The sequence below is a fragment of the Lepidochelys kempii genome, chromosome 9 (assembly GCF_965140285.1).
Source record: "Lepidochelys kempii isolate rLepKem1 chromosome 9, rLepKem1.hap1, whole genome shotgun sequence".
Lineage (NCBI taxonomy): Eukaryota > Metazoa > Chordata > Testudines > Cheloniidae > Lepidochelys > Lepidochelys kempii.
In genome coordinates this window covers 30,253,068-30,397,246 of record NC_136388.1, presented here as the reverse complement: position 1 = coordinate 30,397,246, position 144,179 = coordinate 30,253,068, and the positions used below count along the sequence as shown (strand labels likewise).

Genomic DNA, 144,179 nt, shown 5'->3' with positions numbered 1-144,179 from the left:
CTTCTGAATGGGAGATTGTGGTAGAGACTACACAATATGTTGCCCCCTCTGTTGTGACTTCCCCAGCAACACTCTAAATTAATATCACCTGATTAGCACTGCTAATTTTGAGTAGATGCAATCAGGATGGACTGGGTTAAAGTCTAGAAGCTGCTTTCCTGCATGGTATAATTGTCTCTGAACCTTCACATTTCTAAGCAAAAATCTGTACTGGTGGTAATCATACTCCAGGGAGCTTCCATGTTACCTTGTATGGCATCTACCCTTTGAAAAAGCATAGTGCATAGCTGGAGAGCCCAGGATAGGACAGCTCCTAAGGGAGAAAGTCAGCCCCCATATCAGCGCAGAACAGCAAGTCCTCTCGGACCTAGGTTCCATGGATCTTTGGGCTCCATCAGGCCAGCCATTGAAGACCTTGCCACCTGCCTCCTTCGTGCTTCTGCAAACTCCATCCTCATAGGAAGAGAACATAGGCAGGTACTCCATGACTTGTATTTTCTTTTTAGTAATTTCCTTTCTCTTGAATTTTTCCACAGGAAGAGATAACATTGCCCTTTTTCTACTTTACTACCATCCTATAGACTTTTCCAAAGCAATTAGTAACTCCTGCTTCTATTAATTAATTCCAGATTCAGATGCTGGAACAGAGGATGTGTATCGTCTATGAGAAAATATGTTCAGTGATCAGCAGTATGGAAAGATAACTTCTCCTTGTAAGAATAGCAGCTAGTGTGAGGCCAGAGACATCGAGGTTCATTTGTACATAGCTTTCACTGTGTTCTTCCAACTGTTCTATTAATTTAGATGAAATATATGGGCCAAAGGTACTAACCATAACCCAATAATTGTCCAACATTAAACTGTGTTAAACAAGGTTCACGTCTGGATATTCAGAGACTGCAAGCTGCTTAGCACCCTGGCAAACAAACCATTAAAAATCCTTTTAACCTTTTATTAAAGATACAGAAAAGAAAGAAAACAGTTTAAAACATTTGAAATTATAAAGTAAGGCTTTCATTTTAACAACATTTCTTGGTCCCTTTCCCTTTAGCTGTAGAGAGTTTTAGAAGGACCCTCTCCTCCCCTTTGTCTGGCAGTCTCTTATGGGGGTATCAAAGATAGTAATAACTGTCCTTTTAGAGACAAAAAAAAAGAAGATAGTTGAGATGGGCTGGAGTGGCTGTTATTTTTGCTGCTGTCATGATAGTCCAGCCCCATTAGACCACCATCCCAGGTGGTGTTTGGGATTCAGCCTGAGCTATAGAGGTGTCAGTGTTATCTGTTTCCCTCTATCTGGTCTGGTCTGGCCATCTTGCATGATTAGGATCACGAAAGCGGAGGCTTCCAAGAGATGGTGGCAGCCATGACTGTGAAGCTCATTTCAGAAGCCGATGTCTAGGGTTTGGGGTTTTTTTCCCCTCACAAAGTCTCATTCTTTAAGGACCCAAAAAGGGAGCAATCAGTGAAATAGTCAATCATCTCCTTATTTTGTTCAGCAACTAGGACTGATAGTCAACACACCAGTTTTGGTTCATTAATTTCTGATTCCACATTTTCTGTTTTTACCAAGCATGATATTAATGCAATCCTTGAGATATAGCAGCAGGCCTTTTTGTTTAGACTAATTCAGTCTGTCTTCTACCTTTTCCCATCAACATTTGTTGTTATAGGTTATTGTGACATCGTATAAACTTTCACTTGCTTTTTACAGTTGAACTCACAATTAGTGTAAATTTGTAGGCCACAACACAATTCACCCTTTCATTCTCCTTTTCTCCACAGAGAAGGGTCTTCTCTGGTAGGGAGAGGCTCGGAGCCCTATATTTTTATGTTATTAAATACTCCCAGGCAGGACTAGGTATTGAGATATCAGGCATACATATAGTCAGTAATCAGACACAGCATCTGGGACACACAGCCCAACAGGTTACAGAAACCCCAGTCCAAATATCTGTAGCACCTGACAGGTACTGCCAAAATAAACCTAACTTCCCTTGATTCCCCACTTCTAAGAGTGTTAGGAGGAGATCTGCTAGAGAACAAGAGTAGTATATAGCCCAGTATATATCTGTATATAAGATATATAGTATATATCTGTTTTTAAAATATCAGAGTGATCTATTGATGAGAGGCTAACAGCTCTGCTATTTGTCAGTCATTCCAGTCTCAGTATCTAACTCACTGTTACCTTTGTAAGGTGTTATGGGATTCCTCAAACACAAAAGGCAGTATACAGTAGTAAAACAAATGTATGTTTCATAAGAATCTCCCGGCATGCCTTTACATGAGGAATTTTCAGGCTTCTTGGTTGCCAAGATCCAGAAGGATTTATTTTGTTTGAATATTTTATTCGCTATGTTGAGTTACATGCTTTTTTCTCTCAATTGGTTTGATAACATTAGTAAAAGGTAGGAGCTCCTAACACTGCTTTGCAATATTTCTTGGGCTTATTTGCTGCTCCTGCACTTAAATCAGACCCTGGAGAGACCAGCTAGCTCAGAAATCATTGTAAGAATAAAGCAAGAGCACGTCTGCATATGTTTCGGTACAGCTATATCTTGTATCTTCAGTTTGATCACATTCTTTAGATTTACAACTTCTACTGTGCCAAACCAGCACTTTCAAAATTCTCTAGAGAAACCCCAGGTATCTGACTGCTGCAGCACTGATCAAATTAGCCCCCTGATAAATAGTAGAGGGATACTCTGTCAATAGTCCAAATTATTATTCAGCATGCAGCATAAGCTACCTCTAGGAAAACCTTTATCTATTCTCTCGTTAAAATGATTGCAAGTCAAATTAGATAACATCTTGTGTTGAATATTAACATTCATGGGCGTAAGTTCTAGTCTTGCATCCATATATATATGAGAAGATGAAAATGTCTCTTGTATATACATTACATTATAAAAACAGGAGAGAAAAAACAATGGTTGGAATACTTCCTTTTTTAAAATCTAGTTCATTTCTAGGATAACAAGAATTTACATTAGTTGTTTGTCTAAGATTTTTGGCACATATGAATGGGTCAGACCAAAGTCCCACTCATCAGTCTCTTGTCTTCAGTAGAGGACAGTCTCAAATGTGCAAGAACTCAGGAATAGACCATTCTGGCTAATGGACAGTTTCACAGGTGGGCAAGAGGAACTAGAGGGGCAGCCTTTCATAACTGGAATCATGGGTTTGAGTGCTGGATTTTGTCAGAAGTGTAAACAAGGATGATGGAGATATCCTAGTGCACATCCCAGTGCAAAACTACCCCACCACTTGGCTCAATGTCGGCTCATGGAAGACACAGGACGCAAATAGCAGCAGCATTGATGGTCAAAGTATAGGGGTGTGAGGAAGATGACATGAGCGCCACCTGTGCAATACTTGGCTTAAACTGAAGTCCAGAGTCAATAAATCCTTGGTGGGAGGTGTCAGTTACTTTCCTGTATCAGCCAGGCTCCCCGCACTCAGGGAGCAGCTTTAGTTTGTGTGGCCCATCAGTGCAGCTGTGGAAGCTGTAGAAGCTGCTTGAGAAAAGCTGCCCTTGTCGCCCCTTCCTAGCCACAGACTCCCATTTTTGAGGTTGTGTTTGCCCACTAGGTCTCTTTCAGAACAAATACAGTCGCAGCAACTTCGTACCAGTGCAATTCTGCCTCTGCTGGCTGCATTGCTTTAGACCCTTGCCATGAATTTAGCCCCAAAGTTATTAGACTTTCACTGGTACTAAATACCCGTAACATAATTTTTAGAAAAATAAAATAAGACAGTAAACGTTGACTTGGAACTGACTTGATATACTGTCAGCTCAAGGCTGTCCTACCAAAACACATGGCAGAAAAACAAAACTAAACTAAACAGGAACATAAATGCTCAGTTTATAAAATGTTCAGTCACATCCAACAGGACAAGGCTGAACTTGTGGCAATGATGGCAGTTCCAGCATTGTCTTCTACTACAAGATAAAAATTAGCAGTCTTTAACACTGTGCTTATCTTTACCCCTAAGGAAGGCTTGTATCTGATCCCGAGACTGTTCTCTCTCTCTCCCAACCAAAAACATAGGCCGTATAAAGTACAATGAAAATGAGCTATATAATGAACGTTCATGTGCTGTCTAACATTACAGCTTTTGACCACTGGATTATCCCACATCAAGAATGCTCAAACTCATTAAAAACGTGGATGCAACTTCCTACAGTTAACTCATATTTAGGGGCAAATATATCAGAACCAACTCTGTGTAGTCATTGGAAGAATAAAACTTTTGATACCCAGGGAAACATAAGCAGATTGAAAATATCAGAGGTGTTCCACTGACATACTGTCATAACAAAAGAAGCTTGCCTAAGATTGTCTTTTCAAACACACAATGAGGCTCAGTGGGCAGACAATAAAACACATCAGCCACTGTTGGCAGGCAGACTAACCTAATAAAGCAGAAGTTAGAATTGAAGACTGGGACTTACTCCAGGAAACAAAGGAAAGTTGTAAGGCATAAGGCTGTAGGACAAATATTTCTCTGAGGGAAAATATGTGTTTCTTCGTAAGTAGCATACCTAACCTGCCAGCATTTTTTTTTTGAAAGACCTCAGAAGTAAATAGCTCTGCCTTGCAGCAACTCTGGGAGTTTATAAAAGAACTGTAGACCATCTGTTCAAGAGATGGTAGCACAAACTGTTTGGCTAATCAGTACGATGGGGAGGAAATGATTTCATAGTGGCCACTCACATCTGTTTTTAAAATTAGCAGTCCTTTAGTTCTTTGAAGAAATTCCCTGGCTCCATCAGAAACCTCTGCTGTGGTAGGTCTGCTGAATCAGGAGACAACTTTTAAATTCAGTCTCTGGTGCCCTTTGAGTTCTGAAGTGCTATACAGTATGGTGCAGGGTTGTTCCTGTAGCCAATTACTAAGTTTATTAATGAAGGCTTGGGAAATCTTAATGATGAAAAAAATGACTAGCATCATAAGAGACTCATCTAATACTTTGTTATATGGCCTTCCTTGATTAATTATGGTGAAAAGAGTTCAGCAGTCCATAAATTGAACTCTCTAGCTAATTTTCATTCTTATTAGCATATGTAATTAATATCTGAGTATACTCTTGTCTGTTATAAAATGTTTTGCTACATTCTGTACTTTGACTCTGTAGATAGTTTACCAAGTCTATATTTGGTCAATTTATTTTTATCAAGGAATGTAAAATTATTGGAAAATAGAAGTTCTTCATGGCTAATAAAATGATGAACTATTTTCCCAAGGGTAAATAATACTTAGCTGAAGAGTGCTCAGTCAGGGCTAACAGATCTTAAAGTATTTTTCAAAGTAGGGCAAAATATCATACCTTTGAGTGGGGGATGCAAGAGCATGTAGCTCTGCATTGCATTGTTAGCACAAAATTACCATAACACCAGCTTAGTCAGCCTCAAGAGGATCACACACCAGTGTAGGTGGATTCTAAATGGTGTGTGAGTATCTATGGTCTCTGTATAGTATCCCCCCCGCAGACAGTGCACAGAGTTTGGCCAGACCAAAGGAGACATGGCCAGGGCTTCTCTGCCCAAGAGTGATCTGTAGCTGGCAACAAGTAGTCTTCAGTGTGCTTTAACTACTTTAACTGAGAGATCAGACTAAAGGATAATGGCTCCAGTTGTGTAGGCTTGCTGAGGTGGCTTAAAGCCACCTTTGCACCAAATTCTCTCTTGAGTCACGCTGAGGGGCCTTGGCTGGGGGAGAGGATTGGGCCCAAACGTTTGAGGCCAGAATTTTCTGATGTGAGTGTCTGACCAGGTGACCTGACTTTCATAGGTGCTCAGATTCCTTTGAATCCTACAGACTAGTATAGTTTATCATGCTTCTCATCAGGGTTAGTGCTTTTCCTGTCTGCCAAACTCCAGTAAAAACCTGATCCAGTGAATATTCCACTACAGCAATGACGCTGACACTTAATGCATTTTGATTACTACATTCCACATAAACCATGTTATAATTAGAGAAAAGAGAGACCATACGATGTTCTAAAGTTGATTTTATTTTTATGCATTAGTGTGTTATGAATACACTAACAGGTATATTGTGCACAAATTATTTGAAAGATTCAGAGATATTATACCCATTCTGTAAAATGCAGATCCCATGATGAATGATCAGGAAGTATTAGGAGCTGTCAAAAAAACTCTGCGCAAGTTGAGAAATGTACATTGCATAAACTATTAAAGCATTGTCCCAAAATATTTTAATTCTTGTTGCATTTTTTTAATTGACCTGGATGAGAGCTCTAGGTGTTCAGCAAAGTCAAGCCACATATTTAGGTGACTAAATATGGGTTTAGGTGTCTCACTTTAAGCATTACACCTGTAAATTTTGGCCTAAGGGATTTGCTCAAGTCATATACATTAAGTAAGGAAGAGTGCCTGGAATGAAATCCTGATCTCCTCATTCCCAGAGCTCTGTCTTCTCTACTATCCCATGATGATGTTATATTTGCAGTGGTTTTCTGAACGTTAATGTTGTTTTGTGAATGACCAAACAAACAAGCCAACCACAAGTTGCAGATCATTGTAGGAAGAAAGACAGTATTACTAAAGGAAATAAGGATTAGGCTCCCTACGTTTATCTTGCAGTGTAAACATGAAATGAAAGCAAATCAATACTGAGGGAGCTAAATACTAAAACATTTTCCACTGACTGACAAAATCAAGCAGCCTAATGAACAGAACTCAAACGTGGCCACAGGAAAGAAAGCCAGGAAGAGAACCTGCAAGACTGGAAATAGTTAAACCTTGGAGCAGATAGACGCAAGTGGAATAAGGACTTGGAAGTCTTAAGTTCTATCCCTGACTCACTCTGTGTCACTGAACAAGCCATTTAACCTCTCTATAGGGCAGGGATAATAAGTAGAGCTGGTTGAAAAGGGGGGAAATTGTGATTTTTCTTTCCCCATCTCTTAAATTTTTCAAATTTTGAAATTCAACATTAAAACCAGCTCTACAGTGGGTTGAAAAATAAGGAAAATTAATTTTTTCCCCAATTTATTTTCAAATTTCAAAATTGGAAAAAATTATTATTCCTGACCTTTCCAAAGTGCTTTGAAGTCTATGGATCATAAGTGCAAAGGCAGTCAAGAGTTCCCAACAGAAAGCAGTAGTTAGTGACACGTCCAAATCAAATAATTCAAATCCTGATCTGGATCTAGATTTTGAATGCGCCTTTTTTTAAGAGATTTGTGGATGTCTAGGGCCAATGCACTTAACTCTTGTGCTTTATGCATGTAGTTTAATTCTTGACAACACGGTATTAAAGGCAGTTTTGGAATACAATTATTTGATTTCAGTGTCAGACTTATTTCTAGAACACATTGATTTAAGACTGTTTCATCATAGCATACCTAGAAATAAATTAGAAAAACACAGGCTTACTGATATAACAGAAAAAATACTAGTTGTTCATTATACAATAATTTATATAATGTCAGTAGTTCAATTCTACTGGCTCTTAATAGACCAATATGCCCAGAAATTTTACTTCATCAAGAATATTGGATCTAAAAACCATATGCCAGTAGACTTGGACCACCGCTATTTTCTAGGATTTTCAACAATGAATAAGAGGCTCAATGTCTCCAAATGATTAATTCAAAAGGGAAACTGAAAGATAACAAGCAATCAACAACTAAGTTTCTATTTACAGTAATCATAGCAAACAATAATGAATGACGAATTTCCTGAAAAAAGAACAAAAACAACCACCACCACCCTCTAATCATTTCATTGTTAAAAAAAAATTACTTGTCACAATGCATTCAGGAAAGTAATGAAATGAATTGCACTTCCAAGGTTGCTGAGTGTGCCTACTACGTCTTGGTATTCCATCTATTTGAGGGGTTTTTTGTTTTTGTTTTTCCCCTAGACACTGCTGATGAAATACATCTTGTATGTTTTCTGGCAGTTTGGGAAGGAGTTAACACTAATAAAGACCCCCTTATGGCCATATCATTCTCCATAAGAAAATATGCAAGAAGAAAGAAACTCCATAAGTTTTACTGCCATATCTCTGCAAATCATTCTGGATGTTCCTCTCCATGGAGCAGGCAGGGTACCTGGTCCCCTTCACCTACTGATACCCTGAGATCCATCAGGAAATTGCATGGATCTCAGTATTTGCAGAGGATGGACATTTGCACAAAAATCCAGTGTTTCAATGCTAATCCTCAGAAACCCTGCTTTTGCTATGGTAATCTCATGAGCATTCTCCCTCTGCATCGATTGACACCAAACCTCCTCTCCAACAGATCCTAAAAATTTTTGGTGATTGTCCATTCCATAGAAAAATAACCTCAACACTATTTTATGCCATTATTATATATTGTAAGTATCTCGTTAGGTTTGATGTTGCAAGGTGAAACACTATTCTGTCTTAGCCAAGTCACACAAGCCTCTAGGTCCTAATAATGCAGTGATGCGAGAGAGGGAATACAGTGGTCTTAAAGACTTGGGCAACATCAGACTGAGTAGGCAAGGATCACCACTGAAAAAGTAATCAATGTTGGTTGTGGCAGTAATGGCTCATGCTACATCTATCTATCATCCACCTTTAGTCTCTTCACATTGTGATTCTTTGGTGAATCCAGCAGCCCCGTATGCAGGACCCAGCTTGGGCTTTAGCCCGCTACCGTACTATACATAGAGTATAGACATGCAATGTCTTAGATTATACCTATTTATAACCAAATATTGCAATAAATTCAACCATTAGGTCAAGAGGCCACCAAAAACAGACCCAAGTCTTCCTGGTTCCTAACTTCCTACTTACACTTTTCTCCAGCAGTGCTTCCCTCCCCAGACTGATCTGTGAATTTAAGTTCTGTTGGGCCCTGGATCCTTCCCAGCTACAACTTAGATCCATAAATAAATAGGATCTGTACTTAATTTGCAACTGCTTGGAAGGTCTTGTGGCCTTCAAGCCCTAGGACCTCTCAGAAACTTTCCCTGGAGTCTAAGTCTGGGGATGTTGGCTTTTGGGGCCTTTGAAATTTGTTTGACTCTTTTATGCTCCTGTGCACCCAGCTTTATTATTACAGAGAATTTTACATTATGTCATGCCACTGGAAGTCTCAAAAAGGCATAGAACACCCTATGCAATAAGTCTCTTTTTTATAAAAACCAAAATTAGGGTGGGTTGATTTAAAACCGCAACTGTAAGCATGATTTGAATCAGCAGGCAGGAAACCTTGATTTAAATCATCGATTTTAATCATGTTTTGCACTTGTACTTTTTAGTTAATTTCCTAAAGAAAGGTTGATTCTCTTAGTTAGTAACCATTAGAACATGTTGATTTGCAACGAAATATAGCCTCTACACTATATTCGGTGTGCCCTTTTGCTACATTATACAGGAGGATACATATATATGTGGCTACATATATATATACATATATTAATACACACAATTCTATAGCTTAATTTAAATGTATTCAGGTTCTTAATTTTTACATTTTTATTATGTTAGAAAATTATGAATGATGCATTTCTTATTTACAAAGTGATTAATTTTTTACTTATGAGTTGTGCCAAGCTCTATTTGCATGGAAATACAAATTCAATTAAAAATGCACAAAAACAGCAATTGTTCTTATTATTATTTAACCCTACCTGAAAAGTGCTGGATACATAAGAAAAAAAAGTTTATCAAAACATTTTGCATTTAAAACTAACTCATTTATTTAAAAAAGAAGTATTATCTATAGGTAATGAATTGAACTAATTGCTTCTGGTTGCCATACCCTTCAGCATTTTAGAACTAGTAGCACTCTGAGTGCTACAAGTCTGAGATACTTGGAGTGTTTCCGGAAGCGTCCCTTATCTACTGAACAATCAGGCCTGCTGTTCCCAAGAGAATAGTACACACCAGCTTGTGAGATTCAACTCAGGACCTGTTCCTAACTGTTCCTAACACCACAGCACTGATTTTATATATAGATATAGATATACATACATACACACAGACACACACACACATATACATACATACACACACACTTTAGTGAAAACAAAAATAAGATTATTTCAAAGAATAGAGATTTAAGTATGAGTAAGAATATTGGAAACAAAAGGTTAAATATAAAATAAAATCATAACATGATTTCTAGAGGCTAAACTTTAACTAACAAGTTATTCTGTTAGCTAAAGAAGCTTATCTCACCAAAAGTTATTGTCAGCATTTTCAGCCAAGCCTGGTTGAGACGCCTTTTTCATGAAGCAAAATTGCTGTCTTTTTAGTTCCTCAGTGAAGGCTGCCCTCTCTTCCCCTCAAATACAGTAAAGCAAACCTTTGATTTAACCTCAAAATGAGGTTCTTTTCTTCCCCACTGTGTTGTTCTTCCTGCGTCTTTCAATCCTTCATTTGGCATCAGTTCAGACTGGTGATAGAAGACCTACTGTGAATGAGACAATATTCAATTTGCATGTAAACAGACAGATGGCTAAACATATCTTGTCTGTGAGAATACCTGTTTTTCACCTTTTCTCATGACCATCTCTCCCCCTCCCCTGGCCAACTAAAAGAGCATATTTTCAGTATACACACACAAACACACGTTTTATGTAGTTTTTGCAGGTACGTTTCACAATGCTATTGATGACTAGTGTAATAGTGGCTTTCCTTTGGGACCTCACATGACATTCTGCGGTGAACCAGAATGTATAACCAGAATCAGGCAGTATAATAGGCCAGGGAAGGCTAGCCTTCCCTTGTGCAGCTGCCACCAACGCACCACTGGAAACCTGGGCCGCGGCGGCCCTGCCCCTGCCCCTTCCCCAAGGCCCCCACTGTCTGCTGCTGTCTGCCTGCTGCTGCTCACCGTGTCCGTCCTCCTCAGGGGCGTGGGAGTGAGGAGGGAATGCAGCCAGCAAGCAGTGAGTTGGAGGGTCTGGCGGAGGATTAGAGTGGCTGGGCCTGACCCGGTGCTTGGGGTGGCCACGGACTTGGCCCAGCACTTGGTGGGGCTGGGGGTAGGTGGCCCAGCATGGCCAGGGCTGACCCAACAGCTCAGCCCGGCGTACCTGGTGTGGGTGCTGCTTGGTGGCACCAAGGGCCAGTGGCTCGACCCTGCCGGTGGCTCAGGGGCCCGGCGTAGCTGGGACCAGACTGGCACTTGGCGGTGGCAGCCCAGCATGGCTGGGGTGGGCAGGCCAGGCTCCTCCAGTCATAGGAGAGCCTTCAGGGGTGGGGTGGTTTGGGACTCCAGCGTGCAGGGGGAGCAGGGCCTCAGGAGGAAGGGGAGTGGCCAGTGGGTTAGCCTCCCTAAAGTGGGGGTTCACCTGCTGCCCATGGGCGGTTCCTCCCCAGCCCTTTGCCTGTTGGCATTAAGAGGTTCTTGGGTCTCACATATATAAAGGGACACACTCTGGTTTTAAAGGTTTGTAAACCACCCAAACAGCCATCAGGAACAGACCTGGCCAGCAGATGATGTGTGTGCACATTGCTCCCCTTCAGGAAAGCATTAAAATACACCACACTTTTCAGTACTTGCAGCCAGAAGAGAATGCCCCAGTAAATATTGCTCCCCTATGCTGGACCAGCCAGGAGAAGAGTTTGTCTAGTCAGTATATTGATGGGTCTGGTAAAGGATGAGGAAAGAAGGAATCCATGTTTTCACATGCTTATGTACAACATGTTTAGCCTTTATTTGGTAATATCCTTTTTGTGCATCACAGGCACAGCAGTTAATCAACAACGAGTAAACTGCTTGAGTTGAGAGGTACAGTTCCTCTGCCATTTGAGATACAGAACTAGGTACATGTCAGCCCTATAACTGGCATCCTGTTCCCTGGTGGCCACTGCTCCTATCTCTTGTGGGTTTCTCTGCTTCTCTGGTGCATGTGAGGGTGGCACCTGAGAAATTGAGGGTAACTGCTGTGTAAGCTGCTACCAGAACAGCTACCCTGGGGAGAGGAAGAGCTCTTGGAGAAAGACTTCTTATTCTCAGTAGAAAGCAAAATATTTTGCCATTTCATTTTCATCTTTTTCCCTCTGCTTTGCACTACAAAGGACAACTATTGCTGGTGATGCACATAACACCATTTGAAGATACAAATGGCTCCTGTCTTCACACGATTTATCTACAATTTGACAATACTGTTATATCAGTCTTCAATTTGGATTTTTTTTTTGGCGTTTGTAATGTTACTTTTAAATAGTACGTCTTGTAGGACTGTCAGTGGGGGAGGTGCTATTTCTGTACTATGGGAAAGGTGCTTCACATATACATAGTGAGGATGACTGCATCTTTGATTATCACATCACTGAGAGTCACTCTCCAGTTCAGACTTACAGAAAGCAGGTTTTAACCATGGTGTCTGAAATGGCTTGAGCTTGACTATACTTATGGCTAAACTGCATTGCGGCTCGCTTCAGCTGCACCTCCATCATTATGCAGGTGCAGGACCCTGCATTAGAAGTTCTGAGGCTACAGCGCGACAGCTGCTTCTTGCAAACCATGAAGCCAATTCTGGAATTCCAGCGCAGCCTGGCAAACATTGGAAATAAACAGTTATGCAAGTGTAACAAGCATCCTATGAACTCTCCAGGTCTGCATGGCCATAGAGAAAAGCAGCGTATAATGTTAGTAGATTTGCTACGCTCCTGTGCACACTGAAAGTACAGCCACATGCACACAGCAAATACAGAACACAATCTCCATCACAGTCAAAAACATGCATGGTTAATGACTGTAGACTTCCACTTCAGTCATGAGAGGCAGTCAGCAAGATGTGGTACTAGCTGAAGGAACGGATATGTTTCCTTCTTCAATTGCATCTTTAGAAACCACGTCCTGAACTCTGGAAGCGGCACATTATTATTTTGCTGAGGATATGAGTGTTTCATAGCTTTTCCTTCCCACATTTAGGCCGATTTTAGCATCTGGTCTGAGAGTACTTGAACGTTCTATGGCAGTATTCAGGGTGTGTTCTTTGCACACAGAGTGCAAGGCCTCTGGGACACCAGTGTTGGTCAGCACACCATTGCATCATCTGTCCCTATTACTCCATTTGTCTTTGTGTAATTGTCATGAAATCTTTCCAAGTCAGGCCCCCTCAAACAGTGATCTAACTTGAGAGAGGTCTTGCATCACTGCATAAAATGTGAAAAGTTTCAAAAAAATCAATCCCCAATGTTATTTTAATATGATATAGAAAATAGCCAATAAACTATTTTATTTGGTGGAAATATTAGTTATTTTCTCAAGGTTTGTTTTGCCAATTAGAATTATCCTGTAGGTTTTCAATCTAGAAACACAAAAGTTCAGACTTTGTGAGGTGCTGTACAGCTTGAAACACATGAGAGTTGAATGTGCTCGGCAGCTTGTAGGCTCACCTCCAAAGGCATTGACATTTGGGCTCAGACATACTGAGTTTTCTGCTGTGCAAATTCCAGGTGCTCTGTAGATCGGGATTGATTCCCAGCAGCATATTGGACAAGAGCCTGTATATTCTCTCTCTCTCTCTCTCTCTTTCTCTCGCTCACACACACACACAGTTCTCTAATTTGGTTTCATTCAGATAGTGTCTGATATGCAGCTTAGAACTTCCTTCCACATATATTTTCAAATTCATGGAATTGCATCCTCTTCATTTGGTCTCTTTCTAACATCAATCTGTCTTTCACCAGAAGAGAGGCTCACAATGAACATTACCACTTTGACATTAGCACTGCACTCTTAGAGCTATTAAATAAAATGTACATACCACAGAGCATTCTATGCATTTGTATTGTATATCAAACATGTTTCTGTTACACACGCTACAGTGCATTCAGTCTGAGATGCACCTGGCTTCCTACTGCTTGGAACAAGCCTTTTGGGAACTTGAGACCAGATGGAGTCTGCCATTGCACTATAAAAGATTCCTTTCTTTCAGTTACGATTACTCAGACCCTGTCGATCACACAGGCAGAATGATCCTGCATCTGCACAGCTCGCTCCAGGGAAACATCATTATTTCCATTACAGTAAAAAGGATTAGTAGATTGTTTACAGTTGTCTGCTGACACTAATTCAGCTGCATGTACAGTCATATTCTCCAGACAGTGTAGGTAACTTGTGCTGCTGAATGGAACAACTAATCACACAGGATGAAATTAATATATCTATTTAGAGTTAGATACGTGTATTTCACTTTCACTGAAGTAAATTTATGGGACACATCTCAGAATCAAGCTCTAAATGGGTAATATGCATGACATGCATTAAAAGAGATAACATTTAGAAGATTTAAAAAATAAGTTATATTGTCTTAATTGCAGATTCAATCTTTTAAATCAACTGCCTAAAACAAACTGGTTTTGTTTTAGCAACAGTAAATTAAAAGCACCAAACCAGAAGGGAACAGACTTTCTTATATCATGCACCTTAGATGAGACTACAGACTTTTACTTTGATTATGGAAAAATTTGATAATGCCAGTATCATTCTAACATTCACATAGCAGAGTTAAAAGTCTCTGCAATAAGTCACATTTTCTTTCTTATCTTGCCACCGGAGTATTGTAAAACTTTCAAAATGGTAAGGAAAACCCCAACAGCTTACTTTTTAAATTCCTAGCTAGCCACATAATTCCCCAAAGCACTTTCTTTCCTCAACAGAAACCACTCCCTTCTTCCTAAGAAACCACATGGTTTTTCAGGGTGGAAAAATACAGATTGAAAGGGAGACTATCAAGATTTTTTTAAAAGCAGTTTTAAACTAACCCCTTATCTTTGTCGTTTAATCTTACAAAAAGAATTTTAAACTTCTGATCTAAGGCTCAACACTTGTGCTCTTTGCTTAACAGAATGGTTATGTCTTAAAATCAATTGAGCAGCCGTTATGTGCCTTAGAGATTTTGTTTTGAGTTTGAAATGCAAGGCTGCCGCAAAAGAAAAGAGGGTTACTTATATTAGAGGTAGGTGTCAGAATCATAGCAAGGTAGGGTGGAAAGGGACCTAGAGAAGTAATCGAGTCCAGCCTCTCATGTTAAGGCAGGACCCAGTCCGCTTAAACTGTCCTTGACCAGTGCTTGAGTAACACCGACAGACCCCGGTCATCGGGATCAAACTGGGGACCTCTGGAATTAGTGCATGAGCCTCTACAGCAGGGATCGGCAACCTTTCAGAAGTGGTGTGCCGAGTCTTCATTTATTCACTTTAATTTAAGGTTTTGCGTGCCAGTAATACATTTTAACGTTTTTTTAGAAGGTCTCTCTCTAGAAGTCTATATATTATATAACTAAACTATTGTCATTTGTAAAGTAAACAAGGTTTTCAAAATGTTTAAGAAGCTTCATTTAAAATTAAATTAAAATGATATTACGCCACTGGCCCGCTCAGCCCACTGCCAGCCTGGGGTTCCGTTCACCTAGGCCAGCAGCAGGCTGAGCGGGGCCTGTGGCCGGGACCCCAGCTGGCAAGGAACCGGCAGCCAGAACCCCAGACCGGCAGTGGGCTGAGCGGCTCAGCCCGCTGCCACTCCGCCCGCTGCTGGTCTGGGGTTCCGTCCACCGGCTCCTGCCAGCCAGGGTCCTGGCTGCCGGCCCCATTCAGCCCACTGCCGGTCTGGGATCCCAGCCCTGCCCACATAGAGTGGGTACCTACCTTCTCCTTGGTTCTAGCCCATTCTCTTCCTCTCTTTCTCTCTGAGCTGAGGGTGGGAGTGCACTGAGCACAGGGCTGGGGGTAAAGGAGCAGGCTGGGGGTTGGGGTATAGGATCTGGCCAGGAGCTAGAATGAGGAAGGGGGCTCAGGTTGAGGAAGGAGGTATGGGTGTGGAGTGCTTACCTGGGCAGCTCCCACTTGGTGCGAGGGGTGCAGGTGGGAATGTGGGGGGAGGGGGGTGCAGGAGCTCCTGTTTGGTGTTCAGGGTGGGGGTGGGAATGTGGGGGGTGCAAGAGTCAGGGCATGGGGTGTGGGGGGGCTGGGTATGTGTGGGGGTGCAGGAGTCAGGGCAGGGGGTTGGGGGGTGTGAGGAGGGTGCTGGAGTCAGGGCAAGGGGCTGGGGGTGTGTAAGGAGGGTGCAGGAGTCAGGGCATGGGGTGTGAGGGGCTGGGTATGTGTGTGGGGTGCAGGAGTCAGGGCTGGAGTTGTGGGAGGATGCAGAGATCAGGGCAGAGGGCTGGGGGTGTGTGAGGGAGGTGCAGAGGTCAGGGCAGAGGGTCTGGGGGGGTGCAGGGGTCAGGGCAGAGGGCTGGGTGTGTGAGGAGGGTGCAGGAGTCAGGGCTGGGGTCGTGGGAGGATACAGAGATCAGGGCAGAGGACTGGGTGTGTGAGGGGGTGCAGGAGTCAGGGCATGGGGTGTGGGGGGTTGGGTATGTGTGGGGGGTGCAGGAGTCAGGGCAGAGGGCTGAGGGTGTGTGAGAGGGGTGCAGGGTTCAGGGATCAGGGCAGAGGGCTGGGGGTGTGGGCTAGGGTCCTGGGGGTACTCCCAGCCCCCTGCCCAGAGCAGCTTATGGCAGGGGGCTGGAGGGGGATGTGCCCTAATTCCACCCCCCTTTCCCAAGACCCTATTCCCACCTCTTCTCCACCTCCTCCCCGGAGCAGGGAGCGTGCTGCGGCTCCGCTTCTCCCCCTCCCTCGCAAGGGCCATCAGCTGACTGGCGGTAGGGAGAGAACGGAGGAGGGGCAGGAACCCAGCATGCTGGGGGAAGAGGCTGGGGAGGGGGGAGCTTGCCTGCCCTGCAGCTTCTTCACCCTGCCCCCGCGGGGGGAGGGAGAGGGCAGAGAAGAGCAGGCCGGGGCGGGCAGGACTTTTAATGGCACGCTGCTGCCTGCCCAGGTCCTGGCCGCTGGCCCAGCTCAGCCCACTGCTGGCCTGGGTTCGGCAGCAGGCTGAGCGGGGCCAGCAGCTGGGACCCGGCAGGCAACAGCATGCCATTAAAAATCGGCTAACGTGCTGTCTTTGGCACACGTGCCTTAGGTTGCTGACCCCTGCTCTACAGCATGAGCTAAAAGCCAACTGCCTGTTAGCTAAAGCTGTAGAGCAGGCTCATTAATTGCTCTCTATGAGGTCTCGGTGCCACTAGATGGGACAGAACACCACTCCCAGGAGGTGTGTGGGGTACATTTGTCTAACCTTTTCTTTAACATCTCCAATTACGGGGCTTCCACAACCTCCCTTGGTAACTTATTTCAATACTTCATGATCGTTCAAATTAGTTTTTCCTAATATCTAATTTAAATTGATCAGTGTCCTCTTTATAATAGCCTTTAACATACTTGAAGACATATAAGTCCCCCCCCTCCTTAGTTTTCTTTTCTCAGGACCAAGGGCTTGTCTACACCGCCCTGCAGTTCAAATTTTGGAGGTGTGAATAGCAGTGCACACCAAAGTGCTGCACAGTATCTCCCCCGTTTGGACACTAGTTCACATTTAACGTAGTCTTCTTCAAACAGGATTATATTGAACTAGGAACCCTTTTAGTTCACACCCATGGTGCCCATGCAGGGATGCACTTTGGTGTGCACGACTATTCATGCCACCGTAATCCAAACGGCAGAGCAGTACAGACATAGCCTAAACATGCCCAGTTTTTTTTAAACCTTCCCTCAGGTCAGTTTTTTCTGAACCTTTTATCAGTTTTATTGCCATATCCATAAACTAGCATTATTATTGCTGGAACTCCTGCTAATGTAGCTGAATTCAGTCTCGTAAGATAAACTCCTTTGTTTTGTTTTAGGTACTCAGTCTATGTCCCTGGCCCATGGGCATGCTGATCTCATGTCCTCAATGCACAACACACAACCGACAAAGCTTCTTTTAACTACTCTGCCTGTGACTGGGGCCTGAGTGGAAATCTTAGTATGCTTCTTTTACAGTATATATTTTCCTCTCCCCCGCCCACCCACTTTTTAGTTCTGAGGTGTGCTATTTTTATTCAGTATTTTGTATTGCTTAGTTTAGTGTTTCCCAAACCACTGTCTGTCAACCATCAGTGATCTGCAGAGCACTTCTTGGTGTTTAGGAATTAAACAATTTGAGAACTAAGAGTGCTGAATGAAGAGATGCATTTTCTTTTGGTCAGTGGCCTACAGGATGAAAGCAGTACAGAACCTTATTTGCAATTTATTGTAAAAGCAGATAGTTTCTCTTCTCCTTCCTCTCGACACCCTCCCCCCCCCCCCCAAAAAAAAATACTGCTTAAAAATATTTCAAAAGGGGAAGTGGAAACCATTTGGGGACTGAAATTCTGATCTGGAACCAAATCCAAATGTTCCTCCTTTTATCATCTTGTGCTGCACCTCAGATATTTGTTTTCATTTTCATTGAGCAGCCCCTTGTGTTTCATTGCAAGTTTCGAAAACTTCAATATGTCATGTGACATGCTGATCAGCATCTGACACCAACTTTAGACAATCTTCCCTCTTTGCTACCACAGCTTTCTTTTTCTTTCACAATAGCGTCCCCCATTCTCAGAATCTCTTAATTTAACTTGGCTGAAACTAACTATTAATGTTTAAACTTCAGTGGTGGGGTGGAAGGCTCAAAATTTGACTTAATTGGCCTAAACCTAATAGAATATCTTAAAATGTTCTTGTACATTAGACAGGCTCTGTCTAAATTAAGATGAGTGGAAGCTATACCCATGAATTGCAATTGTGCTTATTGATGCTCCATCTTACCATCATTCACTCCAAAAGCCAGGTGGAATTCATGTTTGGAGAAAGTTCTCCCGGTGAAAGCCAGTGGAAAACAGAACCAGAAGGCAGTAGTACCAATCAGTACATTGATATGGCCCATTTGCAAGAATCTTCTTGAAAATAGACCATAATATGAAAAATAATTCAGAGGGTTTGCAAGTGGAAAAATGCACATCATATTGATTACAATGTAACCATGGCTGCTTCTCACTACCACCATGAGCGTGATATTTTAGCCCTGATTCAGCAGTTCCAGGAGATAGTGCACCCTCACAGCAGGCTTAGAACACAGCAATGCTGACCCATCATACGACAACAACAGGAGAGTAGATGAGACAAGGGACACTGGGGTAAGCAGAAGAGTCGCGATCCTCCTTCCAATTAATTCAGTGGCAAAATTCCTATCGTCTTCATTGGGAGAAGCATCAAATCCTAGGAAATTTTCAGTGCAGAAAGCTAAAATACATTCTTTAGGGAAGTACCCTGAACCAACACAAATATTTGATGGAATATTCCACTTATCCATCTCAATAAAGCCAACCACTTGTTGTAGCTCATCTCAAACTGTAATTGGTCAGAGAGAATTTATTCTTCACCTGATACCTCTCTCACACATTTGGCAGTTGACATGTGTAAGAGTATAAATGTTATAATTTTTCTGTCATGGCTGAGACTGTTCAGTATAATGTGGTAATAACTCATGCAGTAACTAGAGTAAAGGCTGAGTTTTGTTTAGTGAAATAACTCACTGCAGTATTGCTTCACAGGGGTGGTATCTGTGTTCCTAGAAATATAAAAGCCTACATACAGATTGCACCGTGGACACCAATAAGACAGCCCCCACAGCTACAGTTTCCAAACCATGCAAATGTTAGGGAGGGACAGATTTATTCATGGGTGGGGTGAGGGAGTAAGGCTATACTATACATGATAGGAGGGCTTCTCACACCTTCGCGGTTCTCCCTACCCACATTCTCAAACCCATGTCCAAGTTTCTGGGAAAGGAAGCCACAATCACCAAGTTTACCACAAGGGGTTCCAGTCTTACAAATCATGGTACACCGGTTATCAATAAGGTAAATATTTTAGGCTTTGTAGCCCAATGTACACCATGAAAATGAACTAATCCCAAACAGGGCAGACCACTCTAACCTGGGCTCCCATCAGCTTATCTGCAGCCAACATGCCACGTTCAGACACCCAACCTTCAATTATGTGTCCTCATCTGATAATCCCAGAAACAAACAAACAAACAAACAAAATATACCACATGGAAAAAAATTCCTCCCTGATCCTAAATGCGGAAAAGAATCAGTACTAAAGAGTTCTAGGTTATGAATGCTTTAATCACACAAAATACAGTGCACAGTGTTGATTCTGCTAACATAGGGAAAAGGTTCCCCTGAGCCAACACCAGGAGAGAGCAAATAGGGAAACAAAAATGGCTCCTTCTCCCACTGGCAATGCTTCCTACCTACCTACCAGTTAGCAACGAGTCCATCCCTGTCTTCATGGACCTGCCACATTTGAGTGCAAAAGTACACTATTCACCATTACCATGTTCTCTGGAAGCCAAATATAGTCACCAAAAGACCAGCCTTCCTATCTGCAGAGAAAAACAAACAGTCTGGTCACGTACTAGCAGCATCTGCAGATATCCTGACATTATCCAGCAGCTCACAGTGAGTTTGATTCTGGGGGGGGAGGGAGGCTTCTTCATCATGGTTTTGAAGATGAAAGATAACCTGAGGCTTAGTGCAGCCAGCTTTAATTTTGCATTAATTTCTTGGGAGGTGGCAGGATCTCCATTTTTTTTAAATGTAATTCTTTTGAAACTTCACTGATATATTTCATCCTAGTTGTCTGAGGAACCCTTTTGCAACATTTTTAATCATTGAAAGAAGTCTGGTGTCACAATTAAGTTCTGTTTTGTTTACCAAAGTTTGGAATAATTGTTGGCAACTCATCTTCTGCACTGTGTGTCCTCCATAAGGTTTTTGGACAATTTTTATTGATATTGATTGATCAACAGCACTGACTGTTCCTTGTAAAATTTCAGCTTGAGTTCTTTCATGTCTTTAATTGAAGTTATTGTGTTGAACCTCTTCCTGAGACATTAAGAATCATACTTAAAGCACACACGTACTACAAATGTAGGACCTGCTTCTAATTTACACCATTTCATACCAGCTGACTTACTCCTGCTTTACACCAGCATAAATTCAGTCAATTAAGTCAAGCCCTTAATACTGACTTTGCTTATTTGTATGATAAATCAAAGGAATTATAATAAAACTACTAAAGAAAAATCACCAGCATACAGATAACAAATTTGATTCACTATTCTGTTTTCTATAGAAGTTCTTATACCATGCGTATCACCATAGTAGGAGTGCCTTCCAGTAGTGTATTAAGCACTGTGACTATACATCTGTCCCATATTGTTTGTTCTTTGCACATGGGTTCCCAGTTGCAGAAATGCCATCTGCAGGGGAGTCACAGTGGTATAGTGTGGCACAAACCCACTCTGACAGGTGACCACTGCTGGCTAGTGCAGTCCCAAAGAGAGGTAGAAGTAGCTAGGTTGTAACCTAGAGATGTGCTGATTTAGTGTATCCCTTGGGACACTTCAACTAGCAGGTACCCTACAAAACCCCAACCACAAATTAAAGCTGACCTCCTCCAATACCGCTCCAGTGTAAGGGAATCAAACCCAATCATTTCCAATCAGTTTATATTTTGAACCTCTCTTCATATTTCTTGCTTGTAGATAATACGCTCAAATTCTCTGTAGTGACAGCATGGTGGTCTGGTGGTTATAGTAGTGTCCTGGGAGTGAGGAGTCCAAGGGTGTCTTGCCCACTCTGCTAATGAACTTGCTGTGAGACCTTGGGCATGTCACCTAATCCTTCCATGTCTTCCTTTCTTTATAAGTAAAATGAGAGTAAGTCCATCCTACCACTGTAAAGCACACTGAGCTCCTCAAAGAACCATTGCTCTGCAAATGCAAAGTACTAGCAAAATAAGCTGCAGTACAGAATCAGAACCACTGTGTCATAGAAGTTGTCTAAATTTATGTACAAACTGAAGGGATAAGTTATAGTAGAGAATGTTATTGTTTCTGTAGAGACTTCCCTGTAACAAACTGGAATGAAGACATAAAAGAAAGAATTATAGATTCATAGATATTAAGGTCAGAAGGGACCATTATAATCATCTAGTATGACCTCCTGCACAATGCAGGCCACAGAATCTCACCCACCCAATACTGCAATCAACCTCTCACCTATGTCTGAGCTATTGAAGTCCTCAAATCATGGTTTAAAGACTTCAAGGTGCAGAGAATCCTCCAGCAAGTGACCCGTGTCCCATGCTCCAGAGCAAGGCGAAAAAACCCCAGGGCCTCTTCCAATCTGCCCTGGAGGAAAATTCCTTCCTGACCCCAAATATGGCGATCAGCTGAACCCTGAGCATGTGGACAAGATTCACCAGCCAGATACCCAGGAAAGAATTCTCTGTAGTAACTCAGATCCCATTCCATCTAACATTTCATCACAGGCCATTGGGCCTATTTACTATGAATAGTTAAAGATCAATTAATTGCCAAAATCATGTTATCCCATCATACCATCTCCTACATGAACTTATCAAGTTTAATCTTGAAGCTAGATAGGTCTTTTGCCCCCACTGCTTCCCTTGGAAGGCTGTTCCAGAACTTCACTCCTCTGATGGTTAGAAACCTTCATCTAATTTCAAGTCTAAACTTCCTGATGGCCAGTTTATATCCATTTGTTCTTGTGTCCACATTGGTACTGAACTTAAATAATTCCTCTCCCTCTCCGATATTTATCCCTCTGATATATTTATAGAGAGCAATCATATCTCCCCTCAACCTTCTCTTAGTTAGGCTAAACAAGCCAAGCTCCTTGAGTCTCCTTTCATAGGACAGGTTTTCCATTCCTCGGATCATCCTAGTAGCCCTTCTTTGTACCTGTTCCAGTTTGAATTCATCCTTCTTAAACATGGGAGACCAGAACTGCACACAGTATTCCAGATGAGGTCTCACTAGTGCCTTGTATAACGGTACTAACACCTCCTTATCTCTACTGGAAGTACCCTGCCTGATGCATCCCAAGACCGCATTAGCTTTTTTCACGTCCATATCACATTGGCAGCTCATAGTCATCCTGTGGTCAACCAATACTCCAAGGTCCTTCTCCTCCTCCGTTACTTCTAATTGATGCATCCCCAGCTTATAACTAAAATTCTTGTTATTAATCCCTAAATGCATGACCTTATACTTCTCACTATTAAATTTCATCCTATTACTATTACTCCAGTTTACAAGGTCATCCAGATCCTCCTGTAAGATATCCCAGTCCTTCTCTAAATTGGCAATACCTCCCAGCTTTGTATCATCCGCAAAACTTTATTAGCACACTCCCACTTTTTGTGCCAAGGTCAGTAATAAAAAGATTAAATAAGATTGGTCCCAAAACCGATCTCTGAGGAACGCCACTGGTAACCTCCCTCCAGTTTGACAGTTCACCTTTCAGTATGACCCCCTGTAGTCTGCCCTTTAACCAATTCCTTATCCTCCTTTCAATTTTCATATTGATCCCCATCTTTTCCAATTTAACCAATAATTCCCCATGTTGCACCATATCAAACGCCTCACTGAAATCTAGGTAAATTAGATGCACTGCGTTTCCTTTGTCTAAAAAATCTGTTACTTTCTCAAAGAAGGAGATCAGGTTGGTTTGGCATGATCTACCTTTTGTAAAACCATGTTGTATTTTGTCCTATTTACCTCAATGTCCTTAACTACCTTCTCCTTCAAAATTTTTTCCAAGACCTTGCATACTACAGATGTCAAACTAACAGGCCTGTAGTTACCCAGATCACTTTTTTTTCCTTTCTTAAAAATAGGAACTATGTTAGCAATTCTCCAGTCATACCGTACAACCACTGAGTTTACAGATTCATTAAAAATTCTTGCTAATGGGCTTGCAATTTCATGTGCCAATTCCTTTAATATTCTTGGATGAAGATTATCTGGGCCCCCCAGTTTAGTCCCATTAAGTTGTTCGAGTTTCGCTTCTACCTCAGGTATCGTAATATCTACCTCCATATCCTCATTCCCGTTTGTCATACTACCATTATCCCTAAGATCCTCATTGGCCTCAATAAAGACTCAGGCAAAGTATTTGTTTAGATTATCCTTAACTTCCACTCCATCCTCAGTGTTTAGCAGTCCCACTTCTTCTTTCTTTGTTTTCTTCTTATTTATATGACTATAGAACCTTTTACTATTGGTTTTAATTCCCTTTGCAAGGTCCAACTCTGCTTGACTTTTAGCCTTTCTCACTTTATCCCTACATGTTCTGACCTCAATAAGGTAGCTTTCCTTGCTGATCCCTCCCATCTTCCACTCCCTGTATGCTTTCTGCTTTTTCTTAATCACCTCTCTGAGATGCTTGCTCATCTACCTTGGTCTACAACTCCTGCCTATGAATTTTTTCCCCTTTCTTGGGATGCAGTTGAAATGTCAGCAGGCTTTTTGTTTAATTTTAAAATGTATTTTTCTGCATGCTACAGCACAGACATTTCTTTTAAAGTAAACATGCTGGTGTTCTGGCAGACAATACTGAAGCTATAAATGACAGTGCTGGAAAACCTTGTGGTTCAAATGAGGAAAGTCTGGAAAATGTCGCACTGTAGCTAACAAGTTTAATTTATCTGCTGTAATAGAAACTTTGAACTTCTGCTCAAGTTTTTCTGTGCCCAGTGCCAAAGTTATCTTGACTCTTCTGTTTTTCTTGCATTTGTTCTTCAGTAACCTAGAAGTTACTGAAGGAAATCCTAAACCCATAGAACATTTCAGAAAATTTTCATATGAAAGATGGTGGTAAAATTTTTAGAGCTATACCGAGTCTAGGCTAAGTGCAGAGGCAGAATGTGGTAGGAATGCAATTCATTCCTGCTCAAGTATATTTTACAAGTCAAATATTTACATGTTATTCAGTTATTTTGGACAACTACAAGAAGGTCTGTGTACTGAGAACAAATATTTTAGAGAAGACAGCTTAGTTCAGGTTTGTCAAACTGTGCATTACATGTGAAATACCAGCAAATGAATCTGCATTAGCAACACAATACTGTTTCCCAGAGCTTCATGGAGAAAATCGTGAAATAATCTTAAAACAAACAATGATTCAGTGTTGGAGCATGTATTTTGCTTTGCATTTTGGAGTCACTGATTAAGATATTGTTACACAATGCAGTTCATTCTAGATGTCTAGCCAATGTCAGCAACATAATCAGTAGCTGGACATTCTCTTACTGATGTGAACAGTCTGCTTGTCCTCAATGTGTATGGATGCAGTGTAGTTGTTGCCATGTCCATCTCAGCTAATTAGAGGGACAAGGTGAGTGAGGTAATATCTTTTATTGGACCAACTTCTATTGATGAAAGAGACAAGCTTTCAAGCCATGCAGAGCTCTTCTTCAGCTCTGGGAAAAGTACGCTGGGCATTCACAGCTAAATGAAAGATGGAACAGATTGTCTACTACTTATGCTAAACAATCTGTTCTATCTTTCATTTAGCTTTGATGCCCAGAGTACCTTTCCCAGATCTGAAGAAGAGCTCTGTGTGGCTCAAAAGCTTGTCTTTCTCTCAGACAGCAGTTGGTCCAATAAAAAATATTAGCTCACCTACCTTGTCTCTCTGAATGTATATGGGCTGTTTTACAATGATGTTGAAAGAAGCCCTGAGAAGTTTTGACCATTTGTTTGTTTGCTTTTAAAGGGTTATAAAGAGAAATATCAGGAATGCCAAGCTTGGCCTTCCCTGGAAGATATCTAGGAAGTCTCAGGGATGTGTATTACAACAGTAAATCGTAATTAAAGATCTGAGAGTACAGATTAATGAATATTCCTGTATATAAAATATTAGTCACGGAGTTTAAATACAAATTGAAAAAGAAGCAAAACTCAAAATGGTTTGACAATCTAATCTAGTCTGAGTTGCTCATCTTTTACCTCTTGTGGTGCTATTTTTTCATTAATTGTCCACTCAGCCTACACAGGACCTAATGCACAAGACCAAGCCATAAAAATAAAATGCTATCATAAACAAAAACGGGCCCAAACCCAATTTTTGTTTTTGCTTTGAATGAAGTTGGTTTAAACATTATATGCGAAGTGTTAGTAGAACACATGCACATTCCTTCTGGAGCTTTAGAATTGACAGTCCCTTCCCTCTCCTCCCCTTATCTCACTGTAAACTTAATATACATAGGAACACCATCACACTGAAGTGAACAGTGTTCTACATACTTTACATTCTACTTCGGGAATATGTGCATATAAGGGTTTTGTTTAAGAATGTTAGACTAATGTATGAGCCCACTAAAGTAACGGGGGATTTGCCATTGACAAATTGGAACAGGAAAAAGCTTTAATATTTTAAATGGCCCATAAATTATAGTGTTTATTTAAGAGTAATGCTCACATTTAGAATAGACTATGGAAAAGTCTAGTATTATTTAGCAAAGAATTCTCAATAATATTTTAGCTTTTAGATAGCTGCAGACATTGAAGATAATAGCTTATATCTGTTTCTTTTGGTCTCTGCCTCTTACTTCTCTAGGTTGCAGTTAGAACACAAGAGCATAAACTATAGAAACAGGGAAAAGCCATCTGGCCTATTGTGCCCAGCCATTTTGTTGCTTAGGTTCCAGCACAGCCAGCATGATATTGCTTGATATGCAATATTCCCAAAAATAACACAAGAGCATATCATGAGATAATTCCAAGCCTTTGGTGGTATTTTACATGTGTACTAACAAAATCCCCAGCATACTAAAACCACTAACATAATATACCTTGCTAAATAGTTTAGGACTTGGTTACCTGAGAGCTCACCTTTCTCCATGCCATACACTTGTTATAAGTGAGATTAGATTTTGTGTAAGAAGCCACAATTTAACTGTAAAATAAAACAAACAAGGTAACTGTCCTGGCAAGAGTGAAAGGTGAAGGGGAGGCAACCATCACCCTGAGCTGTCACCAGCTTCTCCCCCTTTAGCTGTTCAAATTCAGAGCAACCTAATTGTCCAAATCCTAAACAGCCTAACTGTCAGGGTGGTTAAGCACTAGAATAAATTGCCTAAGGAGGTTGTGGAATCTCCATCATTAGAGATTTTTAAGAGCAGGTTAGACAAACACCTGTCAGGTATGGTCTAGATAATACTTAGCCCTGCCATGAGTGCAGGGACTGGACTAGATAACCTCTTGACGTCCCTTCCAGTTCTATGATTCTAGATTCAAGGCTCTGACAGGCCCATACACCTCCAAGGCTTAGGCAAGACCTGCATCCTCCACATAGGTTATTGCATGAGGAAATCTCTAGCTTTGCCACATCCTTGCTGATCCAAGCTCCAATGACAAAGCAGCAACTGTCAGCAAGTGAGGGGTTTTTGCCACACGCCACGATCCCTTTCCCTGCCCACACTGCTTCTCTTGCAGTTGCAGCATAAGCCATCCATAAGCCATGGCTCCCTGTTCTGTTGGCTGTCAGCTGAGCTGCAGCAGCTCACATGAGTCTTCCAAAGAGAACCTCTACAAGAGAGTCCAAAAGAATTGACTTCACAGAGATTCCAGCTGATCAGCCCTTTTAATCACAAGTTATTTCCTTTCAATCTGTGATTCATGGAATGACTATTTGTCATTTGGAGTGATCACCTCTCTTAAGTGCAGGGAAATATTGTGTGAGCCCAAGTAATTTTGGGTAGTAATCGATAGTGAGTGATATATATAGATATATTTTTAAAACAGGAAACCACTGGAAAAAGTGTACAGTCAATGAATTGCAATACTACAATTTTTAGAGAAATATCAGTATTTTAATATCTATTCAAACATTTTCCAGTGTGATACTTGTCATTTGGAGTGTTATCTTGTGGGAGGATCAAATAGGAGATTTTGGAATTGAGAGTGGAAATCAAGTAAGAGATCACTACTTTTTCCCATCCTTTAGATGAGGGTTACTGGCAATGATGATATCTGGGAAGAAAAGAACCCAGCCTGACTTTCAGATCCCTGGGAGAGCGTATGGGTCTGATCAATAAAAAACAAGATGCTCCAGTTTTGGAAAATGGGCAAATTTTATAAGGAAATCACTGTAATAGACAAACACAGACTCCCCACAATGCCATTTTTACAGGGTCACTTTCCAAAGTATAGCCACATTTTAATTAAGTATCCATCTTTTCCTAGCCTCAAAGGAATTTCAGCCTGTCGAGGGCTTATAGCAAAATCATGTATGTATATACAAAAATAAAGAAAAGAATCAAGACATGACTGTGACATTACTTTTTTAAAAAATTGTCATTTGTTTCAGATACTGCTATGTAAGCATTTACAGAGTGCTTTAACATTACATTTTCCTACCTGATGTAAGCATTTGAGAGAGCGTGAAGAGGATCAAGAGTTCAGTAAGATAATTGCATAAATTGTGTCAGTACATACTTGAGGAAGAGAAAAGGCAATGGGCACTTATGAATGTTTAATGATTTTACTCCAGGAGCTGCAAAGTCTTAATCAAAGTGCAGTTCATACTTAGCATGATCAAATAATGCCTGAAGATTCAAATATTCTCTCTGAATATTAATTTGGTGTTATGTCTGGACTTTATAAGTAATCAAAAGTTTAAACATGTCAGAAGATAAGAGCATATAAACTAAAGATATGATTCAATTAAACATCTTAGATTTCAGTTTTCAAACATGAATGTGATCCTAAATTCTGATATTAAAATGTCTACATACTTTCACCAAATATCCTGAGTCTACCTGAAGAATCTCATTTGGGAAGTGTACTTTCAGAAAGGTTATATAAATACCTTTCACACACAATCTAAAGCCAAGCATTTTCACTACTGAATAAACATAGCCTGCTAGCATGCACATAAAATGTGCTTAGGTTTGAGGGAGTCAGAATCTTGAACCTTAATTATCGGTCCTTTATGTCAATGATAAAAGCTGGCATGTTTATCCCACATGAGGACAATGCCAATCCTGAAGAAACATACATAGTGAAAGGCTTTTATTTTATTTATATAGATACATCCACACATGCATATACATCCATAAATGTATATGCATGGACACAAATAGTGTAAACACAGATAGTATGCATATACACACAAGCATATGTAAGCTCCTATATACTGATAACAATTCAAAAGTTAATTTGTGACAGCACATCTAGAGTTGGAATTTCTATGTGAAGCTTCATAATTCAATAGTTCAGCAATTTCTGTCTGACAGTTATTAAAAAAAACAACATACAGCTAATCCAGTTGGTTGCAATTTACATAAGCTTTGCTTTGTTTATATAGAATATAGCATTTAATGTTGTTGAGGGGACCCAATGTATGGTACCGTAGCCTGTATTAGACCATTGAAGGTGCTTAATGCTTTATTATTGAAGGTGCTTTATTAATTAGCCTCATTTGTGTATCCATAGGAGGAGGATCAGGAACTGAGAAATTGGGTATATCCCCAAATGAGTCTTAGGACTCACCCTTGTTTTAATGAGATGCATATGTAACAGGGTAGCAGTTTAAGGGCCCATCTTAGAAATGTGAGGCTCCTCTTTGAGTCATTCCAGTCTCAGGTGCTAGAAGAATGCATGAAGATGCAAATTAATTACCACTGACTTATACTGGCATCTTATACTGAATCTTGTTAGCTCCAGCTAGGATATAAGAGAGCTTGGAGCTTTTCTCTGGGACATAAAGGGGAAAAATATACTGCTGCGTTAGTATGACATTCCGGAGTGCAATCCAAACTAGTGAGCGGCTGTGGCCGCCCTGTTCTGCAACCTTGGGTGCCTCACAGTGCTTTGCTGTTGTAGCTTCCAATTTGTGTCGATCACAAACAGACTGCCAACATGCAGGTCACAAACTGAGTGTCTGCATATAGCTACACCACTGGTCAAGCAGCTCTGACTCCAGCTCTAACCTCAGAACACCAGTAACACGCTGGCTTCCACCAGCCTTGGTTACCACATGCAGGGTGACCCCAACATACTCCCAGTCCCGGATTGTCCCCCCAAAACATGCATTCTTCACTGTCCAGCCCTCTCCTGGACAGTGCAGATATTTTGGGTCTGTTGCCCCTCTAAGGGGTCGATATATCAAATGGAATTGCCCACAGGGTTCACAACACTGGATTAGTTTTGATTAAAGAATAAAACAAGTTTATTTACCTACAAAGAGAGAGCTTTTAAGTGTTTACAAGTAATGAGTCAGAAATGGTTACAAGAGAAATAAAGATAAAACACTTTCTAAACTTACCAAACCAGACTTGGTTCAAAGTGAAGTCCCTTACTGCACGTTTCCAGTAACATTGCTGACGAAAGTCTCAGGCCAGGATCTGTTCCCAAAATCCAACAGCTGTTTCTCTTGTCATCTTAGGTGAAATGACAGATGGGTAGGGAGACAGAACTTGGCCCTCATTTTTATAGTTCAGACACATTTTGAAAAGCATTTCCTGAGCCATAGTTAAAGTTCTTTGCAGCTGACAGCAAGGAAACATGAACACTGGTGGCAGAAGGAGGCTTTATGCTTTTATTTTCACCAGTGTATGCTTAAACGCAGATTTTCTTTGTCTTTTTTTCTTCCACCTCCTCCTGTCTGAGGATTCTGTTTACAGATTATATGCAGAGTGAGGTAAACATACATCTAATTGTTTAAGACAGGGCTGCTTGACTAGTTCTAATCAGGACTGAGAGTTTGAACATGTGTTGTTATCATCATCATCATCCAGGGGGGATTTCATAACTTTACACATAATCATGCTCCATACATTTCAGCATGATCTTATTGGCCACTGAGTTAATAGTCTTCAAATGATACCTCACATGACATATGTTGTACAAACATTATTACAATAGTGTGTAGGGTGTGGATACAGGGGTGCATTCAGTCATAGCTGGTGTTGTAGTGATTCTTACATTGTAAATTTTAACCAATGGCAAGAACACCTCTGGCCCAATTAGGGCTTTCTAAATTATTATGTTTAAATCCAAATAAAGAATGAAATCTTTTTTTTTTTTTTTGATATGTGAGGTTACATATGTGAGGCTCAAGCTCCAGTAACCTCCTGATGTGATTGTAGAGTTTTGTATTCTTGTGGGAGTTTTTTTTATTGTAACTACCTCAATGGATATTTTATACACATAAAATGGCTAAAACCTGAAACTGGATCATTACAAAATCTCAGCTAATGAAGACATCACAGCCCCATGCAGAGGTAGGCACTCAGGGCTAAATGGTCACTACAATGCAGTGCCTGCCAATGACAAATCCAGAGAGGTAACGAATTCCAAACTGAACAGGTCATCATGTCAAAAGAGGACTTTTAAATACAAGGAGGTTCTTTGATGGTTAAAATCACATTCAAGTACTCTTCCCAAAACACAAATTCTTAACGAACCCGCACCAGAATCATTCTAAGGGAGGGCAGTAGAGAGAGGCCAAAAACCATATTTTTAAGAAAGTAATTGTGGGGGATCCACCTAATTGAGTTGCCTGATGCAAAAAACCTCTGAATGATGTACATCCTCCATAAAAGCTCCTTCCATATCTCAATCATTATGTAAAAGACATATGGGAAGGGGAAGCTTATTATTTCTCCATGGTAAAATAAATAATGGAGTGAGATCATCTATGCAATTATTTTTAATAGAGCAGGATTATGCAGTTCATTTTAGTTGATGATGGTGGCTGGGGAGGAAGAAAGATAAAGCACTTCAAAAACCCCACTATACTGCTCTCTGCTCACATGTTTCAGAGTAGCTGCCGTGTTAGTCTATAACCACAAAAAGAAAAGGAGTACTTGTGCCACCTTAGAGACTAACAAATTTATTTGAGAATAAGCTTTTGTGAGCCACAGCTTACTTCATCAGCTGCATGCAGTGGAAAATACAGTGGGGAGATTTTATATACACAGAGAACATGAAACAGTGGATACTACTGTACACACTGTAATGAGTGTGATCAGGTAAGGTGAGCTATTACCAGCAGGAGAGAAAAAAAACTTGTAGTGATAATCAAGGTGGGCCATTTCCAGCAGTTGACAAGAATGTGTGAGGAACAGTATGGGGGCTGGGGAGAATTAAACATGGGGAAATAGTTTTACTTTCTGTAATGACCCATCCACTCCCAGTCTTTATTCAAGCCTAAGTTAATGGTGTCCAGTTTGCAAATTAATTCCAATTCAGCAGTCTCTTGTTGGAGTCTGTTTTTGAAGTTTTTTTGTTGAAGAATTGCGACTTTTAGGTCTATAATCGAGTGACCAGAGAGATTGAAGTGTTCTCCAACTGGTTTTTGAATGTTCTAATTCTTGACGTCTGATTTGTGTCCATTTATTCTTTTGCATAGAGACTGTCCAGTTTGGTCAATGTTCATGGCAGAGGGACATTGCCAGCACATGCTGGCATATATCCCATTGGTAGATGTGCAGGTGAACGAGCCTCTGATAGTGTGGCTGATGTGATTAGGCCCTATGATGGTGTCCCCTGAATAGATATGTGGACACAGTTGCCAACGGGCTTTGTTGCAAGGATAGGTTCCTGGGTTAGTGTTTTTGTTGTGTGGTGTGTGGTTGCTGGTGAGTATTTGCGTCAGGTTGGGGGCCTGTCTGTAAGCAAGGACTGGCCTGTCTCCCAAGATCTGTGAGAGTGATAGGTCGTCTTTCAGGATAGGTTGTAGATCCTTGATGATGCACTGGAGAGGTTTTAGGTAGGGGTTGAAGGTGATGGCTAGTGGTGTTCTGTTATTTTCTTTGTTGGGCCTGTCCTGTAATAGGTAACTTTTGGGTACTCTTCTGGCTCTGTCAATCTGTTTCTTCACTTCAGCAGGTGGGTACTGTAGTTGTAACAAAGCTTGATAGAGATCTTGTAGGTGTTTGTCCATGTCTGAGGGGTTGGAGCAAATGCGGTTGTATCGTAGAGCTTGGCTGTAGACAATGGATCGTGTGGTGTGGTGTGGATGAAAGCTGGAGGCATGTAGGTAAGTGTCGCGGTCATTAGGTTTCTAGTATAGGGTGGTGTTTATGTGACCATCACTTATTAGCACTGTAGCATTCAGGAAGTGAATCTCTTGTGTGGATTGGTCCAGGCTGAGGTTGATGGTGGGATGGAAATTATTGAAATCATAGTGGAATTCCTCAAGGGCTTTCCATTGGTCCAGTTGATGAAGATGTCATCAGCGTAGCGTGAGTAGGGGCGTTAGGGGACGAGATCTGAGGAAGCTTTGTTCTAAGTCAGCCATAAAAATGTTGGCATACTATGGGGACATGTGGGTACCCATAGCAGTGCCACTGATTTGAAGGTATACATTGTCCCAAATGTGAAATAGTTATGGGTGAGGACAAAGTCACAAAGTTCAGCCACCAGGTTTGCCGTGACATTATCGGGGATACTGTTCCTGATGGCTTGTAGTCCATCTTTGTGTAATGACACATCTACTCCCAGTCTTTATCCAAGCCTAATTTAATGGTGTCCAGTTTACAAATTAATTCTTCAGGGGACACCATCATAGGGCCTAACCACATCAGCCACACTATCAGAGGCTCGTTCACCTGCACATCTACCACTGTTCCTCACACGTTCTTGTCAACTGCTGGGAATGGTCCACCTTGATTATCACTACAAAAGGTTTTTTTTTCTCTCCTGCTGGTAATAGCTCACCTTACCTGATCATTTTATATCTTGAAATGGGAATCAATTATTATTAACAGCTGTAGCTCACGAAAGCTTATCCTCAAATAAATTTGTTAGTCACTAAGGTGCCACAAGTACTCCTTTTCTTTCTGCTCAGATGGTTTTATTATGGTGAGCCTATCCCAAGCCTATTCCCTGCTAATGACATACTGTATAAATCTATAGGGGACATGGGGGAGGAGAAGGAGGAAACCCACCACTGTCATCATTTAGTGCACCCAAGTCCAACAAAACACAGAGCCAGAGAATTATTATTTCATAAACTTCAGGAAATTAATGTTCCTCTTTTTTTTTACTTTACTGAGAAATTATGTGTTTACTATTAAAAATAATTTGTCCTTTACTCCAGCTAAGGCGATTATTGCCAGTTTCCTGGCACAATTACTGCAATTAATGTACAATAGTTTTTATTATCTGGTTCTATTGAAAATGATCCTGTCCTACATGTTATTAGGCACTATAGGAATTTAATTTTTTTTAAGACTGCGTGTGAAGAACTGGTGGTAATTGAACCAGAAAGAGTGCTACTTATTACCCATTTTCTAACGCCCTTTAAAAAGGTCTCTGAAGGCATTTCATTATTACAATGGTAAGACTACAGTATTATTATAACAGTCAAAACCCTATGCTTTGAGCATTCTTTAAAAAATTAAATAAAAATATATTTTTTTAAAATTCTTCCTCCAAAAAAAGTCTTCTTCCTTTGAGCCAAAAGTGGTTAAATGGAATTGGTGAACATAGGTTCTCAAATGTTTCAGTAAAGCTCATATATTAATAGAGAGGAAGGTAAGTCATGCAAACTATCAAATAACATCCCTGAGGCAGTTACAGCAAACACTGACATGGAAAAGTAATAATGGGAAAGCATTTAACAAATCTTTAGTTCTGTTTTAATGCAGTTTAACAGCTGGAAACAGAGCCAGCAGCATGGTCTCCATAGGCCATCAGAAAGTACTTGAACCTCTGCCTCAGAAACAGTTGCTAGGTGGGAAATGGCTGTTCTTTGTATGAATAACCAGATTCACATGCAAACCAGGGTTTTTATTTATGAACTTGAGTTTGTGACATTTGGTATTTGTTACTTTCCAGTTTCAAAAGTCTCAACCATCTAATCAGAAGCAAGAATGATATCATGTAACCAGTCACTTGCTCTGAATAGTCTGAGAGTCAGCCCTGGGCTGAAAGTTATCCATCCAAATTATTCAGCATAGACTTACAAATACTGATCACATTAGCAGAAATCAAGACTGATCTACAAATAGAAGGGGGAAGGGCAAGGAAAGGGCTAATTCAGGGGGAAAAAATACTCCTAGTGAAAATTTTGACCAACTCTAAACTCTACAGACCTGACTTGGGTTTGAACCAGCAACCTAGTAGCAAAAACTTCTGTATATTATAACATTATGAGTCCCCTGAAGCATCCACTCCTCAGGAACACTGAATAAGAGTTAGCAGTGTTCTGGGTTTTGGATATATGGTATTTACTGATACAGTTTCATCAAAAATTCATTAAATTATGATAATTATCAAAATGGACAGCAAACTCTGAAAAAATCACATAAGGCTGGTTACTGAACTACCCTCTCTCCTAGAGGTCACCGTGCCCAAACAAGATTAAGCATCATTTCTAGTGCATTGTGCCGAAGCTGGCATTCCTGCTGCCTGTATTAGTTTCCACAGCTGTGGAAACCAGGCACATCATAATTTGGATCTATCAGTTTAGGCAATAGCCTTTTAAATAGCAAAAATCTTGCACAACTTTCCTCTAGTATCAGAAGCTTTACCATTTAAAGAGCTCTTAAGAATAAAGGGTCCAATCTAACTCAAAGTCAACAGAAATCCTTCTGTTGACTTCCTTAGGTACAGGATCATGTTTAAATTAAGAGCGACTAGCTCTTACTTAGCACTTTTCTTCAGTAGATTTAAAAGTGCTTTACACAGGAGGTCAATTACTATCATTAGCTTCATATTACAAATGGGAAAACTGAAGCACAGAATGGTGAAGTGACTTGCCCAAGGTCACTCAGCAGGCCAGTGGGAGTCCCAGTCGAGTTCTCTGTCCACACCATCTGTCTCCATAGCATTATCAGATAGTGGTAGTGTTATGCTCAGTTATGTAGGCTAGATACCCAGCATCAATCTCATGCTGTTTAGGCCAGTGAAAGGTGGGAGTTGTCTGCCCAGCAGGAGATAACAGAAGTGGCCCAAATGAATATGTAGAGACCACGTAGAGTGCTACTGGGTTCCAAGATTAGTCCCTGGTGTCCTGACTCAGAGGTTGGCAGCTGAGAAGGTAGATGCTGATCAGAGAATAATTTTGGGGATTAGTCTTAAAAAAATGTGAAGAGACTGGGATAACCCTCAGAATATTAGCAAATTAGCCCACTTACTGTTTCCTCTGCAGAAGATTGAAAACCAATATGATGCGGATGTCTCCAACCAACCAGGTAAGATATATTCCTATTCATACTGCTGCTTTCCTATTAGGAGACAACACTTTGTCCTTGCAATCACCGTTTCTTGATGTATTTGCTCCTTGACCCTGATACTCTCAGAAATGCTGGAATTTGTTGGTGCTGACATGGTGTCAGAAATGAAGAAATATATTTCTGCCCAATAAATAAGTGGGGAGTAGCCATGAGGAACTTTTATTATCTGTTCATCTCTACTGAAGCTTTTAGCTTCTGTCACTACACAAATGCTCAATTGTTTATATCTTGAAATGGGAATCAATTATTAACAGATCTGGTCGAGAATGAAAAGAGCTTTTTTTGTGAAAAATTGCCCCATAAGTTGTATCCCATAGTCCACTGTGCTACTTCTTTGTACTTCAGAGGACAAGGAGAAGGACAGATAATACATCAATTTCAATGCAATTTTGTTGCCCGTTTATGGAAAGCTGTATTTATTCTCTGGGACCAAACTTACTTTACCATCTTTTTAAGACAGAGAAAATAATGAAAACATCTGTCTTTGGTCTCTGCTAAGCCTGTAATATTGAATATCAGCAGGATCATTATTCTCTACCCATTCATCAATCATATGGCTGTTCCCTACATATGCATCTGCCCCTCAAACCTATTTATGCCACCTACAATGGACAGTACTTCTTTTAATCAAAAATAGGTCTAATTCTACATCTTTATTTACACAGTTTCCATTTCCTTCCATTAAGTACTTTTAAGGTATGCCGTGGTCGGTCTTTATAATGCTCTTCATGTGGATGCTTTTAGTTTTTGGTTCCTCAGCTCCATTAAAACCTTGAAAACATTTTTTCTCTTTCCAAAAAACATCTCACCATGACATCTTAAATGTTTGACCCCCTAGAAAAGTGGGACACACATTGGGTTATATCCTCAGTGATTTCAGTGCTTAATTGCAATAGTGGGGGCTCTGTCCATTATTTTTTTTAAAGTGATATTACAAAGAGCTGGCTTTTGAATCCATGTCCTATGCTGTGCCATGAATAAATTTAGAACTACTAAGCTGTGTATCAGATTCATTAACCATATGCTGCCAAAAACTATGGAGATCACCTTTTAGTTTAAGTGCTAGGGACTCCTTTTTTAAGTCAGTGGATCCAAATTTTATCCTCATGGCCACCATGAAGCTATTAGTATTCAGCCTCGTGATAAGTCAAGTGTGAAGGGCCTTCTCAGAAACTGCAGTTTCACAAAATACTGATTCATGTAGAGTTAATTTTACAAGATACATGGTGCTGCACCCTTGCCTACATCACAGCTGGAACTGGTATCGCTTCCTAGTAGAGTACTAGGAAATATCCTTAACATGATGATCACATATTTATATCCTAATTGAGCTTTTTGACTTTTAATAAAACTTTTCTAATAAGGGGCTGTAGGTATATATAAAAATAATAAAATTAAATGCTTCCCCTCCCTGAGCATCCTTTCTTGCTTTGAACATTAGACATAGGCCCCTAGTAATTCTCTGATTCTGGAACCATGGAACTTTGCATAGAATCCACTCCTTGCTCCACAAATGCAATCCAAAATCTAAGCTTCCATAAATACACACATACATAAAATAAAAATAATTTTAAAAATAAGTTGTTCTAGCCTTTATGGTTGTGGAGAAAAGCTAACATGAACCAAGTGTAAACTGAGGAAGTGTTAACTACATGAGTCTGCAGAGCACCCGGAAAATAGCTCTGAGAGTGTCCTGTTAATCTCCATTGGGTACAAATACTTAAACATAATGTTGACAATGTAAGGACTTTGTGGCCTATGTAACTGACTACCTGGGAATTCCCCTGGCATAGATTCCCTGGCTTAGGGGACATGTCAAAGGTGAAGCTTAAAGAAAGAGGGCATGCTGGAATGCTGCTGTACTCTTGCAGTCCTTGGGTGCATTCATGGCTTCTTTCTCTCGGTATGTGATGAGACTTCATTATAAGTTTTATTTAAACTCTTCATATTCTTGAATATATCCTAACAGGATCTCCAACTACGAGTGGCATTCAAATCTGAAATCAGCCTATTTATTCATCCCCTTACACACAGGCATGTTCTTTAATTAACCACCAAAGAGCTTTGATGCCTCCTAACATTTAGGTTATTTATGTATATGGATCTGCATAGAATAGTTTGTATTTCTCTTTCTTTTCCTGAAATTTAACTTTGACTCATTCTTCACAAAACACATTTCTTATTGGCTACAGATGACAAAGGCACTTTAGAACAATTTACAGATTAATCACAAACACAACCAAACATGAAGTCAGTCTGAATGCAGACTGACACATTATTAAATATCTATAGTCTATAATATGTTTAAATTAGCTAACTTGTTTCAATTCATTAATTTTTCAATTAATAAATTGTACACCTACTTTAGCAAAGCCTGTTAGCTTTTAACTGTAGCTCAATGTTGCCCTCCTGTGGGCTGAAAAACGGCCAGGCTGTTGTGTTTATTTAAGGCATTCTAAATAGTACATTTGAACCTCAGATTTACACCTAGGGTGACAAGATAGCAGGTGTGAAAAATCGGGATGGGGCGGGGGATAATAGGAGCCTATATAAGAAAAAGCCCCAAATATCGGGACATCTGGTCACCCTATTTACACCTCAGGAACGGAGGTTGTTCGTAGCTTTGAAATGTTTGTAACTCTGAACAAATGTTATGGTTTTTCTTTCAAAAGTTTACAACTGAACATTGATTTAATACAGATTTGAAACTTTACTATACAGAAGAAAAATGCTGCTTTTAACCATCTTAATTTAAATGAAACAAACACAGAAAGTTTCCTTACCTTGTAAAAAAAAAATTTTAAACTTTTTGCTTTTTTTGTTTTTAGTAGTTTATGTTTTGCACAGTAGTACTGTATTTGGGTGGGGTTTTTTTCCTCTCTCTACTGCTGCCTGATAGCATACTTCCAGTTCCAAATGAGGTGTGTTAGTTCTTACTGATTAGATACATTTTCACTTTTAATTTGATGAAGTCCTTCTGAAAATGTTGGAATAGGATTGTCGGGGAAAGGCTCTCTGTTATGTTTATTTATAATTCATAGCAGCCCCTGTAGCACATTCACAAGTAAAATCAGCGAGCTGGATTGGGTGAATTTGGGGGTAATTTTAATTATGAACCCTGGAGAGAGCTAAATACAGTGATATTTAGTAAAACTTGTAAGCATGTGTGATAGGCCCAGTCTAGTCACTAGCATGCAGAGGATTAATTCCAATCATGCTTCCTTGTTCCCCTCACCCGCTCCCCCTAGTTCTTGTGCCCAGGGGTAGGTAAAGAGGCAGGACCTGAGGATACAAGTCAGCCAGCTTTCCTAGCAGAATGGCTGCTTTGGAGACAAAGTAGATGACACTTTTGGAATTACAAAGACTCCCCAGCCAATCTCTACACAACCGAGGCAATAGTCAGAAAACAAGAAGAAAGCATCCAGTCTGCGCTAAATAGGAGCAGTTTGTGCTTCTTTGTTGTATATATTGCACACTGATGAGCAGGAGACGTGATAGCTGTGAGGAGGAGAGGATACCAAAAGACTTTTCTCTTGCTATTCAAGATGCTTAATCCCTCTGTAATTGCTAGGGAGGCAGCTCTTGGCCTAGCCATGTTTTTCAGTAGCAGAGATCGGGATCTGGAGGAACAACTGACTCACACTAGACACAGCCAAGACCCACAGGATGTTAGTGAAAGGAGGAAATGCAGGGGGGGAGCCAGAGCACTAAACTACCCTCCTATTTGTCAAAGCGGAACAAAGGCTCAGGGTTCTACTGGGCTCATCAGTATCCAGAATGCCCATGTAGACTGGTGCCTCCTTCCACTTGCAGCTTGCATCCTGTCCTCTTCCATGTGGATCTGGCCACAATGAGCCACATGCTTGACATTGTCGGACTTGATTGCTGTGAGTCACTATATCTGCAGATGAAGGTGGAGGTGACAGAGGATCCTGCATGTATAGAATATGGCAGTCCATCTCTCCAGTGGAACTGAGCATGAGCACGTCTTTCCAGTGCACAATGCTGTCTATCTGCAGTTCAAACAGAGCTTTTTTCCAGTATGAAAAAGGTAAAATCTAGAATACTCTGTGAAGCTCAATCTGCAAATGTAAGTTACCTATGCCATGATTGTTCACCATAATGATGAAAAATGCATAGTTAGTTAGGGAGAGAATGGAAGCTCATCTTCGTCTTTCTGACAATAGAAAGTACCCAAATAAATCACTGAGATAGGTGGTATTATTATTATATTATAAAATAGTTTAGATAGAAAGAATACAGTGAGCACAGGGTCAAGAGAAAACTGCACGCTAGCAGATGCAGTTAGCTGGCGTCACAGAATAGGTACAGTTGGTTCGGGAAGGTATTGGTTCAGAAAAATTCACTTAGCTTTCTTGAGTCCTGGTGGAGGATGCAACCCAGTAGCCTCTCCAGATGGATGGGTGAGTAAGTCAATAAGAGAACAGGTTTCCACTCTAATTATATTTCACTGCAAATAAGATTCAGAAAACTGCAAGCACCATGCTCTGAATGTGAATATTCATTACATTTTGTGGAAATTTACAGCACATATATAACAACCAATCCACCCACCTGTTATAAATAAGTACAGTTATATGTTTTGTTCCAGTGTGTAGCCCGATCTATACATTATGTATTAATTATGTAGATATTTAGGAATTCTCAGTTATCACTCTGAGGTTTGACAGGTTCTTGTCCCAAGATGAAAATTATTGTTTAGTTGGGAACCCTGCTGCTCACAGCTGCAACACTCATACTTTAGGAACCCTTCTGTATTAACAATAATTTAAAATATATTTAGCAAAGTCACAAACACTCTAGTTTAACTCAAAGTAGATAAGGTAATACAAACCCTACATCTGAACATCCATATACTCACAGCATCCATTGCAAAAGAACCTGAAACGTTAGCCATTATCTTCCTTATCACTATCACCTTCCACATCATTGCCACCAGCCATCATTCTGGCATCTCCCAAGGGCTAAATCTCTCTCTCTCTCCCCTCCTGCACAGAGGCTGGGATACTACTTTTATAATATGTTACGCTGAATCCACTATGTCTAATGCATATTCAGGAGAGGTTTCTCCCTTCATCCTTATTTGTATTTCCTCACCCTACTAATGTTGGGTTACCCCTCTCCTATAGGTTAGTATATTAATGATCTCAATTTATCATATATGTCAATTTGTTGCCATGGCACTCTTGTGATCAGACATCTTCAGATGTTCTATCCTAAAATGTCCAAAAGCTGGTGTTAGCTCATGTTCCGGTGGTTGGCTAGTGTTGTTATGGACAAACTGTCCCCCTTAAACATTTTATTCCCAATTCCCCAAAACTTAGGGGTGAACATTTGGCTCTCTGTGCCAAAGTACATAGGCCTTATGCTAAGTGCTGAAGCCTTACAGGATACCACTGATGAATAAAATAAATGATAAAGCTAGCTCTATGGGCTACAGGTGCAAGAAACTCCAAGAAGAACATGAATTAAATTTCTAGGCACTGGTTAGAGATGGGACTAAAGCAAAACAACAGACCTGAAGAGCCCTGAACTTTAGGGAAGTTCATATCTGAATCTAGGAATGAACTTCAGGCCTGACCAATGATGAGCCAAAAAAACCTCCATGTCCAAACCACCTCAAATTTGGGGAAGCTGAGATCTGACATTTGTGGCTTGAGCTCATGTCTAGTTACTATAGAGTCAAAGGCTTTTCTCTGAGGAAAACTGAATGTTAATAACCAAGGGAAGATCCAAGTACAAACAAGGACTTACGGAGAGAGGTCCAGAAAGAAAAATCTGGAAGCAGTAGTGAGACGTGGTCAGACGTTTTAGTGCCAAAGAAGAAACAATAGTAATGGCAAGGGAGTCCTCCTCCCCCCCACCTCCCCAAATGCAAAGAACATCAGCATAGGAACTGTGTAGAATGAAAGGTTAGTAATGGAAAGAAAGTGCTTGCATGGATAGGGAACATCTGCTTTAAGAAGCCATTTGAAAAGCAATTATGAAATAGCAGGGGAAAAGACAGCAGTTTAGTTTGTAGTAGGTCACGGTCAGGCTGCCCATTAAATGGTAATCATCATATGTATACGCCTGCCTAACTATCCCATAAGATTTCTTAGCAAGTAGCAACTAAATTTTATAAGCCACCCGCTAGTCTTAATTGGTAAACAGTATTTCACTTGTGGAGCTCTGAAAACCTGAGCATCACAATGAATATGTTAATGAAGCTTCAGGATAACATAAGAATTTCAAAATCATAAAAGCCATTTGAAGTCAACAGAGATCCATGTTTTACACTAATAGGAAGAATGACACAATTACATTTAAACGAGTTCTAGAGAGACTGAAGTTGATTTCTAAAGACAGGAACTGAAAGGTTTGAGGGAAACGGTGAAGCTAGGGCAAGTTTTTAAAAAAGTGACATCCGGTACTAGATAATCCCTGACAGTTCCTAAAAATACAAGTGTTGTTTCACTGTATGACATGATCACTAACCAGTCCTGAGTGCAGAGAGCTAAATTCCAGTCTTGTGCAATTTCCTTAATTTCGTCTGAATTGAAGCTGTTTACGCTAGCTCTGAATTTATCTAGGAGTCTCCTTCTTGATATGCAATCCAAAATGCTACCAAAATAGGGAGTAAAGAGATCTGCTGATTCTGCACAGTATACTGTTTAATGTTAGGATTTATCTGAATTTGCTATACATTTAACTGCAGGTACAGCATATACAGAGGATAGAAAAAGTATATTTTCCAATCCTGAGAAACGGGGACAGAAGTATAATGGAGATGTTCCATCTGTTCCAAGATCTAGGGGGAGAAGATTGGGAGGAAACGGGAGACTCATGGGATTCTCCTCCTCTTAGTTTTTTGTTTCCCTGTTTGTGCACCACAGACCTATGAAGAAAACCTGATGGGTTACTGTTTCTCCTCTAGATTTAACATTCCAGGCCAGTATTGCGTGTTCTATGTCAACAGGGATAATGTTCTTGTCACATTCTCAGGTGCAGCCCAGACCACTGACGGGTTGTGTCACCACCTGTCCTGTAACCCTGGGTGCCTCACAATGCTTTGCTGCTGTAGCTCCCAACCTGGGCCACTCACAACTAGCCTAAATATGTGTGTCTAGCTGCAGCCCTGACCCCAGCAGCTTGACAGATATACCAATCACACTCAGGCTTCTACCAGCCTTGGTTACTGCACATACTCAACACACACTCTGTCCTGGATTTCCCCCAAAACCTGTATTCTGCAGTGTCCAGCCCTCTCCTGGACAGTTCAGATCTGTAAAGAGTCAATATTCAACAGCTGATTTACCAAACAGTTCAGTTTAAACACAGCACTGGATTCAAAAATAAAACAAGTTTAACATCAAAACAAGATAGGGTTTTAAGTAAATTCAGGTATAAGAGGTAAAGTTAGAAATGGCTGTAAGCAAATAAAAGTGAAAACACACATCTAGAAATCTAAAACTTAATCTAGTAAATTTTGGTTCAAGGCTTTGTTTCAGATGGCCTTTCTCACTCCCGGCTTCCAGCAAGATAGTGACTGAGCCTTTCCTTGGTCAGGATCTCTCCCAGACACCCAAAGGTTCTGGCGCCATTTCCTTTTTAGGTGAAAGAGAATTTGACATCCTCTGCCACTTTTTTTTTTTATATAGCCAGTGAACCTTTGACTTGGAGTCTTCTGAAGTTACCCTTCACAGTAAAGTTTAGTCAAGCAGTAAGGAAGGCAACATAGAGACCAGTGGTGAAGGAAGTTCCCTGCACTTTCTTCCCCCACCGGTGTTTGCTAAAATGCAAATGGTTCCGTTTTCTGCTATCTACTACCCCTGCTGTTTGGAGGATCTGTTTCTTACTTACATGTATATTGAGGTAAACACACATTCCTTTGTTTAGCATAGGCCTGTTTAGCAACTTTTGCCTAGGCAGGGCTGTGTGGTTTTGAACATGTACTACTATCATCATATAGGGGGAATTCATAACTTTACATATAATGTTGCTACATGTATTTCACTACAATATTATTGACCAGCAAGTGATTAGTTTTCAGATGATACCTCAAAGGGCATATTTTGTATGAACATTATTGCAGTGGTGTGTAGGGGGTGAATACAAGGGTGCTTTCAGTACTAGTTCTGTACATGCCTTTAATCTGAGGTTCCTTTACAAGGGCTACAAATACAGAACACAGGAGCCAAGTCCACTCAGTCCCCTCACACAGGAGTTAAAGACTCCATAGAAACCCATTGTCCATATATATACACTGTGACAGGGTCGGGCCAGATGGCTACAGGAGAGTGATCCTATTGGGATCCAGGAAGTGTGCAGGCTGCTAAAGGATCCCCCCCCCCAGCATTAGAGGGGGATCCACAGGACCTGGAAACCAAGTAATTCCAGGGGACAAATAATGAAATAAGACGGACAGGAGTGAGGTCAAAGGGTCAAACTAGGGGAACCAGACAGGGATGCTGAGCAGAGAACCCTGGACAGTGCCCACTGCTCCTCGAAGGTGTCAAGGGAGTCAGTGGACGCTGCTCAGAGGAACTCTGCCCGGATACGCAAACGGACAGAGGATTGAAAATAGGCCTCACAGTCACAGAAGACTCTATCGGCCAACCTCCTCACCCTGGTTTTATAGATGGCCATTTTAGCCAGGGCCAGGAGGAGGTTGGCCAGGAGGTACCGTGACTTTGTGGGGCCACAGATAGGGAGTGCATAGATAAGGAGGTGAGGGGAAAAGTGTAGCCAGAAACATAACAAAATATTTGTGAGGAGCCAGAATAGGGGCGGCAACCTGGCGCACTCCAAGTAAACGTGCGCCAAGGTCTCCCTCACACCACAGAAGGGGCAGATGTCCGGGACGGGGGTCCAAGAGAGTGATAGAAGGCAGATATATTAGCCCCAGGTTAAGCAGGTCCCTTTTCCCTGGGTAAGATAACAGGGGCAGTTCCAGAACAATCAGGAACTTGCTGGAACCAATTAAGGCAGACAGGCTAATTAGGACACCTGGAGCCAATTAAGAAGCTGCTAGAATCAATTAAGGCAAGCTAATCAGGTTTAAAAAGGACTTCACTTCAGTCAGTGAGGGGCGTGCAAGGAGCTGAGAGTGAGAGGGTGTGCTGTTGGAGGACTGAGGAGTACAATTGCTATCTGGCATCAGCAGGAAGGACCTGTGGTGAGAATAAAGAAGATGTTGGGAGGAGGCCATGGGGAAGTAGCCCAGGAAGTTGTAGCTGTCACACAGGTGTTACATGAAACACTGTAGACAGCTGTGATCCACAGGGCCCTGGGCTGGAACCTGGAGTAGAGGGCAGGCCCGGGTTCCCCCCATCTCCCTGTTGGATACAGGGAGAGTTGACCTGGACTGTGAGCCCCACCAGAGGGAAAGGTCCCTGGCCTGTCCCCCAACCCACGAGGTGGGCCAGCAGAGACTGTGGGGATTGTTCTCCTTCCTTTTCCCCATGCTGGCCAGTGATGGAGGTTAGCTGAGTGAACAGCAGGTTTGAGACACTAGCAAAAGTGGCCAAACTGAGGGTTGCTGTGAATCTCTGAGGCGAGCAAATCTGCCAATAAGCACAGGACCCACCAAGGCAGAGGAGGAACTTTGTCACCACACACACACACAGTGTAGCTAGTACTGCCACTGAAAGTGCTTTTCACTGTCTGTCAAGATGCTTAATGACACCAAGCACATTTTCTGCCCTTTTGTGACCCTGCTGGAAGTCAATTGGCTGGTTCTGAAGCTTTGCAACATCAGCTCAGCTCCCCAGTTAAAAAGCCATATCTAAAGTGCCTATATCCAAATTGCAATTAAAAGAGCATTTAAAATGTGTACATTGATTTATATTTAAGAGCATCCTTCCTTGGTTGATAGATATTTTGCATGTGTGTATGCACTGGAATTCTGAGCAAAGATGTACTGCAGGGACTTAACTACAAGGCTGGAACTGATGAGTAAGCAGCTGTTTCATTAGCAGCTGTACAGCTCTTGATTTAGAGGTTTCATTCACCTGGAGCAGAGGAACAGCTATTGTGCCTGACGCTATAAATGTGGGCAATGAGTAAAAACTGAAACATGACATTTTCATTGTTTCCTTCTAGTCTTGTCATTCTGGACCAATGGAGTTGAAAGAATGATACGAGACACTGATTCTCGAACAGTGGTGCAGTAGACATTCCTATTCCCTTTCTTTCCTCTTCAGTGAAAAAACTAGGTAGGGGGTAGTAGAACATGAAAACAAAATGGGTCACATCTTGTTTTGGCTCTACAAGCTCTCTCTCTCCTCCCCCCGCCCTTCATGATGAAATCCTGCCCAATGCAAAACTGGATTATACCCTCGTATCCAGGTTGTAAATCCTAAATTCACACAAGGACTGGATCGGTCTCTTTTTAGAATAAAGATACCAGGGATTACAGTACACTAAGCAAGACTCTATTGTAGTGTTGACTATTAGAATTCACCAGGATTTTTTTTTAATGTTTGTCAAAATATCAATATGTCACAACAGCAAGTTTTCACAGACCCATACCAGATTCAATTAAACTTTCATCAGGAAAGGTTTCTCAGAACCAGGATGGAATTTCTGGTCACATTCAGAGAGAGACAAAGAGAACATTAAGCTCACCCCAGAATAGCCAGGTGATGAGGGCACTCACCTGGGGTGGAGGAGAGCCAGGTTGAAGTCTCTGCTCTGCCTGATTAAGGCCAGGATTGTGAACTTGGGTGTCCCATATCCCAGATGAGTGTTCTAACCCCAGGCTGTTGGCTGCTCTGGGGTGGGTTTTTGCTTTCTCCCCCTCTCATCCCCTTTTCAGGGGTGCATGGGTCTCACATTTTGCACAAAAATATTTGTAAGGTCTCGTTTTCATCTTAATGAAGAAGAACAAGAAAATTTTGGAAGTCTCAAAATTTTGCAGGATGGGAAAACCATTGTAATAAGTTTGTAAATTGTTGCTGCATATCTCATGCTTGTATCTGAGGACAAGTCTTCATCCCTGTCTGTTAGTGTTCCTTGAGGAGATGGCATTTTCTTTCAATGTAAAATCAAATATATTTAGCCTTGTGGTTTCTGGTGCATTAACTCTTTAGAAGAAGGAGAAACTTAGCTAGCAAGCAAACAAGATAAGTTAGACTTATCCTATGTAGGTTCTTTCAGGCTACATTAGGAATTTGTTTGTATTCCAGTTGGTAGTAGGAAGAATGCCACTCACCCTGAAGAATGCCACTCAAAAAACACAGCAGCTCATCTACGCTGTAGCACAGCTCACCATGATCAAATTATCTCATTGCTCTATTCTCTGAACTGGCTCAGCATCAAACTCAAAATCCAAAGGATAAGGAATGGCCCATTCTAACTGCAAGAGTGCCTCTCTTCCCAGATAATGACCTACCTCGACAACAAGGTTTCACTGGTACAACTGAAAAAGGATTTGTGAGCTCCAGAGACAGAGGGTGAAATCCTGGTCCATTACAGTCAATGGCACAACTGTCATTAACTTCAACTGGCCGAGGATTTCACCCAGAACACTTGTGGGAGCCAGAGGTAGTCTAGAAAAACATACAAAGGAGAGAGACAGGAATAGCCACAAACTTCAGTAGTCAGATCAAAATGTAAAACCCGCTTTTTCAACTTTGCTTTCCATCAGTAGTTCTTCAAACCCACATACTTAGCTAAGCCACCCACTGAAACACTACAGGAGTCTCCACTTCATGTTTAAGATTTTTTTTTTTAAACTTGATTAGAGGGATTAGGGACATCTGCCAAAGCAGAGCTTTTTCCACATGAAAAGTATTCCTGTCAGAACATAGGGTCTTATCTAAATCAAAATTTTCTACAAGATTATTTTTAATTGAAATCTAATTTTTATTTTTTTGATTGGTAGAATCAAAATGAAAAAATATCATCTTGACATGGTGAGTTGTTTTGATTGAAAATACTGAAGTTTTCCATTTTGATATTTCCAGTTCAAAACTTCATGTTGTGAATATATTTGATAACTCAACTTTTTGCTAAAATTTGTTAAAATTTCCTACAAGAGGGAAGTTCAATTTTTTTAAAAAACATCTCTATACCAAAGATAAACTTTTGACATTGACATTAAATATCTGATGCGACTTTGTTGGTCCAGTTCTCCAGTTTTTCTGGAGAATGAGTTAACAGAAATCTTCATAGTAATTAGTGGTTTAATAGAAACTACAGATGCTTTTCATATTTCAGTCATACCCAGTTCATACACATCAGAACTTGTTTTCATTCTTTATGAGTCCTAATGTAATAAAAGCTTGAAATGGGGAAAAACCCTTATGAACAAAAACGTTTCAGAGAGGGAAAATATGCCACATATAGTTATCTAGGAAAAAAAGAGGGTCTGAAATCTGAAAGACTAAACAGCTGCCTACTACAGAGAGAGGGAGAAAATGCAGTGTTAGAAGAAGGGAATGTAGCACCTAGACACAGAGATATTCAGCAAGGCCAGTGTCATTAACAACAGAGCTCAGAAATGAACCCGCAGCAGGAAAAAAACAAAAATAAAACCCCACTAGCGAGGAAGGACTGGAGAAAGATCTCGACTCTCCAAACTCATTTATAAGAAAAAATGAGGTTTTTCAATATTTGTAACCAGTTCGCTTACTACAGTTTTTCTAGTGTGAAAGCTTGCTGCATACCTTCTCTGCAAGTAGAAATTAAGATTGTTTAAGTATCTCAGACAGCTATATACAGCTTTACTTTCCACAGCACAATGGTTTCTAATCATTAGTGTTTTTATTATAGTAGCACGTTGGGGCCCCATTGTGGTAGGTACAAAAAATAGTGGCTGAGAAGTAGGTGTCATGCCTAGAGCACTGGACTGGGCTTCAGGAGATCTGGATTCTATTCCTGGCTCTGCCACTGACCTGCTTGGACATGTGACTTCATGTCTCAGGTTCCCATCTATTAAAAAAATGCAAATAATATTGGCCTGCTTTGAGAAGCACTTTAAGTTCTACAGATGAAAAGTGTTGTATGAGAGGGAAGTAGTATTATTGTCAAAGCCTTTATTCAGCTCCACAGAGGGGTAAGTATTCCTTTACTCTCCTGCTCAGATTGTGATTCCAGCCATGGTGGAGAAATTTGGGGCTACTCACCTATTAAAGCAAGTAGGTAGGGAAAGTGTGATGGTTCCCAAGGTTCCCTGGACTGAGTCACCTTGTCCCCCCACCTCCAGTGAGAGGAAGACTTGTTCGTGCTTAACTGGATGTCAGCTCCCTGACAGCTTCAGTCTGTTAGCCAACCAAACAGTCTCCTCTGGACTATGCCAGCCCTTCCTTTGCCTTGCAGGATAGCAATTGGTGCACCCCAGTCGCTGAGCTCCTTTGAAGCATTTGCCTGTAGTTTTCAGCCCCTTATCCCACTGGACACTCATTCAGGTTTGCTCTCCCCAAGGGAGAATGAACCAACTTGAATGATTCAACTTAAAATCAGCTCCCATCATAATATCACAGCAGAGAGATTTATAGTGAAAACAGTCATAAATTTATTCTCAGAGGTTAAGATTTAAAAGATAGTGAGTAAGGATAATGGAAAGAGAGACTACATATTAAAACAAAATCATAACACGATTCCTAGAGAATAAACTTAACTTTAACCAGGCTACCCATCTGTATAAAGAAGCTTCTCTCACCCTAGATGTCTTTTCCAGCATTTCAACCTAGCCTGCTTGAGATCCACATGAGTTCTTATTTGGTATGTGGATCTAGTTTGCCACTGAACCGGGGACGTAGCATACTGAGGGAGAGGCTGGATAATACACATCCTTCCTCTTCCCAGAATCTGAGCCTGATCCTCTGACTTCCCAGGTGAGTCCCCAACCACCAAGCTAGTCATTGCCTCCACCCATACATGCACACACCATTTCACCTGATGATTAGTCATGTATTTTATACAAAAATGAAATCCTATAACCTAGTGGTTAGACCACTCAGCAAGGAGGTGGAGGCCTAAATTCAAGTCCCTGCTGCCATGACTTTTCAAGTATTTTATATAAAGTGATTCAAGACTTGGGGAACCAAGTAATTCAGGGTTCACAGGGCAGGACAAAGAGTGAGTTATGGTTTTGAATATCTTCAGCTGTGGTCTAATGTCTTAAATCCAAAGTCATCCAAATCCAATACTTATATATTTTACAACCAACCAGAATCATCAGGAAAATGGTTGCATCATTTTCTGTAATATTAACCACTACGGAGACTTCTATTTACTGAGATAATACAATTAAACACTAGTGAACCTGTAAATTCAGTACTTTCAGTGACCTTCATATTTGAAATGGAGACGTTGTGAGAGATCCTTGGGGAAAAAGAGAGGTACACCGTGGATAAATTACTTAGTTATTGTGAGATCTTTAGTGGAAGCCTGCCAGGAAGGAGAAGATTCTAACAAATATTGTTCCATGGTTTCTTAGAAGTGTTTACATAGATGTTGAAAAAAAATCTTTCAAACAGAAATATTCATAGCAAAGTTTACATATATTGTCAGAAGGAATCTGCCACTAAGCAAAAATTAGGTGCATACTTCACCAAAGGGAGAAGACTACATTCCTTGACAATTTCTAAATTTAGTATTTGTGAAGTGCTTATAGGTTGAGACCATTTTCTTCTGTAAAAAGATCTTGAATGAAAGATTTTCCCCCATGGAGACCATATTACTATTGTTGTCCTTCACTTCCTATCCTAAGTTGCTGCTGGAACCATTGTGTGTTCTATTTGTGATGTCTACATTTTAGGGGCTGATCCTGCAAATGCTTACACACCAGAATAATTTTACTCATGGCAACAGTCCCATCAAACTGACCTTCAAGACTATAAGCTCTTAGAGGGAAGCACCAAGTTATCCTTGGTCTAAGTACTGTCCTGGAGTACTTTATAATTATAGAGTAAGAGTTGAGAAAGCACTGAGATCCAGCCCACCTGTCAGAGCAGGAGACAGCAATGGTGCATCTCCTCTTAGTACCTGTTGTGTACTGTTGAGTGTTTTTTATACCCCTCCACCCCCATCAATGCTGCCAATAACTGGCTAGTGCCTCCATGTCCGTTAACCCTGCTCTGCATGGGAATTTACTCTCACTTTGCAGCCCCTTTGCACTGTCAGAGTGGTGTAAAGGACCCTTAGACCGCCTGAGAATCAGGACATATTAAATAATTACTGAAAAAACGATAAATCTTCCACAGGAGTTCACATTCAGCATGGATATGGGCAGAGGTGGTGACCAAGAATGCTGATGGAGGGATAGAAGGGCTGGGTAATGCACATCATCCCCTTTCCCACTCAGTGGAGATTCAGTAGCACTGTGCAACAATAACTTTTCAGCAGTATCCCCCTCTGTCATTGGATCCCCCTTTAAGGGTAGTCTCCAGGGTGCAGAACCCACCAATAGGTTCCCTAGTAGCAAGCTCTATAGCCATGAGATCAGAAATGCAAGGGTAGGGGAACAGATCGTGCCAAACATAACTGCAGTGGAGGCATGGAAAGGCTCCAGGGCCTGTGCCGCACACCAGCATAGAATCATAGAATATGAGGGTTGGAAGGGACCCCTGAAGGTCATCTAGTCCAACCCCCGGCTCGAAGCAGGACCAATTCCCAGTTAAATCATCCCAGCCAGGGCTTTGTCAAGCCTGACCTTAAAAACTTTTAAGGAAGGAGATTCCACCACCTCCCTAGGCAACGCATTCCAGTGTTTCACCACCCTCTTAGTGAAAAAGTTTTTCCTAATATCCAATCTAAACCTCCCCCACTGCAACTTGAGACCATCACTCCTCGTTCTGTCATCTGCTACCATTGAGAACAGTCTAGAGCCATCCTCTTTGGAACCCCCTTTCAGGTAGTTGAAAGCAGCTATCAAATCCCCCCTCATTCTTCTCTTCTGCAGGCTAAACAATCCCAGCTCCCTCAGCCTCTCCTCATAAGTCTTGTGTTCCAGACCCCTAATCATTTTTGTTGCCCTTCGCTGGACTCTCTCCAATTTATCCACATCCTTCTTGTAGTGTGGGGCCCAAAACTGGACAGTACTCCAGATGAGGCCTCACCAATGTTGAATAGAGGGGAACGATCACGTCCCTCGATCTGCTCGCTATGCCCCTACTTATACATCCCAAAATGCCATTGGCCTTCTTGGCAACAAGGGCACACTGCTGACTCATATCCAGCTTCTCGTCCACTGTCACCCCTAGGTCCTTTTCCGCAGAACTGCTGCCTAGCCATTCGGTCCCTAGTCTGTAGCGGTGCATTGGATTCTTCCATCCTAAGTGCAGGACCCTGCACTTATCCTTATTGAACCTCATCAGATAGGTGCTCATCATCTGCTTGAAGGAGCACTTTGTTGAGTGGCTGAGTTGATCACCTGGAACAAGAGCCAGAGTGGGTTTTTCCCCCAAATCCATAGGCTAGAAAGTAAGTGTGTGTTTTTCAATTAGTCCGAGATACAGTGGGTAGAATTCATAGGCTATGTAATTTAGAGGGAAAACCTTCATTTGTTTTGATTATAAGCAACAAATGTTAGGGTTCTACATATCGACAGTCTTGTCACAATGCAAAGTAAAAACTGAGGGCTAATAGCCCCCCACCTACCCCAAGAGTGGTCACAGCAAAAACAAGGGTCTTATCTAGACTACCGCTTCAGTCGATGTAACTTACGTCACTCAGGGGTGTGAAAAATCCCCGCCCAAGCAATGCAAGTTACATTGACTTAAAGTGCTGTCTATACCATGCTATGTTGGTCTCTTGGTGAGGTGGAGTAATTACGTTGATGGGAGCTCGTCTTCAGCGGATGCCCTGCATCAGCATAGCTGCAGCTGCGCTGATGTAGCTCAGTAGCGAAGACAAGCCCTGAGTCTCTCTCAGTACAGGACTTTCTAACTTCTCAAACACTAAGGATTTCACAACGCTGTAATAAAGTCTGAGAATTGGTGGCAAAATAAAAATAACTAAATAAATAATGAGGGGAACCTAGCAAAAGATATAGCAAAATGTGAGCAAGCCACAAGGAATACCTGCCTAACAATGATCACAATATAAAATAGTAGAGACTCCATCCCATGCATTCCTTAGCTCTACAGATCTTTGCTGGCTGTGCCAAAATGGAAAGCAGACTACAGACTTGTTTGGGGACCGCCCAGATGTAACAAGATCCTGGCAAGAGAAGTGTCCATCCCCCGTCCGCCCCCCCCCACCCAAAAGAAGTCTTCCTAAGAAGCTAGATAACCAGATACATCTTCACAGTGGATACCCAGAGAATCCCCAAATTTCTCACTGGGTAGGAAGACAAGAGGTGATGACAATGCTTCTAGTCATACATGTACAGTAACACACAACCTCTGGAAAGAAAAGAATTCACTTAGCTACCCAGAATGGCTAAAATCAAACAAGATCAACATACAACTCTCCCTGCAGGACAATGGGGGCAAATGCAAGGAAATTTAGGTGCCCTTTGAAGACTGTATATCCTTTTTAACTGGGATTATTAAACTCATCTAGCTAAGCATCTGATTTACAGCAATACATTTTGGATTGTAAATAACGCAAAGACTCAACAAGACAACTTTCAACTCACAGTGCCCCCATGTCCTAATGCATTTTCTGGGTATTACTAATTCCTCTGCCTAAACATGTTTGGCCTTAAATTATTTCATTAGAAAATACCAAACAGTTGCTTAACTACCCAAGGGTATATTCTCGGAATAAACTTCTGAGATCTGAGCCAGGAGAGGAGGTGGGGGTGTCCCCCAGTGAGAACCAGAGATGCAGGGAAGGTGGTGCTCCAGTTCCTGCTGCTGGTTATCGTTTAGATTAAGGTGATCGTAAGAAGTTCTGGAGCCTGTAAATTCAGGGGGAAGAGAGCCTTAAAAAGATGCAAGACAGGCAGGGAGGGTCTCACAATATTTCCCTGATTTTTCTTTCTTTCCAGGAGTAGCCTGTGTGGGTGTCACATGAATTATCCCACTTATATATTTTAATCCCCCACCACTCGGCTGTCAATGTGTTTAATTCTACAGACCACCAGGAAGGGATCTAGGGATCACAGTTGGTCTGACGAGCTCAGTTCAAGAACCACTTGTCCAGTGGTTAAAGCAAAAGACTGCAGGGCGACCTGCCTCTTCCGAGCAGTGCTGTCAGGTGACACTGACCTTTCCCAGTTTGTAAACTGGCGAGGATACCCGCTTCATTGTGAGAAATTATGCTTGCAAGCTACTTTGAATATCTGTAGGAGTATTGTTGTATTAACTGGAATTGTATCACCCTCTGTCAAACAAGACTGTATTACCGCCATCTCAAGGGAGGTGTATGTATGTAAGAACTACAAAAGTGCCACACACACACACATGAATCCTTAAATAAGCAGGGTCTAGTATTTGTAGAGCTAAATATTTAGGGAGAAAATATCACGCAGAAGGGAATTAGGCTATTTGCAACATTAACACATCCCTTCAAATTGAATGTGCCAGTTTGACCACAGGATGGCAGAAGTATAGAATCAAAGCATTATTTTTAACTCCACTTGTTCCTTATCCGATGAAAGGTGTATATAGTAATGCCTTTTGACTTACACTGCCTCTGTCTTCTCTTGCTCAGTAAACTAGGCTAAATACGTCAACCTCCGCAGCCAATTAAGAGAAGGAGTTGCACTACAAAGTTTATGATCCTTACTCTAGAATTCAGTCAGGAAATGTCATTTCCAAGAGGTAACAGAAGTCAGAGGCTGTACAGAAGCTCAGTAATTTACAAGCATGATGCAACAACTGAGACTACTATTTTATTTTCCATATCAAGTATTGTTTTCGTTGCAGATAAACTGGAATTACCATGGTTTATTTTGTATTTAACAGATCTTTGTAACATTGCCTGTTAGTAATTTAAACTAACCACTGAATGAGAAATTAAGACTTTGTCGTCCTGGCATGTTTGCTGAATACATATATGTAGCTTGCATCTGAGCTAACAGGATGAATAACCAGAGCAGAACATCAGCCAAAGACCATGCCACGGAAATATCCAAAATGTAGTCTCAAATTATATCCCAACTTTTATGGGTTGATTCTTGGTCCAACTTTAGCAAATTCACGAGACTTTTGATGGAATCCTGCCCTGAATTTTTGAAAAAAAGAATACTAAACACCAATGACAAAATTCAGAGAACTTTGCTTGGATTTCATGTGTCCTTCTGAACTCACTGCATCACAATGTACTTAAATTTGAAGACAGTAACAGTTTAATTCAAACAATGTAATGATCCCTTAAAATAGGGATTGTCTGAGTGAAGTGCAAACTCAACATTTTGCCAGTCAGTACGCTTTGTGTATCTGTTTCCATTTCAAAAAGCAAAGGAAAGGGTTTTTTTAGTCTATATTTGGTCTGAAGGAAGATAGTACTGCAGTGAAGAGGGGACAGCAGGGAGAGAGAAACAAGAGACAGTGGAAGAGTACAGCTATTTCTTATTAATGAACATGGAGAATTCCTTAGTTTACGTACTTACAGAGTTGTACTCTCAATTATGCCAGCTATGCCTCTGAGTGTTTTTCCTCTGCTGCAACACCTTACCATAAAGAAAAACTGTCCTAATTCAAAAGCTGAGAGGTTGGGAAGCTAGCTGGAAAGGATGAATATTCTTTGTATCAAGTTGTGCAAAGCAAGGGCTACCAGCGATTTCTACTAAAGCCACAGCTGTCAATGCAAAGAAGAAATGCTTTATCTACAACTGGCTTCCAGGAGTTTAAAATAAGTAAACCAGTTAAGAAATAGGTAAGGAAGGACTGCAGTTAATCTCTTTAGCAGTGGACAACAGACATTTTAGAAAAAGATGGGTTAAAGTGAGAAACTGGCACAAGGTATGGAAAAGTGCCATTCATCAGCCAAGTGGTATTGGAGAGAGGAAGTGTCTTAATATTCCACTTGCAGTTTCCATGGAATGCACACCTAGCAATTAGCAGGAGCAGGATGTAAGTATAACAGACTAAAGTCATTAAACACTGAAGTCAAGGAAGTAGGATTACCAAAGTGAAGGCAAATAAAAGCTAGGAAAAAGCTAAAATTTCTATCAATCACGTTACATACCATCATCAAAGACATAGTCAAAGGATCCTGTGCAAGTGATGGAAGAAATATTTGTTGGGAATCAGGTTTCTCAGACTAAGGCATTGTAGGCAAAAAGAGGCTTTATTAATCTCTGAAGATCTGTATTTCTTTGTTCACCAGAGATTAGCAACTGGATTGACAGGGCTGTCTCTGTACTTCATTATCGCTATTTATGATCAGGCTAAGTTGTGTAGAATTACTTATGGTCTTAAACCATCCCTTTCACTTCCATAAAAAAGCTCTTTAGATGTTCTGCAATATCTAAGCACTAGAGTTTTGAGAGTTAAGATTATTACTGCATCATCAATGGAATTTCCTTTATTTTATATGTTAGTGTAAATTGGGTTTAGCCACAAAACCAGATATCCCTGAGAGAAAGAAAGCAGGCAAAAATGAGTTTCTTTTGATAAAACAGGCCTAAATAGTTCTTTTGCATCACCTGTAAGCTTCATTACTTGTGGAAGAAACAACCCTGTTATTAGCAAACTCTTCTTACCTCTTCCCACAGAGAATGAATAGATAAAAATCCAGTAAAGCAATGTCTACATGAAATGAAACCTTTTGACAGGTCAAAGTCCTGTGGAAGATATTCAATCCAAGTAAGCTTTTTAGGTTTCACTCTTTATAGTACAGAAGCAGCATTACATACCCCACAGCATATGAAATCATCAGCTTGAAGTTAAGCACTTTAAAAAGAGACACCTAAAGCAGAATATTTATATACGGAGAAGATAAAAACCAATCTGCATTTTTATGAGATACATTCATATACAAATAATTCCTTATCTTTTCTTCACAGACCAGTCTGCCTGTATTGAATCCTAAGGGCAAAATCTTAGCACAACTGTAATTAATGGCAAGACATCCACTCACTTTAATGTGGCCAGGATTTCACCCTAGGCCTTTTGCAACTCTAAATTCTGTTCGATCATCTAGCCTATCTACTTGCCAGTACATGGTTTGTACCTACCGTATATGGTTTCGTTCTGGACATGTATGAAAGAAACCCAGATCCAGGATTGCTCCAGCCTGTGCTTATCCTCTGCCCAGAACATCATGCCTTAAAGCTTCTGACTGGGAGGGAGAAACAGATACCCATACAGGTGGAATTTTTAATAATTTATAAAATATACTGTTATCCAGGAGGAATAAAGATTCCTGACCAAGCAGCCCTGGATACAGTCCTTGGCACCCAGTCTTAAGATTTACTTGCTAAATATTGGGCTGCTTACAGATGCATAAGACAAGATTTCACTACTTTTTCTTTTCTTTTCAAATAAACAGGTTTTAAAATAGTTGAAAACAATGTACAGGAGCTGGCAGAGTTTTAAGAAAAAGACTTGGACAATGTTCATCATAGTGGAATAACTAAAATACCCTGATGATTATTCTAGTAAAATGTCTTTGTTTATGCTACCTATGAACTTTATGATATTTCCACCAGCAACATTGGTTTCTCCAAGGTTTTCCCATATACAGCAGCAGTTTCACTGAACTGTGGCAACTTCAGTAATAGTTTCCATCCTCTTCCACATGTAAGAACAGCAACAGGAACACCACAATAGTCATCTTCTCCCCAGTTTCTTTGTGAAATGGAAGAGGATTTGTCACTTTTATTAAACCAATCCTGCAAACCTTTATTCATGTAGTCCTTACTCTGTGCATTACACAAGTAGGCCAAATCAATTTGTAGAGTTCTTTTCAAAACAAGACAAAAGCTTCCCTTATTAAGGACTTTCTTCCTCAATCATTTCCTAAGGGGCTCAGAGGAATTTAAATTAATTTCCAATCCATCCTCAAACGAGGACTACACCCAGTTTTTGGGACTAAGCCTGGCTCCTTCTAGAGGGGTTGCCTTCCTATTATTTCTTCAACTAAAAATTCCAGTGTATAAAAAATGAGCCAATAAAATAATGACAAAAACCCAAACAGGCAACACAGGAGGATTCTTAGCTCTTCCAGCTCCCTCCAACTCTCTCTCTCTTTCAAGATTACAGAGTTCCTTATCTACTGTGCCCTACCCAGCAGGCCTTGCAGGAACCCTGAACTATAGCCTCAGCTGCTCTGAGAAATAAAACTCCCAACCTGCTCTGCTCTTACAGTCTGATGGGCGGAAGACTGGTTGGAAACAAAACAGTCAACTCATGTACTGAGGGGAAGGGCAATTTCAGTTTCCCAGGTGCACTTTTGGGTTCTCAACAGGGATAGCAGCCTCTCAGCACCCACATTCCCTCTGAAAGATATTTCTTCCAGGACACCATAGAACAGTATAGTTTCCCGCATTAGACTTAAAGGAATCAATATGTTACCAATAGAACAGATTGCAGGGAGCGGGGATGGAGGAAAGTTAATTTAAACATTTATTTCCAACAGTAACAAAAAAACCACAAAAAAACACAAAAAAAACCCACAACAACTTTGGGGTGGAGGGAATATCAATTTTGAAAACCCAGAAATTTAAAGATGAAGTTTTAGTAAAAATTCTCAGTTTTCAGATTTTGAAAACCAAAACATTTTAAATTAAAAAAAAAATTCTGGTTTTTGAAAAATAAACCAAAATAATCTCATGTAAAATTTACAATTTTTTAACAATTTAAAGGAAAAATAATTGGCTCTAATTACAATTGCATTTTGGGATCACATTTTGAGTTACCAGGTTTATGAAAAGAAAGTGAAGTAGCACCACATCAGTTCATAGCAGATATGAACAAATCCATGGTCCAACAGACCTTGATCACGGTCACTTTTTGTTCTGTAAATAGGCTGTTTTGCTATATTTCCTGTGTTTGCTCTATTGACTCTGACAAAGAGACCTCTGGCTTTCCTACGTGGGCTGATTCAGCATGCCGTTGAGCCCCCAATTACTATGGAAGTTGATGAGACTTAGTAGCTGGTCAGTTAGGGATTGATCCTACTTTCATGAGAGTTTTTCCTTGGGACTTTAAAAGGAGCAGGACCAAGCCCCCAGTAATAAAAGGAACACATTTGAAAGTAGGTTTTGTACAAAATGTGATAATTATACTTATTGCACAGCACTACGTTAAGAAACCATTCTGAATGTGATGGGAAGTTTACATATATGTACATTTTCCTGGCTCATGCTCCCCTTAAACTTCAGAGTTTCCAGAGTGTTAATCTTAAAACCAAATATTGCTACAAATTCCAATATTTCTGCCATTTCACACAAAATGCCCAAAATGCTCAAATTTCATCCTCTGTGTCCAAGCAAATGATTTGTATTATTTACTATTGCCAGAAATCCTTTCAAATCTACAGGAATTTCACTAAATCTTCATTCAATTTGTAAGGAAGTCCTTCAAAATAAATTATACTGAGGCATATAAATAAGCCTTCCAGTGTTAGAGGAAATGGATTTTGCTGTTTATTTATGGAAGTTTAATAACGTGAACAGTCACACGAGAGAGCGAGCGAGAGAGAGAGAGATATTCAATAGGACAGTTTCTGTATTATTTGACTGCTTTACTGTTTTCTTTGGACTCAGACTAGGAGGACAAATAGCATTGGAGACCAAACAGTGCATCTGGAAACCTGTGTAGCAGAATTCCTCATTGCAGCACAAACTCTAATTTCTGATAAAGGGTGGTCAGTGTTTTAACGGCCAAACTTATGGCTAATATAAAGTTAGAGAAAAGCCTGAAGTTTTAACTTTCCTAAACTGTAAAGCAAGAACAACAATATGGCATCCTAGATTTTCTTTTAAGATTCCAAACTTTCTTGTAAAATCTTAGGAAATCTTTGGAGTTCTATAAAGTGGCATTAGCCTTAAAGCAAATGAATGCACTCACTGTGGAAATGGATAGCGCACAGCATTAAGATGGGCTTTTTCTAAGCACTTGGGAACCACAACCCACTGAGCAGTTCATAGGATCTGGAGATTGATCCTACAGCAATAAAAGTTAATGGACAAACATATTAATTTCAGTGGGAGAAAAAGCAGACCCTTACTTACCAAATACTTGAATCTGCTCAAAACAGCTGTCCCAGTATGCGTCAATGTTTTTTTAAATTAGGTTAACTTGTTTACCATACAGTTGTATGTGTATGTTAGTAATTAGACCTACAAGCAGTACATCAACTCAGTGAGAACTTTTCTCTCATAGGAGAAAAGCTAAAAGACTATGGGATTTGGCCCCAAATTCATGAATGATAATATTTATGCTCACCTAAAGGGTGAGATTTCCTGGAAGTTCACACTTCTAACCAAAAATGTAAAACACCTCAGGAGTGATGTTTGCAGCCTAGGAGTCCTGGCCATTCAATTTTTAAGATTATTTTTCTGGAAAGATAAACTTGGTCAAAACCAAACCAAACCAGGCATTCATGCTGCGGTTATTTGAGGACTCTGGTACTACACCTCTTCTGGTTTTTAGTTGTTCAGTGTTCCATTTAGGCCAGTGCAATGTGTCAATGCTTTAATGGCACAGAGGTTACCTCCGCTCTGCAATAAAATTGCAGTATTCCAACCATAGTTTTTTAAAAAAGTAGAATTTTGACTCCCAGTGTTTCAACAGTGCTAAATAATCAGATTGTCAAAAGTATTTCTACAATACGTTTCTCTTCCTTTTAGACTGAAAACAATTAAGGACACCACATTGCCAAAAGCAACTAAATGTATTTGCCAAGACAAAATTTCAAGAGCATGTGTGTGTATCGGAATTTTGAAACATGATTTTAGGTCTTTAGCCCTGTATTTTACATACAATATTAAAGAATGAGTTAGATCCAAGCCCCCATTAGCTGTACATAATGCAACTGGGGTTCAGAGAGCAAAGCCCCTTTAAAATCTTGTCCTGAGATAGAGACAGTGCTGGTTGTTCCAGGAAGGTGAAATGCTGATTGTTTCAGGAAGGGAGGGGGTCGAGAGTGATGGGGCAGGTGAGTGTGGGCCTGTAGCTCCAGAGAAGAGGGCTAGAGTGAGCAGGCCCTTATGTAACAAAGCAGCTGAGACCAAAGTCCAGGAGGAACAGAGTGGCTGACCGGGGGATGCCCCAGAATGGGGGCCAGCAGGAGCACCATACCAGGAAGGAATCACCTGAAAAGGACAAACTGGAGCTTAACCCAGTATCACCATCCTCAGAACTGTGCAGGGCTGTGAGCACTGGGGCTTATGACTCTACATTGGGAATAAGGAGAGTGGTTGTAGCTAGTTGAATGAGGAGGTTGTTGCTCTGTGTGGGTTTGCAGAGTGCGGCAGAAGGTGGCACCGGAAGGGCTTGTTGGGGAAAGTTCACTGGTGCCAAAGGCCAGGACTCACTCCCAGATTGGAACTCTGCCCAGAGTCCTGAACTCTGAGGCTAGATGCAGTACTTGGCAGCTATCCGTTTATACTGTGGTACCACTGGGCCTTGTGTTGAAAGTAACCCTATTTGACCACTCCCTTGGTCTTCTCCCTGTCCTTTTTCTCTATTCATACCTCTGTAAATAAATATTTTCCTTTCTTGCTTTTGTTGTACTGTTCGTGTGTGTTTACTCTGGGAGGTTTGGAATAGATGCCCCTGGGGTGGAAGGCAAGTTCTCTGCTTCATTCACCTTTTCTTGGTTGGAGCCACCCCCACAAAGTGGACTCCATCTTGGTCACAAGGGGACTTCAGTTACATGTATCTGTGTTACGAACTTTTCTCCCTTATTCTACATGGAGATGGAAGTTCCTTGGATTGCATAAAGATCATAGTCCTTCCTTTTAAAACTGAATAGGATCTTGTCCTACCATATAGATCACTTCGGAACTAAAAGATTTTGAGACCGTTATCCAGCTGGTCTACAGAAAAATTCCCAGTGCCTACCACTGCTTTTTCAAGATAGTTAAGTCGTGCCATCTTATTCCACTGGTATGCTGACTTGGTTTAGTCTTAATTTTAAGAATTACCAAAAAAAGGTTCCAGTATAGAACGGGGAAAATAAAGGTGGCCTTAAAATAAGGCGTTTATTAACAAGCAGAAAGCACGCATGAAGGGCACATAGCCAGGTGGCTACTGATCAGATGTGCAGAAAGCAGGAGGGGCGGGAAAAATCTTCATTGCAAACTGCAGAGCATCCATGAAGCCATTTTGATGAGGCTGCACTCGTCCAATGGCTGATATTGCATCTACAGGCTTGTATAGGGCTCCTTACAAGGTGGGTAGGATCAAAAAAGCAAAAGAATCTTCTAGTTCCACCCTGTCACCTCCAACCTCCTATACTGTAGCAAACAAAGCTTATGAGAAGCTGAACTCCGTTCCATGTTGACGCGCATGCTACCTGTGCAGCCTCCCAGTCCTTTTCTTTATCAACTGGAAATAGAGTCCTGTTGCCAAGAGGCTCTTCAGGGCCACAGAGGAGGGAATTAGATTTTGCATTTAAAATAAATCTCATAGTAAGTAACAGATGCCTTGCATTTGTCTCTCTTACTCCTCACTTTCTTGTCCAGTTACATGATACTTTGGATAAGAATAAGCCTGGAGTGGCACAATATAGTTATATCTGCACTGGAAAGTTGACATCTGGTAAACAGGAATAGCAGTTTAAGCCAGTGGGACATGTGCAAACATGGAAGGGGAACGTAGGGATGGGCCATGATGTCTGTTATTTATTACTATTGTTCTAATTTATATTCTAGCTGTATGTTGTAATACATTTAAGCAAAATAGCAGATACACACATTATTTTGCATAAGCCTACATGAACACCTGTATTCATTCATCACACACTGATAATGCTTCTATGTTCATTAAGGCTTTGCTAAGTGTACAGTCTGTGTAGGTGTATGGGCACTAAATGTCTGTGTTTTTCTTATTGCAGTGGTGCTGTGTAAAGCTTTCTATCCTGCAGCAATGGCATGGTGTATTCTTTAAGAACAGCCGGTCTGTGTCAGACCAAAGGTCCATCTAGCCCAGTATCCTGGCTTCGGAGAGTGGCCAATGCCAGGTGCCCCAGAGGGAATGAACAGAACAGGTAACCATCAAGTGATTTATTCCCTGTTGCTCATTCCCAGCTTCTGGCAAACAGAGGCTAGAGACACCATCCCTGCCCATCCTGGCTAATAGCCATTGGTGGACCTATTGTCCAGGAACTTATCTAGTTCTTTTCAGCAAAGCAATAGCTTAAAGGAGGAAATAGTGATATTTTTATCCAGAATAGGATACCTCAGATTAAAATTAGTGGTGTCAGAGTCCACAAGTTTCAGGAGACAGTTTGAAAAATAAGTTTGTTCTATACTTAATTTTTTTAGTTTATATATTTAAATTTTAGCTATAAGTGAATTCTCCAAATAGAACTTTAAAAGCCCTACGGAAGTGTCTCTCTAACTCAATAGGTCTTGAACATCTGGGGTAAATGTGTGATTTTATTAGACTAAGACCTTGGATGTCCACACCTGCGTTTCTTGCCTCGCATTCATTTGCACGTGCTCAGAACCACAAGGCTGCTCAGAAATAAATCCACAAGAATGACACTGGGAACTGCTCAGCCTCTGTTGTGAATCACAGCATGAGCAAACGTGGGCTGTGCCACAGGCCTATCATTAATTTAAGAGGATGACGTTTAGGACATCAGCCCCCAAGATCTTAGACTGAGATTTAGGTGACGCGCTATTTACTTCACTCCTTTGAAAAGCCAAAGCTAAGTAGTACTCGTGCATGTATCACTAGCTGAGATGAACTGCTTTACATGACGATTCTTACAGCCTCTCTGCATGCCTATTGCTGAAGGGCATCTGTCACCTAAAGGAACTAGAGTATCATTCCCTTACGCATGGGGGAGTAGTCTACTTGCACTTCCTCATTCTCACTCCCGTCTCACATGCACATCCTGTTCAGGGTCAGGGAACAAGCTGCTCCAAAGTCATTAGTATTTGACCAACTCCTACTCACAGCTGGATAAAGGTCTTCGAAATAGCAGGAATGCTGGTTTCAGGCCAAATAAACAGTTTCTGTATAAACTTGCTGTAGAGTGACATCATACTTTTATGCCCTACTCCAGAGACAGTAAATCATCCAAAAATAATCAGAGGAATTTCAAGACCATGGATGCAGTGAAGAGAGCAGATATATAGGGAATAAGATTCATGTTTCGGACCATGTAAAGGCTTTCTTGTTTTTTGTTTTAAATAAACTGGTATCATAGCAGGCACCACATTGCTCTTGAGCATCAGTACTGGTGTTGTTAATGTAGGGCCAGAATGTCAGCCGGTAATTTCAAAGGAGCTACATCAATTTACACCACCGGAGGATTTAGCCTACAGATTGCAACCACTGTGGATTGAAATCCTGGGCTGCAGCTGTCTTTGGGATGTGGCCATCTCCTACTAATACAGTGAACTACCTTCAGCTGAATATACTTTGTCTGCACTTTTTATGCCACACAAGTTACTTACATAAAACCATCCCTTGGAGTATCATTGTAAAAACACGGCCAACTTACAGCTCTTCGCAGAACAAAAAATATTTGAAGTCCCATCCAGAACAAATTGTCAACAAATATTATGAGATAAACAAGGCAACCTTCTCTTTCCCATCATGTTTACAGACCTTGGCATCATCTCAGGAGGCCTATAACTACCCCACAACATCTGCCACGAGTCTGAGGGAGAGGTAGCCATAAGAGCACAGTCCAGTGTCTGAAGTGAACTTTGAGGTTTCCTGAACACTGACACTCCTGTCCCCACTCCCGGATCTCTTTCATAAATAAGTACACATGCTCACAGCTCTTCCTACTGCGTGTGTGTGTGCCCACGCGTCGTAGGCAGTTAAATGCACACAGAGCAGTCCATGATCCTCTGCTCTTAAAGCTATATGTTAACTGTAATCAACTAGTCACTTCTCCCCTGAGAGGAAAGGAATCTTCCTGCTTCAGGACTCTTCCCTCCTCTGGCCATATCCTAGATTTGCCTTGCAACACGTAAGATTTTGATTAAAATTTAGTATTACACAGCATGACTTGCTGCATAAAATAAAATGAGTTTCCAGGAAGCCAGGATACAGTGCCATTGGACCGGATCTGCACTCTAACTCTCAACGTTATGATACAGTGAAGATTCTGCAGTATGGAATCCCCTCACTTTCAGTTTTGGCTGGGGTCCCAGCAAAGCTTTTGCCTGGCAGAGCTCCTCCAGGAAGAAAAAAACAACAAAACAAAACAAACCAACCACCATACTTTGGGCTGTAGTAGGAAGAGAGCCTGAAACATAAGGCCGTGTATGAGAGGCCTGAGCTAAAGTAGTGGTCAAAACTTGCTGCCATAAAACAAGGTTAAGTTGTGAGCAAGAGGCAGGCCGTGCTCACAGAATCTGGCAAGAACAGGGCTGATATTGCAGAAACACATTCTTAAGAGGTACTATGCACAAAAACATACATGTAAACACATTCCAGGACAGTGCCAGAACACCCTGATACCAGAACATTCTTCAAAAGTAACAGAAACATACTGACCCATCCTAAAGATAAGGTCAGGATGACAGCATGATGGATACAGATGTTTTGATCGAACCAACAGGTACAACATAATGGGTGGTGGTTAGCCACATCAAAGGAGTAATACATAACTTGTTTGTATCTGTGGATAAGGATGTATCTCAAAGGCAATGTCTTCGTCTGGCCTAGGGGATTCACTGAGCCGGTCCATTGTCACGGGCATACATGCGTTTGTGTACCTGTAGCCATTGAGCCGGGGCATTAGCACCTTACCTCATTGGCAATAAACCTGACCAAGTTCCTTCACTGAAAACCGAGTCTGTGGATTTATTGGGCGGTTCGCTCAAGGTCTACCGTGCCAGCTATCTACATAGAGCTAGGATGGCACACATGGAGAACACACACACGCAGCTGAACATCTGACCGCATCGGCTTCTTAAGGCTAATGAATGGATCAGTCAAAAGAAGAGTTGCAGTCAAAGACAATGGGCTGGGGACCCGATGTAAAATGTCATACCTCCATTAAAGTCAGAGGAGCTACAATAATTTACACCACCTGAGTCTCAGACTCAAGATATTCTTTGCCCCAGTTAAGGACAACTGCTGACAGCCTGAAAATGATTATTTCAGAACTAGTGCAATGACTAATGTTGCTGTCTGGAGCTCAGCTACATCACCCGAAAAACCTTCAAGTCATTCAGCTGATAGTTTAACCACTCACAGGGCTCCGGAGAAGAGTGAATCCATTCATGCCATTTATAAGGCTAACAAGCAGCCTACTACTTTCATCCCAGAAAGACACAACCCAGTGGCTCCACCCCCTGCTTTCTCAGTCTCTGGATCCAGGCTGGAGCATATCAGAGATAAATATAAAAGAATAAAATAAGTATGTTGCTGTGGCTGAAAAGAATTCATACAAACTTTACTTGCACAGATGAAAATAAATTCCCATCTGAATGTGGTTTTGGAGGGGGTTTGGCAGAGTCCTTCCCAAACTTCTGCATCCTTTTCATTTCTTTGTCTCTATTTCTAGAAGACTGACAAAAGGAAAGCTTTCATGTGGATGCCCTGCTTTTGATTAACATATATTCCATCCATACACTAAAACTGCCGGGGGCGGGGCACTAAACATTCACACTTGAGATGAGGTCAGCGTTTCCACATTACTGAAAATCCATCATTTCTCTTTGTGTTTAACTATGCTCTTATTCCTGGCAGCAACAGAAGAAAATGAAGTGAGTGACAAGCCTATGCTACAATAGCTTGTGGCATGGTGGCTTTAATGAGGGCTACATATGTTTTGTAACCCCCCCCCCGCCCCAAAAAAAAAAAGTCAACTGATATACTGAGTGTTATCCAGTACTTTGTCGACAAGTAGTGCTGGAGGGTCACAGTGGCTCCCACACCAATAAAGTGGATTAAAAATAGTCAGGCTTGTCATTTTGTTAAAAAATAATTACAAATTGCCCTCTCTCCCATCACCCCTACCACTGAATCTGGAATTCATATCTGGTTTATTAGTGAAGAACTAGGCTTGAACATAAGCAAAACCAATCACATAATCTGCAAATGTCTCATCTACTGCAGTTAAAGAGTCCACCTTTATGTCCTTGTACTCCTAGTGTCTTATGAATACTGCCAGAGGTTAGGCTGCATTTTCTCCATGTTACTGATCTTGTGTCTCAGCTCTGTAGTCTGGTATTAGGAGGGTCAGACATCTCTCTCAAGGCTTGCTTTACAGTATTACTCGTGAAAATTCAATTCAAATGAGCTAGTTTACTAACAGTACATTAAAGCTAACAAATCATATCTAAATTCATTATTAAGACCAAACATTTGTGCATTTTAGATTTTAATGCCCACTGGAATTTGCCTATTCTTCCAATATTTGGTCAATGCAAAGAAGTGAATGAGTGCTCTGTCTCAACGTTGTAACATTCCTATCAGCCTGAAAGAGATTTAGTAACCTCTATGGTTGACTAATAAGGCAAGGACTCTAGTAATGCGAGTCTGAGCGAGGTAAATGTGTCTAGCTTGTTGAAAGAGCTCACAGCTGAAAGAGTAAATGAATGAAAATCTAGAAGTTTAATAACCCAAGTCTTCAAAACAAATAAATCAAAACAGAGTAAATCAGTGAAAAACAAAATCTAGACTGTAGAAGCAAAAATTATGCCGAATGAGCTCCAAAAATCTCCCCCCGTGTCCTGTTTTCAAGTATCTCTATAAAGAAAGCTTTATTACACTGACCTATACTAAACTGACCCAGCCTGTTTTCCATGCCATCCTAACAGACCATAGGCAAACACTCAGAAAAAAGGTAATTAACAAAGGCAGCTTTCATGCCGTAGAGTCCTGATGATTTTCTGAATTTTATCCTTTGCTTAAGTGCAGCCTACACTCAGTCAAAGCAGCTCACTCAGGCAAAGGTATCTGCAAAATTGGAATTTACTGATGTCAGGAAACTCAATGTGCTGGTGCATTTCTGAAATCTGTAAGCATCTGCTTGAAATGGAGAAAAGTTAAGAATATAAATACAGGAAACGACAACTCAGAGAAAACAAACTGGTCTTAAAACCACTCCGACCGACATACAGTACTAGTGGTGAATTTCCTTCAACACAGCATCAGTCAGGATAGTGGGGGAGAGGTTGCTGCTTAGATCACTACAATACCCTGCTTGCCAAAAGGGATTATTACAACAGGCAGCAGACACACACACTGCTGCTGAAGCTCTTAAAACTTTGCCCATCTTGATAATGACTTAGACGCCAATTAATGACCGACATTATTCAAGAGCACCAAGCAGCTAGTGGTGACTACTCAGAATATTTAAAAAAAAACGTTTGCCAACATAAAGTTGATCATGCTCACTATGATACACAATAGTTCCTTTTAAAATTGTTAAATACACTACATTTTAAAGATAACAGTTTGGGATATATTGCCATCTTCACTAAGACAAACAAAAACTGTTACATTAATTTAAAATTACCTTTTATTTTTCACAAGTTTTTAAACACATTGTGCACTCCGGCACCTTAGGTTCCTTGGTTTAGAGTTTGCTTCAAGTTTCTTTAAATTACAAACAGTAGATACAGTAGGAATATTTAAAACTGATTCCTTTAAAATAAATGGTAAGTCAAACCTCTTAGGTTTAAAAGAAAGACTTCACCAATTTCATTTTCCTGATACAAAATTCAAGTAATTTTAAACAGAAAATTGTGTTTACAAAACATCCTGATATTAAAATTTAGCAGAGTTCTGAAAATAGAATTTAAATTTCCAGTATCAACCTGGTGCAACTATACATTACAAAAATAGCTCATTTTAATTGAAGAACACTTGGTAAAGAGAAGTAACCTTAATGGGACAAGTTCTTCTTTAGAACACATACTTGCAGTTCTTGATAAAGCCATTTAAAAAAAAAAAACGTATTCAATCTATTCCTCAAACTTTGCAATGCATATATTCTTTAGGAGGATATAGATGTTGATATTTAATATAAACTAAGTATTTTAAAAAGTTTTACTGGGGTGTTGCCAAAGTGCACATCAGCACACAAAATATGCTTTCACTTAAAGCCAAAATTTGTGTGCAATTCTGCTAGGCTATGGGATTCACTTGATGCTAATTCTATATGTGGTTCTTCTATTGGTAGTTATAAAATATGCACAACACACAACTTCATCTGCATCATTTTACTGAATGAAAACCACAAGAGAAGATTTGGAGATAATTTTGTATCTGGGAATTTTTCATAACAGAAAAAAAATATTTTAAAATGCATTTCTATTTTCCCTCCCCGCCCCACCTTTCAAGACAGCAGCGTACAAAAATAAACAGAGCATTTTTACTTTGTGACGTAAGGCTCAGAGCAGACATTTGGAAGTGTCCAACATTTTTTAAAGTTGTTTTTTCAATCTTTTAGCTCAAAGTAAATCTGCTGTCTAGAGGAAGTAAATTAAAGTTTCTTTTATCACCATCTTCTGGGAGGAAAACTATAAATAAGAGTTTATGTCATAAAGAACCAACCACTGGTTTTGAAGAGGCAGGAAAATAAAGTTAGGGATCAATAAATGATACTGCAATGTATCTTGTTCCATTTAAAATGGGAAGTCCTTCGTGTAAATGAGTAAGTCTTCCTGGATGCATGAAGCTCCATCCTTTCCTGGGTGACTCAATGGAACAGTTGTATCTAATAAATTTACATCCACCTCCCTGTTACAAAAAATCAGAAGACAGATTTCTTAGCTTGGGTTATAATTGCATTTTTCCTTTTGTCCAACAATCAGAATGTTTTATTGTTATTAACAGATACTTAACATCAGAAGTTCTCTATCCATACTAGTAAGGCATACTTCTTAAGGAAGGTTTCCTTTGCAGCAATACATGTGGCACCACCACCTGGTAATAGGGATTTCAGTCCCTTTTATTTTGGTAACCACTGCAGAGCAGCTCCTTTGCACAGTCTTAGTGGTATATTGTTTCCAACCAATCAGCCATTCGGTAACATTACTGTAGATGACAGACTAGTTAATCACCCTTTCTAGGCCTTGACTCAGGACAGCACGTTAGCCCATGATCAAGTGTTTTCCTTTATCAGGGGTCTAGAGCCAAAGCATCATTCCTCAAGATAGCAGTTTTGAAAATAATCTAAATAATTTAAGTATAGGAATGGAAAAATACACTGCATGCCTTGATGGTCAAAATGGAACAAGTTGTTCTACCTGTGGATGAGTTAATATGATCCAGAGCCAGATTCTACCACCAGCAACACATTGCTATGTGTGCTGCATGTCTTCTCCTCTTACACAGGGTCCTAACCACGTCTATTTGGACCCAAGCATGGAAATGATTTAGATAAATTGAAGAGCAGCAATATTTAGTGAAATGACTATTGCTTACCTGAAAATCTTCTCCTCCTTTGTTGAGAGCAATGTTGATGGTAAACGTAGAAGAGTCATGATGAGGTCTGAGGGAACGCTGTCTGTCCGTAGTGTACTTTACAACAAAATTCAGCATGGCATATCCCTGAAATAAATGTGTAGCAATCAAAAGGATTTCTCATCAGTGTGTGAATTTCGAAATCAAATACGTGCTTATTCGTGGGAGCTGAATTTTAAAAGCTACTCACTGGCAAATGTTCGTGCTTCAAGTCCGAAACAGTTACAACATTGGATTTATCTTACCCATCACGACAAAGCAACACAGCTCAAGTCTGGAATATTTTCAATCAACACACAAAAGTAACAATTTTTTTTAAATATATAATAAATAAAACTGAGAAAAGTGTAGCCTCCTCTAAAATATTTCATGAGCAAGAAGATTCTGGGATTAATCTCATAAATCATTCCCTACAAATTAACCACTCAACTCAACTATTCACCTATAATAATTTTAAAAGTTTACCTTTGTATAATAGCCAGCAAAGACTTTTAGTGTTACTGGTGCAATGAACTCTCTAATGAAATGTAGCCATTCACCATCCAGCCCGATTTGCTTCATGTGAATATCATCAGTTGGGACATTTTCATAACCTCCAGATATACGACTATCCTAAAAACCAGAAGGGCCTCAAAAATGTGGGTTTTTTCAGTACTTATATAATATAGGTTTTAATTTATTTGAAAACTGCAGGCATATAGAATAAAACAAAGGCAATAAAAGTATCATGTTTAACTAAGTTTTCAGTAGTTGCAGACTACACCACCCAGTGCACTTTCTAATGAAGCATTTATTTAAAACATTAAAGTACATGAAGACCTGCTAGAAAACAAGTACTAGTTTTGTTTACAAGAGGTGACACTTACACGATGTTTTCCTCCAGACCACTGTCCATAATGTTCCATTTCCTCTACCAGTTCATCACAGGCAGTCTCCGAAAATATGGGAAACCAATACACATCTGGGCATGGCTATAAAAAAACCCCACACCATTGTTTTAGAAGTCATATTTATTACTCCAGTAATTTTTAAACAGTTTTTAAAAAAGAGCTAGGTAGATCAATAAAATAGTGCCACTATTTCCACTAAGTCAGAATTCAGATATATTAAAGTAATGAAGAAATTCCTGATTTGTAGCTGCATTTTCACTGAAGGTGGCAAAAACTAACAACCAGTGAAATACATTGTGTCTTCGTTTCACTCTAAAGGGTTATGTATTGTGCTTAGCTTGTGTTCCTGCTGGGAAAAAATGAGTTACAATTACTTTAAGCTCACCTTCATTCATAAAGCATTTTTAGAAATACAGGAGAAAAAAAATTCATCTATAAGATCTAGGATTGTCGTCATCTAAAACATGCAGATCTTTGAAGAAATTATCTTTGGAAGGCAAAACCTGCATAGAATCGTAGGACTGGAAGGGACCTCAAGAGGTCTTCTAGTCCAGTCTCCTGCACTCAAGGCAGGACTAAGTATTATAGACCATCCCTGACAGGCGTTTGTCTAACCTGCCCTTAAAAATCTCTAATGATGGAGATTCCACAACCTACCTAGGCAATTTATTCCATTGCTTAACTATCCTGACAGGAAGTTTTTCCCTAATGTTCAACCTAAATTGTCCTTGCTGCAATTTAAGCCCTTTGCTTCTTGTCCTATCCTCAGAGGTTAAGGAGAACAATTTTTCTCCCTCTTCCTTATAACAACCTTTTATGTACTTGAAAACTGTTATGTCCCCCTCTGAGTCTTCTCTTCTCCAGACTAAACAAACCCATTTTTTTTCCAATCTTCCCTCATAGGTCATGTTTTCTAGACCTTTTAATCATTTTTGTTACACTTCTCTGGACTTTCTCCAGTTTGTCCACATCTTTCCTGAAACGTGGCACCCAGAACTCGACACAATACTCCAGTTCAGGCCTAATCAGCACAGCGTAGAGCAGAAAAATGACTGTGTGTGTCTTGCCTACAACACTCCTGAGGATACATCCCACAATGATATTTGCTTTTTTTTTTTTTTTTGGGGGGGGGGGGGGGGGGACGGGACGGACACAACAGTGTTACACTGTTGACTCATTTAGCCTGTGATCTACTATGACCCCTGTCATAAATATAAAGGGAAGGGTAAACCCCTTTGAAATCCCTCCTGGCCAGGGGAAAGCTCCTCTCACCTGTAAAGGGTTAAGAAGCTAAAGGTAACCTCGCTGGCACCTGACCAAAATGACCAATGAGGAGACAAGATACTTTCAAAAGCTGGGAGGAGGGAGAGGAACAAAGGGTCTCTCTGTAGTCGTCTTGGCCGGGGACAGAACAGGAATGGAGTCTTAGAACTTTTAGTAAGTAATCTAGCTAGGTATGTGTTAGATTATGATTTCTTTAAATGGCTGAGAAAAGAATTGTGCTGAATAGAATAACTATTTCTGTCTGTGTATCTTTTTTGTAACTTAAGGTTTTGCCTAGAGGGGTTCTCTATGTTTTTGAATCTAATTACCCTGTAAGATATATACCATCCTGATTTTACAGGGGGGATTTCTTTATTTCTATTTACTTCTATTTTTTATTAAAAGTCTTCTTGTAAAACACTGAATGCTTTTTCATTGTTTTCAGATCCAAGGGTTTGGGTTTGTGATCACCTATGCAAATTGGTGAGGCTTTTTATCCAACATTTCCCAGGAAAGGGGGGGGTGCAAGTGTTGGGAGGATTGTTCATTGTTCTTAAGATCCAAGGGTCTGGGTCTGTAGTCACCTAGGCAAATTGGTGAGGCTTTTTACCAAACCTTGTCCAGGAAGTGGGGTGCAAGGTTTTGGGAAGTATTTTGGGGGGAAGGACGCATCCAAACAGCTCTTCCCCAGTAACCAGTATTAGTTTGGTGGTGGTAGCGGCCATTCCAAGGATAACGGGGGTAATATTTTGTACCTTGGGGAAGTTTTGACCTAAGCTGGTAAAGATAAGCTTAGGAGGTTTTTCATGCAGGTCCCCACATCTGTACCCTAGAGTTCAGAGTGGGGGAGGAACCTTGACAACCCCCTAGATCCTTTTCCACAGTACTCCTTTCTAGGCAGTCATTTCCTGTTTTATGTGTATGCAATTGATTGTTCCTTCCTAAGTGGAGCTACTTTGTATTTGTCCTTATTGAATTTCCTCCTACTTACTTCAGACCATTTCTCCAATTTGTCCAGATGATTTTGAATTTTAAACCTGTCCTCCAAAGTACTTGCAACCCCTCCCAGCTTGGTATCATCTGCAAATTTTATAAGTGTACTCTCTATGCCATTATTTAAATCACTGATAAAGATATTGAACTGAACAAGACCAACAACTGATCTCTGCGGGACCCCACTTGACATGCCTTTCCAGCTTGACTGTGCACCACTGATAACTACTCTCCGAGAACGGTTTTCCAAGCAGTTTTGCACCCACCTTATAGTAGCTCCATCAGGGTTGTATTTGCCTAGTTTGTTTAGGAGAAGATCATGCAAGACGGTATCAAAAGCCTTTCTAAAGTCAAAATATACCACATTACTGCTTCCCTCTATTCAGAAGGCCTTTTACCCTGTCAAAGAAAGCTATTATGTTAGCTTGACATGATTTGTTCTTGACAAATCCATGCTGACTGTAATTTACCAGCTTATTATATTCTGGGTGTGCGCAAATTGATTGCTTAATTATTTGCTCCATTATCTTCCCAGACACTGAAGTTAAGCTGACTGGTCTGTAATTCCACGGGTTGTCCTGATTTCCCTTTTATAGATTGGCACTATATTTGCCCCCTTTTCCAGTCCTCTGGAATCTCTCCCATCTTCCATGACTTTTCGAAGATAACTGCTAATGGCTCAGATATCTTCTCAATGATCTCAAGTATTCTAGGATGTATTTCATCAGGCCCTGGTGACTTGAAGCCATCTAACTTGTCTAAGTAATTTTTAATTTGTTCTTTCCCTATTTCAGCCTCTGATCCTACCACATTTTCACTGGCATTCACTATGTTAGATGTCCAATCGCTACTAAACAGTTTTGTGAAAACTGAAACAAAAAAAGTCATTTAGTCCATCTGCCATTTCCGCATTGAGTAATAGGCCTACCCTGTCCTTGGTCTTCCTCTGCTTCTAATGTATTTGTAGAATGCTTTCTGGTGACTCTTTAGGTCTCTAGCTAGTTTAGTCTCATTTTGTGCCTAGGGCTTTCTAATTTTGTCCCCACATGCTTGTGTTATTTGTTTATATTCATCCTTTGTAATATGACCTAGTTTCCACTTTTTTGTAGGACTCTTTTTTGTTTCAGATCATTGAAGTCAGAGTGGTCTCTTACCGTACTTCCTATCTTTCCTGCACAGTGGGATAGTTTGCTCTTGTGCCCTTAATAATATCGCTTTGAAAAACTGCCAGCTCTCGAACTATTTTTCCTTTAGACTTGCTTCCTATGGGATCTTACCTACCAGCTCCCTGAGTTTGCTAAAGTCTGCCTTCTTGCAATCCATTATCTTTGTGTTGTGTTCCCTCCTACCATTCCTTAGAATCATGAACTCTATCATTTCATGATCACTTTCATCCAAGATGCCTTCCACTTTCAAATTCTTAACGAGTTCCTCTCTATTTGTCAAAATCAAATCTAGAACAGCCTCTCCCCTAGTGGCTTTCTCCACCTTCTAGAATAAGAACTTGTTGGATAATCCATGCCCTGCTGTGTTATTTCTCCAAGAGACATTTGGGTAGTTGAAGTCCCCCCCATCACCACTAAGTCCTGTGCTTTGGATGATTTTGTTAGTTGTTTATAAAAAGCCTCATCCACCAATTCTTCTTAGTTAGGCGGTCTGAAGTAGACCCCTACCATGTGTGAATCAGGGATATTTTAAGAAGAAAAGGAGTAATTGTGGCACCTTAGAGACTAACCAATTTATTAGAGCATAAGCTTTCGTGAGCTACAGCTCACTTCACTTCTGATGAAGTGAGCTGTAGCTCACGAAAGCTTATGCTCTAATAAATTGGTTAGTCTCTAAGGTGCCACAATTACTCCTTTTCTTTTTGCGAATACAGACTAACACGGCTGTTACTCTGAAACCGGATATTTTAAGGGGTCTTTCCTCTGATGCCAAGTACCCACCCTAATATATGGTATCTGCAATGAGCATTGCTTTGGGAGTTCCTATTATCTAGACCAACTAAAGGTTTGTAAGATAGGGAATTTTAGTTACTTTAGTTTGATTTCTCTTAGGTATTCGTGGTAAAACTTCTCCCTTCCACTGCTGCCCTTTAGAGGGCTCAGAGACAGTTACGCACTAATGTGAAGAAGACATGAGAGGAAGATTATTTTGCCCTGGTCTCTCAGCACATCATTATTGACCTTGGACAGCTACCCACTACACATTCTCCTTTTTACAATTTTGTCCATCATACTTTTTTGGGGTGATTACTCAGGGCTGGATCCTGCCCACTCGCACTCACACTAAGCAGTACCTTGCTCCCGAAGTACTCCTGTTGATTACAGTGGAACTACTCACAGAGTAAGGCAATACTCAGCACATATAAGGATGACCGAATCAGGAGCAGCGAGAAGTTTTACAGACAGGGAAGATCCTTGCAGTGGAGTGCTCTGGCAAAACAAATGCTCTTTTAGGACACAGGTCTCAAAATGTGTGGATTTTTCTTAGTTCCACCTGCTGGGATGTTAACCAGTGTCCAGTTTCATTTAGTAGGGACTAGGACCTTTCATTTAGTAGGGACTAGGACAAAGCAATTTATCAGGGATAAATTTTTACCCAAAAGTTAACCCTAAACCCACCTACTCCCAGTCCCATGTTCAATGATAAAGTCCTGCATTGTATGCTCGCACTCCCTCCACTTAACACTGTTGGGTAAAGAGCACTAAATCTCTCTCTCTCTCACACACACACACACACACGTATGTATCCGGCTCCACCTCTTCAAGTTTATAAATATATATTCCTATTCTACAAAACAACACAGCAGTTGTCTTCAATTCCCAACCGCTCTTGCTGGTGTTCTGAATTTCAAGCTATGCTGACAGTGGCTTGACGACAAATGAGAAGATATGGTGGAAGTTTGCATGCTTGAATTGCCACGTCAATCAATCCCATCTTCCTTAGTTTGTTTTATTTGGACTCCCCAGCTCATCAGCATGGATTTTAGGACTGCCTGATAAATTACATTTTAGTTAGGTCTAGTCTGAAGTCTGCCAACTTGACAGTATGTATTCAAGTTTGGTTTGGCATAAATGTCCATATTCATTTTCCCATCATTCTGGACCACTCTTTCCCCCCCCCCCCCCTCCCCATAAGCATCCCTAACTCTTTACAGTTTGCAAGTGTATACTGAGGGTGGACTTGTCAAAAGCACTCAGCACTAACTCCCACTGACTTCAATTAGTCTAGAGCTAGGCCAATGCTGAAAGCCCGCCCTAGCTACCCATGCACTCATAAAAACCCTCCGACACATCGTCATTAAATAGAAACTCCACGTGCCAAACATCTGCAATGCTGAAAATCAACCCAAACATTGCCCATTATCAACTTCGATGGTAAAATCCTGGCCTCACTGAAATTAGTGGGAGTTTTTCTATTGACATCAATAGGGCCAGGGTTTCATCTCCAGCACCAACCTAGTGATTAGTGTCAACTTCTCGGGAATAAAAGACTGAAAGTTTACATTATAATCAGTTCTGCCATCATCCATGCTACTTGGACATTTTCACTGTTGTCTGGTAAAGTGATCTTTATTTTAAAATAATTTGTATAAGGTCACTACAAGTGTATGTGAAACAACTTGGCATTGCGAAACAGCCAAGGAATCGACAGGGTTTCTGTTTTGTTTTTTTAAGCAGACTAAATACAAGGATCAAACAATTCTGAGGTGCAAATGCTTAGCATTTGGCACTAAAATCACTGCACAGTGGGATCTATTTGTTACAAAGAAGGGAATAAAGAATACATTTTCCAATTGAAACAACTGGGGGAATTTAAATAAAGGGGTGGAACAGAAAGTGAAATTTCACCAGAACGTTGGGATTGACACACTTCCTCTTGCAGCAAGTTCCATGGGGATCTCTTTTGATCTCAAGTACTCTTCACATCAGCTGTAAGTCTCACTCAGAAAAGAGTCCTTCCAACAGCACTTAGCATCACATGGGGTACTGACTCAGTAGCCACTCAGAGGAAGGAGTGCCTCCTACCTAACAAATTCTGGCCACCACTTCTTGCTGCACCTCAGTTTTCCTTGGACACCTCCCATCCAACTACTGAAAAGGATGAACCGTGTGAAGCTTAGCAGCAGAGAAAGTTCCACAATGCAAAATTCAGTTCTGTGGCCATTCCTCAAAATCTCTAATTTTGTGAGGTACTAACTTCCATTTTGTTTTAGGTGCATATACATGCTGAGATCTAACAAGATCACAGCTCAATGTGATACAACAGTCAAAGCATTTATTCTATGCCAGTTCATTGAACCAAAACTTAGATAATTTTTTGTCTCTCTCATTTTAATAGTATTAATACTAACCTGTTCCACTAGATTTTCAGTGAAGATCTTTGAGTAGTTGGGATTTATATAGGTTTCCTTCCAGTCCTGAAAAGAATGATTTGAACAGATTAAACAGCTCACTTATTTCCTTTTTTAAAATGCACAACAAAAAATATAGAAATTAAAAATGAATTTTACTACTCTGCAAATTCCTTTGATTTCTTCCATTCAAATCATTAGAAACAATTAAAGATGTTATTCTATCTGTAAATTAACTCTTGATTCTATTATCTCAGGAAACATTTTGGGATATATGGGTCCATTTTTGACTCAGGCATGCATTTCTTTTTCCAGATTATGAGTCATATTTTATATGATATGCGGATACTGAATTTATTATTATGTGTGCGCCTCTCAGTAATATTTGCCAATATATAGTAACCACAAAAAGTTATAATTTTCCATATGGTCATATAATGATTTCTAAAACCTATTAACAGTTTTATGCATAATGTGATATATACCACAGGATTTTCAAAAATCTGCCAGAGATCATTGTTGTAGTGGGAGGTATTGTAGTTGGCAGTTGAAATAAGTCTCCCAAATTCATGTCTGTTGGTAATGTACATAAAGACACCCTGTATCAAACAAAGAAGAAAAATGATGTTAGCAACACTGTGTAACAGTAAGAATGATATTCGGCTTTTAAAATTTTATATATATATCCCCAAAACACAGACATGTAGCTAAAATATGGTATATATAATTTATATTTTACCTATATATTTATGTCTCTCTCATACACGTTTTAACTACCTCTGGGTTTGTTTTTTAAGGAAATCTTTAAACTTTCACATGACTATTTCTGATCACAGCCTGTATTACTGATTCCTGAACATGTATTTCTACTATGATCCACATTAAAAAAGACACATTTGGTATCATTTGTTTTCTAATCAAATTAAGGCAACAAAATGTTTTGTAATAGTGCAAATATGCAATTGGAAAAGAAAAACAAATTTAATATCCTTTGTTTTTTTCTTCAGTAAGCCTAGAAAGACCATATATTAAAATGTTCAACCCTCCTGAAACACCGGTTTTCAAACAGAACTCTCACACAAATTAAACTGACAACAAAGTCTGGGGCTGGGGATTTTATCTGAAAAAAGCGAACAATTAGAAAAAAGGTTTAAGTACTGTCAGAACACCAAACACGCAAGTTCTGCGCTGCTTCAGAACATTTATTATTAAGTAATCCTTTTGGTGAATTGTCCTGAAAAAAAAATCTGAAAATACAATGCATGTTAGAATTATGATGAGGAATAAAGAATATATCAGTGATATAAAGACCAACAATTAAATGTGCTGCTACACTGGTTCATAAATAAAAGCTAGGATATCAACAGGGCTCCCTTGATTAGAATTAGTAGCAGAAAATATTTTTGTTTAAAAGAAATTGGGGTTTCTTTTAGTTTAACTGTTTTTCAGACCCAACCCCATTTTAGAAAGTTTTCTCCATTTTAGATTTGCACAACACAGAGCCATTCCCACTTGTTTGCTTGTATCTGGACCTCAGTTTTAGGTCTGAAAAAGTGTTAAATTGCCAGCATGATAAAACGTGTTAAACATGTACTCAGTTCTTGGCTCTTAACACATTAAATAGCTACAGCAAGGAAAATAAGGAGGGTCTGGCAAAAGTGGCTACCCAATGCTTATCACAAAAAGCTTTCCTATACAGGATACCCTGGGCCTGATTCACCACGTTGTTGCTCCAGTTTTATTCAGTGCAACTCTGATTTCAATAGAGTTACATCATAATAAATACGGAGAAACAAAAATGTCAATCAAGCCCTTTGAGAAGGTAACCTTAAGTTTATTCTGGCTTTAGAACGATTTTGTATTCTTGAAATGAGGAAATACTGCTAGTATTTCTAGGACCAGAAGCAACTTTTTAAGTGTGTCCACCACCCATGCAGTTGTAACACACCATTAGTGCTTGCTTTCTTTTCCCGAAACATGACATTGAAGTAATGGACACACTGAGACCAGTTCTTCAATAGGTCTAGCAATAGGACTATTCATGGGAGTAAGCACTGCAGAATTTTGCCCAATGGCTGCACAAACACAAGCTGTAGCAAAACTGAACAAAGACTTTACAAATAAGACAGGCTAGACAGGTCAGAGAAACTTTGCACTTTGTCTTTTTTTGTGATTTTGGGTAATATTCAGAGAGGTTTTGAATCGTTTAACCAGTTTCATTGTACTAATAATGCCAATAATTAAGCTGTAATGGCCTAAATCCTCAAAAAATGACTAGTGACATTGGTTATCTTGATTTCCAGGTGCCCAGATTCAGACATCTTAAAAGGAGCCTGATTTTCAGAGCATTAAGAGCTCTCACCATGAAAAATCAAGTTTTAAGATGTTTTGATTAGGCACCCCATATCACCAGTCACTTTTGAAAATGTAACTTAAGACTAAAGAGAAAGGTATAGCAACTTTTACTAAGGTAAGTGGAGAGAGGGGAAGGGTTTTCCTGTGGTAGAATGATACTGCATAATAGTAACAACTAATGAATAAAAAAAAGCAACACCTTTGGGGGTCTGAGCATATGGAATGTTTCCGAAGAAGGGGAGCCTTTTTCCCTTTGTAAACTCTAAAATGAAGGAGAAGCATCACATCAGTTGACCGATATGTGGTCTCTCTCTCTCTCTTTGTCAGAGATGTATTAGGTTTTAGGGTTCCACAGTTACATTAGGTAAATAACAGCCTTCGATCAAAAGCTGATATTCCAAAATAGCTTTTACGGGCAGCATGCATCTCCAAGCAAAGCTCCTATGTACATGTTAAAGCTGTATCCACCAGCCCCTTATCTGCTGCAATACAAAAACAAGCACGTACCAGACGGTCTCATAGCACAGGTTGAGAAAGAGAAAGAGAGAAGGCAATTCTCTGACGAGCCACAGAGTCAGATTAGTTTAACAGGAGCACATGGTAAGCACAAAGTGCAATAACTGCTGCTTAGAAGGTTGAAAACAAGAGTATGTTGATTGGGTTGTTCTGTAGAATGAGTACAAACAAATGAAATCATGCCTTGTTATGGAGGGAATAAAAAAATTATACTTGCCAACTTTTCTTGTTCAATTCAGCAAGTTATTTTTCAATGCTATACTGTCTGGAACTAGCTGTGGTTTACCTCTTATTTGTTTCTGTTCTGAAACTAGTGTAAATATCAGTACAAATATGGTTTTGCATATTTATACTCCTAATATAAATCAATCTTCATATTACTGACAGCATAATACAAGCAACACTAAATAGTATAACACCTTTAATAAGGGTATCATTCTGAAAATGGCTTAAAATAAGATTTGTATATTGCCAGCTTCAATCATTAACTTTAAGTATTCTCATTTAAACATAAAACAAAGTGTTCCACCTAACTTGTTATAAGTTCCAAATTGTGCAGATTAACTAAGACATTTCAAGACAAATGGAGATACTCAATGATAGCTGATATATTAACAAGGTGGCCACTGAGTCCGCCTTCATGTTATACAATTGTGCCAACAAGTAAGGTAATTTATAGTACCTATGAATTTTAACTGTATTTAAATAGAAATAAATATGCTGTCAGTGCACCAGTCCACTGGTCTTGATCAAAGCCAAATGCTTCCACTGTATTCTTTTCAATTATTAAAAAAAAAAAAACACCCACTAATGCCAGTATCCCACAAAAAATTGGCTAGTACTTGTAATTAGAAAGAAGTGAACACAATTCAAGATTACATACATACACCTGTAGCAAGCACGTTAAAAAAAAACAACTGCATGTACTATTTAAAAGCAAGCCATCCATCCATCCACCTTACCATTTCCCTGGCATTCCTGCAGAGTGCCATATCAGGATCCAACTTATCACGAACAAAATAGTTTCTCTCTCTCATCTCTGATCTGAGAGTCTGTCCTTTAATTAAGTATATATTAGCCATATAAGGGATATTCCAGACTCCTCTGTAAAAGAAGTCCAGGGGAAAAGGTTTAAGACTATGAAAACTGGAATGTATTGTACATTTTACAATTTGAACATCAGGATTTTATTATTTACTGAAAAGACCAGGCAAAGTTCAAGGCAATGATGTAAGGTTCCCAAGATATCTGAAAAGCTACAGCTGGACTTGAAGGGAGCATAAGCAGCAATTCAAATTTTATGAGCTTTTATCACGAAGAAAGTAATTCTACCAAATTCCTTAAAGTGGGTTTTAAATATATAAACACGTCCCTTTCCAGACTAGGTCAAGGCTATCAATTAAATTCCTTTATATTATAGCATTAAGTTACTCAGTGGGATGGAGAAAACTATTAAACAGATTTTATGTTCGTTTAAACACCCAACCGTAGCTTCTCGTAGACCGTCTGACTTCTTTACACTGATACCCGGTGAATGCAACAGGCCATAAATTTAATTCAGTTGAGCCAATATCAACAAATAGGCATCTCCATAGGACAATGCACTGCTCTACAAGTTTTCTGTTTCCCAGAGGCAGATCTATAAAACCAGTACATAACTGTAAAGGAGTATCAGCCCAATAAGACCTTTTCGAATTGCCAGGGTCAAGTAAAGGGCCATTGGCACATATGCAAATCAGGCCTCAGGTAGTTTAAAGTATGTTCATTTTGGGGAAAAGTTACTGTTTGTGAAATGAAAGTATTTCTCATCTGCTTTCACTTTAGTCTAACATTTCTGGGCTGTTATAAGGATGGAAAGTAGACAGCATATAATGGAACAAATACTGCTGTATCAAAAATGGTTATTAATTTTAATTTCAGCTGCTGATTAAATATTGTGCTTGTCCAGAAGAGATGAGGAAACACTTTACTTGTTACACATTTGATGAAGTGTCTCTAGATTATTTTTTGGCATAAATTCACAGTATAACTTCTTCAATTTTTGCAATTAATTACAGTTCATTTTCATAGCATAATCATATTCAGTACTGATGACCATCACTTATTAATTGCGTGTGTTGGGATAGTACCTAGGACCTCATTGTGCTGGGCACTGTGCCTTTCTATTCCAGGTTGCAGAAACAGAAAGTAATCCTGGATTATTGAAGAAATTCATGAACGTAACTGACATTAACGGTTCAGAAATTCTCTCTCTCTTTACATGAAAAATATTGGTATTTGCTGGGCAAGGAAAGAATATGTCACTAACTACTGTCCAATGATATCTGGTGTTAGTGATTAGTTTAAGTTAACTTACACTCTGTTCCCTTGGACAATATCCACATAATCTTCTGAGCGAGCATAATAGCCATCAGGGCTCAAAGCACCCCAAAAGTTGGACCATAGCTTCCCATGGCGAGTTACAAGTGGAGCAATTATCTTCCTGTAAAAACAAAATATTCCATAAGAAAATAAAACATGAACTTTGATTCTGCTAGCATTAAAATAGTTGTAATGGCTGCCTGTGAACATCTGCAGTGTATCGAAGGTGCCTCTCACTTCTGCACTTTTTGACAGAGCACCAGAATTGAAGGACCATCAAATCTAGAAGCAGCCATTCTACACTTGAGTTGAAGGGAAATATTTTCCATTAACTGCTAGTTTCCAAACTTCCAGCCACCCAAAGGTGAGAGCAACAGACAGGAATTTAGCTGCCATGCCCAGCATCGCTATAAATCATGGAGTTTTCAGGCAGAGGAAAATACTCTTGTCCTCTTTCTGCAGACAGAATGAGCACAAGTGGGCAGGCCTTTAACAAAAGCTTAGCTAAGGATTTTTTTGCAGAGGCAACAAAAACAAAAAATGAAAAAAGCAAAAAAAAAAGTAGAGGACTTTGATTACGGAAATTATTCCAAATGGAAAAATAACTCAGCAGACATTGAAAACAGGTGAGAAGGGAAATGTGAGGTGACTAGAAATGGAAGCAAAATAATGGAACTTCTTTTATAAGTGCTGTCCCCCCCTAGGCCTGTTTTGTGAAGCTTATGCTACTTCTGTCTGCACTATACTGGGTCCTAAACTTCTCTTTTACAAAAGCAACCAATTTCAGCGAAGAAATAATATAATCAAAACGACAAGCCAGCTACGCCTTTATCTACAACTCAGTCCTCATCATTAGGTAAATGCAAGTTTCCAACATATGGTGATGAAATTAATACTCTGCCTCTTTGTCTGACCCACCTGAAAAGCCTGGCATTACCACTCACGGCCAAATCCGGTGTACTTTACTCACATGGGAATTCACGGATTTTCATGAGTAAAGCAAGCAAGATTTGGCCCTAAAGCAGGAAAAAACCCAATATGAGCCGTGAATAGTAGTCAATATTGGATCTTTTCTGGAAATTGTGAAAAGCTAACAAATATTATTTGTATTCGTATTGGATGTCAACGTTTAGTTTGTTAAATAATTTCACAAGATACAAGACAATGAGAAACAGCTTGTAAGAGCAAAAACAACGATGTTCTATCTCCAAGAATAAATCTCTTTTTTTAAAACTCCAAATACTAAGACTGAAACAAGTGGGCTTTTTTTATGCCTGAATTGTACAATTTCTGATCAGTCAGTCTTGGAAATCCTGCTTCATTTAACAGAAAGCAATGACATCACACAGCTGTCTTCAGAATGATTTAGATTCTTGGATGTTCAGACTGGGAATTGCTGTTTGTGCATATTCTTCTATGCAACAGATTTTGTGAATGGTTAACTCCCATGCTTACTATAAAGAGTGATAATCAGTACATCTTCCTGGTCAACATGAGCTAGATTCACAAGAGGACTTAGGTGCCTAGCTTCCCCTTTAGTTGCCTAAATTTCAGAATCAGGCCCCATTGGGATTCACAAAACCCCCATCTAGTTGCTGCTGAACCCTGTAGGTGCCAAAACTTGCTTGACACCTACCTTTTTGTAGTAAAAGTTCCCTAGGTGCTTATGTTTCTGCCTCTGCACATGCATACTGCATCCTCACTCTGGGCATGCAGATGCCTAAGCCCCAGAGTGATTCCTCCACCTAACTGGCCTGCAGGGCCCAATCCAGTGAACATACTCCGTTCACCTACCTTTTTCACTTCAACATTTTCAAGTGAGAAAGTGTTTCCATTAACCAAATAATTAGGTCTGATTATTTTTCCCCACAGAACTCAGCATTCCATTAAAGCAGGTTTTTTTGGCAAACAAGCAGCCAAGATTAATTACAGAGTTAAAGATGTTTGCCATTGGAATGGCTTAGTGGTCTATTGGCACCACATAGTTTGCAGTAACATGATCACCTGATGCTCCCTCAAGTAGAGTGGAATGCTGATAAGCTCCACAGGGAATTGAGCCAAACTTCTCTTACAATAATGCAATACCATAGAAGGGACAAGTAAAAGGGGATCCTGGAGAGTGCTTCCAGACTAGAAAAAATGAAGATCCTCACTCTGTAAGACAAAGTTATACTGAACCTGTTCTGCTCTATCAGAAGTCTTAAAGTCTTCGGGTTTGTCAGCACAACATCCGCATCTATGCTGAAGTAATAGTCACATGCTTTATTCTGGCGACAAAGGTCCCTGCAAAGAGAGAAAGCAGCTCTTAGCACAACCAGTACATCCTCGTGTGATGTTAAAAATAAGTTTATTGTGGAAAAACTCAAGCACATTTAATAAATACTTGATAAAACTTTTCCAACTTAGGTGCCTAAAATTATGTACTTAAATCCATTTAGATGCTTAAATAAAAGGGGTCTAATTTTTGAAGGTGCTGCACAATCTCCAGGTTCTGTTGTCTTCAGTGGGAATTGTAAGTGCTCAACATCTCTGAAAATCTCCAGTTTTCATTTAGGTGACTAAATATGGATTAGGTACTGAAGTTTGGGCAGCCAAGTTTGCAAATGTTGGGTTCTGTATTAAGAATCATTTAACTGGGTGTCTAATATAGTCTCAACCCATGAGCTTTGCTTGAACAAAGGAGCTACATGTGTGATCTGCTGATCTGAATGGTGATAGAACTCCCTTCCAGGAAGCTGTTAACTGAAGCCATTAGCAACATTGGGGGGGGGGGGGGCGAGAGAACAGGGGGAAATCAATTGAACTACTTATACCCAGTTGGTTAAGCAAAACTTTATCTAAAAGAATAAGAACGTAATTGTTAAAATACTAGATACACCAAAATCCCAACTGAGGTGACCACTGATCAGTGTAAAAAAGGGAACTCATGTCTACACTGCTGTGCAGTTTGGATCACAGAGGTATGAACTGCAGTGAGTACAAAAGGGCTGCACTGTAACTCCCCTGAATGGATACTTCAGGTGCAAACTTAAAAGTCGCTAGTTCACACTGAGGTAGTCCTGTCAGAGTTCACGTTCACGTCTGCCGCTTCCATACAGGGGAGTTACAGTGCAGCAGTTTGGTGCATGTTGCAATTCAGATCCTGGTAGTCCAAACTGCAGGGCAGCACAGACGTGCCCTTAGGAGGTCGTCTTTGAAGCAATCTATCACCTAAGTTTCTGATACCAGAGAAGGAGGAAATAGAAATTTCTGCATGTCCCTGTTCTCCAGAGAAGTTTCACTGAAAGGAGGAGGAATATTGTATTATCCTTTAATATAAATGTGACCAATTACAAGCGCAGAAGAATTTTTTTTTTTTTTTTGGTAGACAACTCTCAGGGCTAAGTTTGGGTATCAGTGAACACAGCTCCATTGAAATCAGTGGAACTGCAACAATTTACATCACCAGTGAATTTGGCCCTGATGTCTCTATGGGAATATATTATTTTAAAAGATGGAATATCACTCTGAGGCAATAGCTTCCCTATACAGCTTACATTTATTGTGCTGGCTTGTACGGTCTCACTACAGATTCCATCTTACCTGCATACATTTTATTTCACTTATTCCACTTTCTGTAAAAATTCTAATAAATGCTACTTTTGTTTAATCTAACTTGACCTGAGTTTTGATTGATACCTGGGGAAATTAATGGTGGTTTTTCATAAATTCAAGAGATCTCACAAGAAGAAAAGTGACTACAAACAAATCAAAGCATGGAGAAGACTGCAGGTCTTTTTTTCCAGTGCAGAACCACAAAACTATATCCTGTTCAGTTTACCACGGAATTCAGCCTGCGGTATTTCTCCTGCAAGCGTTCTTTATCAAGGACGGTCACCCTTTTGATTATCAGGTCCTCTTGTGCTCAAACTGGTACCTCAAGATCCTTTTGTGAAACTGCACTGGAAGGTAAACGACATCCTTCTCCATTCCATTCCATTGACTTAAAACCAAGCTAGTCACTTAGTCAACACACTGTTGCAATAATCATTTGAGCTGAATTTCTAAAATAATACTGAGTTAACAGGAAGGATAGTCAATACAATGAAGAATTCATTGAAGAAGAGGTTTTTATGCACAGGTCCATGGTTAACAGTCTCGGTGAAAGTACAGGCTATTACTTAACCAGCACTTCCTTCATAGCCAATTTTCCATCATATGAATGTCCTACATGTTTGTGTCAGGTTGTGAACTATGATTTCTGAATTCTTTACACTCATTATTTCCATCTGACACTGGCAGAGTTTATTTCAGTCTATTAATTTGCTCTGTCCAAAGCTTTGTAACTCTGCCATAAAATTCATTTGGCTTTATTATTAGAAAATAAAGTCTCAGATAAACATCATAGGGAGTTTTCTTTTAACCAACATTTGAAAATAATCTATACAGATTGTTTTTAATTATATGCTACATAAAATAAAACAGAAGTAGCAGCTTTAGATTCATTTTTGAGCAGACGTAATTGGAAAAATTAAGTCTCTTCCAATAAAATTTTGCAGGCAATTTGTGGGACTTCAACTTTTTTTATTTTTACAAAATAAATTGTCAGAGTATTCTGTTAAAATTGGCTCTGTCTAGTTTTACGAATCCTTCTGTACTGTATTCAAATATATTAATCTAAATGACAGGCTATTAGACATTTGAAAAGCTTCCAAGTTAACATATACCCAAAGTACTAGTGATCTATTTGGAAGCCTTTAGAAATATTCTATTACCTTAAATATAAGGGAATTCATTTGTAATAAAAGTTATAGGAATATTTTTAACCAACAAAAACCCCCACAAGAATCTTCAAAATTAATGCAGCAAATCCAGTTGGGACTTCCTGACCTTAGTCTGAATCCTTCCATTTTTTAACTCTTTCCTTCCATTCTCACTATAGTAGAACAGGCTGGATCGTTAGGTTAGAGCTTCACTTTTAATTAAGAGTTTCCTGCATTTCTGGAATTTTTGTAGGAAGCATGGTTCTTACTATTCACTTGCAACCACCATCAACAAAACTTCTATAAAATTCCCTAGCTTTGGATTATACATAACATGGACTTATAAAATTTCTCAATACTAATAAAGGAAACCTGCTAATAATAATGAAATTCAGATTTACTTTTCTGAGGCTTTCAACACAGTCTAGAAGCTCTCCCTAGGAAACACAAATGGTCTTTGATAGTCTTTCTGCTTCAGGATATTACATTTTGATAATAGCCTAGTCTTTAAGGACACAGATATGTAAGGATAACACGTGAACCTACTCCTTAATTCAAGTAGGAGACAGGGATAGCAGTGACAAATGGGCTGCTTGCTTTTCAGAGGTGCTTAACACCACTAAAATCAAATCATATCATTTTTGAAGAACTTTATTTCCCTGGCCTCAGTACATTTGCTTAGATTTATCTTAGTAGCATAAACGTGAAAGTTGAAAAGATTTTTTTTTTTTGGTACACAAGTTCAAGAAGCTGTTTTAAAGCAGCGATAAGAAGTGGTCAGTAGGAGAAGACAAAGATTCTGAGAGAGGATTAATACTACTGTTTAACTCTGCTTGTGAAGTACTGGCTTATCTGTGACAGTGAGTATATCTTAGGAAAAGGAAAAATGTTGCTGTTCTTTTGTGAACAAAACTTTCCACTAAGACCATGTGATCCTAACCCACAGTAACTTGTTGGGAAGAGACATAATCTGTTCAATTTCCTCTAGCAAACAGCCATTTAAAACATCTATAAACATGATTTGTATTTGAAATTGAAGCAGTCTATCATTTTCTGTCCACAGTTTGGAAAGAGAATTGCAATTCTGGAATAGATGACATAAATTTTAGGGGTCGGCAAACTTTTTGGCCCGAGGGCCACAACAGGTGGGGAAATTGCATGCAGAGCCGTGGCAGGGGGTTTGGGTGTGGGAGGGAGTGCGGTGTGCAGGAAGGGGCTGAGGGAAGGGGGTTGGGGTGCAGAAGGGGTACGGCGTGTAGGAGGGGGCTCAGGGCAGGGGTGCAGGGAGGGGATTCAGGGCAGGGAGTTGGGGTGCAGGAAGGGTTCAGGCTCCAGCCCAGTGCCGCTTAGCTGGAGCGGCTCTGGGGTGGCAGCAGCATGCCCCGGGGCCAGGGCAGGCTCCCTGCCTGCCTATCTGCCCTGGCCCCGCGCTGCACTGCTCCCGGAAGCAGCTAGCACCACGTCCCTGCAGCCCCTGGGGGAGTGGGGACAGAGGGCTCCGCACACTGCCCTTGCCGCGCCTCCAGGTACCTCCCCTGAAGCTCCCATTGGCTGCGATTACCTGTTCCCAGCCAATGGGAGCTGCGGGGGGTGGTGGTGGTGCCTGGAAGCGAGGGCAGCGCATAGCGCCCTCTGCATGCCCCCTGCACCCCCGGGGACCACAGGGACCTGGTGCTGGCTGCTTCTGGGAGCACTGTGGCCCACGGCGTCGGGGGGGGGGGGAAATACAATCCCCTGGGCCAGATCCAAAGCCCTGAGGGGCCAGATCCAACCCGCAGTTTGCCCACCCCTGCCTTAGGACATTCAGACGCCTCTTTATGAATACTACAGTTTGAGAAACACCTTAAAAATGGTGCCTAGTAATATAATAAGATGACACCACTTACCTCTCCGTGTGACTTATGAAGGACAAAAATTAACCATCAGTACTAATGGCCATTTGGTGAATGTGAGTTAACCAATGCATTATATAATTTAGTAATTCCTGCTCAGTTGGGAGCTGAATTGAATACATGGGGTGACTTTTCCATAAGATATTAATAGCATATAGTTCCAATCATGCCATAGTTGTGTCACCTAGAACTACACTTGGCAATTTCTGAATATCCTTAGTGAAATCTTTTGATTCCTTCAGAATAGTATATACCAACACTTCTGTCCCAAAAGAGGTAAACATATCTAACCACACAATGGATAAAGGGCTTTTATTTATGAAATTAAGCCTGAAGAGCAGAACTACTAAAGTAGCTCTACTACATCCTGAAAAGCTACCAACACCCGTAAAAATTCCCTGAAGTGAGAGGGGGAAAGTGGGGGATCATCCAATAACAAGATTCTAAGGACTGATAATCCTATAAGGAACTGAAACAAATTACTTCTTACATTTATTATAGCCTGAACATATTCATCTTAATCTCTAGAGTTTTCTGTTACACCAAAATCTACAATAGCTGATTAAATCTGGTCTCCAAATTGCAAAGGTGAATAAATCCAAGTTCACAGTTGAACTGGAAAGGGTGGAAAAAATGACAGTAAAATATCACACATGTTCCTTGAAGACAAGGTTTTTTTAAAACTGAAGAACAGAAATTCCAAGAGATGTGCATACATAGGCAGAGTGCCCAGTTGACTTTACATCTCCTTTTTTTCCATTATCTTTCCTCCTTCCACTCTCATTTTGCTTCTACAACTGGTGCAAAGAATGTCATTTTGTGTTCCCCATACAGATAACACTCTGGAATTATATCAAAAACCGCTGCCATCAATGCACCAACCATACAGAGCTTTAAGGACAGCCAACACTGCCACCCAGTTGTCACAATATCCGAGAGGTAAGTATACAGATGGAAAACAACTCAAACTTATCCCATATAAGACATAAGAGGTAAGGGGGGGGACAATCCTTTTAGGAATCTAACTAGGAAATTAACTTCAACAACTGTTAAGGTGATCTGGCCTCCAATCTCCATGGTTTTGGGAGTCCTACTGGACTCATTATTGATCCAGAACACTCAGATTGCAACATCTTCCACCTTTTCTGGCTATGATTATATCTCCATGATTATATCAACCCCACGTTAAATTTCTGCAATTGACTGTACCTAGTGATGAAAATGGAAGCCAAATAAACACTTCAGATTAGACTATCACACAGTGGATTGCCCCTTAAATGTACTTTTAAAAAAATCTAAGAACACATGACAGTGATGTCCCATGCTCTGGCTCCTCATATGAAACTCTCAGTCTTGGTTCTGATAATGGTCACGATGGAAAGCAGTGGGGTAGGGGAGAGGAATGTAAACCAAATGAGTGAGGTTGGTTCAACTAAGGAGAAGAAGAGAGTAACATTCCTGGAGGAACTGTTATGCAATTCTTAATTTTGTACCAGGGATCAAATAATGGGCAGACTAGAAGGACATGGATAGAAGAATGAAAATCTACCCAATTTAATGAACGTGCTGTGCCAAAAGATTGCCAAAAGTAAAAACAGGAAAGTCACAGGACTCTACCATAAATTTTATATCTTAGAAAGGTCGGTAGGAGTTATGCATACCCTTTCTCAGGATATTCTTCATAGTGATAAAAAACAAGTAGAAGATAATATGCTACATCATGGATTTGATATAGCCCATGAGTCTATGGATAAAGTTAAGGACATTGGGTCTATTTCTCAAAAAAGCTTGGATACAGAAGTAAGAGTGGTCCATTTGTATGGAACTCTGGCATGTGCACACAACCAACGTTTACTGCTGATAAGAGAAAATAAAATACTTAAAATAGAAAACAGACTGACTAGAAAATAAATCCAAATTAAGATGTCAGAAACTGAAAATAGCCATTCAGTGGTCAAGAATTTTGTGGAATGTTGATTGGTGGATTATTTCTATTTGTTCAAACACATATTCCACACAAGAAATCTGTTTAAGACAATGGGCCAAATTCAGAGGTGAGTCTAAGAGAATCCTAAGAGAAGCAAAGCAGTAAAAACAACTTATAAGAGGAGGCGTGTAAGTATCAATTGATATTACAGATACTGAGGTGGCCAGAAGATGTGTTTACACCACTTTAAATCACTTTTGAATTTGGCCCCGAAACCCTCCGATTTTTAACAACTGCGTGAGCATTGCTTGAGCTATGCAAGCAAAATTTGAGAAAAAGTCAGATTTGTGAAGAGTCACTCTTTTCAATGCATTCACATTGGAATACTAAAGGGAATGGAATAAAATTCTGAATTCCAGATGAAGAGAAGAAAAGGCTAAGAGCAAGCAGCAGATATAACCCACAGGGAATTTGTGTCACAAATCTAACCCAAAAGTTTAGTTGGATTTATCAGAGAAAAGCAAACATACATTTTTCAGATGTCACAGGGAATCAGATTAATTTCAGGAGGGAGTGGAAACAGACCTTGAGGATAGAAGAATACATAGTTGAACGTGGAATTGATTTTAGGTTGAATTAAGGTGCTCTGTCAATTTATATTTGCATTACTCACTTTAAAATTCCTACTTTTAATAGTTATCATTTGAGCTCAGTGCAGTTCTCTGTGTTGGCTTGTATATGATTTTTTACACTTTCCCTTTATGCTACACATCCCCTGCAGGACAGAGACTGTTAGCAAGTGGCATATCAGAGGAGGAACAACATGGGCCAAATTATATTTGTATTGTGGTGGAAATAAGTATCCACTGTTATGTATCACATACTTTTATCTTACAAAGGGGAGTTTGATAGAATGCTATGCAACACTGACAAACAGGTAGTTTTGTGGGGCTCTTTTTAATCTTCTGGTGAATGGCTAGTTTATAGCCACCACTCCTACCATCCATTTAAATTATTTATAATCCGCTGGATCTCAAAGAGTCTTAGGGGCTTTTGTATGTAGTTCTGCTTTCTGTCACATTATGCTACTGTAAGCTTCATGAGAGGAGGCAGAGATCTCTAGGCTCTGCAACTGAGATCTGGAGCTTAGTGTTATAATATGATATAAGCTTATTACTGAAGATAGCACTTCCCTTTTACACTTATACAATAATATAAATGGGGAAGGGTGGAAGATCCTCTAGAGCTGCACATACAATAAACCAGTTCACAAGTTTTCAAGTGCAGTATGTAATAGTGGAGAAAAAGCAGAGTATCTTTATTTATTTATTCAAACCTGCAAACCTCAAAAGAACAGCACAGAGTAGACTTCATGATCCTCTCTCTACCTCATAAGGGTAGGGTCAAGCCTAAAGATGGATGAAGGAATAAATCAACTGGAATCAAAATTAAGGTTCCAGGGATTACAAGTATTTCCTAAGTGATGTTTAGACCCATTAATTCAAAAGAACTTAAATGGGGATAGAGGAAGATAGATCAATGATTCTCAACATTAAACTAACAATCTAATTTACCTAGATTTCAGTAAGGCGTTTGATACCGTGCCCCATGGGGAATTATTAGTTAAATTGGAAAAGATGGGGATCAATATGAAAATTGAAAGGTGGATAAGGAATTGGTTAAAGGGAAGGCTACAGGGGTCATACTGAAAGGTGAACGGTCAAGCTGGAGGGAGGTTACCAGTGGCGTTCCTCAGGGATCGGTTTTGGGACCAATCTTATTTAATCTTTTTATTACTGACCTTGGCACAAAAAGTGGGAGTGTGCTAATAAAGTTTGCGGATAATACAAAGCTAGGAGGTATTGCCAATTTAGAGAAGGACCGGGATATCATACAGGAGGATCTGGATGACCTTGTAAACTGGAGTAATAGTAATAGGATGAAATTTAATAGTGAGAAGTGTAAGGTCATGCATTTAGGGATTAATAACAAGAATTTTAGTTATAAGCTGGGGACGCATCAATTAACGGAGGAGGAGAAGGACCTTGGAGTATTGGTTGATCATAGGATGACTATGAGCCGCCAATGTGATATGGCCGTGAAAAAAACTAATGCGGTCTTGGGATGCATCGGGAGAGGTATTTCCAGTAGGGATAAGGAGGTTTTAGTACCATTATACAAGGCACTGGTGAGACCTCACCTGGAATACTGTGTGCAGTTCTGGTCTCCCATGTTTAAGAAGGATGAATTCAAACTGGAACAGGTACAAAGAAGGGCTACTAGGATGATCCGAGGAATGGAAAACCTGTCCTATGAAAGGAGACTCAAGGAGCTTGGCTTGTTTAGCCTAACTAAAAGAAGGTTGAGAGGAGATATGATTTCTCTCTATAAATATATCAGAGGGATAAATACCGGAGAGGGAGAGGAATTTTTTTAAGCTCAATACCAATGTGGGCACAAGAACAAATGGATATAAACTGGTCATTGGGAAGTTTAGACTTAAAATTAGATGAAGGTTTCTAACCATCAGAGGAGTGAAGTTTTGGAATAGCCTTCCAAGGGAAGCAGTGGGGGCAAAAGATCTATCTGGCTTTAAGATTAAACTCGAAAGTTTATGGAGGAGATGGTATGATGGGATAACATGGTTTTGGTAATTAATTGATCTTTAAATATTCATGGTAAATAGGCCTAATGGCCTGTGATGGGATGTGAGATGGGGTGGGATCTGAGTTACCCAGGAAAAAATTTTCTGTAGTATCTGGCTGGTGAATCTTGCCCATATGCTCAGGGTTTAGCTGATCGCCATATTTGGGGTCAGGAAGGAATTTTCCTCCAGGGCAGATTGGAAGAGGCCCTGGAGGTTTTTCGCCTTCCTCTGTACCATGGGGCACGGGTCACTTGCTGGAGGATTCTCTGCTCCTTGAAGTCTTTAAACCACGATTTGAGGACTTCAATAGCTCAGACATAGGTGAGAGGTTTTTTGCAGGAGTGGGTGGGTGAGATTCTGTGGCCTGCGTTGTGCAGGAGGTCAGACTAGATGATCATAATGGTCCCTTCTGACCTTAGTATCTATGAATCTATGAACAATAGCTTGGAGCCCTGTATGATGCAGTACACATTTTCACATGACCATATATTACACACACAAATTTAACCTCTTACATCAGGATACATATGTTTAGTGGTAAGGGGGTGACAATGAAATATTTTTGAAACATCTCTTCGTATAACTACCTAGGCATGCAGAGAAAAGGCAAGGAATATACAGTGGCTGTCAGAAAAAGATGCAGGACAAATATGTAAATACACAAAGGCCAAAGTCAGCCCTGGCGTTGGGCATGCAACTCCTCTTCATGCCTAACCAAGCGGCACCGGGGACGCATTTGACCTATAGATGCAATCAAAACACTACTGGTATCTTCAGTTACATTTAACAGGCTCTAATAAGCCAAAGAGGGGAATGCGGTCCATTAGTCATCACCACTAGTGGGGGGGAGGGGGTTGTCAGCAGACAGGAAGTGTTTATTTGTCTAACAATTTAGTGGTTGATTCTTACTTCCAAACTGATTGTTTAACCTGTGGTTTAGCTGTGCTTCTGGAGTTGTGTTATTCTATTCTGAAACTTAATTGGTTTTATAGTGAGGGTCCTTTTCTTAATTATTACTATGCCTCCAAGGTAATAAAAGACCCCAGGGAATACCCAACAGCAGGTAAGATTGCCAGAAACACATCGGTAATATGGAAGTGCCCTTTTGGGGATGGAAAATATCTATAATCCCCTAAATAATGTTTAGACCACTAAGTCAAAAGAACTTAAACATGGACAAAGATAACATCCACTGGAGGTTTTAAATCAACAAATTCTCAATATCAAAAACAGCAACTAGGAGCCCTGTATGATTCAGTTCCTCTCCCGTAAGAATTGTTTTGCAATGTCCTGAGAATAATCACGATTGCAATTTCTCATTGGAAGTACAATGAAATACAGTTTTAGAGGCCATTAAACACATGGAAGCAGACGTAAAGTTGGAAGTAGCTGCATATACGTTTAGAACAAAACATGGGAAAAGGTCAACAAATCTGTTAATCCTTAGCATCTGATGTAACTCTACACAACCCAGAAAAACAAACAATAGCACTAAGGCCCTCCCAAATAGAAATAAATAATCTAAAATAATGAAAGAAAATGTACTTTTACAGAATAAAATGGAAGTAATTGTAAACCCACTGAGTGGGAATGTATATATTTGATATTAGGGAAATAAAATGGATTATTGAGCAGTTTGATCTGGAATTTAACATAGTCTCTGTAGACTGAAATCTCACTGTTACCTAGAGAGACTAGACCAAACCCATAAAATACAGATCAAAGCTCAGGTTCCAAACTACACCCACATATAAAGCTTAGGGGAGGATGTTCAGAATGGATCTGAACTAATGAAATACAAATTAATGGAACAAGAGCCAGATGCAAAATCTGGGTATGGGTTCAGTTTCTGAACCCCACCCTACTCCATACATGCGGAAAGAGAAAATTATGGTGTGTTCATACTCAGATCTCTCTCTAGTTCTACATTAAGTTTAATTTTACTATAAGAAACAAGATGGAAGATGTCGAGTACAACAATGCATAGAGTTGATGCATCTTTGAATGCAAGCTGTATTTTTTTTCCTTGACACATCAGTCTATATTAACTTTGTTTTAGGTCTTGAGCATATGTCCACCCCTGAAAATAGTAGCAGAAAAAAAATACTTTTTTCAGAAATTAACATAGCTATTTAAACTTGAAACAACAGCCACACATTTCGTATTGTAATGTAGTATAAAGTTTAACTAGTACTTTATGTTGCATCATTTACTTTGCATAGCATGCTTCTTTTCAAAAACACGAATTTATATTTGGACAGATTTTATTGCTCATCATATATGCTTAGAAATATGTTCATGTTCCTGCCAGATATACTTCATGAATAATCCACAACATCTGCTCCACTCCTACATAATCTATTACTCCCTATATTCTGAAAGCCTTCATCTGAAGTCCAAATGATAGATAATTTAAACAAAGCTAAATCCAAGCCAACAAGAAATGCCTACACAAATGAACAACAGCTTTTTATATTAAAAACAAACAACGGTATACATAATGAGGACACATCATAAAACATTCAATATTCCACTGTGTGTGTCTAAATACAGTGTGTTATTCCATGAAAATCTTGCTTAAGTGTCTATTGATCCTCTGTTGAAAATGCATAATCTAACTTAACATTCATATACAATTTAAAAAAAAAAATTAATTACATTCCCATGTTCCTGGCTTCTGCTTGACTCAGGTTCTCCTCAGGTCCAACAATTTTTATACTTCTGATAGCCTTCTTGGCTTTCTCCCAAAATTTCTTGATGTGCTTTTCATGATAAACCTCCTGTAATCATGTTAACATAATTCAGAGTTAATGTAAAATACCAATTGCTGTGCTGTAAGACACAAATAAGAAAACATTTAATGTCCAAATGCAAATTGTACTATCACAGGAAGAAAGAAGAGGCGATTACAATTTTTGCAGATATCTTCAGAATATTTTCAAGTACTAAAACAAGCTCTTTTGCTGAAGAATTTAGAAAAATCTCTGTGGTGGAACAATGGAATTCGTGTAACTATTGTGGTTCTAGTACTGGGGGAGTCGCAAACTGTTTAAATGATCATTTTGCTGGATGCATATTTTGCAACCTATGGCCCCAAACCCACAATAAAATCTGCACAGATGAACCCTTATGGCCACGCAAATGCCCATGGACTTCAGTGGGCTCTGTAGAGATGTAGGGGTCTGCCCACACATATCCAGTTGCAGGATGTGGGCTTAGAGCTTTATAAAATGCACATAGGGATCAGTGTTTGGATCTTAGGTTCAGTTTCTCACTTTCAGGTTAAGAACGCTGTAGAGTTAGTGCCTCTCACTGCTCTCCAATGATCCTGGCTGGCCAGTAGGAGGAGAGGCACAAAACTTACTCTGGCTAGAACAATATCCATCCTTCTGTGAAGTTAGGAAGTTTGTTATGACATGAGGCCTTTTAAATGGATGGAGGTGGAGAAACTGTTTGGACACACTGACTGAAAGAATGGAGTGTTTGTGAGGAGGAAGCAGGGTGGAAGTTGTGCAGAGCATCTTCACCCAAGTTGGTAAAAACAACATTTCTGTGTATATTCATAGAAGTGCTGAATATTTGATAATTCTCTCAGAAATGAGTTTCTAATTATTATTTCTCTTTATTGCTAATTTCCTTGGCTATGCCTTACAGTTTTCTACAGCATGCAATAGTTCTAAGCCAACTCTCAGATAACATGGCTGGCTTTAGAATAATTAAAAAAAAACAACCCACCCAAATTCTCACCAATTTCCCCCCTCTTTATATTAAAAAGGAGGATAGCCAACTTTTTGATAATTTCAAAGGCTATTTAACTTCTGATTGGCACAATGAGGCATTTGTTTTGCACAATGATAAAAGCCCATAATTATTACTGGTATATAATCTGCATATCTTTTACTATCCCCCCACAAAAATATTCATAAAGCTTGATGGCCAACTCCTTATCAAGGCATGCTATGCCATCGATGTCAATGGACTACATGCCGGTGTAAAGAGAGAAAAATACAGGGACCAATCCTATTATCACATCACTTATGAGCCAATCCTGCAAAGACTTGTGCACATCAGTAACTACTCATATGATTAATGCTACTGAACTCAATAGGGCGTAAGTCTTGCAGGATTGAGCCCTTAGATAAGTGGTTCTTACAATGTGTTACATGGGCCGCATCCAATACTACCTGTATGCCCCTGAAGATTTCACATGGGCCACAGCACGGTGCTGATTGGGCTGCAAGCGGCCCCTGGCCAGAGGTTGAGAATCACTGCCTTAGATGAATAGCAAGGAGCACTCAAAGTAAAAGTCAGCCCAACTGTTCTCTCCTGTGTATGTTTTGGAGACTCATATCTTTCACTTTAAGGCTGGGAGCTTCATGGAATACAAATGTTATGACATACATCAGGAACCCGAATTGTAATAAAATAACATTGAGGTCTTGGCCACAGAAAGCAGAAAAAAACTAATCCGATTCAATTAAAGGTTCCAGAAAGTGCCTCTTGAATTTAATCAAATAAACTCCTTGAGAAAAGTGCTGTTGCTCCTATTTAACATTATATCACTGCATATTTTCCATTGCTGCTTACCATAGTATGCAAAATCTCAATTACATTTTAGCAATTGCACCTGAATAAAAGTAAAACTGGTCCAGATAGTTCCCCCGTACTTACATTATTATGAATGAAGATACTAAGTGGTTCCTTTGGGTAATCCAGAGTCAACAGTCTGTCTAAAAATTTAGGTAGGAAAGGAGTTGGTTGTTCAATGAAAACAGCAATTGTAACCCTTGGATAGTCCTAAAAGAAATAATATGTTGACACAAAATACAACCAGGAACATTTGCCTCCTCTCTAAGATGACAACAGCATGAGCTCAGTCCTGCTTTTAGTACAGTTGATCTCAACTCCGTATCTAAAAATCATCATGCTTCTGTGTACATTCACTATCTGATTTTACAAGATACTAACATAGATGTCCAGTAAACCAAATGGATTTAGTTTCATTAGGATCTGGGAAAACCTTTTGGGAAATGAGGAGGCTATACAGGAAGGATGAACTCCACCTAAACCAAAATGGAACCAGATTGCTGACATGTAAAATTAAAAAGGTCATAGAGGATTCTTTAAACTGAGGGGAAAGTCAGAAGGTGTGAGTTTGGACAGACATTCCTTTTGGCCAGGATTTATGAATAGGGATAGAAGTTAATAAAAGTACAGATAAGAACGGAAGAGAAACAGTCAAATGAAAAAAAGAGGCCCATTTAATTATCTCACATGAAGGCAGACAAATTAATATTGACACATTTTATAAGTGCTTGTATACAAATGCAAGAAGTCTAAATACTAAGATGAGGGAACTTGAGTGCCTGATATTAAAATGAAGCTATTGATATAATAGGCATCACAGAAACTTGGTGGAACGAAAATAATCAATGGGGCATGGCAATACCAGGGTAGAAAATATATAGGAATGACAACATAGGTTGCACCACTGGAGGCGGGAAGGGATGGCACTATGTGTGAAAGAAAGCAGAGGCAAATTTAGTAAAAATCGTAAATGAATCAAATAGTTCCATAGAATCTCTATAGATAGAAATGCCATGCTTGAATAATAAGCATATAACACTAGGAATACACTACTGACCACCTGACCAGGATGGTGATGGTGACTGTGCAATGCGCAGGCAGATTAGAGAGGCTACAAAAACAGAAAACCCAATAAAAGAATAGGGGATTTCAACTATCCCATATTGACTGGGAACACTTCACCTGAGGATGGGATGCAAAAATAAAATTTCTAGATACCATTAATGTCTTGGAACAGCTAGTCATGGAACCCATAAGAGGAGAGGAAATTCTTGATTTAGTCCTAAACTGGTCCAAAGAGGTAAATATAGCTCAACTGCTCAATAATGGTGACCACACTATAACTAAATTTAACATCCTTGGAGGAAGGAAAATACCAAAGCCACCACAGGAGCATTTAACTTCAAAAAAGGGAAACTACACAAAAATGAGGTTAAGTAAACTAAAATTAAAGGGAACAGTCACAAGAGTTAAATGCCTGCAAGCTGCATGGAAGCTGTTTTAAAACACCATAATAGAGGGTCAAACTATCTATACATACATAAATACGCACACCAAATATATATATATTATAAAAATATAAAAGAGAACACCCCCCCCCAAAATGCCATAATGACCAAACAGAGTAAAAAAAGTTCGTTAGAAATTTAAAACAATATCTATTAAAAATGGGAAGTCAGATCCTACTCAGGAAAATAGAAAGGAGCACAAACTCTGGCAAGTCAAGAGTCAAAGTATAATTACGCAGGCCATAATGAATTTGAGGAACAACTATGAAAAGACACAAACACTAACCACAATTTTTTTTTTTGAAAGTACATAAGAAGCAGGACACATCACAATCAGTGGGTCATTGGACCATTGAGATGCTAAAGGAGCACTCAAGGAAGACAAGGCAGTTATGAAGAAGCTAAATGAATTCTCTGCCACAGTCTTCACTGCAGAAGATGTGAGGGAGAGTCCTACACCTGAGCCATTCTTTTTAGGTGACATATCTGAGGAACTGTCACAGATTGAAGCAACCGCAGAGGTTGTTTTGGAACAAACTGATAAATGAAACAGCAGTAAGTCACCAGGACCAGATGGTATTCAGCCAAGAGTTCTGAAGAAACTCAAATATGAAATTGCAAAACTGCTACTAGATGGACTACTGATCTGACCAAATATAGTCATTCTTATGTACTTAACTAAATTCTCTACAAGTTATTTTCAGTCTCAGTGTAGCTACTGAATATTGCAAGTCAAGGTTTTAAATTACTGACATATGAAAGAAATGCATATAAACATTAGAAAAACAATATTTCACAAAATAAATTTTAAAAATAGTATGCAAAAATCTATAAAGTTAACGTTTTAGCTATAGAAAATATATTTTAGTTGTCTAAAGGAAAACAGACTGATTTTAAAAATAAATTACATAACTGAATTTATGCCACAAAATATTTTACTCATCTATATTATACGAGTTCATTAATGCATGGAAAGCAGCCAAAGACAGGCAAGGCATAACAGCAGCCTTCTCTACTTCCCTATTAACTGATTTATACTCAAGGAACTATTGATAGGTCAGCTATAGTAGATATGCATTGTAGATACATTTTACTATAGTTCATTAAAATAAGAATTTTATAATCATGCAAATAGATGGTTAAAACTTGCTCGTTAGCATTAAGCAAAAGTTATTTTTCTGTTTGCAATTTATGGTAACAAGAATAATTAAATAATTCATTAAAAATAGAAGAGAAGTGATGTAAAGCCAAGCAAAGGCTTTTATAACATTTAGATACTAAAATTATTTTGGACTTTTGGTTTAGAACAGTAATATTAAATTACAGGAATGTTTTATAAAAAGACCACCACTAAAACAAAATTAGGTAACTTTTTATCTAGAACAGGTTTGTAAGTTATTTGAGATAGACATCTAAGCTTTCAGTAATGTACTCCTACACACAAAAATGTATCATTAAAAATATTTTTCTACTTCTAAACCAGACAATTAATATAAACATTGTTAAAACTCACTGCAATGGACTTCAGACAGAAACCAAATATGGGTATAAAAATCTTCAAGTTAGTTCTCTTTAAGCAAGTCTACATTCACTTACAGTGCATCTGCACAAGATATCAGGATGTGTTGAAATTTCAGTGTCATTGTCCAAGTGAGAGACAAGGTGGGTGAAGTAATGTCTTTTTTATTGGACCAACTTCAGTTTGGTGAGACAGACAAGCTTTCAAGCTACACAGAGCTATTCTTCAGGTCTGGAAAAGCTACTGCTAGTGTCACAGCTAAATACACAACTAGCGTAGCACAAGTACCGCATATTCTAAGGAACCATATAAGGTGAAATAGCCTGTTAATACCTCTGTAGTCATGAGGACAAAAAGGGGGGTTGGCGGATTCAAAAGCCATAAATCCAGTCTTTATTATCGTAACTTTGCTAAACACTAAAAATCATGATCTTACTAAAAAGAAAGCTGGTGACTCACACCAAACAGAAGCTGGTCCAATAAAAGATATGACCTCAACCACCTTGTCTCTCTAATAACCTGGGACGGACATGGATACAACACCACTGCATACAGCACTGTTTCTGGATTTCACACCTTATTAAAATTTCCAATCTACTGTCATTCTGGCAGGAACTGCTCTACTGAGACTCGTGTCAGGATAACTTGTATTGTTGATTACAAGCAAATGTTAACCACTCTATGAAGAAGATTTATCAGTGAAGTGCACATGTTGTAATAAAATGCATCATTAAGCAGGGCATATGTAATTGCTACCAATGATAGAAAGCACACACAAGCAAGACGGGCAATACACTCGATTTTGCATATTTTTCAAATTCCATGGGATTATTCTGCGGGTGTGGCACTTCAAGATAGCCCCACATTCTCCAGGAAGAAATTCAGAAGCAGCAACCACATCATCAGCACCACGGAACAGGACTAGGGGTAGGTAGCTGAGCATTCCCATCCCCAATGCAAACGGAAGAGATGTGAAAAAAGAAAAGGAGTACTTGTGGCACCTTAGAGACTAACCAATTTATTTGAGCATAAGCTTTCGTGAGCTACAGCTCACTTCATCAGCATGCTCAAATAAATTGGTTAGTCTCTAAGGTGCCACAAGTACTCCTTTTCTTTTTGCGAATACAGACTAACACGGCTGTTACTCTGGAAGAGATGTGGTCCCATAAGCCCTTTTAAGGAAGCAGCACCTTTACAGCCTCATTATTTCTTATCATGGTCCATCCACCCTCCCTACACCTTACTCAATTGTTGCATCTTGCCTTTAATTAAGCTGTAAGCCCTTCAAGGACATGTTTGCACAGCACCACACACACACACGCTCCAGTCACCACTGCATCCTTTGCTCATTACACAAAGGAAAACGAAGGACTAAGGTGAAGGAAATCTCCTTGAGGATTTATTTCACAGAGATTCCCCACCATTATACCACTTTTTTGGTGCCCCCCCCTCAAGCCACAGAGAGACCTGAAGGGCTCATCTGCAAATTTGGTGGATCCTGGTGAGTCCCAAGAGATCAGGGCCAGCCACACAGAGTTCTTGGGCCTCTGCACTGGTGGTGACCTCCTGGGCCCTCCTCTGCTCATTGGCTACAGTGTTCCAGCAGAGTCCTGCTACCAGACACTCCCACAGGGAGTCTTGGGGCAGCCAAGAGAGATGGTGAAGGAAACAGCTATGAAAAGAGAGTATGTCACTGGGGATGGTGGGGAATATATATGTTAACAACCCCTATTCCTGGCCTATACACTCCTTCCCCTTGACCTCTCCCATTCTCTACCCTCTCCCACAGCATGGGCTCAAGACCCACCCTTCACAGGGGTCCAGAAGGCAGCACGGGGTGGGGGTGGGGGTGAGGGAACAATGACATTGAACTGGTGTGATTCCCCCTTCCACACATAGATAGTCCCTCCCATCCTTCCACAGACTTGTAGCCAGTTATGGGGCACAATCTGCAATCACATACACCTATGCAAGTAGGGTTGCCAACTTTCTAAACGCACAAAACCGAACATCCCTCCCCCTCCCCTTCTCTGAGTCTCCGGCCCCGCTCGCTCCATCCCCACTCCATTCATCTCTCACTTTCCCACACCCTCACTCACTTTCACCAGGCTGTGGCAGGGGGTTGGGGTGTGGAGGGGATGAGGGCTCTGGGGTGGGGCTGGTGATGAGGGGGGAAAAAGGCTCTGGGGTATGCCAAATTATAACTAATATGAAAATATTGACATTTGCCACTTAAAATAGTACTAATAAGTTTGTAACTCATGAATCTGTTTCCATTATTATTTTGTATAATATCTAACATATGAAAACAGCCTCAAGTGTGCTTGAAATGTAACATTATGTACTGGAGCCTTTTTGTCTCAGAAAAAGCACTATAAGGGCACTGAAATTCATGTATTATAAAGCGTTCAGTTATACTTGAGATATACTTACTTTAACCATTGATAGGTCTAGTAAATCTAAATCACAAACACCACATCCAGTTTCACGTGTCCAAGCATTAGGGATATAATTTCCAAAGTAACTGAGGTGAATCTAGTAAGCAAAAGAACAATTCACATTTACTATATGTAAATGCAACCCACCCCTGTATCTTAACACAGAGATCAACACATCAATTTTAATCCTCAATATTGGTTTAATAATTTCTGTATAGGTATGCTTGTCTTTCTTTAAAAAACAAAACACACACAAAAAAAATCTGCCAAAGCTATTTTGACCCCTTTTACAAGATACAGCGATAACATCCTCTGGAATTTGTGGTCACAGATTCAGGAAGCTGAACAATTGTGGTGGGCATAATAAAACACATACTGCATTTCACCCGTCTTTGAAAAATGCCATGACTGATGCCATGCCAAAAAAATATTAGCAGAACCAAGTTAGTACCCTTCCTGCAACTGATGGTCACTGGTATTTATGGGAAAATAGAGATGGGAAAAGAGCAAAACTTCCTGGGAAGGGATATATAAAATTTAGAAGATACAGGTGCACAGATGTCAAATGAATTGGACTGAAGCTTCTTCAGCTATTCCATGACCCAGAAAACAAACAGTGGAACACATTTCACTAATGCACCTGGCTCTCCGACAGGTTCTCTGGCAGTTGTGTTGGCAATTTTGGAATTGGCTTCAAATCAGCTATATAATTATTTGAAGGTTAGGCTGTCTAGGGTGCCATATGTTCCTGGATGCCATATTTTATCCATGGCCACATTAGCAAATAAGGTCCCTTCCAAATTCATATTACCATTCTCATGGGTTAATGCCCTACAACCACCCCTATCATACTCAGTGAGTAGGCAGAACATAATTTCCCATGTGAAAACTGCTCCATGATAGACTCAAATATGTTAGAGTTTGCTTCCATTTGTTTATTTCTTGATATGTTTATTTCCCTCTTCTTTATCAGATGTAGTCAGTGGAAAATATTTATCAAAATCAGACAAACTAAATCGTTACCGAACTTTCAGATACCTAAAAATAAATCTGTAAGAGTGCTTAGCCAAATAAAATATGACACCAATACAAAGATAACTACACTAAGGAAAAGAGTAAAGAACACTTTATATTATTGCTATAATTTTGCTCCTACCTTTTAGATAAAAAGTAATCCACTAAATCCTAATCTGAGTTCAACAGAGCATGTATAAAATAGAAGTTTCTTGCAAATACTAAGTATTTTAGTTTTGGAGATTATTTCAATGCATGGCCATTCCTCATCTGGTGAACGTTTAAATGTTTTTCTAACCTGTTCATCACATTTATGTATCTCTGCTTAAACTCTATTGCCACTGAAGGGCACAATCAGACTATGACAAAATGTTTCAGAGAAACTCATAGTAGGATTATTTTTTTCCTGCTTCAGTAGGTTTTTAGACTAAAATCCTTAAAATGCTTTTGCACTGTGACAGAAGTAGGGTAAACTGCTGTGTGACTATAAACAAGAAACAAGTTTTGTTTAATATAGAATATTTTGGGAATTAGGCTTCACCCGATCCACTTGTCACACACGTTACTTAAAAAAACAAAACAAAAACGGAAAAATACAATTGTATCTGAGTGTTGACAGCTAAGTAGAGGTACTAATTAGTGCCAAATAGAATCAAAGCAAATATTTGTAAATGGAAGCCATATGGAAGAAATATCAGCTATCTAGTATGTATTTTAGAATTAAGTCAACCATAGTTTTAATATCTACTATATTAGATATTATATTTTAAAAGATCAAATGCTAGGAGGAAAAAAAACTAATAGTCAGTAGTGGCCAGGATTTTAAAATGATTAGTGTTGGCAGGATGGCAGTTGCAGCCTTGAGGCATTATACTCCACTTCTGTGCCCTGCCTGGGACTTCTCTTCCCCCCAAAGCCTCTACATACTTCATTTGAAAAAAGCCCCACTATGCATAAATCACCTACTGTGATTATGAATAAAATCAAAGTTCTCCACTTGCTGTTCAGCAATGATGATAGTTCAATGAAAGCATTAGCTTCTGAAATCCAGCGCTGCAATCAGTTTGCTAAGCAAAGAGTGAGCAATTGATATAACTTGTTATCAATATAGTGGCAATGGAATAACAGGCTGAGGAGTAAATGATCAGCACAATATATGAAACTTTAGCCACGACGCATATTAACGTTAATCGGAAAGTGAGCCCCTCATTTACCTGTGCTATGCTGAAAGTTTATTTCAGTTTCTTTTGTTGTCTTATTAAAACTGGTCCTTGATAAAAGCTGAAAAAGTGACTGTCACTTACTTTAGTGGGGCCATTTCCATGCAGAGTGATGGGCAGCGTCTCATACACTGAATTCCTTGCTCTTACTCTTCCTTCTTCAAATTTCAGAAGAACTTCATCTGCAAATTAACCAGCATGTTAACAATATGAATGAAAATAGTTAATTGGAGGATGCTCAAGCGATTAAAGTCTGTTAATTGTGACACAGCACCAAATATATTCTGGTCCTGTAAGTAGTCTGGCCCTAGTCCAGTGCCCTATGTTCAAGTCTTGGCCCTGCCACTATTTTGCTGGGTGAGTGAGGGAAAGTGCCTTTCCGCCTTATGCCTCAGTTTCCCCTCTGTGTAACTGAGATAGGATACTGACCTCCTCGGTAAATGCTTTGAGGTCTGTGGATGAAAAATGGTATATAAGAGCGAAGTATTAATTTATACTACTTATCTAATGGGCGTTCTTATTACCTTAGTCTCTAAGCACTGCATAGGTAAATTAGACATGGAGAATATGGTCTACATCCTTCACATGTTTTAAGAAGCTTTGCTTAGAGCTCATAAAATAGCATAACTGTAACTTTCCATTTACGAAGGAATTCAATTTTGTTGTTCCACAGTTGAAAGTCAAAGGTGGAGGTAAGGAAGGAAGTTCAGTTAGACAAACCTAGTTTTAGATATACCAAAACGATTAAAAATTTTGCTAGTGATACAGAAAAATCAATTGATATTGTACATATCAGATCTGAGAGGCCTGATAATCTCACTAATGTGTTCATCATGGAGTAATCCCTTGCATACATGTAAAATTTGTTTATTTAAATAAGAGAACTATTTTCACTTTAAAAGCAAACAAAAAAGGAAGGTTAACGGCAGACACAGAGGCAGTACATGCCACTCAATATACGTGCTAATACACATACCAACAGCCCCGTTCAGGGTCTGGAAAATTCTGCACTTGTGGTCCAAAGTAATGTTGATACGTGCCTAAAAATTAAAACCAGCAAGGACACTGAGGTGTTATAGCAGTTAGCATAGCACATGTATTGACAGATGTTAACCAGTTAAAAGTTACAGGTTTTTTTAGGTTTCATCTGTTTTTGGGATCTAATTGCAAGTTTTTAATCTTTCAATACTCTTCTTTTTCAAAAAGTCTCATTTAGCTTTACAGCTGACAGTTACTTGCACATGTATTCCCTCCAGAACATCTGATTTATCAGAAAATTGTTTAAATTGATCTAGTACATAAGTAGGGCACTACCAAATTCACGGTCCATTTTGGTCAATTTCAGTGTCATAGGATTTAAAAATCGTACATTTAATGATTTCAGATATTTAAATCTAAAGTTTCATGGTTTTGTAATTATAGGGGTCTTGACCAAAAAAGGAGTTTGTGGGGGGGCGAGGGAAGGGAGGAAGGAATCGCAAAGTTATTGTAGGGGGGTTTGCGGTACTGCTACCCATACTTCTGTGCTGAAGCTGGCGGCGGTGCTGCCTTCAGAGCTGGGTGCCTGGCCAACAGCCGCTGCTTTCTGGCTGCCCAGCTCTGAAGACAGTGCAGAAGTGGGGGGGGGGGGGGGGTTGTGGTATTGCCACCCTTAAAATAGCCTTCCAACCCCTGCAATTCCCTTTTGGGACAGGACCCCCAGTTTGAGAAATGCTGGTGTTTCCCAGGAAATCTGGTCTTAGAATCATAGACTTTAAGGTCAGAAGGGACCATTATGATCATCTAGTCTGACCTCCTGCAAAACGCAGGTCATGGAATCTCACCCACCAATTCCTGTAACAAACCCCTAACTTGTGTCTGAGCTACTGAAGTCCTCAAATCATGGTTTAAAGACTTCAAGGGAGCATTTTGAAAGTAGTGGTAAGTCCCTGACACTTGATGCCTAAAAATGACGTTTGTACAGTTCATTGTTTCCTTTGCTTCATTTCTATTCCATTTGTTAAATTTGATAGAGAATGTTTTGTTTTTTTAATTTGTAGCTAATGCTTGGATTCAGTCTTGTGTGCTTTTACCCTATACTAGACAGATTTCATGGAGGGAGATCAGATTTCACAGTCCGGGACACATTTATCATGGCTGTGAATTTGGTAAGGCCCTATACACAAGCAATGAGTTTGCTTTAAATTATGTAAACTCAGCAAATGGACGTCATGACTTTCCAAAGGAATCAGTTTGTCAGTATAAGCTAGAGAGAAGTCTCCCCCCCATGCCCTCTCTCGGACTAAAAAAGACTAAAGTCATAGCCAAACAGGATTAACATTTAAAACCAAACTCCCCCCCCCTCCCCCATACACAAAATACAGCATATTTCTTCAAATATAAAAGTTAAAACTAAGCTTCTTGATATAACACAGTATCAGTAGCTCTAATACATACAGCTCTACTAGAACTGAAGTTTCTACACTGCCCCTAGAAAATAATTAGGGCTTCTTTGTATATTTCATTGAACGCCCCAAGCTCTCCTTGGCTTCAGTGGAGTTTAGGGTGAACAAAGAATTCAGTATCAGGCCTAAGAGGTGACCTGCAAATATTTTTGAAGTATTTCATTGCCGTGAAAACAGCATTTAGCAAGGATCAAACAGGAATTCCGTGCTGCAGCTCTGATTAACTATACCTCTGAAACTCAGGGTATGAGTTAAATTTCTAATTACAGATTTAGGTGCCTGGCTGTGGGAACCCAAAATTAAAAATGTTGATCTAGGCATATACACTTCAAACAGAAAAGATTTATATTCAGCTTTGAATTACAGTTCTTCCTTTGGGCTCTCCAGATTTCCTTACATATTTTGTGACTTGCTTTCACAAACTACTGTTTGATTTTATACACATTTCAAAGGACTTCACCTCTCAGTAAGCCACTTCGTTTATCCCATGTTATAAACTCCAAATTACTTCTGAAGCATGACCTTCTGAAACTTTGGCATGTCATTCTGGTTCCCAGACTCTTCCACGCTGGGACCTCTCTTGCCATACCAGGACCACCCTGTGATCTTCTCATTTGCTGGGACTTAATTGGAACTCCCATTTAGCAATATGGGATGGATAGGGACTTGTGCTCCCCATGCTGAGAATCCAGGCTGTAATCCGATTAATTCCCCCTTTGGGTGGAAAGTTGGAGAGCAAGAGGTACCTGCAGAGTCCACAGGGTCTTTATTGAGATTAATGGGGCTGATCACATATCGCAGAGCTATTATTTTAAGACAATACAGTGATGCCTGCCAAGATCCGCAGACAGCCTGAAACAACACTCTGAATCATGATCCTCCTGAACCCTATTTGTGACCCTCTAGGCTGAGAGCCCCTGCAGTACAGCAACCATCTTTGCACTATGGCATTCACAGCTAATTACACAAACTTTTTTTTTCATTCTTAGCAAGTTTGTAGCAGCCTTCTGACACTACAATTGAAGCAGCAAGTTATTTCAAGTGGCAAGAACTACTATTAAGGGGAAAATGAGTCACTACATACCCTCTGCAGTGGGTCAATATAGATTTTGGTATAAAACAGCTGGTCATCATCATTATCTTGCAGGTTCCATTGCTGTACCATTTGGTTTATATATGGAGCATAACCAATAAATCCTGCAATATCACACAAGAGAATTTATTTCTACTTGAAAACTATCTTTCTGATCATTCCATTGCATGTCAGATGGCAGTGTAACCATTCTCTGCCATCAATTTCCATCTCCAAAGATCTGTCTTCATGGTACATATTTTGAATCGCTTTCACCTGTTTAGTTTTCCTTATAATGGTATATTAAGAAACATGAAGGATTCTGGGATCTGTTTTAGACAGTTAGAGGAAGAGCTCAGACAGTTCCAAGGTATGGGTCTGAGGCTACGCCTGCTGCTGAGAAAGAAGGGATCCAGCTGTGGAAAATGGCATGAAGCTAAGCCTTAGTGTTGTCAGTCTCTCCTTGCTGGCAGGAAAGTATAAATCCAACATGCCACAACAGTACAGGAAATTCAGCTGAAACTTGCCATACATCACATTTACTTCAAAGACAAAACAAACCAAAGCAGGGGCTAGGTTGCGTGGGGGGCGGAAATGGCATTAACTTTCAAAAGCTGTGTCTATGAAGCTCCAACCACTCATGAGTCCAAGAGAAGCCCAAGACAAGATGCCATGCACAACAGATGGTGCAGGTTTTCATAGTCAACGTATTTCCTTCTTCTCAGCAATTAAATGGTTCACCATGCTGACATTTAAAGTGACAACAGTTCGGCTTCAGAGTTAGCACTTCACTGAAATCAAATAGCAGTAGGTCACACTTCTCTCAGAGCTATTGCTGCAAGCTGCCTGCAGACTCATAAGGACCTTACCTTCTAAGGCACGTCTACAGCACAGCTGCTGGGGCAGCAAAGCTACATCATTTGCAGCCGTGCTGCTGTTGAGCTAGAAGGTAGCTGCTTCCTACATTGGAGGGAAAGATTCTTTCCGTTGATGTAGTTAATACACTTCTATGAGAGGCAGTAGGGAGGTCAACACCAGGGTTTAGGTCGATTTAACTACATGGCTCAGGGTTAAAATGTTTTCACAGCTCAGAGCAACATAGCTAGATCAATCTAATTTTTAAGTGTAGACCAGGCCTCAGTTACACTTGGTTTACATTTTGTACATCATCTTTGCAAAACCAAAGTCTAAAGACTTTGCTGCTGGTTTTTTTTTTTTTTTAAAAAGTAAATCAATCATAGAATCTCTAGCAAAAACATGGCAGCCATCAGGGAAAAGTCACCAAGAAGAAACCCCATCCTGGCAGCTCCAGAGCCAGAGTTTGTCCAAGCAATGTTTTTGCTAAATAAATATTTTAGCACTCTCAATTCAATAACCCTCCTTTCCCCCTCACAAATTAGCACACGTCTTCCTACGCATTCCTGCAAAAGAAAATAGAGAATACTATTACAAAAAGTGTTGTGACCCAAGAACCTCTCAATGTTAACTGACAAAAGAGTTATAGAAATCTCGTGAGTCTGGTGTGTGCATCCTAGTTCTCAATAGCATGTCATGTGAAATCTCAAATGAAAGCCAGCATCACACTGGTCATTAATACCACTATGAAAAGTGTGTACAGATACTATGTAAGGAGTTACTTAAACATACACTGAAAATTCATAGATGGACTCACAGAGTCCAAGGCCAAAAGGGACCATTGTGATCATCTAGTCTGACCTAGTGTATTACAGGCCTGAGAACTTCTCCAAAATAATTCCTAGAGCACTGATTTAAAAATTGTGAGTGATGAAAAATCCACCACAATGCTTGGTAAATTATTCCAATGGACAATTACCCTCACTGTCAAAAATTTACACCTTATTTCCAGTCTGAATTTGTCTAGCTTCACCTTCCAGCCATGGTATTGTGTTATACCCCTCCTGTGTATACCTTTCCTTGGTTGCTATCCAGCGTACCTCACTGCCTGGCCAGTTCATGTGTCTTTTATGACTGAGAACATACCAGGTTGTTGCCCTTTCACCACATATTTATTCTAGCCTTACAAAGTATAACAGCATACTGAAGGCTTACAGCAAGCGGCGGCTTCCACATAGCCTTCTCTGCTCAGCCCCAGCTCACCCTCTAAGCTTTTCCCCTGCTTCCTGTTCCTCCACTTATATCCTCCCAATTACTGAGCCAATTGTCCCATTAGCCCAGAAATTGCCAAATGTCAGTAACCCCCAACAAAAATTGATTAATTGGCTTCAGTTAAGCCTGCACTCATCCCAGTGCTGTAGCAACCTCAGAGACCAGGGTGCTACTAATAGTGCCCTGTCACAATACCTCTCTGCTAGATAGAAGATCCTATTATTTAATATTTGCTCTCCATGCAGATACTTATAGACTGGAATCAAGTTACCTCTTAACCTTCTCTTTGTTACATTAGATTCAAAGAGCTCAATCTATTTATCACTATAAGGCAGGTTTTCTAATCTTTTAACCATTCTCGTGGCTCTTCTCTGCATCCTCTCCAATTTATTAACACCTTTCTTGAATTGTGACCACCAGAACTGGACACGGTATTCCAGCAGTGGTAGCAGCAGTGCCAAATAAAGAGGTAAAAAATCTTCTCTACGCCTACTCAAGGGTCCTCTGTTTATGCATCCCAGGATTGCAATAGCTCTTTTGGCTACAGCATTATATTGGGAGCTCATGTTCAGCTTATGATCCACCAAGACACTCAAATCTTTTTCAAAGTCACTGCTTCCCAGGACAGAGTCCCCCAGCCTGCAAGTATGGCCTATATTCTTTGTTCCTACATGTATACATATACATTTAGCCATATTAAAACGCATATTGTTTGCCTGTGCCCAGTTTACCAAGTGATCCAGATCACTCTGAATCAGTGACTTGTCCCCTTCATTATATACCATTTTCCCACGTTTTGTGTCATCTGAAAACTTTATCAGTGACGATTTTATGTTTTCTTCCAGGTCATTGATAAAAATGTTAAATAACTTAGGGTCAAGAACCGATCTCTTTGGGACACCACTGTAAACATACCCACTCAGTGATGATGCCCTGTTAACAGTTACATTTTGAGACCTATCAGTCAATCAGGTTTTAATCCATTTAATGTGTGCCATGTTAATTTTATATCGTTCTAGATTTTTAATCAAAACATTGAACATACCAAGTAAAATGCTTTACAGAAGGCTAAGTATATTAGATCAACCCCCATGTTGGCCACAACACTTTCTGAGTTAGGAAATGGTCATCTATAATGTTTAGAAATTCAGTATTGGCAGCACAAGACCTTCACATGTATTTTAAAGTCTGTATAAATGTATTAGTTACCAGCAAAGATGAAAAACAGGTTTTCCTTCAGCCAGGAGGTAAGAAATGTATATCCCTCTTTCAGGATGTAAATTAAGAAGTATAAGCTAACACAGTGGATGCTCATTTATATACAAAGTCAACACAGAAGCAGCACGCAGGGGGTGGGGGCAAGGGAAGCAAGCCTCAGGTGGTTATCCTGTCTATGAGCAAAGACAATGAACTTTGAGGGTATATGGGATCTCAGCGAGCCTTCGTTGAAAACACCGCAGGAGACTTTGGGTGAGATGAACTTATTTAGACAAGTGGTTAACCTGTTAGTTAAGTTTAGTCTCTAGAAAGCATGTTACAGTTGTGTTTTATATTTGTTTCTAGTATTTTTACTCTAATCACTTGAATCTTTGATAATAAATTTATACTGACAATGAGAATAAGTTTATTGAAGTGCTGTGATATTAAGCAAAGTACTGATCTTGAGCTGAATCTTACAAACTGATGAGTTCTGTTCCTTTGGGAACAGTGGACCTGGTAGCTCTGTGAGTAGCCCATGTGAGGGGATCACTTCAAAAGGGACTTGAAGACTGGGGTGAACCTGTTAAACTGCAAGGTAAAGTAAGAGCTGGCATAGCCCAGAGAAAAGCTCTTGAGTCGCTAACAGGCTGGTGATGTAAGGAGGCTGACACCTAACTAAGAATAAAGCAAGACTCCTTCATGCTGAAAGAAGAAAAGAACAAGGTGATTCTCAGTCACAAGAGTGAACAAAAATTTTTCCTCTAATGGTGATTTAGGTGCCCAAACATGAATTTAGGAAACCTGCACTTTAGGTTAGTTGCCCCCCTACACACACACACACACACACACACACACACACACAATGAGAACAACAGAACAGCTAACCTTAATTAACCTTTACTATGTACAACCATCATACCTACCTCCTGAATTAAGGAATCGTTTTCCACTCCGGACAACAGGATACTTCTCTGCTAATCTTTTATCGGGCCATATTAGTCCATCTGCTGCAAATACTACTTTATGATTAGCTTGCTGGAACTTCTTTAGCATCTCTTCAGGGCCACCCGCAAAGATAACATCGTAGCTAAAGTAATGGAGAGAGACCTGTTAGATAGCTCTGATTTTAAACAAGAAAATTCAAATCAGAAAAGCTTTGGCTTATTCAGACTTAAAACCATGCAGAGTTAAATAAACCTAAGAGTGGTCTCTTAATTTTGATGTAACTGTTTCATTCAGAAACATGGTATATTACCATACTTTAAGTTAACACCATCTACAGATCCTATTTCTTACCAAGATATGACCAATCACTATCTTAACCACTCTACATATATGTATCCCTTCCCTGACCACTTACACACAAAATTCTCTGAATATTTCACTTTTTTGGCTGAAATGTTTAAGGCTTTGCCTCTAATTTGGAGGTTTTTTTTTTTTTTTTTTTGGTTTGGTTGGGTTTTTTTAGTTTAAGGAGTTTTAAATAATAATAATAAGAATATACTTTTTCCAATTGTAAAACAACTTTCTAAAATTAATTTATTTATTGGGTAGGAGCTCAACAACTGACACAGATTGGGGTTGAAATCTGGCATAAAATGGCCCTTGCTGGAAAGCAGTGAGTGGTCTTGTTCCAGAAAGCAACTAGTTTTGATTTGATGGGGTGACTATCTTTAAAAAGTCACATACTGAGCATGTACAGTAGCCCTACAGTTGTAAACCTAGGGAAACCAATGAATGCATCTACCTTAACACTAATATAATGAAATACTGTCTACATCTAATGACTAGCGCCCTTGTTTATGCACACTTTAGGTGCTATTCCAGTCAGTAAGTGTTAGGCTAGGATGCCTGCTTTCCTTAGTGACAATTATAGAGGTTTGAATTTAAAGCAATTACATATGCAATAAATACCATGAATATGTTGCATAGCACAGATATATGCCCCATGGTCTGAGTCTTGATCTATGGGTTTTTTACTATGCAATCTAGTCACTTACTTCAAAAAAGTAAACCAAATTAATAGGAGCATAGGAAATAAAAACTGCTGGTTGAATTAAATCAGTAGTCCATCTTGTCCAGCAGCCTGTCTCCTAGCATGGCCAGCACTAGATGTTTGAGGAAGGGGAAAGAAGCCCTTCAACAGACCAGTTTGAACTACTTGCCCATAGGAGAAGTTTTGCCTAAATCCGGTCAGTTACTGGATGGCTATGAAAGAGAAAGTCTTTTATTCCTTGTAATCCCCCTCTCCCGCTGCCACTGTAACGTTAATGTGGATGTTCTCTTTACCCATGAGAATGTCCAGTCCTTGAATCCTGCTAAGCTCCTGGTCTCAGTGATATCTTGGAGGAGTGAGCGTCACAAGTTTATTGTGCATTGGAGGGCCAAGTGGGGAGAGGGGAAACAAACTTCTCAGTTTTGAAGATTGTTGCCTTTCAATTTTATTATGTTCTTGTACTACAAAAAACTGGTAAACAGAAGCTCTGCATTTAACTTCTCTATCTCATTCATCATTTGGTATTAAGCAAACATATCCCTTCTTCTCCCTCACCTCTAAACTAAATAGCTCCAGTGTTTCATTCCATCCTCATAATGAAATCTTTCTATTTCTAGTAATATTACTCTCTCAAATCTGAACACCATTTTCCTGCTATAACTTTTTGGAGGTTGGTTGAGCAGAACTACACTGTATTCTAGGTGAAAAGAGACATATCACTGAGAGCATTGTAATATTTTCTCTCTCATTCATTACACATCTTAACCTTTTGTTTTGACTGCTGTTGCTTATTGAGCAGAAGTTTTCACTGAGCTGTCTACAATGATGCCCAGGTCTCTTTCCCAAGAGGTTACAGTTAATTTTACAATAAGCACTGTTTATGTGTAGTTCAATTTATTTAAATTATTCCTGCCAATGGTGCATTTCTAAGTTACATATCCCTGTCACTTGACAAGGCTCCGATTCCTCTAAGGCCTTCTCTAACCAGGTACAGCAGTGAGTGACCAGCCATTAGTGTAGCTGTACCATTACCAACACCCAGTATAGCCAGCAAAAATAAGATACTCTTTGAAGTGGTGCAGCTTATTTTGCTTGAAAGTGGGACTAATTGCACTTGTTTGCCTTCCCCTTTTACACTAAGGATTTGTACCAATGAAGCTACACCAGTCGTTGAAGTCCTCAAGACCTGACTTAGTGCTATTGTTACATCTGCCCCCAACCCATACCACACAATGCAGTTAGCTTCCCCACCTAACTGACTTTCCTGTAGACATTGGCAGTGGAGGGCACGATATCTGCCCAAGTCCCTATTCTCCCTAGATTAAATCTAAGCATGCATACACTCTGAAAATTAGTGGCATTTATCTTATTTACTCTAAAGGAAAATACTGTTTAAGTAATAAAACAGCTGTTGAAAGAGGCATTTGTGAGAAATGGGTTTTCAAAGCATCCTCTATAAAGGAAGAGAAAACCACCGGCAAAAGCTACTTGTTATGAACCATAACAGAAGCAGCAGAGTCAGAGTTAAGTCCCTTTGCCAAAAAAATGCCTTATTCCAAAATTGAGAGACTTGGCATAGTGCATACTTTCCAGCTTATTTCCTATGGGGGAAGAGGGGAAGGAAGAGAGACTTCAAAAACAATCTCAATCTATCTGCCAGGATGAGGACACGGTAATAGCAAGACCACCATTTTCTGGAGTTAAGGGAAAAAAATCCTTGCCTCATAAATTACTCTGAAGACAAATGAGTAATTTAAAAGGAAACTCATTTTTCTGATAGTATCATCTTTGGTGCCCCTTTCTCTTCAAGCAGGTGCAATTTCTTGCTGCACTTAACTCCAAAAGGCATAAGCATATACATTAGGGGAGAAGGCATGCCAGAGCGTACTGCACAACATCTATTCTTTGCTTCCCAGCGACCACAGGAAGCAGAGTGTCAGAGCAGCCCGAAAGTCATTCTAATTTACATGGGTTGGGGCAGGCAGCAGAGGCTGAGTAAGCCCCGCAAAAGGCATCATCAATTACTCAGACTTTAAGGCCAGAAGGGACAATCATGATCATCTAGTCTGACTTCCTGCACATTGCAGGCCACAGAACCTCACCCACCCACACCTATATTAGACCTCTAACCTCTGACTGACTTACTGAATTCCTCAAATCATAATTTAAAGACTTCACGTTACAGAGAATCAACCATTTACTCTAGTTCAAACCAGCAAGTGCTCAATGCCCCACACTGTAAAAGAAGGTGAAACCCCCCCCCCCACACACCCCGCCAGCGTCTCTGCTTGAAAGCTACTTCCCTCCTCAAATGCAGGAACTAAAGGAGAATCCATCCACTGAGTACTACTCTAAGAGTAGTCCTTTGAAGGGAAGGGGACCTACTTACAGAGTAGGAATAAGGGTGCTGGAGTCTAATCTTTACAGACTTTGCTAAAAGGATTTAAATTTATGATGCTAAAATAAAGTGCTTCACATCCAAGTATCTTTACATTCACAGAACTTCTTAACACTCATTCCAATTTTGCAATTGTATAAAGAGCCTTTAAAAAAGGTAATCCTATCCATTTGGCTTGGCAGACCTGACCAACACAGCCACCACTAGTTTGGAAGAGGAGGAGGGCTCTACAGCACAAACCAGAGTAACTGGTAAATACGCACCCCAAGGAAAGGAAGTGTGTTACAGAACGTATAGAAAACTGGTTTGCCCTCCTGTAGGTTTGTCACAAGACTTTATGAAAAGAAATAAGTATGCCTTGGAACCTCCCCTGCCTTACAAAAATTATCTGCCTTTGCCCAGAAACATCCTTCCCTCCTCTTCCCATTCAAATTGGTGAAGCCTGATTCAGAGCTAGGATACAGCAAGACAGAGGGGAAAGGCTGATGGGGAGTTGGTCAAAGGCTTTAGCCCAGTAGTTTTATGGCAGGCTGCACTTTTTCAAATGGATCTACTGAAGCATCTTCCAGCTGAGGACAGGAGCCAGCTGCATCTCCAAAGCACTGCTTCCCAAGCAAATTTACTACTGCAATAGCAGGTTTATCAAAAGTGGCTCCATTCCTCCCTCATCCCCAGAAGAGTAGCGTAATGCCCTGCACTAACTACTTGTGAAATGGATATGCTGGCCAGGACTCAGCAAGCGAAAGAATAACCCACACAGGTGTTTATGGCTTTAAAAAACAAACTGAAGCTTTATTAGTCAGTGTGATTAAACTTTATTAATAGTGAGCTTTAATTTAAACACCACCACCACCACAACTGTTACTCAGCAACACCAATCCATTGTGGAGCTCCCATTTCCACTAACTGAGAGGGCTCTCTTATCATACAAGGCAGCTTCACTTCTGATCCAAACAAATGCCAGTGTTAGGGATTAACCATCCTTCTAATGCTCCTCTTTCATGAAGAGAAGTGCTAAAAATACTGATAATGGATGAGTGAACATGTGCACAATTTAGATGCCCAATACTCCTGTCTGAGTCCTCATTGGCTCCTGGCCCATTGCTCACGGTTGAAGTAAGCAAAGGCCCTTGCAAAAACTACCCTACTTTCCTGCAACATTTAGTTACTTTTATGTAACTAAATCTTGTCATTGACTGTATCATTCATTACATGCCATGCCTGCCTGTTACTTCAAGGAAAGCAAAAAAAGAAAAAGCATCTTGCAGCATAGGAAAAATTCCTTCCCAATTCTACACAGGTGTTCAGCCATAGCTTAGATTAATACCACAGCCCATTTCTAGCTAGAAAACTGAACTTGTTCCTACATGAAATTATGAGACTGCACCAGTAATTCAGTGTATCTAACTGACCTTGCATGAGCAACAGTGGGATTTGAACCTGGGACTCTGAGAATTAGCAGTATGAGACTTTAATACTCAGACTATCGGAGTAAGACCTCGTGACTTTTATACCCACTTAGGGAGAGGGCAAAAGCAAAAAGGACAGACTTTAACTCAAGAAATATAAAATGGAGGGTGGGGGGAAGAAATCCCTCTACAATCAGTATAAAAATTTGAGATTACACACACATCCTAAGTAAAGATATCTTCAAAATTAAATTGTAAAATAAGTTTCATTAGTACTTGCCCAATAGGGCAGACTAAATTACTCATTTTATCAAACCCAAATAAGGTTAACTCCTTTTAAAGAATGAAACAAACAATTGCTCTCAAGATGCATTCCATTTATCAAAATACAGTAAATTGGTAATAAGGTTAAATATGAAAGAAAGTGTCTGCAAGTAGCAATTTCATATCTGAATGGGTAGCTTATCCTACCAATCGTACATCACTCTAAATGCAAATTAAATGTAAGAGAATGAAAATATTTAGTCCCCTGTCAGTTCTATTACAAATGTTGTTCATAAAGCAGGTAAACTGATTTCTGCTTTCCATTTCTAACTACTTTTTGCATATCACAAAGAGAAAAAAATGAGAGAATGTAAGTCAAGTCATAAAACATGACTGTAAGGTTGAAAATCCAGTCGAACAGCTGCCCTAACTCATAATGTAATCAGAAAAGCATGAGAACTTTTGAATAAATAAGATGATGCAGGGAGATCACTCTCTCACATATGAACTTTGCTAACCTACCCCTCCATATCTGTTTAACTTGCAAAAACACTCAAACTTTAAAGGAAATCCAAAATTGCACAGAAGTTATACTAAATCAAAAGAGAAATTAACCTGATGTAAGTCCAAGAGGCCATTGCATTGTGGTCTTGTTTAGAATGAGTGTGTGTGTAAATGACAGACTGAGTGGTTTTAAAGATGAAAAGAAAGAAAAGGAAAAAAAAAAGAATTGTAGTATGTCTGCCAAAAATTTTATTCCAAACTGACAGAAGTCTGCATCAGATAGGACATCACTGTCAATAATAAAAGCAGCAGATGTTACTCAGCTCACACAAAACTTCTCAGGGTGCACAAACTGAAGCATTTCTGCAATTCCCTACTTTGTGATTCACTCTCCTTGCATCCACCAAGGCAACTGCTTTAAAGGTTTGACCTGGCTCTGATAGAAGTTGACAGAGAAGCTTCTGTAGAATTCCATGGACCAGATTCTCAGTTACACCAATCCTGTCCTTAGGGAAGGAACAGGAGGGATTTGGCAGGTGGGGAGGGAAAGATAGCTTCAGGTCACCTTTGTGTGCTCCTTGTATTCTGGTCTGAGGGACCTACCTGGCCCCCAGGGAAGTTGCTCTAACTTATACTTTGCTATGGGACCTGGGAAGCAGAAAATCATGGTAGTTCAGTGTGCTGCAGCATGTTACATCCCTGCTGTGGGGCTGTCCTCTCCCCATAGGCAGTAGAATCATGGCTGGTGAGGGGGCCCTTACTGAAGCTCTACAGCAGTTGGGGAGACCCCTCACACAGGAGATATTTCCAGGGAGCATTTCCAGCCTATTTAAGACCCCTTTAAACTGCCAGACCAACATAAAGGGGCTTTCGTGTTTTTGAGAATTATGCCCCAGCGGTCTACTGGCCACCACTTCAGTTTGAAGCTGCTTTTACCACTTCCTCACACACCATTTCCATCTCACAATCACCTTCTGTTAGAACAGCAACAAGACAGTTGCTTTTTCATGGGAAAAGGTAAACTAATAACCAAATGTTTAGTCAGTCAATGGGTTTCACAGCTTGGTCATGCAATAACATTGTTCATAGTACAGCAGAGCCATGGCCCTGAGACAATTTCTACATCTGTAAATCTGACAAAAACCAACATCTGCTCCAATTGCATAATATTTTTATGAATGGAAAACTAGAAGCTAACTTTCTCCAATAAAAACTAAAAGAGGAGAAAATATCAGCATGCCACAAGAGCTTTTATTAGCATCCTATACAGAATAGAGCATGAAAGCAACAAGCAGAATTTGCTTACCATTCAATAAACATTACAATCAAGTCCTCTTGATCAGCATAGCTGTCTATTCCTTCTTTCAGCAATCGCACTTTCTGTCCTCCTCCAATAGAGTTAATTAACTTCCCACCTTTCCACTCTTCACCTTTACCAAGAACCTGGGAACAGGGAGAAATTGTATTTTTTCACTTGTACCCAGAGGGTAATTTTTAATATAACCTTGTTAAAAAATGGATGTCAAAGCAGAGGCAAGCAAGCAAACGCCAACTAGTGGATGTTCTAGCATTGTAAAATGCAGTGAGCCAGCATTTCAAGCATTGTAAGTTTTCCATGCCTCAAGTAGAACTGAGCACAATGACATCATTTCAGAAATAGAGACAATTCCAAACCAAATAAGAACCCAAAGATTACTTTCCACTACATCTCATATCTCTCTCACTTAGGAAGAGAAGATATGTTGATGGTAATATTCCTCTAAATTGTATATTAAAACATTCACTCACTATATGACCTTTAAACATTGCTACAGTATTTGGAGGTAAAGAGGGGTAAGAGCATAAAAGGGACATGACAATGGAAACTATAAACATTTAAGTGGCATATGCTCCAATACACTTGTTAGTCTATAAGGTGCCACAGGACTCTTTGCCGCTTTTTCAGATGCAGACTAACATGGCAACCCCTCTGATACTATAAACATTTAGTTGTTTTTAATGCCTCAGGCCACTTTCTCACACTACAGGTTTAGGATGGATTCCTCAATGTATGATAGGCAATTAAATCAACAGAATTCCATCCTTACCAAGTATTGTAGGGAATCATATCAACAATAACCACCTAAATCTTTTCAGAGTAACAGCCGTGTTACTTACAATGCTTGAAATGTTGGCTCACTGCATTTTACAATGAATCCGATGAAGTGAGCTGTAGCTCACGAAAGCTCATGCTCAAATAAATTGGTTAGTCTCCAAGGTGCCACAAGTCCTCCTTTTCTTTTTTCACCTAAATCTTTTGTAATCCTTGAAAGTTTAAACACTAGATTATTATATTTTTCTTGAACTACTAACTGTCAGAGGGATTACAGCAATATAGTTGCTATATAACAATCAGCAAAATTACAAGCAAATGGCACTCTCCAAAGGTCAGTTTCCTAGGATTTTTAATATATTATTGTTCAGTTAGGAAAGATGATTTTTCCTCCTGTACTTTTTCAGGACTTGATGGTTGAAGTAAACAGACTACAGCATTTCAACTTATTTCTAAAAGAGAAATCAATGGGCCAACTGCCATGAATTGGTCTCTTTTGATTTATAGTTTCAATAGTGTGATAAGAAAAGGAGTACTTGTGGCACCTTACAGACTAACAAATTTATTTGAGCATAAGCTTTCGTGAGCTACAGCTCACTTCATCGGATGTGATAAGCATTGATAATGTTTTATCAAAGATACATTTCAATCCCTTGGTTTTATCTTGAGGGACTGATTTATGGAGAAAAGTTTTAAAAATGGGGGGGGCGGGGGGGCGCTGATCATGCTCCTGTGAGATTTGCATGCAGGAGGCAGCTTCAGGATACAGATTCCTTCATTCTGCATTGGAAATAGTAGTCCAGAGTAGGCCACCAAGAGGATTGGGTGATCAAAAGTGGTGAAAGAGTGATAAGGGAGGAGTGGGAAGATTTGTATTGTCCTCTCACCAGCTCTGCAGAGATTCCCTGGGAAATATAACACAGCTAAGGGATTTATTAGGTTTCTATGCACCCCACTTCCCCAATAGTAGGACCCATTTAAGAGGTATGGGGCCCTGAAGGCATCTTCAGCTTCATGAGCTCTGTCAGCACAGCTCCCATGGGTTTTGCTGCAGGAGGGATGATGAGGTAGTCAAATAAATATAGCTTTGCTAAGCAAAAACTAAGGTGTGACATGATAATCTACAAACACTTGAAGGGTGCGAATACTGAGGGAAGGGTGGCATGCTTAGAATGAAAACGTGTAACAGCAAAATAGCTAAGAGTAATAACAAATGTGGTAGTAATGGAATGAAATTCAGAAAGAAAACACGCTTTCAGAAATGTCATTCTAACAGTGAAATCTATGAATCTGTGGAATAATTTCTCAAGGTCCGTGGAAGAAACCCCATTCCCTGGCACATTTAGAAACAGACTAGACAAAACACTAGCAAATGTCTAATGGGAAACATATCCTGCAAGGATACGGAACAGATGACCTAATGGGTTGTCTCCATTGCTAGGTTCCATAACTGTTTTACCTGACTGCAGCATAATCATGACACATTGTTTCTGTGTTAAGACTATTTCATTTCTGAGTTAAGGCTATAAAACTATGTCCAATATTCAGCATGAGTGACAGCATACAGTACCTTCACTGTATAGTTGAAGTGCTTTGCAGTTTGCATGAAGCGGTGAAAGCCATCTGTTTCTTTAGTTGCAACAGTTAGAACTAATAGTTTATCTGGTGAGGGCAAAGAGAGATAAGATCAACAACTTTATATCATAAAGCCACAGTTTATGACAAAGAGGCTGACTATCAGATTTTAATGCATATTAGCTTTCATAGTCCACACTGAGCAACATGGTGGTGTTACTAAAGTACTTGTGCCCCTTTGTGCGTCTGATTTAGAAAAAAAAAAAAGGGGAGGATGTCACATTACAGGATTACAACTTCAGATGAGGAACCAATGACTTCAGATGAACAAAAACCCTGTGTTCTTCCATATGCCCCAATGAAAAAAGCAGAATATATCTAAGACACAAACAAATGGAATATAAACGAAAAACAAGCTAAAGAAAAAGGATGCAATACATTTCTAGTCTGAATTTGAACTAATCCTTTGTCTGATCACCACACGGCAGCACAGACTTTTGTACCAGATCCCAGCTTAACAAATCCTTTAAATGCAGTTGGCAGGCACAGGGGCTTGGAGACTCTGTTTATAGGTTAACATGTTTACAGTTCTAGAAATACACTGCTGAGAGTAGAGTCCCCTGGAAGCCTGCACTCCTGTGACTGATTAAATTTTTTTGCCTTTAAAACATGTTGTCAAAGAGAAAAACTGTTCATTCTTATTCCAAGTCTGAGGTTTGTATGATACCTTGTTGACTACTCTGTACTTTCAGTGGCATGCCAGCAAATGACAGTACAACAAACTTTCTTGTCATCGCCTTTGCTTTTGACTGAGAAGTCTGTATCTTGAACAGTTCAGATGAAACTGTGAAGCTCCGAAAGAGCTTGGCATTGCTCTGACCCAACTGTTGAGCACTGCTCTGTACCATGGCCTCAATACCATGGCTATGCAATAAAGGTCCACACTCAGTTATGGGTACCTAATCATGCAGGAACCCTATCCAACTTTAACTTTCTAGTCAGACTGGTCAGTTCGCCAGTGAGTATTTCAGTTCTCTAGTTTGTTTCAAGCCACAGCTGTTTTCTAAACAGAGCTTGTGAGATCAACTGATCCAGAAATTCAAAATGATCTCCTCCAGATGGAGTTCACGTTGCTTCACTTCCCCAAAAATCCCCTAGTCTTATCTTCAGCGGTGTTGCAACATCTGTTCTAGGCAGAAGCTGTGACAACATCCCTACTATGATTGCAGCTCACTCCAGGACAGACTGATCATCCCCTAAACACACAGGTCTTCAACATCTGTGTATTTTATTGGTCACCTTCCAGTTGGCATTTTGTTTGGCTTGGCAACAATCAAATTAACAAACCATGATGTAGTAAATATACTGCTTATCCGTTTCTGTCACTTGCCTTGTAGAAGGGATGCATATCACTAGTTACTGTTCCCTGGGGTCAGCGCGCTTCAGCAAACCAATTGAGCTATCACTATTTCATTGCTTCTTCATCTACTCCTTTGATTACTGGGTGAGAGCTAACAAAATAGCAAAAGGAGAACTAGGAACAGAACAACAGGGCCCAAGAAAATAACATGATTCACTAACCACATCGAAGGAGAAGTGGAGTTTTAACCTAGAGTGTTCATGAAGGAAAGTGTTTCCTTTTAATTCAACCCCACTAGACTACAGAGATTGGCCTCAAGATCCATATAAATAGGAAATCAAAATTACAGCTCTGACTCCCATTGTGCAGTGCCTTGCCCTGGTTGTCTGCCTAGCTACTGCCCTCCCTCCCTTGCGTGGCTTTATTTCAGTGATGGAGTGGTGTCAAAAGTTTTAAATTAAAGTATTTGGAAATTATTTTGGATCAAAGAGCCAACAGAAATGTAAATGATATTTTAAGTAAAGAGTAGCATTTAATAGAGATCAGTGAAGTAGTACAGATAAACTAAGAACTGAGTGGACAAAAACTTCTGGAGGTTAAAAAAAAAGAATTATTTCCCACTCCTCTGGTCCTTGACCATCTTCATTTCCTGGATCAAAAGTACCAAAATCGTGCAGGAGAGGTGGCTCTAATATCCCCAGCCAAAGTGGAAACTGAAAATTCTTCAAGTGTGACAAGAAAAAAAATCAATTTGAGATTTACAGCCCAAGTTTGTATACTAGACAGGTTTAGAGAAACATCCAAGCTTTAGGGTGCTTAACCAAATATTTTTAAATTTCTCAAGCTTTGCAACTTAAAAATATTTCAGCAGCCTTTTGTAAAAATACAGTCCCCATGTTTTAAAATGTATGGGTTATTCTCACAATAGGACTTCAATGCAAAGTGTCCATGGAGGTACTGACCTACAACTACACACAAAATGTGAAATAGTACTTCTATATGACTAAAAAACTGTTTGTTTAAAAGGACAGCCAATCTAAAGTGGTTATAAGGGAGTCAATATAGAATGAATAAAAGTAAATCCTGGACCACGACTAAAACAAAACTGAAGAGAAAAGGGCTGGGTTTTTTCCCTGTGGAATGAGAGTAAATTATATATTAATTTAAAAATTCAGCACTTAAAAGAAATAGAATGCACTGGAAAATGTGATCATACTAGACCATTACAAAGCCAAGTTAATCCTACATGACCTCTAAAGAATTAGCTACAGACTTACAAGACTTGGCAGAATTTCATTTGGGGCAGACATATTTTACATCTACCCTTTCCGGCAGAATGTTAACATCAAGGATTTCAACATCTGTACTAGACACGATGATGTAAGTGCCAAGCCTGGGCTAGATTAGATTTTTTTTAAATATGCAATTCAACTTAATGACTCAGAAAAAAATTCAAACCAACATGTTCTGATAAGCACAAGTTATCTAGCATAGCTAATTGGGGGAGGGAGGGTTGTTTGTTTGGTTTTTGGTACAATGAAAGTTCGTATAAAGCCATCAGCACTTTGTGCGAAGACATTTGGGGCACGCAGTCCAATATGCACTGTGTTCATTTAGCCCAACATTCATTATACAGCACAGTAATGGTCCAGTACATTTTACTAGACTCATTCAAGATGGGGGAAATGAGCAAGCATGCTGGCATGTAAATAATCACAACCTGTGACTGTATAAAATGGGGCAATGTAGGCAGCCAAATTGAGGAACAGTTGACACTGATTTTCAAGAGGACCTACAAGATGGTTCGTAGTAATTGAAACCACAAACTGATTACATTATTTAGTGTCTCAAACTGTGTCATATCAAAATGAGGCTATAGGTAATATCTGCAATAAGAATATTTTGTCTTTTGGTATATTTGTCCTGGTTTGAACACGCATTTTTTATATTACAGCTAATGAGTTGTTGCATACTCTCATTCAGCATCTCTAATCCATTGATCATACGAGGGTACAAGTTGTTAGGTGTATGTGATCCTTAAAGAGTTCTTTTACAAACACAGTAGCAACTGCAGCTACTGTGCTTTGAGTTGTACTCTGTTTATGCAATAGTTATCCTTTGAAGGGTTTTGTTTTGTTTTTTGAATTGGAACCTGTCTGAAGAAAGCAGACAGAATGCGCTGTCATCCTGTCTATTGTGTCTGGAGAGGCACTGCAAAAATTTATCAGATTACAGTTATATGGGCACACAGCTGAAAAAGCAGCTCCCTTTTCTTTCAAACCCCCAATAAGTTACTAAAAAAATACTTGTGTAATTCATATAACTTCATAGGCCTTATTCTGATCTCATGAACTGGCATAGCTGATGTCGTTGGAGCTGCTGCTCACTTATTCCTATATAAGTGAGGGCAGGTCTAAACTACAGCCTAAATCAATATACCTTACTTCGCTCAGGAGTGTGAAAAAGCCCCACCCCTCCTGAGCAATGCAAGTTTCGGGCTGTCCACACCAGCACAATGTCGGCACGAGACACTCTCCCATCAACATAGTTTCTACTTCTCGCCAAGATAGTGTCATTATGCCAATGGGCGAGCGCTCTCCCATCGGCATGACGGCATCACCAGACCTGTTGCAGCTGCACTGATGTAACTCTGTAGTGTAGACTTGCCCTGAGAGAAGAATCAGGTCCCTCCGTAAAAGAAGAAAAAGACCTAAAAAAAATTACATTCACACATCACATTAAATTCCTTATGAACTCATCTTTAATGTCAATTCCTTCGACAATTCTACTTCTCATTAGTTCTATTTGTGAGCAATTTTAAAAAGAAAAAGAGCCTGATGGCTTTAACACATTAGTCCTGCAAAACAGCTACCTTCTAATGTCAATTCCAATTAAAAATTTCTTGAAATCTGCTATGAAAATGTAAGAGGTCAAATGAGTCTTACTTAAAAGGGACCTGAATTCACTAATTTAGTCATTCAGATGCAGCAAGTCCTTAAAGTCAATGGGCCATATTCTAATCTTATACTGGAATAAACCTGAGGTAACTCTACTGTTGAAGTCATAAAACTAGTCATGTTGAAGTCATAAAACTAGTGTATGTGACAAACAGAATCAGGACAGGTAAGTTTAATCAAGGTGTCTTTTGATTCCAAGATGTGATGCCTCTGAAACCTCAAATTAACAAATAAAAGACCACATAATGCAATGGCCTCAGTATGTTTCTAGCAGATTTCCACACATCACAACAATCATCATGTCTCACGCCCTGATGGAAGACTAAGCCATAGATCAAGGATTGAATGCTACACTTAGCATCTGGCTCCCGAAGGTGATCCCTCTAAATAACGGTTAGGATGCATTGATGAAGCAATGTTGGGAAGATTCCTCTGTCACTGTACTTGATATCAATTTTCCTGGGCCTATACCTAGCCTCCTTACTCACGTGAGTCGTCTCCTTTACTCCAACAGGGCTACTCACTGACACCAAGAAGGACTTGGCCCTGTGGATAAAAGCAGGACTTATTATATTAAAGTCTGTGAGTTCAGTACCTTTAACAAACTATCATTTCACTTAAAAAGCAGGAGGGGGAAGGGAAAAAGAAGAAACAGCTAAAAAATCCTCATGTTAAAACTTAGCATTTCATCTCCATGAGACTACATAATAATGTGCTTGTAATTCAGGATCACCCAGCGTGGCTCTATCCTACTCTAATAGCTGGATTGCTAGAATTCATACAGCCTTTGTGCTAACAGAGCGGGGTCTTTTAGCTTAGCAGTAGAGACTTATGTTTTTAGATCTAGAGGGCCTGGGTTTGAACATTGCTACTGACAGGACACCCATGGCATAGCGTTACAAACTGCTGAAATTAAAATGGATCCTATCTAGTTTCTGGAAACTTCCAATACCACATGCAATTTACATGCACAATAATATTTCGGACAACAAACATGACTGTGCCCCCCACCCAGATCTATACATGTAGGGAATCAAAGCAACTGCAGGAGACCAGTGATATCCATGCAGGGGGCAAAGGGACTCTCCATGAGCATTGATCATCCACCTACTCTTTGGCAAAGAGAAAAGGAGTACTTGTGGCACCTTAGAGACTAACCAATTTATTTGAGCATGAGCTTTCGTGAGCTACAGCTCACTTCATCGGATGCATACCATGGAAACTGCAGCAGACTTTATATACACACAGAGATCATGAAACAATACCTCCTCCCACCCCACTGTCCTGCTGGTAATAGCTTATCTAAAGTGATCATCAAGTTGGGCCATTTCCAGCACAAATCCAGGTTTTCTCACCCTACACCCTCCCACACACAAACTCACTCTCCTGCTGGTAATAGACCATCCAAAGTGACCACTCTCTTCACAATGTGTATGATAATCAAGTTGGGCCATTTCCTCTGTGTGTGTGTGTGTTTGTGTGTCCCCGGAAAAAAAAAGGGGGGGGGGGTGAGAAAGCCTGGATTTGTGCTGGAAATGGCCCACCTTGATTATCATGCACATTGTAGGGAGAGTGGTCACTTTGGATGAGCTATTACCAGCAGGATAGTGAGTTTGTGTGCAGGGGGGTGGAGGGTGAGAAAACCTGGATTTGTGCTGGAAATGGCCCAACTTGATGATCACTTTAGATAAGCTATTACCAGCAGGACAGTGGGGTGAGAGGAGGTATTGTTTCATGATCTCTGTGTGTATATAAAGTCTGCTGCAGTTTCCATGGTATGCATCCGATGAAGTGAGCTGTAGCTCACGAAAGCTCATGCTCAAATAAATTGGTTAGTCTCTAAGGTGCCACAAGTACTCCTTTTCTTTTTGCGAATACAGACTAACACGGCTGTTACTCTGAAACCTACTCTTTGGCAGTATGCCTCCATTGACATACAAGCTGTCACTTGCACCCTGTCTGTCACCAGAGGGGAGTATCAGGCCCAGTGTTTTGTTATACAGCAGACTTAAGCAGCATGTAAACAGGAAGCATGTGATCCTATAGCCCAACGCAATACCAAAGTATAAAAGGATGTATGCAGACCGGAACTTCAATCCAGCTGAGTGTGCTAAACTTAGCAGCGTGTTACTATAGAGGGCAGTCTGACAATTACATTAATAAAACAGACCTGCTTTCCAGAGACAACCACTGAGAGACACTCAGCATTTAGCTGACACAGTATCTCCAGAGGCAAATGTGCTCATTTTTAAATGCAAATTATAACTTTACCAATAAGGAAACACTTTGCTAGTCATGTCGACAAAGCCAAGGTTGCATACAAAGGTCTTTGTAACTTATTAGGATTCCTAATGAACATTTTACATCATCATCTAATTTCCCTTACATAACTGACTTTTGGGCTGCCATAAATCAAGGATCTGACAACACTCCCATCATAAATTTTTGTTTTCAGGAGTCAGAACTATAATTCAGAATGTTTGCTTTGGGCTGAAGGTTAGCCAACAAGTTCTAAAGCAGGAACCGTTCTGCCAAGTTTAAGTAACAATGTCCTCCGCCCAAGCCCCCTGCCAAACAATGTGTGACTAGCTAGACTTTTGCCAGTCTTTGACCCACATGGTTTTTATTTTTATTGAATGAAGAGACACAGATTTGCACCAGTGCTTGTGGACACTTTCAGAATTGTTTTAGGAGCAGCCAAGACCTGGAATACCGTTTGCTACCATATGATGACTGAGGTTGAATTCTTAGATCCAAATCTTGTAGACCTATTGACACAGACATGCTTGTACTCTCCCCAAGTACAAAAGGGATAATGGCTCTCTGAGCCACATACTGCATAGAGTTTTAAAGATTTACAATTACAGAAATATAGTTCCACCCCTAGGGTTCTAGAGACTATGTAAATCCAAAACAGAATTACAGCTGTGTAACTGGCAACTTCTTTAGATCTATATTCCTCTGTTTTTGGGTGCAGAGTAAATCAAAGAGGCACAAATACCTGCCAAAAGTGGCTAGAAGGCAAGAGACAGGGAATGGGGGAAGAAGAGTGCCTAAGACTCCAGGGAGAGAAGGCACAGCCATGGAGACAAACACAGGCTCATGTCTACACTGCAATTAGATACCCACAGCTGGCCCAGGACAGCTAACTTGGGTTTGCAGGGCTCAAGTTAACAGGTTATTTAATTGCAAAGTGGGAGGGTCCTGGAGCTTGGGCTAGGGTTGCCAAATTTCTAATTGCACAAAACCAAACACCCTTGCCCTGCCCAGAAGCCCCACCCCTTCTGAGGCCCCACCCCCAGATTACATCATCCCTCCTCCCTCCATCATTCACTCTCCCCCACCTTCACTCACTTTCACCGGGCTGGGGCAGCAGTGCAGGAGGGGGTGAGGGCTCTGGGGTGGGCCAGAAATGAGGGGTTCAAGGTGCAGAAGGGGGCTCCGGGCTAGGGCAGGGGGTTGGGGTGCAGGAGGACCTGAGGATTCCAGCTTGGGGTGTGGCTCTGGGGCAGGGCCAAGGGTTTTGGTGCATGGGAGAGGGCTCAGGGTTGGCGTGGGGAAAGGGGTGCAAGGTCTAGGAGGAAATTAAGGTGTGTGTGGGAGGTTTGGGGTGCGGACTCCAATCAAGCGGTGCTTACCTTAGTCAGCTCCCAGAAGCGGATGGCACGTCCGTCTCTTAAACAAAGGGGCCGGGGAGCTCTGCTCACTGCCCACGCCTGCAGGCGCCATCCTCGCAGCTCCCACTGGCCACCGTTCCCAGCCCATGGGAGCGGCGGAGCCGGCACTCGGGCAGCAAGCGGAGCCCCCGTGGCCACCCTGAGCCTAGGAGCCACACATGCCAGCCGCTTCTGGGAGCCATGTGGAGCCAGGGCAGGCAGGAAGCCTGCCTTAGCCCTGGTGCACCTCCAGCTGGACTTATTCAAGTGTGTCAGAGGAGACAGGCTGAAGCCGGGGCAGGTGGGCTTGACTGCATGGCACCAAACAGAAGATGGAAACCATGCAAGTTGGACAGAGGGACCAGCCATCCATATAGATGCCCTTACTCACTATAGTGTTCCCTGAGTAATAGGGCATACGTCACTCTCCAGACTGTAGGATGCGTCAAAGAGGATGTAAGTGAAGATTCAGATCCCTGAAATGGGAAAAAGATTTAGCTAGTCCTGCATATAAAGTATTCCAGTAGAACCTCAGAGTTATGAACACCAGTGTGACAACCTGACCAGTCAACCACGCACTTCATTTGGAACCAGAAATATGGAATCAGGCAGCAGCAGAGACGGGGAGGGGAGGAGCAAATACAGTACAGTACTGTATTAAATGTAAACTACTAAAAAAATAAAGGGAAAGTTTAAAACAGGATTTGACAAGGTAAGGAAACTTTTGGTGCTTGTTTCATTTAAATTAAGATGGTTAAAAGCAGCATTTTTCTTCTGCATAGTAAAGTTTCAAAGCTGTATTAAATCAATGTTAAGCTGTAAACTTTTGAAACAACCACCATAACATTTTTTCAGAGTTACAAACATTTCAGAATTATGAACAACCTCCATTCCCAAAGTGTTCATAACTCTGAGGTTCTACTGCAGTTGCTAGCTCATCCTCTCCCTCACTGGAAGATCAGACAAATTAATAGGTTCCCCTCCCCTTCATTTAAATATTCTAAATTACTGTTCTGAAACCTGGTACCGAGTACTCTAAGGTCACAACCAATAGCTTAAAGTGGCTAAGAATTCCTACAGCTGCCTTTCTGATCCAATTTCCATAGAAAATGAAAACAGAGGGAGAAAAAAAAGTTTCTCTAAACCCTTGTTCGCTCCCCAGTTGGATGCTCATTTCCATGGATATGGAAGCAGGAAACAGCTGAAATTATTAAGAGTCCTGACTCTGTTATTCTACTTTTGTTATTTTGTTATTGTACTTTTGCATCCACAGGAGTTGGAACAGAAAGGCAGCTAATAACCTGTAAAAAAAAAAAAGGAACTCCACCTGGTCATCTACATCAAGCGGCAGTCTAAAAGTAAAATAAATAAATAAAAATTGTCTTCAGAATTCGGATACCTGCACTCCCAGAATTTTTAGTACTTTTATTTAGAAAAAGCTGCTGGTGAACTTTCCCGACCTCCCCCCTCTGCTGGGCCTTGAACAGAGGTATTTTTTTTAAAAGTTTGGAATGGATAATTGGTTCGTAAGTCCATAACTGTGCTTATAACCAAGATATCTGCACAGCCAGCACCTTCTCCTGATAGATTCCTTCAAGCATGACACATTAGACAGTTTTATTTTTGTTGCTCTCATAAATGTTCTGTCTCGCAAACACAACAGTAAATATAAAGGGTAATGGCAACTACTGAATGTACTATTAAATCCAAACGAACGTGGCACAAAGAAGTGATTCTTGGGTTTTGAAACTACTGAATAGAATTCAAAACTCAAAATAACCCAGAACTTTATGATGAGACTAGTAAAGATTGATAAGGAAAACTCTTAATAGCTTCTTTGTGATACAATCTGTGTATTTGAGAGTTACATTTTGTAATCGGTGTTACAAATCAAGTATTTTTTTCTGGAGCATATCCTGGAAAATGTAAGGAAATCTACAACAATTACCTTGACTTATACAGAAAATAAGCTGCTAGCATAGGGCTGATTTAAAAATATTGGATAGCAGCAGGGTGACCAGATGTCCCGACTGTATAGGGACAGTCACAGTATTTGGAACTTTATCTTATATAGGTGCCTATTACCCCCCACCCCCGTCCCAATTTTTCACACTTGCTGTCTAGTCTCTCTACAAAGCAGTGAAGCTGCAGTCGTATAGACTTCAATGCAGGCTGTACAAACCCATCCAGAACTCCGGGTAATTACTCAGTTCACTAGCCCATGCTGCCACAGCTTCACTGCTCCAGTACCTCAAGATAGCTAGATAAAGCTAATCTGAGTATGTCTACACAAGAATCACTATTGGAGTGTAAAAAGAAAAGGAGTACTTGTGGCACCTTAGAGACTAACCAATTTATTAGAGCATAAGCTTTCGTGAGCTACAGCTCACTTCCTCAGATGAAGTGAGCTGTAGCTCACGAAAGCTTATGCTCTAATAAATTGGTTAGTCTCTAAGGTGCCACAAGTACTCCTTTTCTTTTTGCGAATACAGACTAACACGGCTGTTACTCTGAAACCTATTGGAGTGTAGGCATTTCCCGCCCGCCCGCCCAAAAAAAAAAAAAAAAAAAAAAAAAAAAGAAAGAGTAGTGCTCCACGGAACTAGGCAAGTGCAAACACAGAATAAAAGGACTGTTGGGTATTACATCCACCCCTGAATATCCCTGCCAGTTTTTATGGTTTAAGAGTTTAGGTTCCTTTCCTTTTCCCTGTTTCTTCAAACAACTGAAAAAAGCTGACTGACTAAACAAAAGGAAAAAAGAAACTAATTGTACCCAGAGTGCCAAATTTCTCTACTTGCAATAGTAGTAAATGTTTTCCAGAAATAATTTTAGATTTTCAAGTTGATGCTGCCCATCTTCTAAAAACCATATACAGTGGTTTTCCAGTAGCATTGAGTGTACACTCAACAAAGCCCTATTAAAGAATTGCATGTTCACTAATTAATCTAGTGTCATTAAATGGATGAAATGGATGTCACAGACAGAATGTTGGCTCCGTGTCAGGGCTGACTTCCACTCTCACACAAGATTTTCACCACTTTGATTTTTATTGAAAACCAACTACTAGTGTTAGAGGATGAAATTCTTTCCATTGACTTAATTGGTCTTTGGATCAGACCCTATCTACTCAATGAAGTGTTTGTTTCAAGCAAGCATAGGACAGGTCTCAATTACCAAACTAACAAACAAAACAAAACAAACAGTTTATTTGGTATGTTATGTCATTATAATGCATGAACCAGCTGCTCCTTAAACAACTGTGAGGAAATTCTTGTAAATTGTCAACAGAACAGCTTTTCAGTGGATAGTCTGAAATTGACATAAGCGGCACAAGTGAGCAAGTTTATTCAGCTCCTGCCATTTTGACTGTTTACAATATCAGTAATAAATTTCTTGTCCTTAGGCGATTTCTTTATGAGGCCACCTGTTTAAACAAGGTCAAACAGAACAGTGAGAATCTTACCAAAGACCTTCTTCCAATTCCCTACAGCTAATTTATCAATGAAGTCACAGACTGAGATTTGCATTAATGACCCATCCTGAGGTCGGTATTTACTTGAGAAAAGAGGAACTGGAGCTTTAGCAGAGCTGAGGACACACAAAGCTGCCTCCCTACAGTCATTACAGTTCCCATTTTCAAAAAAGCTCAGCACCCACAATATAGGCCAGATTTTCAGAATTGTTCCACTCCCAATTAAGCACCAAATGAATTCTGAGCTCTTTTGAAACATCTTTTTCTGAGCTCTTTTGAAAAATCTGGCCAGAAGTTTCACACTGGGAGCGGCTAGGCTGTTAACAGTTTTAAACATCTGGCCCCAATTGTAGGTGCTAAGCACCTGAAATTCTGGCCCTGAGGTCTTTAGAAAGTCTGGCTTTAACTATTTACACAGTTACACAGGCTGCAAGAAGTTCATCTTCACAACCATACAGGACAGAAGTGTTTCTTTCTGAAGAGCTCCTTTATTCTACACAAATGGATGGCTCTCAACCCCAACTTGCCAGGGAAATCTAACATTACTTGCCAGGGGGGCAAATGGTGTTTCAAGTCCTTATATAGCATCATTGAGAAACTGCTCCCATTCTACTCCTGGCAAGTGTTTGCTCCAGGACTCTTGTAATGGAAGTCAGCACAGAAAAGCAGGATATCTAGCCCACCTCTAAGACTTTGTATCTTACCCACCCTTATGCTAGTGACTGAGATTCTTTAGTAAGTCCATGTGCCTGATTCTGATCTCACTTACACTATTATAAATGAGGATTAACTCTATTAAAGTTACTGTTCGCTGATGTAAAACAGGTGTAAGGTCAGAATCCAGATCAGTAACTAAATAACACCTTGTTATAATAAGAGTTCTAAATTAAACACACACTATGGAACAAAGACTCGTTAGTTTTTGCATTTCATGGAATGGCCCTGCTGGAACTGCTTTCATTAGTGGAATTTGATTTTTCCTACTCGTGAGCACAAGTTGGCTTCCACTGAACTCCATGGAAGCAGGACAGGCCTACGGAATCTGATCCTATACCATCTGGAAGTCAATAGAAACATTCCTATTGACTTCAATGCTGAACTTAGCCCATAATGAAAAACTAAGTTTGTCTAGCACTTTTCTCTTGTTCAATCTTACATCTCAGATTTTAAGGCTAATGGTACTTTTTCTGCTTTAATCCTCACATTAATTACAAATATAGGAACTCATGCCAGATTTTAAATACAACAGTGATGTCAAAAGAATGAAATTAGCACGGCTATCAAACAAAAATATTACACTTTACATTCTTTAACTCTCATCTCCCAATAAGATCCTTCAGGTCATTAAATCATGATCTTTCAAACCCCATGTCACACTTGTGAGAAAAATCCACACTAAGTCCTCCAAGTTGCTTCTACAGCAAAAAAAATTCAAGTTGTGTTAAAGATATGCTAGTGGATCAAAAAAGAAATACATTGATTTTTTTCATAGTTCCCATATAAAATTCCAGTTTAAGGTTCCTAATCAAACCAGAGTTGTATTTTGTTGCTTTAAACTATTTCGGAAATCAGCCTTAAATTACTCTGTGCTTCATCACAAAAATTATCATAATTTACAATAAAATTATACAGCAATACATTGTGCACCTTTCATTTTGGTTTCCATAGAAAAGGATGAAATGGCCAAATATTTTCCGTATAAGGTTTTTGAACATTTGTCAGCATGTAAGACGTTCTACAGCCACAATATTGAATTAAAACCAACAAAACAATATAAAGGAATGTATATACACATTATAACAACGATATTGAAGTGTAAAGAAGTCAGGATGTTTTGAGAAGAGCCAAATGCAAGATATTGTTGTGTGTCTGAAACAGTGTATTGTCAAGTAACTACTGAAAATTGTGGGTGTAGTTATTTATTGGTGGAAAGTGACCTATTTTGGAATTATGCTTTTTAGATGCTTCACTTCTGTCCGATCAATATGGGCCAGATTATGATACCCATAGTCACCTTGAGTAGTATCTTATTCCATGAATAGTCAGACTACTCATCTACTCATTGAATAGGGTGCTCCTGAATGTGAGCAAGGCTATCAAAATCTGTTCTTTAATGATTAAATATACCCCCTCCAATGAAACCATAATCTAACTATTATCTAAATATTTCCTACACAGTTACAATACACTCCCATTAGAGAAATGTCACCAAACAAGGTATTTTTATGCTGCAGAAAAGTAAAGTCACTGTTTAAAGTGAAAAGGGAATTATTCCTCTCTCATCATTCAGTCTATGACCCTCTCAAACATAATTCTGAGGAGCACTTTATTTTTGCATTTTAAAATCAAATATTTTAAAAAAAAACCTACAGATGCCCTTACAATGCCCATACCTATTCTTCATGCAAAGTAACCAATTCAAGCACTGGGCAAAGTAAACTTTAAAACAGTAACAGTTCCATAAGAACTAGAGGATATTTATATTGATTAACATATTTTAATAGCACAATTCACTGCATAAATTGAATGGTCCCTCAATGCCAACAGTCCAGTAATTTTTTTTTGTTTTTAAATGAGTAATTAAATTGGCAGAGAAGAAATCAAAACACTTAAGACATGATCTAGTCATGATATTTCCAAATATTTTAATTAGTGCAAATAAATACTTCATATGAGACACATGCAGCCAATTTAGACCCTAATCCTGCAAGCTACTTGCACAGAGCCCCACTGACTTAAAATGAGTAGCAAGCCGGCCAAGGTACCTGTGCATTGCAGCTTGCAGGATCATGGCCTCAGTGATAAACAGGCCGATTCTGCCACCTTTACTCACATGGAGTAGAAACTTGCTCAGTGAGTAGTTCCACTGAAGTCTGCTTTGGTATTAGTGTGTTTGGGTCAGATTTTCGCCACACTTGCAAGTTGCACAATGAAATCAATGGAACTAGTTGCACACTAAGTTGTTTCTCAACGTGAAGAAGGGTGGCAAAATCTTGTCTTAGTCTATAAATCTAAGATGATTTGAAATTTCCAGCACTAACTAGCATACATCAAAGCACTTACTACGCACGTTAACACACTCCACCCTCATTATGTCACGTATCCTGAATGCTATAAAAGGCTTGCAAAATGTGTCAAAATTATTTTGCCAGGGAAGCCTTTCAAAGTTAATCCAACAATATTTAAAGTTAAAAAGTAACTAGAAATGTGACACAAAAGCAACTTTTCTGAGCAGCACTCCAAGAGCAACCATATTTATTTATTTACGGTTATCTTCAGACACACACACACTTCCCTGCTGCACACCCACAGTAGTCAGTTATCATTCTGCATGTTTTAATCTAATTCAGGGCCAGATCTTGCCAACACATCCGCAAATAATCATTTCACATGGGAGCAGCCCACACTGACTTCAGTGGCTTTACTCACAGAAATAGGGATTTTTCACATAAGTAATTTTTGCTGGGCAATCCAGTGGTTTAGGGCAGCAGCCTGACACTCAGGAGACCCAAATACAATTCCCTGCTCTGCCAGATTTCCAGTGTGATCTTGGGCAAGTCAACTGTGGATCAGGATCCAAAAGACTACGAGGTACCTAGGTGCCTAAACACCAGATTTAGCAACTTAAATCTGTTTTAGACTCCACTGCAATCCATAAAATTCCTGCTGAAGCCTACAGGTGTCCTAACTCACTTGGGTGGGTTACATTAGATGACAAGATGTAGATATTTACTAAGTTTGACACAACAAGAAATGTCTTGACATCAAACTGTGGCTTCATCATGCACAGAGTGGACTGAGTTAGATACTGATTTCAACTTCGCTCAGTATTATGTACCCAATTGGGACAATAATGGTCCTTATGTACTTTTTTTTTATGGCTGAAAAAAATAGCTGAGTTTTCGGGGGGGGGGGGGAAGAGGGGAGGAGATGGAGGGAGAAGAGTTTTTGTTTTAACTAGATTTGACCCCCCAGTGTAGTTCTTGTAACTTTAGCTGCAATAAACTGCACAATTCTGGTCTGTTAACTATCTTCTTTTTTTTTTCACTCTTCATGAACATTTGTAATTCTGTATTAATGAGACATTGGACTTTTTGATCAAGACGATGTTTGAAAATAATAGAGGAAGATAGCATCTGGCAGCCACTTTTCCTCACTCCTGTTACAAATGATTTCCAATGTAAGTAATATTGATGTTTTGAAAATTGTGTGTTACACACTGAAAATTACATACTGTTCCACAAAATACCAGCAGCCTAGAAATTGAGCTCAAGACTGATATAACAGTGATATAAAAGTGAGACGTGTCAAGTTCTATTTCTCACTGAGCAGCAAAACATACTTAATAGAAGGCAATAAAATGTGCACTGAATAACTCAGGAAAATCACTGCCGGTTAGAACTGGAGTCTGCAGCTAACAAACAAACTTGCTATATGTCTGGGATCAAGAAACTCAAGGAGCAGCTTCCAAGTCAGCAGTCTGTTATACTTCAGTACAGATTTTCTTAATCTTCATGTTAGCCAGAATCCACTTTAAAAAAAGTGGCAGCCTCCATAATACAAATAACTGTTTTCTATTAGTATTGTTCAAAATTAATAGTTCAATCCTACTTCACAGAGCTATCACCAGGATTAGTTAATGTAACGCCCCTACCAAATTAGTTAAGTATTCTGTTAGATCATAAGGAGTACTTGTGGCACCTTAGAGACTAACCAATTTATTTGAGCAAAAGCTTTCGTTAGCTACAGCTCACTTCATCGGATGCATTCAGTGGATTGCATCATCAGGGATCTACAACCTATCCTGAAGGATGACCCATCACTCTCACAAATCTTGGGAGACAGGCCAGTCCTTGCCTACAGACAGCCCCCCAACCTGAAGCAAATACTCACCAGCAACTACACACCACAACCACTAACCCAGGAACCTATCCTTGCAACAAAGCCCGTTGCCAATTTTGTCCACATATCTATTCAGGGGACACCATCATAGGGCCTAATCACATCAGCCACACTATCAGAGGCTCGTTCACCTGCACATCTACCAATGTGATATATGCCATCATGTGCCAGCAATGCCCCTCTGCCATGTACATTGGTCAAACTGGACAGTGTCTACGTAAAAGAATAAACAGACACAAATCAGATGTCAAGAATTATAACATTCATAAACCAGTTGGAGAACACTTCAATATCTCTGGTCACTCGCTTACAGACCTAAAAGTCGCAATATTACAACAAAAAGACTTCAAAAACAGACTCCAACGAGAGACTGTTGAATTGGAATTAACTTGCAAACTGGATACAATTAACTTAGACTTGAATAGAGACTGGGAGTGGATGGGTCATTACACAAAGTAAAACTATTTCCCCATATTTATTCCCCCCCACCCCCCGTTCCTCAGACGTTCCTGTTAACTGATGGAATGACCCACCTTGATGATCACTACAAAGGGTTTTCTCCCCTTGCCCCGCTCTCCTGCTGGTAATAGCTCATCTTAAGTGATCACTCTCCTTACAGTGTGTATGACAACACCCATTTTTTCATGTTCTGTGTGTATATAAATCTCATCCCTGTATTTTCCACTGAATGCATCCGATGAAGTGAGCTGTAGCTCACGAAAGCTTATGCTCAAATAAATTGGTTAGTCTCTAAGGTGCCACAAGTCCTCCTTTTCTTTTTGCAAATACAGACTAACACGGCTGCTACTCTGAAACCTGTTAGATCATAGTACAACACTAACTATCCGTTAAATCTTGAGATCCTACCTCTAACACCCACCCTGAAACACTTATTTATCTCAGTTAATAAAATAGACACATATTACAGTTTGAAAAGGTGCTTTTATAGGAAGTGTACTTGGAATGGAATGAAATGCAAGCAGTTTGCTGTAAATTGACACACACTGCTGACTAATATAAAAACAGCAGTGTCAGTGCGTGTGCACACACACACACACACACAGAGCCTCTGACAGACTGCAATAAACTGTGCACAGAGCAGCTTTGTAGGAAATCACTAACAGGACTAAAGCCAGAATCGCAAGCTAACAAGGCCAGCACTGTCCATATAAGGAAGCTACAGACGAGCAGGTTCACAGGTCTACAGTCTGGTATAGGTCAACACAAGATTTTGTTACATTAGTTATTACTCAAGCTCCCAACAACCTTACCCGATACAGTCTCATCAAACGGGGTGAGATTTACAAGACTCACTCCCTAAAAACTTTTCTTCTGCATACTGAGAGAATTAAACCAGGCACTAAAATAACCTTATTATTGCTTTGAACTTGTCAAGACTCTACCTATTTTTATCACCATGTGAAATCCATCTAGCAGGATAGGATACCTTTCCCATGCAAGAATCCAGTGAGAGGTTCAAAATTACAGCAAACCTGTAACAAGTGACTCCCTGGAAGCACAGGCAGTATTTTGACAGACGCTTCCAACCCCTTTTTCAACCGGTTTTGGGCATAAGTTCTTTTTGCTATTGTTTTACTCACAAAGGATTCGCAAAAAGAAAAGGAGTACTTGTGGTGCCTTGGAGACTAACTCCTTTTCTTTTGGCGGATACAGACTAACATGGCTGCTACTCTGAAACACTAAGGATTGAATTTCTTGCTGCCGTCTAGCTTCTTGGAACATTACAAGATTCAAGCGGCAGAACGTGAACAAGCTTTGGAGCGAAAGGGAGGGAGCTCAGCCTTCCAATGTGTTCCGCTAGGAGAAAACTCTTATGAAGAAACAAAGTAGTGTAGCTTCACTGGATGTAAGTTACTAAGTTGGGTCATCAGTGAGTGGCACCATCTGCTCTTCCAGGAGCTAAGAAGTATGTGGCCCATCAACACCTTGTCAGGAATCTCAGGCTATTCATGGGGGAGAGGAAGGAGAACTGGTGGTTTGAGCACTGGCCTGCTAAACCCAGGGTTCTGAGTTCAATCCCTGAGGGGGCCATTTAGGGATCTGGGGCAAAAATTGGGGATTGGTCCTGCTTTGAGCAGAGGGTTGGACTAGATGACCTCCTGAGGTCTCTTCCAACTCTGATATTCTATGATTCTATGACTGATTACTTAACAGGGAAAGGGGAAGACAGGGGCAAATCTCTTCCCCCATGGGGGAAGATCCTGGCTTTGGACATTAGCTTTTCAGCCAGTGTATGTCTATATTTGTGTGGTTTGCCTTACTGTTTGCTAAATACATTATGACCCTCTATTTATCCACTTGCTATTCAAAAACTGGGAGATCTTTGAATAGTTCCTCCCCAGCAGGATTTTCATGATCAGTAGATATTCATGCACCATGAAGAAAGAGCTATTCCCTCCTCCAAATAAAACTGTTTCGGAGGTCTAAAAACATTTCCATTTTTTTTTAAAAAAAAAAGTTCCCTGTTTCAGCATAAAGCGGTCACCTAGGGCAAGTCACCCAAGAGCCTGGAGGAGGTTGATCTTTCAGACGGATCTTGCACTGGGGAGTAAACAGAACACACGAGCAACCAATTCCGCTGAAACGCACAAGCCCAAAGCCAGAGCTGGCGATGCTCTTGGAGAGCATTTCAACAACGGGGCTGAGCAGCGCCAAGCTGAGAGAACCATCGGAGAGTTTTCAACGTCTCACCAAACCACAGCTACCTATAAATCATCGTCATCCAGCCACCACCGGGGGAGGGGCAACTAACTTTCCAACTTCCAGTTCGCCTCTCGCTGCAACACCCCCAAGCGCCGAGAATTCACCGCGAGTCGGAAGGGACCTGGCGAGCCTGCGGCAGCCCAGCCGGGCGGGCAATTTCCCCGTGTCTCTTGCAGCGGGGCCGGTCATGAATGAATGAGCCCTGAGCCCTCCCGGAGCGCACGAAGAGGGGCTGGAGCGGCCTCCCGCCCCCCTCACTCACCTGCGGGGATGGGGGGCAGCGCTGTGTCCGCTGCCCGGCTTGGCGGCGCTAGCGGGAGAACCAGAGCCAGCAGGAAGAGGAGGCTGGGGGGCTGCCTGCTGCCGTTCAGCGCCATCTTCGCCCCTCCAGTGGGACGCGCCGCCAGCAGCTCCCGTTTGCCCCGCCGCAGCCGGTCACGCCCCCCCGCGCCACGGGAGGCGCCGGGCGCCGCGGAGAAGGGGGCGCTGCCGGGGAGGGGGCACCGAAGCCCCCCTCGCGAGCTCTCCGCCTCCAGCCGCTGCAGCAGTGGGCCGCCCGTCTCCTCCTCCGCTCAGGGCAATAGGCAAAGGGCCGCCCCAGGGCGGGCGGGGGCTTTATGAGCTTAGCGGCAGTGGGAGGATCCGGGCCGCCGGCAGACCCCCGGGGCGGAGATGGGAGCCGCGGCTGCTCCTCCTGCAGCATCCCCGCTATTGGCTGCGGGAGCGGCGCTGGCTCGGGGGCGGGAGGCGGCTGCGGCTCGGGCCGGCCCGTGCGCGGGGATCGGGCCGCGGCAGAGCCGGCTCCGGAGCCTGCGGGACAGCAGAAGCGGCCCGGCCTCCAGCCAGCGGGTGGGAAGCCTCCGCACGTGCCCGTTCGCAAAGCGAGGCCGCTGCCCCTGCAGTGCCCCGCGGGGTCAGGCGGAGCCCAGGAGCTGAGCAGGGCGATCATGGGGAAGGGGAGACACTAGGCCAAAACCTCCACGGGTGCAAGGGAGCCTAGCACCGTGGGTCTGGGTCGGAGGGGGTAATTATCCTGCTACGTTGCCTGCTGCTAAGTCTAGTGTCCTAGCTGTGGCTGCCGGGAGTGCAAGTTGCCGTGCCTAGCACTCTGCCAGAGGCACTGATCTGCGCTATTTCAGAGGCCTCTTAAGTGTCATGTGAAGAAGTCTTGTATCTAATAATGTGTTGTCTTATCATCCAGCTGAACAGTGTGTGCTTCGGAGTAGGTGCCTGTAGGATGCCAATATTATATTTAATTAATGGCTTGCAGCTTTGGGTTTTATCTTGTTTCTGCAAAGCATTGCTGTCCATCTAGGGGATAGGCAGTGAGATATACACTGTCTTCAACTCCCTTTTATTGTATATTTCTTTGAAGAAGACAATGCTGATGCAATCATCC

General features: G+C 40.2%; 1 protein-coding gene across 7 annotated transcripts; it reads right to left on the bottom strand.

Annotated features, from left to right (window-relative positions):
* Nucleotides 1–68,429: 68,429 nt before the first annotated feature.
* On the bottom strand, nucleotides 68,430–143,490 carry PLOD2 (procollagen-lysine,2-oxoglutarate 5-dioxygenase 2). 7 transcript variants are annotated; one of them, XM_073359743.2, is made up of 20 exons: nucleotides 143,043–143,472; nucleotides 123,702–123,793; nucleotides 121,346–121,482; nucleotides 114,392–114,555; nucleotides 110,154–110,266; nucleotides 107,602–107,665; nucleotides 106,710–106,807; nucleotides 104,387–104,488; nucleotides 99,011–99,136; nucleotides 96,998–97,119; nucleotides 85,310–85,414; nucleotides 83,127–83,252; nucleotides 81,733–81,874; nucleotides 80,454–80,516; nucleotides 78,385–78,498; nucleotides 77,900–77,965; nucleotides 71,263–71,367; nucleotides 70,862–71,008; nucleotides 70,358–70,483; nucleotides 68,430–69,670 (listed from the first exon to the last, which is right to left on the bottom strand). In XM_073359743.2, exons 1-20 carry the CDS (start codon nucleotides 143,155–143,157, stop codon nucleotides 69,515–69,517), a joined length of 2,283 nt encoding a protein of 760 aa, XP_073215844.1. In that variant the 5' UTR covers nucleotides 143,158–143,472; the 3' UTR covers nucleotides 68,430–69,514. The 7 variants fall into 7 exon arrangements, 6 of the variants coding, with proteins under 6 accessions (XP_073215844.1, XP_073215847.1, XP_073215846.1 ...); XR_012160783.2 differs by lacking the exon at nucleotides 68,430–69,670 and adding an exon at nucleotides 70,587–70,670 and having other exon boundaries at nucleotides 70,398–70,483; nucleotides 143,043–143,479; XM_073359746.2 differs by lacking the exon at nucleotides 70,862–71,008 and having other exon boundaries at nucleotides 143,043–143,475.
* Nucleotides 143,491–144,179: the final 689 nt, after the last annotated feature.

What these genes read in the sequence shown, in the direction of transcription:
- PLOD2 (XM_073359743.2), bottom strand. Translation starts at nt 143,157, where the DNA reads ATGGCGCTGAACGGCAGCAGGCAGCCCCCCAGCCTCCTCTTCCTGCTG. An exon ending in ACGATTCCTTAATTCAGGAG is followed by an intron (nt 110,267 to 114,391) that starts GTAGGTATGATG and finishes GTGATATTGCAG; the next exon opens with GATTTATTGGTTATGCTCCA. An exon ending in CTGAAAATCTAGTGGAACAG is followed by an intron (nt 71,368 to 77,899) that starts GTTAGTATTAAT and finishes GTTTTTTTATAG; the next exon opens with CCATGCCCAGATGTGTATTG.